Source organism: Xenopus laevis, chromosome 5L (assembly GCF_017654675.1).
Source record: "Xenopus laevis strain J_2021 chromosome 5L, Xenopus_laevis_v10.1, whole genome shotgun sequence".
Classification (NCBI taxonomy): domain Eukaryota; kingdom Metazoa; phylum Chordata; class Amphibia; order Anura; family Pipidae; genus Xenopus; species Xenopus laevis.
The window spans coordinates 140,032,298-140,176,476 of record NC_054379.1 but is presented as its reverse complement, the minus strand read 5'-3'; the positions used below and the strand labels follow the sequence as shown (position 1 = coordinate 140,176,476).

Genomic DNA, 144,179 nt, shown 5'->3' with positions numbered 1-144,179 from the left:
AGAGGACTGCCTAATACAGACACAATGTATTCATTATTGGCTAGCAGGGTCGGACTGGGCCAGTGGGACACAGGGAAATACCTGATGGGCCCCACCAACCCATGCCCTCTCCCTGACAAATACCGTGGGTGGCCCCCACTCCCAATCATGGCAAGGAATCGATAAAATGTGCAGCGGGGCAGGCTGGCATTGAGTTTAATTTCATCTGGAATTTGTGTCTGGGGTGGGGGGTACTCTCAACTAGGCTGAGGTGGAGCCCTGAGTTGGCAGCCATATTGTTATATTGGTGTGTAGGCAGCCATCTCAGGTCATTTTACTTGACCATGTGCTTTCAGAATGAGCCAGTGCTGCACTATGGAACTGCTTTCTGACAGGCTATTGTTTCTACTACTCAATGTAACTGAAGGAGTCGCAGTGGGACTTGGATTTTTACTATTGAGTGCTGTTCTTATATCTACCAGGCAGCTGTTATCTGGTTACCTTCCCATTGTTCTGTTGTTAGGCTGCTGCGGGGGAAGGGAGGGTGATGATATCACTCCAACTTGCAGTAAAGCAGTAAAGAGTGACTAAAGTTTATCAGAGCACAAATCAAATAAATGGGAGCACCAGGGAAACTGACAATGTGTCTAGCCCCATGTCAGATTTCAAAATTAAATATAAAAAAAATCAGTTTGCTCCTTTGAAAAATGGATTCAGTGCAGAAGTCTGCTGCAGCAACACTATTAACTGATGTGTTTTGAAAAAAATCATGTTTTCCCATGATGGTATCCCTTTAACTGAAGAAGTAGGCTAGAAATGTTGTACATTATGTTTTGGGCTTCTATACCAGCCCAAAGCAACCACATCCCTTCAGCAGTTCAGATCTGTGTCTCCAGTAGCTCCCCATCTTCTTTTCTGCTGATTCACTGCACATGCTCTGTGCTGCTGTAACTTAGTGTCACAATATAAGGCTGATTAGTAATTAATACAGATAATTACTACATGGCAGCACAGAGACCAGTGCAATTAGCATCAGAATTTAATTATCAGCCCTGAAGCTTCAGCTTATATTAAAGGCCAACCTAATTTTCTGCTTGATTATTTGTGACGACCCCTAAGCTTAGCTTCTCAACAGCTGCTCAGAGCCCACTGAGCATGTGAGTGTCACAGACACTTTCCAAGATGGTGACCCCCTGTGACAAGTTTGAAATCCTTGATCATTGCTGCTACTGAGAAGCTGAAACGTTAGTTTGGTACAATAAGGGCATTATATAAAAGATGGCATTTTTAGCCATATTTATTTTTAGGCTTTAGTTCTCCTTTAAGCCTCACTGTAATATTATGGGTTTGGGGACTTGAAGTCCCTCTGCTTTCCAGAGAATCTGTACTCCACCCGATATTATAAAGCAGAGGACCTTCAAGTCCCAGAATCCATCACTTCACAATGGAACCAGCAAGGGAGGGGTTGGGCCACTCTGTGAGCCTAAGGGGGCTGGAGAAAGGATTCCTGCTAGCACAAAGACAGCATATCATGGATTCCATGGATCTGTGTAATCAGGTATGTTTGTTTTCAAACATACCTTCATATTTATTTATGGAAGTACAGTACCTTTTTACATAAACCCAACTGAATGTGCTCATGTAAAAAAAAGGGATTTTATTTTCTCTTTAAGCAGACTGACAGCAAGAGGCAAATACATTTTGTGCAAGTGTCATTGAGAAATATTCTCCAGCTGTACAAGCAGAGTAGGGTTGATACCTTTTCAGGAAACAATACCAGCCTTCCCGGTACAATCAAGATTGCCGTCAGAAACCCATGTGTCCACTGGGACCAAATACAGATTAAAAATGTTGGTCTCCCTTGAACATTAATAAATATAGGTTCTCAGTGCCCTTGTAATGACCAATCCCCTGCAGTTGTACCCTACACTAATGGCTGCCCTGCTTACAGTTCTTATTCTGTATAGTATAATAATTTAACAGAAATATTAATTCCTTGAGCAGCTGCTAGAAGCACCCCTATGCAGGGCAGCCATCGGGGGGGGACAGGGGGGAGAGTTGTAGGGGCCCGAGGGTAAGGGGGGCCCCGGCCACGCCACACTTACTTGATTAGCCGGGCCCCCATCTTTCTGAGAACTGCTGACTTCGGGAAGACATGGACGTTTAAGGGGCCCTGGCCACCAATTTTCTTATAATGTGGGTGAGTGGGGCCCTGGCCACCAATTTTGGCCACCAATTTTGTTTTTCATGTGGGGTCCTAGCCACCAATATTTTTAATGGAGGGGCCCTGACCACAAATGTTTTTTTATCGGGGGCCCTGACCACAAATATCTTTTTATTTTTTATTAACATGTGGGAACCCTAACCACCAATGTTTTTTTTTGTTTTTTTACTGTGTGGTGGGGAGGGTGGACCTGTAGGTGGGGCTTGCGGTGGGCACAGCCCAGGGGGCCCAGGAAATTTTGTTGTACGGGTCCCTGCGATGTCTGATGGCGGTCCTGCCCCTATGCTCGTGCTTGGTATAATCTACATTCTGCTAGGAATGATAACAAGCCATTAGTTGCACATGAAGAGAAGCAGAATGATTGCCAGCCCAATTAAATAAGGCATTAGTACCGCACTTTTGCCACAATATGGAAGCTCACGTGCCACGTCAAGGATTTTATTTGCACAGATGTCCTGAGCTACTGCATAGATTCGCTGCTCTGTGACAGCAATAGGTGGCATGAACCAGAATTCCTGACAATGCTTCAATCGCAGGACTTTTGAAACGGATATGGACAAGGTATTTGTATTTGGAACATCCAGCCTTGCAGATTACCCCAGGGACATGGACTAAAATAGCTGGACACAAGATCATGTTATGCAACACCGTCACAAGAAATATTCCTATTTAATGAATGCAAGATTATGCTTAGAAATAAAATAATATAGATCTACTTAGAAAGCAAAACCTGCCCTAGTACTGTGACCTGCTACTTTACTGCAAATGTACCCCCCAGATTAGGAATTTAGGGCCTGTGTTTTTTTTTATGGCTATGGTCAACTAAATGGTTTGTGTTATTTGTATACTATTGTATCATAAGCTCAAACAAATAACACGTGGCACTAGGTGTTATTTTGCTGTGATATTCAGCCTTTTTTTTTATATTAGAAATGATAAGAAAAATGTAGAAGGTGAAGCTTGCCCAATCAGGGTTTGCTAGTGTATGTTTATTTATCTTACATAAGTGTGATGTGTTAAAAGGGTGATTCACCTTTAAGTGAACTTTTGGTATATTATAGAATGGCCAGTTCTAAGCAACCTTTCAATTGGTCTTCGTTATTTATTTTTTTTATTTTTAGTTCTTTAATTATTTGCCTTCTTCCTCTCTCTCTTTCCATCTTTCAGATGGGGGTCACTGACCCCACCTAAAACAAATGCTCTGTAAGGCTACAAATATATTGTTATTGCCACTTTTTTATTACTCCTCTTTCTATTCAGGCCCTCTCTTATTCATATTCGAGTCTCTTATTCAAATCAATGCATGGTTGCTGGGGTAATTTGGACCCTAGTAACCAGATTGCTGAAATTGCAAGAATAAAAAGCTAAATAGCAAAAAAACCACAAATAATAAAAAATGAAAACCAATTGTGAATTGTCTCAGAATATCACTCTCTAAGGTGAACAACCCCTTTAAAAGTCTTTTGTGTAATCTCACCATAATAATGTGTTAAATTTTCCAAGAATTCATTGATAGGCTCAGACATCATCCCCGGGAACTTGACACGGGTAGGGCGTCTTGCTTGTTGCATTAGAGGAGTTGGGCAGCCAAAGGGGGTAAAGAAAATGTTATAGAACCTTCAGAGATAAAATGTTCAGTAAATCTCCCTTCTATTTGTTCTGGGAAAGATTTCAGGTTTTTAACTACACACTAGGGGGCAGATTTATCAAAGTTCGAAGTGAAAATTCGAATTAAAAAATTTTGTGTACTTCGACTAGGGAATAGTCCAAATTTGATTTGAATTTGAAATAAATTTGAAAATTCAAATATTGAAATTTCATGTACTGTCTCTTTAAAAATTCGACTTCTAAAACCTGCCGAATTGCTGTTTTAGCCTATTGGGGACCTCCTAGAACCTATTTGGAGTCAATTGGTGGACTTTGAAAAATCAAAATTTTTTTTTTGGAAATTCATACGATTCTAATTCGATAGAAAACGGACCTATTCGACCAAACTTTGATTTTATTTTGGTTGGTCTATTTGAATTTTGAAGTTTTTCAAATTCGAAATTCGACCCTGATAAATCTGCCTCTTAAGGGGGCCATTGACACACCGATAATATCGTATGAAACAAATTTTCATACGATCTTTGTCACGTGTGTAGTGGGAAATGAGCCGACCGATATCGGTAGAAGACTTGGATATGGGTCGGCTCACTGATCGGGCCATGAAAATTTTAATTGGGTGCCTTTAAAGGCTTTTTTCAAATTCGAATCGAATTTGGACTATTCCCTAGTCAAGTACACAAATTTAGCTCGAAATTCTAATTTTTTTCATTCGAATTTTCACTTCGACCTTTGATAAATCTGCCCCCTAGTGTATAGTTAAAACCTGAAATCTTTCCCAGAACAAATAGAAGGGAGATTTATTGAAGATTTTTTGTCTCTGAAGGTTTAAAGGCACCCATCATCGGCCATTGTTAGTGCTGAATCATCAGATACAGGTATGATATCCTTATAATACACAAAAGCCATGAATATCTTGTAAATTATATCCTTAAAAACGGTGAGTTCTGATGTCATCGGTTATAAACGGTGAGTTCTGATGTCATTTCTGTCACATGACTCACTGAAAGTTGTGTATTATAATAAATAAAGTACCTCCAGTTGTAAAATATGAGGATATTAGAAGTTACCTCGAAGTTCCATGACCTGTATAAAACACGAGGCCTTCGGCCTCGTGTTTTTATATGGTCATGAAACTCCTCGGTAACTTATAATATCCTTATATTTTACAAGAGGGGGTACTTTATTCACTATATAATACACAAGAGCCATAAAGATCCTGTAAATTATATCCTTATAATACACAAAAGCCATGAATACCTTGTAAATTATATATAAACGGTGAGTTCTGATGTCATCAGTTATAAACAGTGAGTTCTGATGTCATTTGTGTCACATGACTCAATGAAACTTGTTTATTATAAATAAAGTACCCCTTGTTGGAAAATATGAGGATATTAGAAGTAACCTTGGAGTTCCATGACCTGTATAAAAGCACTAGACCTCGTGTTTTTATATGGTCATGAAACTCCTCGGTAACGTATAATATCCTTATAATTTACAAGAGGGGGTGCTTTATTCACTATATGTAATGGAAACTACTATTCTTACCCAAGATGGCGTCCAAGATGGCGACCTCCTGCCCCACCGCATGGCTCCTGCTGGGCGCTGCCCTGTGACATCAGCGTCTTCCCGGTCTGGGATTGGTCGCCGGCGACGGAACGGACGCCGGCGTCAGAATCGGGCGCCGGCGTCAGGACGTCAGCGTGGGGACGCTGGCGTCTGCTTCTGACGCCAGCGCGTCAACATTTGGCGCCAAGCCTTGGACTATTTAAACCCCATTGCCCTTTTCTTCCTTGCCCAATTATAGATTCCATTGACTTGTGTTCCTGGGCGTGATTTCTGATTTCTGATATTCTGTGTACCGATCCTTGCCTGCTTTCTTGACTCCGTTGATTGCCGCCTGAACTGACTTACTGCCTGTACCTTGACTACTCTTTTGGATAAACCTTTTGTACTTCGAACCCGGTGTTTGTCTCCTCTTTGGTCCACAACTTCTACTGCTGCGCCTTCGGGCCCTTACAGTATAATTGGGCCATGGACCCTTCGGAGGAGGCCCAAGCACCTCTCGATGTAGGAGGGGCCATTCGTGGATTGGCTTCGCGGATGAAAACCTATGAAGCCCAGCAATCCCATTTCGGCCAGGCTCTGGAGGCAATTCTGGAGAAGCTGACAGCTCTGTCACCCGCGGCTCCTGCAATCGTGCCTGCTCCGGCCATTCCTATCCTACTCCAGGTTTCTGAACCTCGTATCCCGGCTCCACCTCTTTTTAGCGGTGATCCAGAAGCGTGCAGGGGCTTCATCAACCAGTGCGAGATTCAGTTCGCCCTGCTTCCAGGTCAGTTCGTTTCTGAACGTGCCAAAGTGGGTTATATAATCACCCGTCTGCAGGGAAAGGCTTTGGAGTGGGCATCACCCTTTTGGGAAAAGGAGGATCCTCTGATTGATAACGCCAGAGCATTCGTTCAAGAACTCCGTACGGTGTTTGATGCTCCGGGCCGTGCCACTTCATCCTCCGCCAGGCTTTTCCAGCTTCAACAAGGCGTCCGCTCGGTCTCCGAGTATGCTATCGAATTTCGCACCCTGGTGACGGTTACCATGCAGCCTTCTACAATGGGTTAGCTATTCGGATTAAGAACGACCTGGTGTCCCGTGAGATTCCCTCCAGATGGGAGGACCTGGTCGCCTTGGCCGTGAAAGTAGATACCCGCCAGAGGGAGTTCCAGATCGAACTTGATCGCAAACGGTCTAAGAGGAATTCACGATTCCAGCCTATCCTGGCCCCCCGTTTTCAGAGACCCTTGCTCTACGATCCTGCTCACATCTCGCCCTCTCCACCTCCTGCAGCTTCTGCTTCTTCCTCTTCTCTACCAGCAGAGGAACCGATGCAGATCGGACGGGCTCGTCTTTCCGAACAGGAGAAGAATCGGAGAAGGGCGGCGGGGTTATGTCTCTACTGCGGGGGCAAAGCTCATTTTGCTCATGAATGCCCAGTGAAGCCGGGAAACGCCAAAACCTAGGTAAGTTTGGGGAGACTTACCTGGGTGGAATTTGTCATTCTCCCCGTTCTTCTGCTCAACGTTTCCTCCTCCCAGTGCAGATCCAGTTCGGTTCCAAAAAGATCTCTTCTCAGGCCTTCCTTGATTCGGGCGCAGCTGGAAATTTCATGGACCGAGTATTCGCTGTTAAACATTCCATTCCTCTCCAGTCTTTGGCAAGTCCGCTCCGAGTCCTGGCGATAGATGATCGTCCCTTGTCTTCTGCTGTCATCTCGCAAACTACCCAAGAACTCTCTTTCAAGGTGGGCACCATGCATTTGGAAAGACTGTCCTTTTTTCTTATCGATTGCCCCTCCACTCCAGTTGTTTTAGGTCTACCCTGGTTGTGCCTCCATAATCCTGTCATTGATTGGGCTTCTACACAAGTTTCCAGGTGGAGCCCATTTTGTTTACAGAACTGTTTACCCGCTGTTCCTGTCGTTAAAATTTCTTCTGTGTCTTCAAAACCTTCTCTCCCATCAGCCTATCTAGCATTTTCCGATGTCTTCAATAAAAGTTCTGCCGAGAATCTTCCACCTCATCGTCCATACGACTGCCCTATTGAACTTTTATCCGGTTCCATGCCTCCTCGTGGCCGCACCTATCCACTCTCCCCCTCGGAGACTTCTGCTATGAAGTCCTATATTCAGGAGAATCTTCAGAGAGGATTTAGAGAGCGGGGTTCTTCTTTGTCGAAAAAAAGGATGGTAGCTTGCGGCCCTGCATTGACTACAGAGGACTTAATAAAATCACCATTAAAAACAGGTACCCTCTTCCTCTCATTTCTGAACTGTTCGATCAACTCAGGGGTGCCAGCCTGTTTACTAAGTTGGATCTTCGTGGGGCCTACAACCTCATTCGGATTCGTGAGGGGGATGAGTGGAAGACCGCCTTCAATACTCGTGATGGTCATTATGAGTATCTGGTCATGCCTTTTGGTCTCTGTAATGCCCCTGCGGTCTTCCAGGAATTCGTTAATGACATTTTTCGTGATTTATTGGGGCAGTGTGTGGTTGTCTATTTGGATGATATTCTTATTTTTTCTAAGGACCTCCAAGAGCATCGCAACCAAGTACGTGAAGTTCTATCCAGACTGAGGAAAAATCATCTTTACGCTAAGTTGGAAAAGTGCATCTTTGAAGTCTCTTCTATTCCTTTTCTGGGTTATATTATTTCTTCTCTTGGCTTCAAGATGGATCCGGCCAAAGTCTCCGCAATCCTGGACTGGCCTCTTCCTACCAGCGTCAAAGCTGTTCAGAGGTTTGTTGGCTTCGCAAATTACTACAGACAGTTCATTAAAAACTTTTCTTCCAGACTTTCTCCAATTCTTGCCCTGATCCGTGGTGGAAACAAACCTCAACACTGTCCCCCTCAAGCTTTGGAAGCCTTCAAGTCTCTCAAGGAAGCGTTTTCCTCCGCTCCAATTCTTAGACACCCCGAGCCTCTTCAACCATTCTTCATCGAAGTCGACGCCTCGGACATCGGTGCTGGAGCCGTGTTATCTCAAAGGTCTTCTTCTGATGGTAAACTTCATCCATGTGCTTTTCTTTCCAAAAAATTTTCTTCCCCAGAACAAAACTATGACGTTGGCAACCGGGAGCTGCTTGCGGTTAAGTTGGCCTTAGAAGAATGGAGACACTTATTAGAGGGTTCTGCTGTTCCGGTAACAATCTTCACTGACCACAAGAACCTCGAATTTATTCAGTCCCTCAAACGCCTCAATCCCCGGCAAGCCAGGTGGGCACTTTTCTTTTCTCGTTTTAATTTTGTCATTACTTTTCGTCCTGGGTCCAGAAACAGGAAGGCCGATGCACTATCCAGAAGCTTTATTCCTGAGGATTCTGGCTCCGAAGACCCTGAACCTGTTGTTCCTTCTTCCAAGATCATCGCAGCCTTGTTTCCTGCCTGTGCTCCGCAACTACTTTCCGCTCAAGCTTCTGCTCCTGAAGAGACTCCCCTGGGTCTAGCTTTTGTTCCTCCTGAATTTCGTCCTGCCATTTTGTCTCAGTCCCACAATTCTAAACAGGCCGGTCATCCTGGGATTAAAAAAACCACTGAACTTTTGTCTCGTCTGCTTTGGTGGCCATCTTTAAGAAAGGATGTTAAAGACTTTGTTTCTTCTTGTTCCACCTGTGCCATTTCCAAGTCCGGACATTCTCCCCCAAAGGGTTTTTGTTACCTTTACCCATTCCTTCTAGACCTTGGACTCATCTTTCCATGGACTTTATTGTCGATCTTCCAAGTTCTTCCGGCCACACTGTCATCTGGGTGGTGATCGACCGATTTAGTAAGATGGCTCATTTCACTCCTCTCCGCAAACTACCATCTGCCCCGGAACTTTCTGAACTCTTCATTAAACATATTTTTCGTCTTCATGGCTTTCCTGCTGAAATCGTGTCTGATCGTGGACCTCAATTTGTGTCTAAGTTTTGGAGGTCTCTGTGCAAAGCCTTGAATATTTCTCTACAATTTTCTTCCGCCTACCATCCTCAGTCCAACGGAGCCGCTGAACGTGTCAATCAAGAGTTAGAACAATTTCTGCGCTGTCATGTGTCCTTGTGTCAGGACGATTGGTCGGACCTCCTTCCATGGGCAGAATTTGCCCACAACAATTCCCTTCATTCTTCTTCCCAGAAATCTCCATTCTTCTGTGTTTATGGTTTAAACCCTTCGGCTTTTCCTCAGGACCTCCTACTTACCAACGTGCCTGCCGCCAATGATCAAGCAGCCCATATGATGGCCATCTGGCATGCCACGGCCGCTAATTTGGGAAAGAGTTCTTCTTCCCAAAAGAAATTTGCCGACAAAAGGAGAATTGCTTCGCCAGATTACTCTCTGGGTGATAAGGTTTGGTTATCCACTCGAAATATTCGTCTTAAGATTCCCTCTCCTAAACTTGGTCCCAAGTTCATCGGTCCCTTTCCCATCATTGAGGTCATCAATCCAGTGGCTGTCCGTCTTCTTCTCCCACCCGAAATGAGGATCCCTAATGTGTTTCATGTGTCTCTTCTTAAACCTGCAGTCTCCTCTCCTTCTTCTTCTTCCACAGCTCCTGTTGTCGTCAATGATTCCTTGGAGTTCGTAGTTAACCGAATCTTAGACTCTCGCCTTTCCAGGGGTGCTCTCCAATATCTCATTGAATGGAAGGGTTTTGGTCCTGAGGAATGCTCCTGGGTGAAGAAGTCTGATGTTCATGCCCCCATCCTTGTCCGCAGGTTCCACAAACAGTTTCCTTCTCGTCCTGGTCCCGGTGGTCCTGAGGCCCCCCCTAGGGAAGGGGGTACTGTAATGGAAACTACTATTCTTACCCAAGATGGCGTCCAAGATGGCGACCTCCTGCCCCACCGCATGGCTCCTGCTGGGCGCTGCCCTGTGACATCAGCGTCTTCCCGGTCTGGGATTGGTCGCCGGCGACGGAACGGACGCCGGCGTCGGAATCGGGCGCCGGCGTCAGGACGTCAGCGTGGGGACGCTGGCGTCTGCGTCTGACGCCAGCGCGTCAACATTTGGCGCCAAGCCTTGGACTATTTAAACCCCATTGCCCTTTTCTTCCTTGCCCAATTATAGGTTCCATTGACTTGTGTTCCTGGGTGTGATTTCTGATTTCTGATATTCTGTGTACCGATCCTTGCCTGCTTTCTTGACTCCGTTGATTGCCGCCTGAACTGACTTACTGCCTGTACCTTGACTACTCTTTTGGATAAACCTTTTGTACTTCGAACCCGGTGTTTGTCTCCTCTTTGGTCCACAACTTCTACTGCTGCGCCTTCGGGCCCTTACACTATATATCTGACCATTCAGTTCTGCACGTGTGTAGTGAAATGAACGATCTTTCTTTTAAAGATCTTTTCCAGGAAACATCATAATTGTAATGTCTATGGCCACCTTTAGAGTAGGTAATGATCCAAACTACCCCCTTGTTTCGCTCTTCCCCAGTGTTTCAGCATATACAAAGGGGCACATCTAGCTGTGCAAATGAGTTGATAGACTGTGGGAAAGTCTGGCTTTAAATTTGGGTAGATTAAGTCATTTAAGCTGGGGCTGTATCATCCCATAAATAAGGATGAATGGCACTGTCTGCACTCTGATGCTGAATGTATGTCTGCTTTCACATAGGGTGATTCACAATATACTATCATCCCTGGCGCATTCAGCACTGAGGATAATAAAACATTGAGACCCAACATCCCCTCCCACCGAGTCGATTCTAAAAGATTCAACTTGTTTTTATTGCTTTGCCAAGATGTACCTTGATTCATACATTTTTGCAATTGTTAAGTAGTGTAGGTCTCAACCCATTGGAATGTATTCATAGCTCAACGGTATGAATAGCACTTTCCACACTATAATCCACAAGCGTTACTGTGCAAATATTTTCACACACAGTTTAATAGTTGTGCAATATTAATAAGCAATATAGTGCAAAAAGTCCAGGAGAGATAAGAGTTGGGATGCAGAGTAGCAGCTATGAGAATAGAAAACAACCCCCAATAAGATGTTTGCTTATATTATTCTGACTGCATTAAACACATAAAAGCTATTCAGTGGCGTAACTGCAGGAGTTGCAGGGGTGCAATCACTGTGAGCACACTGCTGAGCGATTCTTTATAGGGGGGCTCGGGCCCACCGATCACTAGTTACACCACTGCTTTTATTGGTTGTTCTGATGTATTGAAGTAGTGCTAACTTTTTTATTTTGCCTACTATAAAATGCAAGTATTTCGGATAACGTGCAAAAAGAAAGACCAACAGCGGTTTGTGTGCCATGCTCCACTTGGATTAGCTCCCCATTGGGCATCTTCACTCCATGGGCAGATTCACTAAAAGGCGTCGTGGCTAACGCTAGTGACTTTTTTGCCAGCGTTGCCATCTGCAGTGATATCCAATTCACTAACAGACGCAGATGCCAATTCACTAGAGAAAGAGAGCATCTCTAGCGTTAGTTCGCACTCTATCGCCAGGCGACTTTTCGCTCTGGCCAAAGGACGTTACTCAGCAAACTCAGCGGATTTTACTGAACGTTACCTCTTTCAACAGAGTTGACTTTGCCACCTCAGACTAAGTGAAATGCTAAAAAGCAGCTAGATCTTCCTCAATCTTCTGTCACTTACATCATATCCTGTGTGCCGAAAATGCCGGTTTTCTCCAGACATTTCATAACATATGGAACATTCATTTTACAGTGGGCTCATGTGTAGGGCATTATATTAACTCTCTTGTCTTTATTAAGGTTCCCTGGACATTTGTAAGAAAAAGTGGTAACTTTAAGCTTTTGCACCAACATTTATAATAAAGATGTGCATACAACTTTAAATTACCCGCCGTATGCAAATTGACACAAGCGCAAAATCACTAGCGAATTTTCGCTAGGAAAAAAACGCATAAAGTCATAAAGTCGCCAGTGTTCGGTGCCCAGGTCACAACTAAGCATATTAGTGAATAAGCTTAGTGCTAATGAATTTGCGCCTGGCGAAGTGGTGCGATCTATGCAAAGCGGTCGCTGGCGAAAATTCTCCCTTCAGTGAATCTGACCCCACATTTTGGCTCCGCTGGAAAACCACTCAGTGTCATTGCCATTAGCAGGTGAGGGTGTTTAGCAGTTCTATTTTGTTTGTATTTCCATGAATAACAAGGAAACACTTGGAAGACTGTAAAACCTTGTAGACAACAGATAATATTTAGGAATGGATGAGGAACAGATATTAATGAACAGACATTTGCAGAGATGATGGAGCAGACTCTGAAGTGAACCATTAGGAGTAGTGGAAAGAAAGCAGCACAAAGGTAAACATTCGATAGAGGGGAAGAGATTGATAACAGTACATGGATGTATGGTAGGCACACAATATAGAAGATACATTGGACATGAGTCATTGAAGTTGAGCAAAGAAAAGGCTCAAAAAGAAGAACATACCATTTAAAAATTATACATACCACCACCTTTATGAAATGAGCTGATTCAGTTGTGCATACATAGAAAAGGTACAGAAACACTGTCTGAACTTCCAGAAATAACTGTTTAAAAACCATGGTAGTCTGTCTCTGCTTCATGAGACCACTTTCTCACACCTCCTTAGGCTGATAGTGTAAGGCAAACTTGTCATCACTTTGTTCCACTTCAAGTCCCAGAATCCATCTCATCACAATTAAATAAGACAAGAGAGGGCTTGCATTACACTGTGAGCCTAAGGGGAGTAGGGAAATAGTTTGTCAGTACAACCTGGTTCCTTTCAGTCTGTGGAATGACATGTCTGTGTAAAAAATACATTTATATTTAATTCTGGCAATTCAGACAGCATTGTATGCATAAGCGCAACTAAATAAGCTGTCAAACCTGGGGGTATACTTTATGTGAAATGCTATTTCCTTATTTTGTGAGACTTTTCATTTCTCAGAAACTCTGTTTTTAAAGACCCAGTGTCTCCCATAGTTTCCAGGGGCCATCAGAATTGAGAAGGGAATGGGGATCAGTATGGATGTGTCAGGGGTTTACCTGGGATGGATCAAAGTGGGGAAAGGGCATTGGCCAAGTTAATGTAACCCAGGCTGTCCTAGATAGGATATTAAAGGGATATTGTCATGGGAAATTTTTTTTTCAAAATGAATCAGTGCTGCTCCAGCAGAATTCTGCACTGAAATCCATTTCTCAAAAGAGCAAACAGATTTTTTTATATTCAATTTTGAAATCTGACATGGGGCTAGACATTTTGTCAATTTCCCAGCTGCCCCTGGTCATGTGACTTGTGCCTGCACTTTAGGAGAGAAATGCTTTCTGGCAGGCTGCTGTTTTTCCTTCTCAATGTAACTGAATGTGTCTCAGTGGGACCTGGGTTTTTACTATTGAGTGCTGTTCTTAGATCTACCAGGCAGCTGTTATCTTATGTTAGGGAGCTGCTATCTGGTTACCTTCCCATTGTTCTTTTGTTTGGCTGCTGGAGGGGAAAAGGGAGGTGGTGATATCACTCCAACTTGCAGTACAGCAGTAAAGAGTGATTGAAGTTTATCAGAGCACAAGTCACATGACTTGGGGCAGTTGGGAAATTGACAATATGGCTAGCCCCATGTCAGATTTCAAAATTGAATATAAAAAAATCTGTTTGCTCTTTTGAGAAATGGATTTCAGTGCAGAATTCTGCTGGAGTAGCACTATTAACTGATTCATTTTGAAAAAAATTTTTTTTCCCATGACAGTATCCCTTTAAGTACATGAAGAAGGGAGTAAGTTTAATAAACCAAACCTCCATTACCTTCTAATAATCCTCAATATGGACAAGAGACCATTTCTTGGCACAAACCAGTGTCACGGACCAGAACGAGAATGAATTTGGACTTTGCAATCAGTGACAGCAATCTATCCACTGAGTTATTTCTCAACGTGTTCCATTTATCAGATTATCAGACACACATGTCAGAAGTTCTATGATAACAACATGACTTATAACATACTACTACGTTACAGTCTCAGGGCATTTCTATTTGTGGCAATAAAAATTGGGAGGGCAAAATCACATGCATTTTTCGTTCAGTATACTGCTACATTCCTATTCACTATGCCACAACTGCTTTTTCAATAGAAAAAGAACATCCCATGTTGCCAATTTCTGAAAAACACGTGATTTTTGACATTTCCTCTGGTCAACTGGTAATGGTATCTACTACTACACTTAGTAACTATGTTGCTGTAAAATACCACCTATAGTTTACGCTTAACATCTGTAATAGGAAGGCTTTATCAGGACAGTTCATCTCTATAATTACTGTATATTTAGGCAAAAGGAAGGTTTGAAAATAAAAAAAAAGATGAGATCCACCCTTGATAAATACAGGTTTATGCCTTTAGGGAACAGATATATGAATACAAATCATATGGTAAATCATACAGTACAATCATACAGGAAGATTTACGTGTTACTGCAGATTAAACACACAACAACTATACACAGTCTTGTTCAATGTCTCCAAAATATATATTGAGAGACCTTGGGGCAAGAAATGATATTATGAGCATGTGGCCTTTTTTTTAAAAGTCTTTGAAATATAGAAATCAAGAACAGTAAATAATGGCACTGACTACAATGGGAGAGTAGTAACTAAGGGCACGGATGCCAATAGAGGTTATGTTATATCATGTTTTTAGGATCTGAGCCATAGTGACATATCTAACATGAACAGGACCAGGGTCAAATGGTGGAAAAACTGTGGAAAACCCCATTGGGCCCCCAGCCCTTGTGGGCCCTGCCGACCCAGGCCCAACTGAAACCATGGGTGCTTCTCCCCAGTCTCCCCTCCAAAAATGGACAATAGGCAGGCGTGAGGGAGGGGGTGTTATGACCCCAGTGAAGGACCTCATGACTGTGACAGGGGTGGGAGGAGCCCCTGAAGTGGTATCCTGGTGGGCCCTGGACCCCCAGTCCATCACTGAAGAGGACCACAAGAGCACCCCTGTTTCTTCCAAAATGATAGTTCAATGCAGAGTATAGTGGGTCTCAATACTATATACATAATGGAATACTGGGATTTACTTACAGATGCAAGATGGGAATTGTTATTCAGTATATTCGGGGCCTGGGGCTTCCCGGATAAGATATCTTTCTGTAATTTGGATCTGTATACTTAAAATCATGTAAACATTAAATAAAGCCAAAATAATTACAAAGTAATTACATTGTGAACAAAGTAGTATTGTTGTGAAGTACATCCGCAAGGTCGAACGCAAAAACATGCAAATATGAACAAAAATATTTAATATGGAGTAATGTTACAGCACATCTATGCCACGTGCTTTCCCTTATACCCCCAGCAACCCAGTTCAGACAGCTTCAACCTTATGCCCCTGATGAAGCCTTTGACTGGTTTATTATAACAGGAAAGGAAATCACTTTTTAAAATTAGACATTTGTTTAAAATGAAAATTATGGGAGAAGTTCTTCCCATAATTCTGAGCATTCTGGATAACGGGTCAGAGAACGGATCCTATACTTGTGCATATTCTATCTACCATCTTTATTACTCTGGTACTGAGTCTTTTCTAAAGAAAGCACAGCAAAAAGAACTTTCTAAAAAAAATAAACTCTTTGCTCGGTGGATTTGTTCTGATACCTGGTCTCACACGTGCTCAGAAAGAAGAATTTCCCACGATGTGAGTAAAAGAGAAAGGCATGTTTCAGCAGGGCTTCGCTGTACCTTAGGGGTATGGAAACTACATCAACTTGTATGATTTCCTTATTATTCAGACCCTACCAGAATGTTTCCAAGTTGTTGCTATCATGTAAAGCATTCGTATGTGAGTAATTGAAGCCACAGTAAAGATTGGTTTTCCAATAAAAAAAAACACTTGACTCGAGGCCTTGTAATTTTATATGAACAACTCATTGACTTCTAAAAGCCTCATATTTCCCCCAAAAAATAGGAACAGGAATCTCAAATGTGTTTTCTACTGTCATACTTTAGCTAGGAGCTTATGCAAGGCATAAGTTCCACTCACGACACCCCATTATTTTGATTTGATGGTGTGTTTATATAATACTGTTACTTAAATATGTAAGTGTTATATGATGTCAGGATAATTTATGGCTTCACTTCATTCCAAATCTCTAACTAGTGGTATTGTAAAACATGATTGAACATAATTATCTAATTATCAGTGCATGATAGGACAATATAGTTTAAAGCCAGGAGCACCAGTCCCCTAGAGTTTTTTGATGATTTCCATTTAGCACCGGTATGGGACCTGTTATCCAGAATGCCGGGGACCTGGGAGTTTTCCTGGATAATGGATCTTTTTTTTTTTCAAAATGAATCAGTTAATAGTGCTGATCCAGCAGAATTCTGCACTGAAATCCATTTCTCAAAAGAGCAAACAGATTTTTTATATTCAATTTTGAAATCTGACATGGGGCAAGAAATATTGTCAATTTCCCAGCTGCCCCAAGTCATGTGACTTGTGCTCTGATAAACTTCAATCACTCTTTACTGCTTTATTGCAAATTGGAGTGATATCACCCCCTCCCTCCCCCCCCAGCAGCCAAACAAAAGAACAATGGGAAGGTAACCAGATAACAGCTCCCTAACACAAAATAACAGCTGCCTGGTAGATCTAAGAACAACACTCAATAGTAAAAACCCATGTCCCACTGAGACACATTCAGCTACATTGAGAAGGAAAAACAGCAGCCTGCCAGAAAGCATTTCTCTCCTAAAGTGCAGGCACAAGTCACATGACCAGGGGCAGCTGGGAAATTGACAAAATGTCTAGCCCCATGTCAGATTTCAAAATTGAATATAAAAAAATATGTTTGCTCTTTTGAGAAATGGATATCACTGCAGAATTCTGCTGGAGCAGCACTATTAACTGGTGCATTTTGAAACAAACATGTTTTCTGATGACAGGATCCCTTTAAGTCTACTAGAAAACTATTTAAACATTTAGGGGGTTATTTACTAAACTCAAATTTATGTGGTCTGGCTTTTTGGGGCAAAACTTTAATTTTTATTGGAAAAATGCTTTACGTATGTTACAATCTGACAGTCCCTCCTCATACAGTTGATGGAAAGAGAACACTCAGGGGGTTATTTATTAAAATTCGAATGTTAAAATCTTGAAACATTTAAGTTTTTTCACTAGAACATTTTTTGAGATTTATAATGCATCGGGATGCTGCAAAAAGCCAGAATCCGAAAATCTGCCATCTCAGACCTGTCAAGTTCATGTATAAGTCAATGGTAGTGATGGGCAAATCTGTGTCATTTCGGAGAAAACTTAGCGAAACGCATTGAAGTCAATGGGCATCCAAATAATTCTGACGTGCAACAATTTTTTTTTGTTGCTGTGGATTTTTTGACTGCAAATTTTTGCCGCAATTTTGTGGAAATTCGTCACACATTTGCGCCTGGTGAATTTATTCGCCCATCACTAGTCAATGGGAGATGTTCGTATCCTACTTTGAAGATATCGCAGTTTGCGCTGGGTTTAGCCTGATAATCCGATAAATTTGGGGTTTCAGGCTAAAACCCGAAAAATTCGGGAAAAAAGTTAAAAAAACTGTACAGTACAGGTCCATACGATTTTTACCCATATGATTTATTTGAGGTATTTTATTAATAAATAAGGCAGATTAGGGCATGGGAATTTGGTCGAGCTTTATTAATTTTAATTATGATATAAATTTGGATTTTAGTAAGTAACCACCTGAATAAACCCAATAGGCTGGTTTAGCTTCCAGTGATTATTAATTATATCTTAGGTTGGATCAAGTACAATATACTGTTTTATACTTATACAGAAAAAGGAAATCTTTTTTAAAAAATGGAGTCTATGGGAGACATCCTTCCTGTAATGCAAAGCTTTCTGGATAACATGTTCCAGATAATGGATCCCATACCTGTACTGTACATGCAAGGCAAGCAATAATATCTAATGCTTAATGCACACCATATGACTAGGAGACAACACTAGACTGCAAGCTCTTCAGGGCTGGAATGAATAACACTTGTGTATTTTCTGTTATAACATGCAATGCTCCACATACTTCCACACTGACTCACATAGTGGGGAAACTGGGATGTGGAAAGAGAAGCAGACACTGGAAAAGGGTGATTCAGATTTGCCAGGGAGTATCCTCTCTTGCACCTTGTAACCCCAAAATTACTTCTTTGACTTCATAATGACTGTAACGATCTAGCCTATGTTCTTTTAAATCTTTTTTTTTCTCTCTTGAGTCACTGGTTATGCAATGCGCCAGTTTACAGGTTAATAAGATTCACTGGAACAACTCTGCTATTTACTATACTCAACTATTATAATAACGAAGAAGATTAGCTTTAATGGCTGCTTTGGCAACAGAAAGGTTAAACCGGTCCCAGGAGATGCAGAGAATGGTTTTAAGTAATTAGTCATCTGTTAAAACTTTACACATGTTGTTGATACTCAAGTTCAGTTCTTGTGATACCCATTCAGAAATCTGCCTCCAGGTTTATTAGGGAGAAAGAAGTGGTTTGTAGATTACAATGGAATGTTGGTCATTATAAGGAGGGGTGCATAAATTGGCCACACATCAACTTATATTGCCAAACTATTTTGTAGGTCTCATGCACAATCATGAACACACTGTAATTCTATAACCTTTGTTGATGGGTCTTAGAGGACAATGATGAAATTAAATTCTCTACCAATGCCATGACATGTGGCCAAAATGCATGCAATGGCATTTTTAACGATTCACCTTTAAGTTAACTTTTACTATATTGAAGAATGGCTCATTCTTTGCAACTATTCAATTGGTCTTCATTATTTATATTTTATAGATGGAGGCCTTAAGGCTACAAATGCATTGTTATTGCTACTGTTTATTACTAATCTTTCTATCCAGGCCCTTTCCTATTCATATTCAAGTCTCTTATGCAAATCAGTGCATGGTTGCTAGTGTATTTTGGGTCCTAGCAACCAGATTGCTGAAAATGCAAACTGAAAAAGCTGCTGAATAGAAAGATAAATAACTCAAAAAACACAAATATTGAAAAATGAAAACCAATAGCAAATTATCTCAGAATATCACTCTCTACATCAAACTAAAAGTTAATTTAAGTGTCAGGGCACACACTCCAATTTGGAGAGATTAGTCGCCCGGCAACAAATCTCTTCTTCGGGGTGACTAATCTCCACTAAAGGTGACCAACCCTTTAAGGGCTAGTCCAAATGAGGAGATTCGGGGAGATTTTGACGCCTGGCGACTAATCGCCTTATCTTTTGAGCGACTAAATCTCCCTGAATCTTCTCGTGTCGCCTTACCCTTAATCTCTTAGTTGAAATGGGTGGATTATGCAGGAATCAGTCACTAAGTAACCATTTTTCTGTGTTTCTATGTTTTAGGTTTTCCCCTGGAAGAGGATAAATACAAAGACACGAATTAGACAGGAAAGTCTTAACTGTAGGAAACAATGAGTCTTTGCAGGGTGATTAGTAGGGTAAGCTTATATAGAATCTGTAAACTTTATCACTAAACTTGAGGACAAGGAGCAAAGATTTACTCATTCAAACATTTAAGATATAACACAAGCATGAAAAAGATCCTAGGGGTGCCCAATAAGGGCTGTGATTGGTAATTTGGTAGCTGCATGTGGACTGACAGCCTACAGGAGGATCTGTTTGGCAATACATCTGGTTTGTTATGCACCAAAACTTGCCTCCAAGCCTGGAATTCAAAAATAATCACCTGCTTTGAGGCCACTGGGAGCAACATCCAAGGGGTTGGGGAGCAACATGTTGCTGACGAGCCACTGGTTGCGGATCACTGATCTAAATGATACGAGAAGCATTTTTCATGCATAAAAAGGAATTTAATATGGAGCCCTCTACTGGTTTTATTTTTAGCCTCAATGGTTCTTCTTGTAAATGCCATTTTCTTCTGCATACCTAAGGCCCCCAGATTATCTGAAAAATTAGAGACATGTCTAATAAATGCACTCATGACAAGCTTGATTACATTTAAATTAACTGCAATTAGTGCAGCTCTTCTAGCTGGATTTTCCAGAAGTGTCCTGAAGATCATGTATGGGGGCTGGAAGGAGGACAAGGTGCAACACTTTGGTAGACGTCTTCAAAGTTGCTGCAGTGAATATAAAACTGTCCGTAGCAATTTGGGTTTTCCATTGAATTGGCCCTAAAACTGCATGCGCTTCCATGAATTTTTTTCTGTCTGTTGAAAATAATCTCAAGGCGTTGAAGACCAAGCTGAGTTTTTCTTATTTAAAAGGACACGTTGTGGGCAAAAAAGTCTGATTGGAATTGAGCTTTATTATGTCTAATGTAATATGAACCCATGGATATGCACAGTGAGCCAACCTGTAAGGTATGTTCTAAATAAATCCCCTTACGTAAAAAAAAAAATTAAATACCCCAAATTCCCAAGTCATGTGTTAGGAAACGCAAACATTCCACTGAATGCCTATAAATATATAGGTGCAATGCCAGGAATGTATCTTCTGAGTATCTCAGTAATGCCTCCGCTGACTGTTGACCTAATTCAATCTCCATTATTTCAGTCTCGGTGCTGTATTTAGAGGCAGCAGTTAGTCACCAGTGGAGCCAGGCTCAGTTATGTCAATTTATTTTTGAGAATGAGGAAAGGAATATATAGGCAGCAACTACTTTCCAACTGAGATGAGCCATTCTTAGAAAATGCAGATGGGGCAGATTTTTAGGTCATCCTCTTTAACGTAAAATGTGATCACATCTGCAGCCATGTGCTTGGTGCCGCATGGCTGCATGTAGCAAATGTTGCACAAAGATGTGATACCTCAATAGCCTGTTTATAAATAAGGTGGGGCTTTTATTATTTTTTAATTACATATAGTCTGTTCAAGCCGTTGACAAATCGTATTCTGGTATTCAAACTGCCCTGCCAACGCTACCCTAGGATAGGAGAGCTGAAAAAAAAGTTAATTCAGAGACCACAACAAAACAAATATTAAAATCAATAAAAAAAACATGAACATGAGATACAAATCTTCTTAAATGAATATTGTTTGTTTTATTAACCTTTAAGTTTTCCATATATTGCAGAAAGACAAAATTCCTCCAAAACAGGAGACCCTTAGAAAAGAAGAGGCCAAATTATAATAGGATTTGCAGCGTAAAAAGCAGTGTTTGACTGCGGTTAGTAAGGAAGATTTTAAAAGTGCACCTCAATTGGTCAGAGCTTGCGGAGCACCACAAAGGAGTATTGTTTTTAGATCCTGCAGCCATCAGCTCCAAGGTTCTGTCTGCAGCTCATGTGGCCTCTGGACTGACTTTTTTTCTTAAGCAGAAGGAGGAAAGCAAGAAGCCACTTTGTAAATGCTACGCAGATTGGTGTTTGGACCGTGGGATCAGGACAATGTCCCAAACATCTGCAGATTTGGCCCACAAAACTAAGGAAATACCATCTGTTGAGGGCTAATAGTAGTGTATATTTACAACAATACAATTATTTGAAATTAATGAACTCCAGTGGGGTATGAAAATGCAGAAGGGCAATGGGAAGAGAGGGCAGATATGTTCTTATGAGCAGTGCCTTCTTTACCTGCTGTATTAGTCAGTGTTTGTTACTGTATACACCCTTCAACTGTACAGCACTGGGGAATGTCTTGGCACAAATACTTAGTGCTTACAATCTTAGTTGGGTGGCAGAGTTATTTATGCGGTGTGCCACACTCTCTGCCACATGTTTGGAAAAATGTCAAGGCTCCAAAGTGCCTATTAAGTGATATCTTGATGTGCCAGTCCCTGGTTGCAAACGCAATTGCCAGTCAGCAAACACACAGGTTTGTTTAAAAAGATGGCTTACCTTAGTTAACTTTTTAGTATGTTATGGAATGGCCAATTCAAAGAAAATTTTTAACTGACCTTCATTTTTTCTTTTTTTATAGTTTTTAATTATTTGCCTTCTTCTGTTTTGAGCTTTCTAATGGGCGTCACTGAACCCATCAAACGCCCTGTAAAGCTACAAATTTATTGTTATTGCTACTTATTATTATTTATATCTTTCTATTCAGCCCTCACCTATTCATATTCATATTGCAGTCTCTTATTAAAATCAATGCAGGGTTGTTAGGGTAATTTGCACCCTAGCAACCAGATTGCTGACATTGCAAACTGGAGACATGTAGATTGAAAGGTAAATAGCTCAAAAACGACATATAATAAAAAATGAAAGGGAATTGCACTCTCTACATCAGTGATCCCCAACCAATGGCTCATTAGCAACATATTGCTCATCAACCCTTTGGATATTGCTCCCAGCAGCCTCAAAGCAGGTGCTCATTTTTGAATTCCAGGCTTGGTGGCAAGTTTTGGTTGCATCAATCCATGTGTACTGCCAAAATGGCCTTCCTGTAGGCTGATGACCAATAACAACAATAACAGAACTTAATTTTGCTCCGAGGTGTCTTCTAATATCCTCATATTAAGCACCTTTTATGAGGATATACTTTACAGGATATTCATGACTCTTGTGTATTATATATAGTGCATAAAGTACCCTCTATTGTAAAATATAAGGATATTATAAGTCACCGAGGAGTTTCATGACCATATAAAAGCACAAGGCCAAAGACCGAGTGCTTTTATACAGGTCATGGAACTCCAAGGTTACTTCTAATATCCTCATATTTTCCAACAAGGGGTACTTTATTTATAATAAACAAGTTTCATTAAGTCATGTGACAAAAATTACATCACTGCTCACCGTTTATAACCGATGACATCACTAGTCACCATTTATACGGCTATAATTAACAATATATTCATGGCTTTTGTGTATATTTTATATATATATATATATATATATATATATATATATATATATATATATATATATATATAATACACAAAAGCCTTTGGCCTCGTGTTTTTATATGGTCATGAAACTCTTCGGTAACTTATAATATCCTTATATTTTACAAGAGGGGGTACTTTATTTACTATATAGCCTCCTGGTACAATGACCAACCCTGAGCTCAATAGACATAATCAAAACCTAATATGTCTGCTTTTATTATTGGTCTCTGTCCTCATTGGTACCGACCCATAAGAAAGCAATAAACTAATTAACCAGTTCAATGCTGTATGGCAGACTGTATTAGGACATACCTTAGGGGAGGCACAATAGAAACCCCAGTGGGCAAAAGTACAAGAAAGCAGCTGGCTATTATGGAAATTAATTTGTAACTGTTCCTTGCATTTTGTTCCAATGAAATAACACAACTAGGGGCCTATTTCTCATACTGTGTATAAAGAAGTGTAAAATAAATGGCAAACTAATCAAGGTGTGTGTCTTATTTTACACCACCCAAACACCACATTTGACGCCCTTATTTTAGACCACTCGAGACCTCGTGCCATCTGTTAATGTCAATGGAAAAAATTCAAGCATCAAGTAAGTTCTGCCGGTATTCGCTCTAGAAAAATATAGATAAATAGGCAATGCATGGTGATGTGTGGTGTATTTAGTGGCTGTTTTTTTTACACAGTGTGATAAGCAGGCCCTTAAATGTAAATCACACTGCAGAATACTGATCATAATGTGATGTTCTGATTCTTATGTCAACAAACCGATCAGAATAACACAAAATATAGGACAGAAAGTGATTGCTCTGATGCAGAGGAGCAAATGCACATTAGGTTCAGTCTGACACAGGACCAGCGTCGAACAGGGGATCCGAGGTCCATGGGGCTGCCACCCCTCCTCAGTCATGGGGCAATTGCACAACCACCCTCCCCACCTGCACGTATCTTGGAGCCACAATCGGGGCCAATAGTGTGAGAGTCTGGGTCGGTGGAGCCCACAAGGGTCCAGTCTGACCCTTCACAGGAAAGAATACGAGAAAGAAGCATAATACTTGTACTAGATCTAATATTTCTTCACAAAGAAAGCCTAGTACCCATTTAGCACAGACAGCCGGCTTTCTCTCATTAGCAATAAATGTGCTCCATATAACCACTGCCAACAGAATCTCTGCCATTATCTATTTGTAGTAAATGGCTAAACATGAGACACTGTCTTCTTCAGACCTGTGCTAGACTGCTCCTAAATTATTATTGCGACTGCAAAAACATTCCTGGGATTTTTCTCTCTGCACTCCCAAACCATTAATAACGCAATAATCACTCTTCTTGCTGTGAGTTGTCAATCCAGTACCAAAAACACTGACCTGGTTTTGGTTATTATTAAGCCTGGAGGAATGAACAATGCTCTAAAGACACGAGGGGCTGAATCCTTAAGAATTCCTATTTGGGTTGGGCTCAGCTTTAATAGGCTGCCCTGAAAATTGTTAAAATGCCCTAAATGTCACATTGATTTCAACATCTTGAGGCATACTTGGACTAAATGAATGCAGAATGTCAACACTGTGCTGTATATACATCAAATGAGTGAAAAATTATATATTAACAATCTTTCCCCCCTTCCTGCTAAATGTAAGTAATAGAGCAAATTGTTTAATAAACATTTAAAGGGATTTGCTAAATCCAAGAGTTGGCTGAATTGGCTACAATTATTTGCATGTATTTTTTAGCATTTGCACCTTGTTCTCATTGTTATTCCTTGTACTTAAAGGTTTTCCAATTACACAATTGATGACTTCAGGAATAATTTGACTAATTTGTGCCAATTTTACAAATAAGGGTCAGGATTAGGTTTAGTCAAGGTCTTATAATTGATCTAGTCCAAACACAATAAATGGATTTTCTGCAGAAATGAGTTTAAATGCATTGGATCATAATAGGAGACAATACAGGTCATTTGACCCTGGATGCCCAGAGAGCAACCAATAAGATGTTTGATTTTAAACATTTGACCAAAAAAAGCTACCTGCTGATTGGTTACTATGGGTTACTGCTCTTGGGACTTAGTGCCTTTTATAACATAGCCCATCAGGGTGCAAAAGTGTACCCCTTAGTGTTAATTTAAAACGTATTTGAGTCTGAAGTCTGGCCGTGAGCTGCACCTAGTACTGGGTTGTTAATCTGGCACTAGGTGCAGAGCCCAAAACAGACAGGAGCAAGCCTGTCCTGTACCTTATGGCAGATAGTAAGTACACGGCTCCATTGCAGCCTAAAACTTATGGAGCTTCCTTAAAGGGGTTGTTTACCTTTTAATTTTTAGTTTGATGTAGAGAGCTGTATTCGAAGACAATTTGCAACTGATTTGTGTTTTTTGAGTTTTAGCTTTTTATTCAGCAGCTCTCCAGTTTGCAATTTTAGCAAACTGGTTGTTAGGATCCCAATTACCCTAGCAACCATGCATTGATCTGAATAAGAAACTAGAATATGAATAGGAGAGGCCTGAATAGAAAGATGATAAAAAAACTAGCAATAACAATAAATGTGTAGCCTTACAGAGCATTTGTTTTTTAGATGTGATTAGTGACCCCCAGGTGAAAGCTGGAAAGAGTCCGAAGAAGAACAATTAAAAAACTATTTAAAAAAAAGAAAACATGAAGGCCAACTGAAAAGTTGTTCAGAATGAGTCATTTATAACATACTAAAAGTTTAACTTGAAGGTGAACCCCCGCCTTGTGTGTCTGAATGGCATGCAGGAAGGGGAGTCAGGAAGGGGATGACTTTATGTGGCTCCCTGCGGTTCATGAATACAACAGTACCCAATGCAGGCAGCCCTGTATTCATGCGGGGTGCAGCGATCTGCAGAAATTAAAAGAAGAGAAGGGTGCAAAGTGCAAAAAACATGGTAAATGATCCCCTATGTGTTCTGAAGGAATAAACTATACAACAGATACCCTACTGCTTGCAGATCTATGAACAGTGGCATCACTACCAGGGGTCTTTGATTGCACCGGGGCCCACACAATCTTGGGGCTGTATATCGAAGGACCGAGAACTATTTGTGCAAACCCGTGCAGAGTGCGAGGGGTGCAATCCAGGGGAGCAGGATTCATGCCCGATATAGAATAAAGTCATAAACAAGTTGGAAGGGAATGAAGTGTATTTTATCAAGGCATCCAAAGGGCTGTTTGCTACAGGTACAGCATTCCGTAGGTGTGGGAAAATCTTTAACATCAAACATAACAAGTTAGGGCGCATACTTCCAAGCAACCTGGAATCTAAATTGGCAGGAGTCATCTCTTTATGTAAGAAGGCATCTTTCAGGAACTTTCTTATGTCATCCACCGTCCTCCTTATTTCATTTTCAGTGTTACACGCCGTGAACATGCCTGGCAGCCTCTCCTTGCTCTTCCAGTCACAGGTAGAAATTACTACTTGGGATGTTTCTCCCGATACAGTAAAAGTGTTAATTACAGTTTCAATGTAGAAATAGTTTGCACAAGCCTCACTTATCTACAAGTATTTGGCCTTCTGATTGCAGGACAAATTGCTGCCTCCCCTTAGTTATCTATAGATGATGTAAGACTGGAGCCTCCCAGGGACTTGCAGAGGATTTATATCTCATTCCAACGCATTCCTCACGTGGCTGGAGATGAAATAAAATGTGTTTGTGGACACACTAGGGAAACTGGAGCACCGCAGCAATATCAAGAAAAGATCAAATGTACACCATTGCCTAGGGTAATTTACAAATAAGTCCCTTTATGGACAAGGAACCCCTGTTGTCAGCAAATAGAACACTGGAAGTACCTCCAAAGTAGACAGTATGGGTGATAATAAACTGCTTAGCCACCATTTGAACAGGTCTGTGATTCTTCACTAAAACACACTATATTGAGGTGTGTATGCAATCTCCATCCATAACTGAGTGCATCTATATTCAAAGATAGGGGTAACCCCATATTCAAATGTAATAAGGGTTGAGGAGCAACAGAAACGTGAAAATGTCCCTGGGGGTGAAAAATAAAGGCTGTGATTGGCCATTTGGTAGCCCCTATGTGGACTGGTGGGCTACAAGAGGCTCTATTTGACAGTACATTTGGTTTTATGCAACCAAAACTTGCCTCCATGACTTGAAATCAAAAATAAGCTCCTGCTTTGAGGCCACTGACAGCAACACCCAATGGGTTGGTGAGCAACATGTTGATCTTGAGTCACTGGTTGGGGATCACTGCTCTAGAATATACAAGTTTTTAAAGATGCAACAAATCTACTATTTTTAGTTTCAGGAGAATATATAATCCTTAGTCCAATATCGAACCAAAAAATATGCAAAATTACGACAAAATGCTTCATCTGCAAAAGATGTGTTACCTTGGGCATGTGATTTAACATAGTAAGTTAGGTTAAAAAAAGACACACGTCCATTGAGTTCAACCTTTTAACTCTATATATAACCTGCCTAAATGCAAGTTGATCCAGAGGAAGGCAAAAAAAAACAATTTGAAGCCTCTGCCTCAGAGGGAAAATTCCTTCCTGACCCCAAGATGGCAATCAGACTAGTCCCTGGATCAAGTTGTACTTTGAGTTATCTTCCATAAACCTGTGTTCCCTCACTTGCTAAAAAGCCATTCAACCCCTTCTTAAAGGAGAAGGAAACCCTTTTGCAAAACAACCTCTCCGTCCCCCCCACCCCAGGTAAACCCCCCTCCCTTCTCCCCCCAAGCTAACTACCCCCCCAGGGAAATGCCCCATACTCCATACTTACCACTCGGCACAGATTCCTCCACGGAGTTCCACGCATCCATCTTCCGGCTCCTCTGTAAGCTGACTGGGAGATCGGTATTTCTGCGCATGCGCCGGTTTGCGACAACTACGCATGTGCGGAATTACACAGAAATCGACGATCTCCCAGTTAGCTTACCAAGGACTCGGAAGATGGATGCGTGGAACTCTGCTGGAAGAATCTGCGCCGAGGGGTAAGTATGGGGCATTTCCCCAGCCAACCCCTTCTTAAAGCTATCTAATGTATCAGCCAACCCCTTCTTAAAGCTATCTAATGTATCAGCCAACCTCTTCTTAAAGCTATCTAATGTATCAACCAACCCCTTCTTAAAGCTATCTAATGTATCAGCCAACCCCTTCTTAAAGCTATCTAATGTATCAGCCAACCCCTTCTTAAAGCTATCTAATGTATCAGCCAACCCCTTCTTAAAGCTATCTAATGTATCAGCCAACCCCTTCTTAAAGCTATCTAATGTATCAGCCAACCCCTTCTTAAAGCTATCTAATGTATCAGCCAACCCCTTCTTAAAGCTATCTAATATATCAGCCTGTACAAGGGAGAGAATTCCACATCTTCACAGCTCTCACTGTAAAAAAAAAACCTGGGAAGACCTACTGGTAAGACCTACTGGTAAATAAAGCATTATTAGAGAAAGATTATTATATGATCCCCTTATATATTTGATTCAATTGAACACTAAGAATCCACATCCCATGAGATTTGTTGGAATTCTCCTAATTCTGAACTGAATTCTGTAATTGGTGGATGGCTAATTGTTTTACTACTGTGGCATTCACACACATTAGGGGTCATTTATTTGACTGGATGCAAGTGCTAGAACAAGAAGGGTCTCAAAAGCATTCCCCTTAATTCTCATCTCCAAAGTACATATGTGCAAAGTACATATGTGCATGGTCTGTTCCTGCCATAGTGTGGGTGTGAAAGGGTTGTTCACTTTTCAAACACTTTTTTGAACTAGGTTTCCTTCCCCTTTAAGAAAAAATTTGAATGTCTAGTATTCGAAAGAAAACTCAAATGTCAGGAAGGCTATTAATATCTCCAAATGGCTCAACGGACCTCTGCCACTGACTTGTATATGAACACAGCAGGTTTTAGGTAGTGAGCAGTAGCATCTATGGAATATTAGTAACTATTGTATCAATTCGAATAGCTGCACTTAACAAAAAACAGGGTTTCTGCTCAGCAGGGCCAGAGATAAAAGATGTAACTCATATATCAATTTAGAACAATTTACAAAGTTGGTGCCCCCACCCTCCCCCGACCAGCTTCGTAAAGACATTACAAGGTGAAAGATGAAACTTCAATATTTAAAAAAAAAAAAAGTCACAAATAGGAAATAGAAAAGAACAGATAAAAATTCTTAATTTGTGTTGAACAATCTGAAACCAACTAAACTGAAAAAAGTGTATGATGTCAAACAACCCCTTTAAGTAAGAGGATTCATTGCAGCCTGGACTAGCCAGCAGCCCCGGAATGTGGGTTCTGGCAAATGCCGGATGGGCTGCTGTAAGATGCCATAAAAAGGGAGTATTAAGTGGGCTGATGGGGGATATTTGGGCCTCTTTTTACTTGGAATGACAGGGCCTTTTTTGAATCCCAGTACAGATCTGCTAGCCAGCCCTCCCTAACTGGTGCTTCCATCCGCTCTTCATGAATACAGCACTGCTGAACACAGGCAGCCATGTATTCATGTTGGCACATGCACCAAAACGGAGCACAGACTCCAACAGCAATTCAGGAAAGGGCACGGCAGTGTGCAAAGTTTGAAACATGTGCCTGTTTTTTGCACCATGACCTGCAGTTAGTAAATGACCCCTATTATGCATTGCATTGTGGTGTCTATACTGCTATAAAACATAACCAATATAGCAGCTACTATAGGAAAAGGATATGGAAATATTTTCCACAGAACTCCCCATGCCCTGTGGAAGGAATAATTCCCTGCATTAATGAGAGAATTGGGCAGCTGCTGAACAACAGCCTTGGAAGGAGCAAGAGAAAGGGAACTGTGATGAGTAGGCAATTGCTGCCACATGCTCTCAGGAGGTAATGGGGTAACATTGTCCTAGTACCCCCATATAAGGCCTATTTGCACATACAATGTTCTTTCTTAACTCACTCACCCCTGGAAGAGAAGACATATAAAGACTGAATAAACATGGCATTTTTGAGGAGTGCAAGTGGTGCTTGGCGTGAGCAATGGAGTGCAATGCAGGGAGAGAAAGCTGGAATGTATTTTCCAGTCATCTGGCTGCCGAATTTCTTCTCTTCCTGTCTTATTTCATTTTCTTAGAATTTCCCCTCTCCCATTACCCCCCCCCCCCGCCTCAGTCATATTTGGGATTACACAGAAAATAACATTTTGGACGTTTCTATGGCAATGATTTGAAAACTTTCAGGGCTTATATAATGGCATGGCAAGGGTTTCGGCTGCCTAATGTGAACAGAGAGCTGTGTTTAAGGAAAACTCTCATTTGTTTTTAATAATCCTCTATAAAAACAGCCATAAACCTCACACTGCCCTTTTCTGTTCATTCCCTGAGTGTCGGTGATGAGCGGGACTCGTCTTGTTTGAATTTCAACTACTCAGCTACTAATAGTTTTTAGTTATTGCTCTATATAATGCATTAAATATATAATATTTGGCATCTATTATCAAAAAATGAAGCTCCAAAATATGGGCATCGAGTCTTATTTAAGCAAAAAACAATTTCCTTTTTCTCTGTAATAATAAAACAGTAGCTTGTACTTGAGGAGAACTTAGCTGCACGAATGTATATAGGTGGCAAAGCAATCATATTGCTTTTATAACCTTAAGTTACAGTGATCCATATTACAAAAGGACCCCTTAACCAAAAAAACCCCAGGTTCAGCATTTCTTCCCCAGAAAGTGGCACATATTGCACTGGCCACTAGGTTTAAACATGGGCTTAACACTTGCACATTTGTAAATTATTTGTAAATCTCTTGCAAGTTGAATCTAGAACATTATGGGCATCATGTGGGTAGAGAATGGGTATTCACGTATTTCTCCTATGCTTTTGTGGGCTTTTGTCCAAAGGCACAACCACCTCATGCAGTTGCCGCAACCCTCTAGCCCCCACAGCTGGTCTCAGGATTGCCAACTGGCTGTTAATTTACTGGCCTAGAGGATAAAACACAAAAAAATCACAAATTTAACAGTAATTTAGTTGAAGGTAAATTTGTAATGTTTCATGTTCCATCCCTGGCCTGCCCATTTGAACCCTGATCCACCCCAATACTTCCAGATTTCATTGCTCCACCTACTTAAATAATTTCTGTACCCATTTACATCATCTCCCCTTGATGTTTGCAGCCTGCCCCTATCACCAGAAGAGCCCCGGGTCGGTAATAGTCATTTTAAATAGTGGAAATCCTACTGCATGCTACGCCCACAATATTCAACAATTTTCTCCTCCCCGATTGTACCCATCCAGGGCCGCTACTGCTGTGAGGCGAGTTGAAGGCAGCACCAGCCGGCAAATTACCAGGGGCAACAAAAACTCTAACTTTGGGGGCAATTGTGCTCTCTGCACTAGCAATGCGGCTCCTGGACCCTCTCTGGCACAGGAAAGGTAAGTGCACAGTTGTGCCCAAAGCCCCTATGGCCTACCCCTAGTTTTGGCCCTGTGGCTAAGCACTCTGTACTTCATACCTCTCAACATTTTGGAAATAGAAAGAGGGGCAAAAAATTTGCCGCACGGAGCGCGGTGAAAACGCCCATTTTTGTGGCCACCCCCTAATTACCATGTTCATTTTACAAAACTTGGCAAGTTATAAAAGTTTGAACACATTTCTGTGGTTTTCATGTGTTATTACAGTTTTGCTAATGAAGGTGATTTGCCCTTTTAGCTGCAAGTCACAGTTTCCCCAAGAGACCTGCTTATCTTAAATTGTTACAATTGCTTATTTTAAATTGTAACAAATGTATCTAAGTGCACCTGCCACATAGTCTGGGCTCTCTGCCAAAAGCCAATTAAGTTGTAGAAACTTTGTATCTTTTTCTGGCTGTTCCGTGCAGGAGATCAAAGAGAAAGTCGGCACATTTCAGTAACAATCCGGGACTGCGGGTCGAGCTGGCAAAATCGAGACTGTCCCGCCAAAAACAGGACAGTTGGGAGGTATGGACTTTGTGACTTATTTTCTGATGTGAAGTGTACTAAAAAATATGCAAGAACACTTTAATTATGGCACTCGGAGCGATTCGTTTTCTGAAGTCACCCGAAGTTGCCTCACGAGGAAACTTCGGGGGCGACTTCAGAAAACGAACTGATAGGAGTGCCATTCCGCCGGCAATTTACATTTTAGCTGGCAGGAAGGCAGGGGAGGCAGTTCAGGGAGATTAGTTGCCCCGAAGAAGAGGAGATTTGTTGCCGGGTGACTAATCACCCTGAATCTGCCTGTGTGCCCTGACCCTAAAGAGTAATAATACATGAACAATTATATCTAATTTTCTTTTTTTCAATGTTAGCAAGTTGTTGTGATTTGGTAACAATTAGGGGCAGATTTATCAAAGGTCGAGGTGAATTTTCGAATGAAAAAAAAAAACCGAATTTCGAGCTATTTATTGTGTACTTCGACTAGGGAATAGTCCAAACTCGATCTGAATTTGAAAAAAATTTGGTCGAATATCGAAATTTATCATGTACTGTCTCTTTAAAAATTCGACTTCAACCATTCGCCATCTAAAACCTGCCGAATTGCTGTTTTAGCCTATGGGGGACCTCCTAGAACCTATTTGGAGTCAATTAGTGGACTTTGATCAATCAATTGTATTAATAAAGGAATTACAAGCAATTATATGAATAATTATTATAGGTACTCAAAGGCAGAAATTCTAACCACCGAGCTACCATGCCACCTATTGCTTCTTTATCAGGATATTTTGCTTTGGTGCAAAGTCAGATCTCAGGGTTTATAGTCCTTAAATCAGGGGGGGACAACCTCTGGATATATTGGGGGCCCTACAATTAATTTGCTGTGGGGCCCAGTAACATGTAGTTATTCCACTGCCTTTAATCACTGTGCAGTTCTTATATGTTAGTAGCTACAATTAGTACCTGCTTTGGGCAGTCTCCTCTATTTGTTCCCCTAAATACAGACCTGTACATGCTTCTGAAAGAGAGAGAGACCAAACTGGCGAGGGATCAATAGGGAACCATATGAATATCTATTTATATATTCTGTACTCTGCTACTAAATGGAACATGCAAAGAGAACTAAGGAAAGACTCTCTTACCATCCTTATAATGATGATATGGCTATTAAAAATAGCCATATCATCATTATTATCACCCCTATATTAAGGAACTATAATAAGTGGATTACCGTATATACTCGAGTATAAGCCGAGTTTTTCAGCCCCCAAAATATGCTGAAAAACTCTACCTTGGCTTATACTCGGGTCAAGCGCAAAAACGGTCGCCGGCGTCTAAGAATAGTCGCCGGTGTCCACGAATAGTCTCCAAGAATATTCGCCGGCGTCCAAGAATGGTCGCTGGTATCCAAAAACGAGACGCCGGCACCTCCAATGAGAGCAGAAACCCTCAATTTTTTGATTGAAACTTACCAGAAGCTGCTGCATTTCTCACCCTCGGCTTATACTCGAGTCAATAAGCTTTCCCAGTTTTTGGAGGTAAAATTAGGTACCTCGGCTTATACTCGGGACGGCTTATACTCGAGTATATACGGTAGACTGCCTCCATAAGCAGCTGGCCATACATGGTTCAATAATGGCTGCCATTATTGTTCACCTTTAAATGAACTTTCAGGGGGTTATTAAACTACGTTGTTTTACTATCCGAATTTTTAGTGGAAAAAAACTAAGAAAGTCACAATCCAAAAATCCGCCATCTCAGACCTGCCAAGGTTATACAGTATATAAGTCAATGGGAGAGGTCCCTATATTATTTGTAAGTTTCTGTGGTCTGCACAGGAATTGCATTTCTATTTCTGGCTTTACATGTGAAAATCTGTAAAATTTGAACGTGTAGAGATAAAGCCTGAAAAAATAGAGCGATGCAGGAAAAAATCTGAAAAAAATCATACGATTCGAATTTTTGCTTGATATTATTGAGTTTTTCCCTGATCCGATTAAATTGTGCCTTTTTAAAACTAAAGAAGATCAAATCACAGATTCTATTTTGGTCTGACTTTTTTTAAGAAAATAATCAAAAAATTCGGACTTTGATAAATAACTAATACAATTTGCAATTGATTTTCACATTTCTATGATTTGTAATTTTTGAGTTATTTTGATTTTTTTGTTCAGAAGCTCTCCAGTTTGCAATTTCAACATTATGGAAGCTAGGGTCCAAATTACCCTGGTAACCATGCACTGATTTGAATATGAGACTAGAATATGAATAGGAGAGGTCCTGAATAGAAACAGGAGTAATAAAAAATAGCAATAACAATAAATGTGTAGCCTTACAGAGCATTTGTTTTTAGATGGGGTCAGTGACCCCCATTTGAAACCTGGAAATAGTCAGAAGAAGAAGGCAAGTAGTTCAACAATTATAAAAAAGAAAACATGAAGGCCAATTGAAACATTGCTTAGAATTAGCCATTCTATAACATAGTAAAACTTAAAGGTGAACCATCCCTCTTGAACCATCCCTCTTGACCAAGTTGGCAGCTTATTGACTTGTTTATGGGTCAAGATTGACAGCCTCCATCTGTCTGATTGGGGTTCAGGCAGTTATTGTTCCTACAGACTGACAAATCCCATTGGCTGTGAGTTGCATTGGGTGATGGATTCAGTGTTCTCTCTGTGGCTCTCTCTCTAAGTGGGAAATTCACTAAGAATCGTTGTTGCACCACGCCAGGTGTATTTTTGCCAGCGCTACGCAAATTCACTAAAATCCGAAGTTGCGCTCAGGAGAAGCATAAGGTTGCGCCAAGCAAAGCAGAGTTATGCTAGCGATGATTAATTTGCATACGGCGCCAAATTCAAGTTACAATGGAGGTATATGTAGCAGAACTACACAAGCCTGGGAAACCTTCAAAACAGCAAATACAATTTTTATTTTGCCCTACACATGTGCCCACTGGATAGTTAAGGTGCCATGAGTTAGGAAATGTAGGGGGGGGAAGGAGGGTAGCCCCAAAAAATATCTCGATCTTTTTCAGCCTATCACCCATAAAAAAGAAAAAACGCCAGCGTTTTTTGGGACTTAGAAAAATTTATAACTTGTTTTGAAGCAATCCCTATCTACTCTATTGCGCTGCGCCTGGTCTGAGGTGGCAAAGGAAGTCTGGCGTAAAAGGTAGCGTTTAGAATAATTTGCGCGTCAGTGAATTTGCGTCGTTACGTCCGTTGCGCAAATTCGGCAGGTGTAAGGGTGCGAAGTAACACTAGCGAATTACGCCAGTGTCCGTTAGTGAATTGGCGAATTAACGAAAATGCGCTACGCTGGCGCATTCACTCTGGCGTTAGTCGCTTCGTCGCTTAGTGAATTTGCCCCTATGTCTCTCATGACCCCATCATGTGATCTACTTTTTAGACTGTGGGACAAAATATTGGACAAACCATTGTGGCACACCGCTTGGGTAGAGCTGCATTGGGCAAACAAGGGCTATCAACCTAGCCAAATGAGCAGACATGAATGAGTCTATAGTATTAGAATGCATATATGAGACCTAGGAGCTGTGTTTACAGACAGCAAGTCTACTGCCAAGGCAAGCCAACACAAAGCAGGAAAATACTGCTCTTTAATCAGAACAAAGAGTGTTCTTTGTATATATATGCAGTTGCATTTTTATCGTATAAATAATGGTACAGCATGTAAATAAAAAGCAGCAGTGCCCCCTCCTAATTTTTGGGCAAAGAAAAATATTTAGTGCATGGCATTTGCTCCACACTGAATACAATAGGTTAATACTTGGAAAATTTGTTGAGGGAGTAAATTTAGAAAGTTTCCAAGAAAGCGCCTGCCTACCTCCATTGGTTTGGAAAATATTGGACACTGGACAAACCTCTTAAGGACCTACATCCCAGCAGCTAAAATAATAAGAGATCAGTTCCAAGATTAGTGCGATTGTGCAAACATACCAATCCCCATGTTATGCTCAGAGGATCTGCGCTGCGGTTTATATACAGAATAAACAAATCATACATTGCCTGTTAGAGGTCGTTGTTCTTTGATGAAAGAGAGCTGCTCATTTAGTTCTATGGGCCCGACATCATACACAGAGATTGTGCTGCACTGCCCTCTGCTGGTGGTATAAAAGCATAAGAAAAAGACATTACATAGTTAAGATAGAGGTGAATTTATTTTTTAGCCTACTTTATACTACATTACACTGAATCTTCAAGGAGAAATGGTTTTATGTTATTTATGAATTTATTATGCTTACGTGATTACTTAAACATCCACAGTTCTAAATTACTCCTGTGTTTCACAATAAACTGCAGTCCCTGATAACAGAGATAAATAAACAGGCTTTGTACTTTACTCTAAGCTATGTCTGGCACTGAAAGGAAGCAAAACAAGGCATATTTCTTTAACTACATACTTCTGTACAGATTATCTTTTAATAAAAATAATAAAAATAAAAAAATATAGTATCTTTTTATGGTATGCAGCTATAATTCTGCATTCTCACTTAGTTTATCTATACAGTGTCTTCTAAATGCGTGTTGTAGGAGTAACAAAGAAAAAAGCCTCCTTAGCATTAAGACAGGCAGATAGAGAGAGCTGATAACGTCAGTGTTGACCACTCTCCTTTCAAAACCACATCCACTCTAAACCACACCCATGTATTTTACCACAATAACTTTTAAGACCATGTCCACATTAATGGAGGTAGCACACCAAAAAACCAAATGGTTCATGCTCACTGCAGGGATATCACTCAGGCAGGCACAGTATGACACACACAGGGAGCACATAGCAGGCAGAGTATGGCACAGACATGGAGCATAGGACAAAGTATGGCACAGACATGGAGCATAGGACAGGCAGAGTATGACACACACAGGGAGCATAGGACAAAGTATGGCACAGACAGGGAGCATAGGGCAGACAGAGTATGGCACACACAGGAAGCATAAGGCAGCCAGTGTATGGCACACACAGGGAGCATAGGACAGAGTATGTCACACACAGGGAGCATAGGGCAGACAGAGTATGGCACACACAGGAAGCATAAGGCAGCCAGTGTATGGCACACACAGGGAGCATAGGGCAGACAGAGTATGGCACACACAGGGAGCATAAGGCAGCCAGTGTATGGCTCACACAGGGAGCATAGGGCAGACAGAGTATAGCACACACAGGGAGCATAAGGCAGGCAGTGTATGGCACACACAGGGAGCATAGGGCAGGCAGAGTATGGTACACACACAGGGAGCATAGGGCAGGCAAAGTATGGCACACACAGGGAGAATAGGACAGGTAGAGTATGGCGCACACAGGGAGCATAGGGCAGAGAGAGTATGGCACACACAGGGAGCATAGGGTAGGCAGAGTATGACACACACACAGGAAGGACAGGTAGCGTATGGCACACTCAGGAAGCATAGGGCAGGCAGAATATGGCACACACAGGGAGCATAGGGCAGACAGAGTATGGCACACACAGGGAGCATTGGGCAGGCAGAGTATGGCACAAACAGGGAGCATAGGGCAGGCAGAGTATGGCACACACAGGGAGCATAGGGCAGGCAAAGTATGGCACACACAGGGAGCATAGGGCAGACAGAGTATGGCACACACAGGGAGCATAGGGTAGGCAGAGTATGACACACACACACAGGAAGCATAGGGCAGGCAGAGTATGGCACCCACAGGGAGCATAGGGCAGGCAGAGTATGGCACACACAGGGAGCATTGGGCAGGCAGAGTATGGCACAAACAGGGAGCATAGGGCAGGCAGAGTATGGCACACACAGGGAGCATAGGGCAGGCAGAGTATGGCACACACAGGGAGCATAGGGCAGGCAGAGTATGACACACACAGGGAGCATAGGACAGGCAGAGTATGGCACACAGGGAGCATAGGACAGGCAGAGTATGGCACACACAGGGAGCATAGGGCAGGCAGAGTATGGCACACACATAGGGCAGAGTATGACACACACAGGGAGCATAGGGCAGGCAGAGTATGACACACACAGGGAGCATAGGACAGGCAGAGTATGGCACACAGGGAGCATAGGACAGGCAGAGTATGGCACACACAGGGAGCATAGGGCAGGCAGAGTATGACACACACAGGGAGCATAGGACAGGCAGAGTATGGCACACAGGGAGCATAGGACAGGCAGAGTATGGCACACAGGGAGCATAGGGCAGGTAGAGTATGGCACACACAGGGAGCACACACACTGGTTTGTATGAGTGTGAACAGGTGAATAATGTGGGCAGTTTCAGTCTGGGTCTCAGGTGTGAACAGCACAAGGTTTTAGGGTGTGAACAATAGAGGTATTACGAGTGTGAACAATGCAGGGGAGATTAAAGGTGTGAATAATACATGGGATTACTATGTGAATTTGAGGTGTATAACATGAAGGGGCCAGTTAATCTAAGTAATGATACCTTTTAAAGATTACAGAAGGTAAGAAATCACAGCAGGTAGACTTTGAAGAGGAGGGTCACAAAGGGGGGTCTCAGGTCAGATGCGGCAGTTGGACAGCACTGAGCTAGGCCTGGACTGGGATTCAAAATAGGCACACAGAGGCCCAAGCAGCCCCCCACCAGCCCACTAAATAGTCACTGTCTAAGGCATCTTACAGCAGCCCCTTTAGGCATTTGCCAGAACCCACAGATTGCCAGTCCGGACATACATGCAGAGGCAACACAAGGGTTGTAGTAACACCTGCCGAAAGTTTAAGGAAGCCTATTAATTAATTAACCCGCCCATTGTCTTTCTTGGTAATGGGGCTACACATCCCACACAGCCTCACTGCTACAGTCAAACCTCAAAGAGCTGAAACTACTTTAAACATTTCTGCTGACTTCTCAGCACCCCAATTTGTTTGGAAATGTACCTGAGCATTGCACCCACCCTTGCTTGTTCTTCATAACAAGGGGGGGTATCCACTCATTCTGTGTAGTTCTCACTGCACTGCAATTGGAACTACAGGTATGGGATCTGTAATCCCGAAACCCGTTATACCATAAGCTCTGAAAAACAGAAAAGCTGTCTCCCATAGACCCATTTTATCCCAATAATCCAAATATTTAAAAATTATTCATTTTTCTCTGTACTAATAAAATAGTACCTTGTATTTGGTCCGAACTAATATATAATTCATAATAATTGCTTATTGGAAGCAAAACCAGCCTATTGACTTTAAATGATTTTCTGTTAAATTATAAATCTCCAAATTATGGAAAGAGCCATTATATGGAAATCCCCAGATCCTGAGCATTCTGGATAACGGGTCCCATACCTGTATTGCATATCTGAACTCCTTAGTGTGCGCTGCCAATCACATTTTGGTAATAATAACAGAGAACAATGGAGTGCAAACTAAGGCGCAGATCTTTTTGCCTTTTATACTCAGGGAGAAAACTGTGACACTGCAATGCAGGTGAGGTAAGGGGGGGTTAAAAGTAGTGTCACTCTGTTTGGATTTAGCAGCACGGCACTTGTGAGAGGGGTTAGGTGTGAAGGTGTAGTTAAAGGGGTAGTTCACTTATAATTTAACATTTAGTATGATGTAGAGAGTGATATTCTGAGATAATTTGCAATTAGTTTTAATTTTTTTGTTTAATCGTGGGTTTTACGTTATCTAGCTTTTTATTCAGTAGCTCTCCAGTTTGCAATTCCAGCAATCTAATTGCTAGGGTCCAAATTACCCTAACAACCATGCATTGGTCTGAATAAGAGACTGGAATATGAATAGGAGGGGGCCTGAATAGAAAGATGAGTAATAAAAAGTAACACTAACAAAAACTTTGTAGTTTAACAGAGCATTTGTATTTTTACATGGGGTCAGTGACCCCCATTTAAATGTTGGAAAGAGTCAGAAGAAAAAAACAAATAATTAAAAAAACTGTAAAAATAAATAAATAATGAAGACGTGATGAGAAGTTTGAGAAGTTGTTTAGAACCGGCCATTCTACAACATACTAAGGAGTAATAGAATTTATGGTATCTAAGCATTGTTGCTTTTAATTGGTCACCAGATGGCACTGTTGGATACGGGGAGATAAAGAGAGCTCAAGAGATAACTTCCTTTTTGGCTGATATGAAGATCAAGAGAATGATACTGGAGAACCTGAGACCTGCCACCTCAGAGGGGTAACTCCCAATACTTTTTAAAATGAAATGTTTGCAACACTTACCCATTCCTATGAGTACGTGTGGGATCACACGAAACGTGTTAGGAAGAGGATTGTCTGGTAAATAAAATTGCTTTGAACTTCACCGCTGCGGACTGATCCATAAAGTGCACGCCGCAAGGGTTCTGTATTGGCTAATAAGGAGAGCAGTAGATAAGTTATTTAGTGATAGGGTACCGTTGGTGAAACTCATTGTAGTCAGCTAGAGTCAGGTGTAGGTTCTATAGTCGAGCAGCTGAGCTCCAACGAGGAGAGAGAAAAGGATCTGGTGGTATCTCTCCCAGATTAGGGACTAAGAGGAGAGGGAACTATGGTAGACAGGGCCTAGTACATCACATAACATGGACCCTGGTGCTGAAAGTCTGTTACAGTGTACAGTGTCCCTGACTCAAGGAGGAGGCAAAAAAGTGTAGGCAGCTGGTGGGACCTGGGACTCTGAGTTATGGTTAGAATATACTGGGGAGGATTGTATGTGGCAGGTATCACTGTGGAAGCTGTGCTGTGACTAATAAAGAGATGTTCCTGAATTCAACTAAGACTCATGCGGAACCTTCTATCTATTGCTTCTAGGGGGTCTATTTATTATGCTGTGTAAAAAGTGGAGCAAAACATTACCAGTGATGCTGCTTATAGCAACCAATCAGATATTTGCTTTTGTTTTCTAACTGTTGAAATCTAATAGCTGACTGGTTGCTCTGGACAACATCGTTGGAATGGATATGCTTCACTTCACTTTTTACACAGCATGATAAATAGGCCCCTTAGCGTTTACTACAATCCCTCAAAGTTGTGACAGTGGTGCAAGTGAGAGTCGGCCAAGTTACATAGGGAACCAGGGGGACCAGCCTAATTAAGCACAACACTTGGGAGGTAAAGTGAGATAAAGATGGGATTGGCGTTCAATTGGATCTCCCTGTGTATCACTAATATAAGATTTGAATGAGAGCAGGGTAGCCAGAAGAATAATGACAGTAAGTAGGGCTTCCAGTGTCACAGGCCCTACAGAATGAACTAAAAGAATGTGAGAGAGGAGAAAAGCTATGCTATTGCACAGCAAATACTATCATTGCATAGTTCCAATATATCCCACAATGCTTCACTGAAGTTACACATCAGTCCCTGCTCCAGTGGAGCTTACAATCTACAGACAATTTTATCAGCAGTCAATTAACGTGCCTGAATTTAGATGAGATACAATATTTAATAAGATCCAAATGTCCAACACATTGTTTTTCAAACCTTTTTAGGTTTAGGGTCAGGAGGGGGTCAGCGGCAGCTGCGTGTCCAACTTGGCCGCGCCGGCGTTAGTTGCAGGCTAGGCTCTGCGGCCCAGTGCAAGACTGTCCACGGCCTGGTGGTTGGGGACCCCTGTTGTACAGAGCATAGTAGCAAAGGGTATGCAGGAGCCTGAAGCTGTCCACAAGGTGGCAGTATATGTTTAGCCAAGGAAATCTTCATGCTGCAGGGCCCTAAAAAAAGAGGATATGCCTATCCTGAATCCTGGATAGGAATACCCTGGCTCCAGGATATATATTAGTTATTTACACAATAATAATGTATATGTAGCCTATATATCCTATCTGTTTTGTATTTTATTATATAGTGAATAAAGTACCCCCTCTTGTAAAATATAAAGATATTATAAGTTACTGAGGAGTTCCGTGACCATATAAAAACACGAGGCCATGGAACTCTGAGGTGACTTCTAATATCCTCATATTTTGCAACAGGGGGTACTTTATTTATTATATACACAAGTTTCACTGAGTCACATGTCAGAAATAACATCACTAAGCTTCGATTATAACCGATGATATACTCCAGCAATAATTATTTCTAGGAAGCTAATTTGCACTTGCACAGAGATGCCCTAACAGACTATGACTCCTGTGAATGGGCCAAGCAATAGTATATAGTTCACACATTACACAGGGCACAGTCATGGTTGTGGAATCATTTCCCCTGCAGCCTGTAGCTTACTTTTTCTATTATAAATGCCTTAAAACCTAGCCCTTACATCGAAACAACAAAAATGGGCCCCTTGTTGGGTAGGGTGCATGAACAGAATTCATCACAGTGTAATGTTTTCCAATGATACAGTACACAATAAAACATATTTTGTTTTGGGGTCAATGATAAGAACATACATATCCTTAATTGGATGTAAATCTCAGCATCTCATCAATACACACAATACAATGAAGAATGTACTATTCTGCACACGCAGAACCCCCCTAAGAAGCTAGCATATAAGGCCATTCCCTCTTCCTACTGGTGCAGGCTAGGTCACATGGTTTGAGGGGCCCCATGTCAGTTAAACAGCCTGCTAGCACAATTGCACTGCTTCTCCTGACTACCTAACAAATTTTCCAGAAAGTTGACAATATCCAAGCGGCTCCAATTCTACAGGAATTTGGCATAGCAGAACGCAAGCCCAAGGTCCAAGGATTAAAGTAGAAGGACATATACTCCATCACCCCTTTGCCTGGCACTTAGACATGGCAACAGCTGCAGACATGGTGGCTACTTCTACCCTAACACTACAACTCATGCTGGACCATTTACATGACCGTATTGTTGTTAATATGCAGCAGACTGTAGAGGCAGTGAGAGCTGAGGTGAGTGAATTGTGGGGCATAACTGAAGCAACTGAACAGCGCCTAGATCTAACTGAATCAGCCATTAATGTCAGTGAGGGGGAAATCCTATATGCCAGTGAAAACTTGGCTGCAACTCAGGAATACATGGAGGACATTGATAATACCCAGAGGAGACACAACATCCGCCTCCGTGGTGTCCCAAATTCAGTGTCAAATATATCCACTTTTGCAGCTGACTTATTCAAAAGCCTGTTACCCAATGAGATTGTTCAGGTAGATTATGTATTCAGGCTACAGTACAAAACTAAAAACCCCCATGTGCCCCGGGACATTTTAGTCAGGTTACCCCTGATATCACAAAGGGAAGCTCTGCTGAAGGCTTCAAGGAAAATAAACATGAGTCAATTCAAAGGTACCAAAGTGCAACTGTATGCTGATTTATCCCCTTCCACCCTAGAAAAGAGAAAGGCTATGCGCCCATTAGTGATCTGGCTTCAACAGAATTCTGTCAAATATCGTTGGCTGTTTCCCTTTGCAATTGCATTTGAATTTAAGGGTTGGCTCTATCAGTTTCCAACACTGGAAGAAGCCTGCAGGGTCCTACTACAGGACCATGGGATCAGCATATCCAGGGATATGACTGCTATACCACCAAAGAAACAACAGGTTATCCCTTCCCCACGGACCAGTCCTACACACACTACTCCTTCTACAGATGCCAGTCTGGAGCAGTATCTCCCTTCTGCTGCATCTCAGAATTATAATGGAGCCCCAAGGAGTAACTCTAATTCCACTGCGGCTGATGTTATGCCTCCACCTGCAGAGAATGGACTGGAGAAGGCAAACCTTCCTGAGGCAATCTCTATATCCAGCCATGGTGACTTTATGCTTCCTGCTGGAGCAAATGACCCAGAGAAATCAGGCCTACCAGAGATACATTCTACACCCACCACTCCTGTATATATTCCTCCTTGTGGAGAGCATGACCTGGAGAATTCAAGCCTTCCAGAGATAAACTGTACTCCTCCTACTGCTGAATACATGCCTCCTTGTGGAGAGAATGACCTGGAGATGTCAAGCCTTCCAGAGATAAACTGTACTCCCACCACTCCTGAATATATGCCTTCTTGTGGAGAGAATGACCTGGAGAAGTCAAGCCTTCCAGACATAAACTGTACACCCACCACTGCTGAATATATGCCTTCTTGTGGAGAGAATTACCTGGAGAAGTCAAGCCTTCCAGAGATAAACTGTAATCCCACCACTCCTAAATATATGCCTTCTTGTGGAGAGAATGACCTGGAGAAGTCAAGCCTTCCAGAGATAAACTGTAATCCCACCACTCCTGAATATATCCCTTCTTATGGAGAGAATGACCTGGAGAAGTCTAGCCTTCCAGACATAAACTGTACACCCACCACTGCTGAATATTTGCCTCCTTGTGGAGAGAATGACCTGGAGAAGTCAAGCCTTCCAGAGATAAACTGTACACCCACCACTGCTGAATATATGCCTTCTTGTGGAGAGAATGACCTGGAGAAGTCAAGCCTTCCAGAGATAAACTGTAATCCTACCACTCCTAAATATATGCCTTCTTGTGGAGAGAATGACCTGGAGAAGTCAAGCCTTCCAGAGATAAACTGTAATCCCACCACTCCTGAATATATGCCTCCTTGTGAAGAGAATGAACTTGAGAAGCCAATCCTTCCAGAGATAAACTGTACTCCCACCACTCCTGAATATATGCCTTCTTGTGGAGAGAATGACCTGGAGAAGTCAAGCCTTCCAGACATAAACTGTACACCCACCACTGCTGAATATTTGCCTTCTTGTGGAGAGAATGACCTGGAGAAGTCAAGCCTTCCAGAGATAAACTGTATTCCCATCACTCCTGAATATATGCCTCCTTGTGGAGAGAATGAACTTGAGAAGCCAATCCTTCCAGAGATAAACTGTACTCCCACCACTGCTGAATATATACCTCCTTGTGGAGAGAATGACCTGGAGAAGTCAAGCCTTCCAGAGATAAACTGTACTCCCACCACTCCTGAATATATGCCTCCTTGTGGAGAGCATGACCTGGAGAATTCAAGCCTTCCAGAGATAAACTGTACTCCTACTACTGCTGAATACATGCCTCCTTGTGGAGAGAATGACCTGGAGAAGTCAAGCTTTCCAGAGATGAACTGTACTCCCACCACACCTGAATATATGCCTCCTTGTGGAAAGAATGACCTGGAGATGTCAAGCCTTCCAGAGATAAACTGTACTCCCACCACTCCTGAATATTTGCCTCCTTGTGGAGAAAATGACCTGGAGAAATTAGGCATTCAAGAGATAAACTGTACTCTTCCTTCAGGAGAAAACAACCTGAAGAAGTCAGGCCTTCCAGGGATACACCTCACTCCCACTTCTGTTGAATATATGCCTCCTACTGAAGGAAATAACTTAGATAAGTCACACCATCCAGACATTAACCCTACTCTCAGCTCTGCTAATTATATGCCTCCTTCTGGAGAGAATGACCTGAAGCAGTTGAGTTCTCTTGTTACAAAACCCCTTTCTAGTCTTGCTGATATTACGCCTCCTTTTGGAGAGAATGACCTGGAGAAGTCAAGCCCTCCTGAGACACGCTCTACTTCCAGCCCTACTGACATTATGGCTCCTTATGGAGATAAAGACCCACAGATGTCAGGCCCTCCTGAGACAAACACAGGCAGTTCGTGTTGTTGTGAGGGCAACATTGCTGAAGCACAGTAGAAGAATGTGAAAGAATGCTCCAGATAGTGCTGGCTCTGAACCTCTTTACAGAATATAGAAATTGTAACAATTCATAGGACATATATAAACCTTGTAAGAAGTGCAATGGAATACCCTACAATATCCCATATTGCCAGGCAAGAAACAATTCCAGGAGTTTACAGTGTGGTCCTCGACTTGTGATCATCTTAACTGCCATGACTCTGAGAAAATTAGAGATTTTGTCCTTCCTGGATTATAAATCAATTCACCAGTTTCTCCTGTTTCCCAGCATTTTTAGAGAGCCACTCATTTAAAAGGAAAACAAGCATATTCATCCCTTACCTGACTCTGTACTCTGGGCACCTCTTTAAACATTATGGCTAATAACCCAGTTGTTAACATCTTTCTTTTCTGTACTATTTAAATTTAACTATTTAGTCTTAATTCTAAAGTTGATTAATTTCTGCTTTTCTACTGACCATATCAAATTCATTCCTTTTCCCGATTTGTTGGTGCATGATTAATCTGTTCTACATATCCAGTTGGTTTTATTTGACAAAAACCTAATTTTAATCTGATGGTTCTTAATATCTGCTAAAGGTTGTTTTTTTTCTACTCTAAATTTGGAAAGATTCTTTTTATTAAAAGTTAATATAACAATGAAGCAAAGTCTCTATGTTGCATTAATGTCCAAGGATTTGGTGGGAGCAGATAATCGCAGTGTAGTTCCTTCCAGTTATTCTGCTAATGAGAATGTCATATACCTGGGATTTGGGATCCTCTTCCTGTCACGGTTTTCTAAAAGTGTATCAATGTTAGATATTAGGGTACACTTAAAGGATTTTAAGGGTTAGGGGTCTCACAAAAGATTGTAATTGCTATTTATTTGGAGGCATTTAGTGTCAATAGTGGAAACATGAGAGACAATATGGGGAGAGACTAGGGTTGCACCTTTTTTGGAAAAAATACTGGCCTTACTATATTTTAAATGCTATCAACAAGCCAAAAACATGACAGTATACCAGTTAAGGATATTCTCCCCCCCTGTAGTAAGGAAAGAATTATGCAAGAATTATGCAAACCAAATAATTAGTCAGGATACAATAACACAAAGGGACTGATATATTGTCCAAGTATATGATCATGAAGCTTTTTTCTTTACCCTTATGTAAAACCTGAGTAAGTATATTGTGACCAAAATAACAACTATTGAATAGAAAGGATTGTCGGCCATAGCAGAGTATCACCCAATGAAGTGTCAGCTTCATACTTATTCATTGACAGTTCTGAATAGGACTCCTAAAATATTCTGCCAAGGCAAGAAAGCTGGAGAACATGTAGCCTTGCCAATCACCCCGTTGTGCCAGCTGTGTATAAATGTGTACACATAATCAGTCATTACAGTTCTATAGGCCTTTATGAGGAATTGTAGGCTATCCAACCTGTTGACAGCAAATGCTGACAATCTGATGAATTCTGTTACACACTGAACAATATTTAAAGTTAATGGCAACCCAAAAAATAACATTTTGCCTAATTCTAAGCAAATTTGCAATATACATTGATTACAAATGTTTTCTGGTTTTTAAGTTATTTGTATATGTATTGCTATTGAAAGCAGTGTCTGACCTTTCTATTCTCTGCCCTGGTAAGTATTGAAACAATGTAACACAAGGCAGTTGATTAACAGACCTGTCTTTGGTGGGGAACTAAAGCGTTTGCAACATTGTTTACAAAGTAACAACCAGGAGTTAGGCACATGTTGCTTTCAGTAGCACTTGTTTTAACAAATAACTTTAAAAGCACTGAAAATGTGCCTTTTAAACATTTGCTGTGATGCACCAGGAGTAAATTAGGTCCCTTTTACAGGGAGGTAAGAAGTGCTATTATAATGAGCACATATTAGTTATCAAAATGTACAGTTGCCCCGGGCATTATTGGGCATTCGGCTTCTCTTCATTTTGCCCTTGTTCAAAACCTGAAAATGCTCCCTAAAGTAAAAATGTCACATAAGGTCCATTTGCTAAAGCACCTTTGACATATTACCTGTGTTCTTACACTCCCTCCCCTTATTATTACAGGTATGGGGATCCATTACTGAGAAGAAAATTCTAATTAAATGGTTTCCCTTTTCTCTGTAATAATAAATCTGTACCTTGTACTTGATTATTAATATTATTAATGATTTTTAACAGACTTAAGGTGATCCAAATTATGTAAACAATGTAATTCTCCTACCGCACACCTGTAGTTCACCAATCCTGCAAGCTGGTGGTGCGTTCCTTCCGTTGACCCGGCCAGGTCCCTTAGCAACCAATGTGTAAAAGAAATGGATCCGCACACACACCGATTAATGCAGTCGGGGAATATCCCCTTTTATTCAGCCACCAAACATCAACGTTTTGGGGGGGAACAGGGGGGAACACCCACCCTTCACCAAATTATGGAAAGACCCCTTATCCAGAATACCCCAGGTCCAAAGCATTCCAACAGAACCTATAACTTTTTTTTTAGACTTCTCTGGATCTGCACTGTTTCTCTGTTTCCAAAGTTCAAAGTGTCAGTAGCAGCATAAAATTGCAATGGTCCCAGAGGCCTGCTTTGCGGGTCTAAAGGGGTGGTTCACCTTTATGGTAATTTTTAGTATGTTATAGAATGGCCTACGGTAAACAACTTTTCAATTAGTCAGCATTATTTATTTTGTATAGTTTTTTTTAATTATTTGCCTTCTTCTTCTGATTCTTTCAGGCTTTCACAAGGGGGTCACTGACCCCCATCTAAAAACAAATGCTCTTTAAGGCTACACGTTTCTTGTTATTGCTACTCTTGATTACTCATCTGTCTATTCAGGCCTCTCCTATTCATATTCCAGTCTTTTATTCAAATCAGTGCATGGTCGCTAGGGTAATTTGGACCATAGCAACCAGACTGCTGGATTTGTAAACTGGAGATCTGCTGAATTAAACGGTAAATAACTCAAAAACCACAAATAATAAAAAATTAAAACCGGCCTGGCCGGTAAAAATTATGGTTGATCCCAATGTTATTATTAGGAAAAAAAGATAAATATATAGGAAGGCCGGTAATTTTTTTCCAGAAAAGGTGGCAAACCTATCTGTAATCCTACCAATGTTTATTAAATTGGCCAGAAATATACAAGTCACACAGGTAAAAATGATGCTTGACGTCAACCTGCAATATCAGTCTGGCTGCTTATAATCTCCGCTCTGCTGGTTCTGACTCCTGAATCAACTGTTGCAAGAGTCCGACCCAAAGTACAAGAAGGGATTCTATATTTAATTTCAATTACATTTACAAATCGCTTTAAAGGGGTGGTTCACCCTTAAGTTACGTAGTTAAATTGGGTTGAAAAAAGACAAAGTCCATCAAATTCAACCCCTCCAAATGAAAACCCAGCATCTATAAACACACCCCGCCATATCTTCACATAAATTATATATACCCATATCTATACTAACTATAGAGTTTAGTATCACAATAGCCTTTGATATTATGTCTGTCCAAAAAAATCATCCAAGCCATTCTTAAAGTCATTAACTGAATCAGCATCACAACATCACCCGGCAGTGCATTCCACAACCTCACTGTCCTGACTGTGAAGAACCCCCTACGTTGCTTCAAATGAAAGTTCTTTTCTTCTAGTCTAAAGGGGTGGGTAACTTTTATTATGTTATAGAACAGCCAATTCTAAGCAACTTTTCAATTGGTTTTCATTATTTTTTATAGTTTTATTACAGTGCTACGCAATATGTTGGCGCTATATAAATACATGTTAATAATAATAGTTATTTGCCTTTTTCTTCGGACTCTTTGCAGCTTTCAAATGGGTGTCGCTGACCCCTTCTAAAAAACAAATACGCTGTAAGGCTAAAAATCTATTGTTATTGTTACTTTTTATTAGGGATGCAATGAATCTAGGATTTGGTTCGGGATTTGGCCTTTTTCAGGAGGATTCAGTCGAATCCTTCTGCCTGGCCGAACCGAGCCCTAATTTGCATATGTAAATTAGGGACGGGGAGGGAAATCATTTGACTTTTTGTCGCAAAACAAGGAAGTAAAAAATGTTTTCCCCTTCCCACCCCTTATTTGCATATGCAAATTAGGATTTGGTTCAGTATTCGGCCAAATCTTTCACAGAGGATTTCGGGGGTTCAGTCGAATCCAAAATAGTGGATTCAGTGCATCCCTACTTTTTACTACTGATCCTTCTATTCAGGCCTTTCCTATTCATAATTAGGGTTGCCACCTGGCTGGTAAAATCGATGCTTAATCCTAAAGTTATTAATAGGGAAAAAAGATAAATATATAGGAAGGCCGGTATTTTTTCCCAGAAAAGGTGGCAACCCTATTCATATTAGTCTCTTATTCAAATCAATGCCTTGGTTGCTATGGTAGTTTGGACCCTAGTTACCAGATTGCTTAAGATGCAAAGTGAAGAGCTGCTGAATAAAAAGCTAAAAAAAAAATAATAAAAAAATGAAATCAAAGTCTCTTTACATCATACTAAAAGTTATCTCAAAAACATTCAACTACTCAGTGAATCTATAGTAGTTGCTTAGAACGACAACATTCGTTTCGAGTAGAATTAATTCAAATTATTCATGTATATTTTCCTCATAAACACGCGCAATCCCGACCCTTGTAACTTGAGAAAACAAATAATACCTCACAATGTAAACGCTGCAAAAACAAACAGCAATCCGAGCCAGTCCCCGGAGCAGCACGTCACGTGTTCGTTGCAGCAGGAACAATAAAGATTCATGAAAAAAAAAATAGTCCAACGCTAAAAGGCACGCAGAGTGGTTTATGCTAACGGTGGCCGGCTGGTTCCAGAAGTAGAGGAAAAGCGTAGCGCTTGTGTCTGTATAGCGCGTGCGTAGGGCGCACACAGGCAGTGTGTGAGCGCGCGTCAGGAGACGGAGCTGGCGGAGATCGGGCGGTTCTTGTGATTTCGCCGATTTAACCCTTCAGCGGGAAAGTAAGGGGTGAATATCGCAGGGATGGTCCGGGGCGCTCCTGTTCATCACGGCCTGTGAGAGACATGCTGCCCGGGGCCCCGGACCCCCAGGAGAGTAGGAGGCGGAAGGGAAAGCTGCCGGGCCCCGGGCTGTGGTGCTGGTGGCCATTGCTTCTGTCCGTCCTCCTTCAGCAGCCGCAGAAAGCTCAGTCCGGACCTGGCCCTTCTGCTGACCCAGGACTGAACTTGTACTTGAGCGAGGAGGAGGTGCGGCGGCTAATCGGTGAGTTACGGTAATTGCTAGAGTTCTATTAGATTCCTGTGGAAGTTGATTGCCTGCCCCCTCCATCTTTTGTTTCCAAGCCCCACGCCTACAGGGGATGTTGGGAATTGTAGTTCAGAAAACAACGGGAGGGTAGCAGACTGACCATGAACACAATGCAAAATTGTCATACAGACCCTTGTGCTCCAAGAAACGCCTAACAGTGTGTGTATAGTGTGTGTATAGTGTGTGTATAGTGTGCGTATAGTGTGCGTATAGTGTGCGTATAGTTTGCTCTGTGTGGAATGGTGGCTGTTGCAGGGGATATACATGCTGAATAAACTCTATTATAAACAAGACATTTGGATATTTTATAGTTCCAAGTCTATGTATAATGTCCTATGAACTCTGCATTGTAAACTTGTCAGCCAGACTCCTCTTGCTTATTTTAGTTCTGATTCCTGTCTGTGTGATTTTATATTCATGACCAACTGGTGACTCCTATTAATAATTCCCTGCCTCCACCCCTGTATAACAGTAGGGCATATCAATAGATTCCCTGGGGTGGCAGACTAGCACCTGTGAGCAGAGAGAGGGTCGGGGATTGTAGAACTGATCTATCCATCATTCCGCAGGCCTCTATACTGAGCCATGTGATAGAGCAAACTTATTGGGGGGTCTTCATGTGCGCTTAGGAGCTGCTGATGTAGTGACTTTGTTTGGGCCTTGAGTTGAAAACCCACCGTATGTGCAAACGACAACATTGCAGTGGAACAGCTGCTGAAGTGCGATAGATGGGTCTGGTTTAGTAATCAAAACAGTTCTTAGCTTCTGTTGTTTGTGGAATATCCCTTCTATGGATCCAAGTCTCCTTTCAGGGTTGAATGCTTGGGAATTCTCTTATTTGCATCTGAATAAAGCATATTTATTCAAATTAGGGTTGCCGCCGGGCCGGTATTTTACCGGCCTAGCCTGTAAAACACCTGCCATGGCTAAGGGCCATTATTACAAATTTACCGGCAATGTAGTTGCCGGTAATTTGTAATACCCTTAACAAAAACACTTGGCCCTCTGGTGGAACTTAACTTTTCTTCGTCTTCTGGCCATTGTCCCCCCCCCCTTTTGTGGCATGACCAACATCTCTGCCCCTTTTTGCGCCATGGCCCGCTCCTTTAGTTCCCGCCCCCACCACTGGCCCGGAATTTTGTTGGTGGACCTAGTTACAACAAGTTTTAATGATGACGTTGTGTCTGCGGTGATAGAAAGAATCCAGTCTGCTGACAGGCCTGGATTTGTGGAGAGGCCACCAAGGCCCGCCTTAGGGTGGCAGGATTATAGGGGGTGACATGCTGCCCAACCACATCCACATTGGTTCAGAAACACTGGGGAGGAGCAGAAGATACGATTTTTAAAATTTCCTCTATGCCAATGCCCATTGCTCTAGTCCCGATGATGAAAATTTGATTGAATTAAAAGGAGGTGATGGGGTGACGAACAACAGTGGGCCTAGGGGCTATGCTATGTAAATCCAGCCTTGTCTGCTGAGGCTGCCCAGCCATGTATGTATGTATGTATGTGGCATAGGCATGCGAGGAATGGAAAGGGGCTGCACTTCTCTCTGTTTGGTCCACTGGCCAAAAAAAGTTGGACTTGCCTGTGGGTCTTTCAGCTGTAGATACTAAACGTCATCCACGTCTATGGCTTGGCTGCCACCTTAAAGGGATGGTTCAACTTTAAAGGGGGAACTCCACACAAACATAATTTGAGATTTTTGAAAAGTAAACATAATTTCAAGCAACTTTGCAATATATATATCAATTAGAAAGTATGCAGAGTTTTCATGACTTTTAATGGTTTGGAACAGTTCCTTAAGCCTAGCCCCCTGCTCTCCTGCTGATCTGTCTGACTACTTTGCTGAGCTGTCTGACTACTGTTACTTTGTATCAACAGCCATCTGTCCTCAGCCTGCATCCTCCAAACCCCACAATTCCCTGCACACGTGATTTCAATAAGGAAAGGAACATCACAGTGCAATGCATTGTGGGTTATGTAGTTCCTGCATGCTGTCTGTAAGCTGTGGGGAAGTTGTTACAATTAGTAACATCAGTGTTTAGTCCCTCCTTCCCTGCCAGGATTTCAAATGATGCAGAAAGAGAAGAAATGTTAAACAGCTGGATTTCAGTATAGAAAATGGCATTTATTCATACTTTTTGAAGAAACGGGTAACCGTGATGGGTATATTAGGGGTTTCTGTGTTATGTGGGCCATTTTATTAAATTTTGGTTTGGAATTTTGGAAGCTGCTAGGCCGCAGGTAACTTGAACCTTGAAATTGCAAACTGGAGAGCTGCTGACTAAAAAGCTAAATTACACAAATACACTAATTATAAAAAATTAAAACCAGTTGCAGATTGCCTCAGAATATTCTCTACACCATACTAAAAGTTCATTTAAAGGGGACCAACCCCTTTAACAGAGATTAGAATGCTACTAATAGATACTTAATATTGGATTAAGCATGTATTATACATATTTTTCACCAACCCTTCTGCCTGTCACATGAACTCTCTAAATTTCTCTCATTTCAGTGTGCTGCTGCTGTACTGTTTTGTTATATTTTATTGCAAATTTATTTTATTCTAGTTTCAAGCAAGTCTAGCATGTATTTCTGATCCTGTTCTGCATCCATGCTGTGGCACTTCTGCTGTTTGTGGTTCTTTATTAGTGCTGCACAGCATAGTGTTACACTGCCTTTTAATATTTGTGGATGTTTGACCAGTGGTTGGGGCTAATGTTTTGCTTGTTCTAAACGTAATTTTGTCCTGACATTCCACTACAGTTACCAGCAACTGTCATTAAAAGTATTATGGGATCCTGCATTTTCAGTGTTTGGGCTGTTAAAGTATATGTTTTGGTTCCTTCTGTGTGAGTGTGTGTTGCCCCCTCATTTCAGCCTCGGATGGGGGTTGTTTAAATTGTTTAAGGGGAGAGAGTGTGGGATGCTGCAACTGTGTGCCTATTGTAAGCAAATAAAAGGGCTCTACTATAGGATAGGATGCTGGCTGCCCATCAAGCCACTCAATAGATGTAGAGAAAACAAAAAGATCAGGTCTATTGTCAGAAATTTAATATTTTGCCTTTGAGAAGTCCAGACCGCTCTTACTTGATGGATCCAATGATTGACTGACAAACGGCGTGTGCCCCCCCCCCTTATCTGGCAATTGCATGCCAGGATACTGAAACCAATGAAAGTTAAGTAAGGGAAAACGTCCCTATGCAGGCCTATGACACACATAGCTGGGAGACTTAATTTACTACTGAGCTCTGTATAAACAACTCCCTTCACCCATTTGTCCAAACTGTTTGCTTAGAGATAGGAATATATCCATTATGCAGGGGTTTGTCTCTGGTGATGTTGCCCATGGCAACTGTTCACAACTTTGATTTTGTTCTCTAACTTGTAGGTGACTTTTGAAATATTGCTGATTGGTTGCTATGGACAGCATCACCGGCAATGTTTTTCTCCATGTTTTACACAGCATGATAAATAGGCCCCTTATTGCTTTCTGCAAGTATTGCCTAGTGTGATCCATCTGTAGTGTATTTTTAGTGCTATTTATGATCTTAAGTCAGGGAGACACAAAATAAGAACTTGTGTTTACAGATTCTCTCATTTTTAAATTTCAGTTATTTGATTAAAATGGAATCTATGGTAGATGGCCTTCCCATTTCCGAATAATGGATCCCATACCTGTACCACATCTTGCTAATCTTAAGCAGGTGGGTAGGTTGCATTTTCATTGCCCTAGGTGTGTGCATGGGGGAGTATTCTGTTTAAGGGAGTGAAGTTAGATTGTAAGCTTCACTGGGCCAGGGAAAGAATGAATGACTCATATACTTGAGTAATAATTTGGTTTCTATAAATAAGGGAAAGTAAACCAATAGAGTGTGCATATTGGGCTCATAAGGTTTTATTCATGGCATGTTCCGTTATTCCTTTGCAGCCCCATTGCCTTGAGTAGATTTAGCATGGAGCCTGCTAGATGTTTTCATGGTGGGTTTCTGGTTTGTGGCCACCGAAACATCCATGCAAAGGTTATTTTCAGTCCGTGCAGATTAAAATAACATTCAGGCCCTAAAACGTAGTATGAAGGATGTACCAATTGAGGTGAGCGCAGTAAATGAGCCTAGAAAGTGTCCCTTTTTTAGATGGAAGCCAGTCTCTGCAGAGCCTACAGATAGTTATATAACCACTGATTTCCTTGCTCACTTGTCTAATTAAATGTTGCTTCTAAATTTCAACTGCTCATACTGATCCTATGGCTGCTTCTTAAAGGGACAGAAACATAATGAAATGTCTTCATATGCATTTTAATATTATGTACCATTACCCTGTATTTTTAAGTGGGTGTTGTGTTGGAAGTAGTGATGTTCGGGTCGAGAAAAACTTGACCTGACTCCCACCTGGCTTCCTCCTACATTTAGCCCACAAATGACATCACAAAAGGGGTGGGGCAGACACAAGCCTATAAAACGGGAAGCTGAAAGCCAGCAGTCTAAGGTCACAGGCGGGGAGCCTTAGGTTTAATAGGGCTGTAGAGCCTACTTTGCACTGAAGGTAACCGTTGGGTTATTCAGAATACAGTGGTTTTTAGTACAGGTATGGGACCTGTTATCTAGAATGTTCGGGAACTGGATTTTTCCTGGTATGGATATTTCTGTAATTTGGAATTTTCATGCCTTAAGTCTACTATAAAATCATGAAAATATGAAATAACCCCAATAGGCTGGTTTTGCTTCCAAAGAGGATTAATTATATCTTAGTTGGGATCAAGTAAAAGGCACTCTTTTATTATCACAGAGAAAAAGGAAATCGTTTAATTAGAATTTTCTTCTGGGTAAGGGATTTGAATTATTTGGATACAATGGAGCCTAAGGTAGACGGTTTTTCCGTTATTCAGAGCTTTTTGGATAATGGGTTTCCAGTTAACAAAACCCAGCCCTGTACTGGTAAACATGGAGACCATATATTAGCAGTGGCTCGGTATGCATGTATGAGGGTAATCTATATGGGGTGTTTTGTCTGCTACATGAAATCACAGGCTGATGTATGAAATGTAACTTTTGATTTAAGAATATCCCATAAGCTGCAGACCCATTGTTTATCTTCCTTGGAGGGCTTTTTGTTTATTTTTTGCAGTAGCACACTATTTTTTTTTTCCAGTTAAATTTACTTTGTTTAATAGAAACTATATGAAAAGAAAAGCTACTCAGATATACAATATATATTATCTTTTCACACTCGCATGTGTCCGTATCTCAGTGTCTCACTTTGATTAAACAATTACAAGGTGACTTTTTGAAACTTACATTAAAGTACTTCGATATGTTCCCAGCAAAGCTAGAGGTAATAACCTGGCTGGTAGAGTATTGCTCTTTATTTAGCACCGACATATCCCCACATCCCTTTAAAGAGATTATACCTCATTCACATCAGGCCCTATCCCAGTGGAGCTTACATTCTCCAAGTCTCTATCACATTTGCACACAGCATGATCAATTCTATCAGGAGCCAACTGACCTGCCTGAATGTTTTGGGTGTGCGGGAGGAAACTGGTGTACCCAAAGGGAACCCACACATGCACAGAAAGAACATACAAATAAAATATTGTCTTCATCCAAAGCCAAGTGGAATAAGGTACCAGAAAGGAATAAGGCTTGAGAAAGGGTCCTGCGAGGCCCAAAACGTTGCCACATGTCTGCTCATATCTGAGCCACTTCTGAATTTTACACAAATTGCAGTGTGCTGCAGTATATTGGATTTCTACAATTGATTTTCTGACCCGTGGCAGGTTGGATCGAATACAGCTAGAAGCACCTGATCCGAAAGGATACATTGCCTGAGGTGAGCACTCCATCTTTGTGTGGAATAAGGTACCAAGACATTTGTGCAAAGTATGTCTCTTTAGACTGTGTATTGGTATGTAATGTGCTCAGCAAGACAGAATTATGCCCTTCAGCATGTCTTGGAATGAGAACATGAGGAGTTCTTATTGATTGCATCCCCTTGAAGTTTGTTTTAGAGAGAGTTGTTTCAGTGTGGCATGAACAGCATGAATTCCATTGGCTATAATGGTGTTTGGTTAGCTGTGATGCATTCTGATCGCTAATGCTTTTCTTGACAGCATAGAATGTTGTAACTATGCTGGCCTGGTTTAAGTTGCCCAAAGTAGCCAGCAACATACTTTTCAGTCTCTTTGTGGGGTGTTATCACCCCACAAAGAGGTAAAATGTAAGCAGCCCCAGGTGAGTATAATATGATAATAAGAAACGGTAGGAAGTGAATAAATTGCTGGAAAGTGGGAAGTATTCTTTTGTTTCTAGCAGATTGTGATAAGAGTTAATGGGCTGTGCTACTGAATAAGTTTGTTTGTACAGCAGGTCCCAAGTTGCTTAGGGCTATACTCACTTGCTCATCTGCTCTGACATAATTGACTTGTAAGATTTATGGAGCTTGCCTTGTAAACAAAGGAGGAGAAGGATGGCCTTTGAATGGCTTCAAGCAGTAGCCCAAGTAAGGCTCCTCTCTTGGTTCATGGGAATTGTTGCCACAAGTGAGATTCTGGCTCCTGAAACGTGTGCTATTTCAACTTGTACAGCTTTGTTGTACTTCCCAATACAGAAATTGACAATTGTGGAAGTACCTATATAAAAATCTAGTTTGGCAAACTGCCATTTTAATAAAGTAGGTGCTTGCATATGGGTGGCTCCATTTTGCAGGTATACAATTTGTACCCCATCCTCATGCCCATGTAGGTGCACCCATTCTGTATAGATGAGCACAGTTGTGGCTTGTGGGGAATGTTATTAGAATGTATCTGTATCTGTGAATATCCCCCGGAGCATTGTCATGTCCCATCATCACTAAGTGGAAATCGATTGGCATCACATACACACAAATATTAGTGGAGCTGCCAGCACTTATATAAAGTGTGAATGTATCTGCTCTGCCTAATACACTTTCTGAGCCTCGGGCTTGTTTTGCTCAAAATAAATACTAAGTAAGTGCTTGTTGTTACTTTCAGTTTTTGTCTGTTTGGAAACACAGCTCATCACCTTGCTCATACCATCAGCGTTCTAGTCTTTGGCTCATGATAAATGTGTCTAAGTGGCCTTCTCAAAGCCGTGCTGAATCTCACAACAGTCTTTTTAAAGATTTCATTCAGCCATTGATCCTCATACACCTTTAAACAATGGACTATACGATTGCTGCTTAGTCAGCATAAGTGACATTTCTAACCTGGTACAGATCTGTTATCCAGAGTGCTCAGGGCCTGCATTTGTGAATGAGTATACAACAGAAATTGTAGAGTACTTTATGTGTAATTGTATGTTTTTATCAGGAAAAACTAGTACTTTTACTTTTTCTCCTGTTATGTCTGAATAATCATTAATAAAAAAACCTTGATAAAGCTTTGGAAGCATTCTCCAGCTCTGCTGAAAAGCAATATGGCAGCTCATTCACTGATTCACTATGTGACTTAAAGTAAGTGGACACTTGCCTGTCCAACTATTCATTCTTAAGCCATGTGGATTTATATGAAGTTGGTCCTCCCCTTGCTGCTATAGCAGCCTCTGCTCTTCTGGGAAGGATTCCAGTAGATGTTAGGAACATTGTTGGTGGGATTTGCTTCCATTCAGCCACAGAAGCATTTTTCAGGGCGGGCGCAGTGTTGGGGATTTGGCCTGACTTTCAGTTCAAGCCTTAGGTGTTAGTTGGGTTGAGGTCAGGGTCTCTTGAGTGCCAATAAATATATTTTCACTCCTCAAACCCCATTCTGTATGGACCTTACTTTATCCATTGGGGACCTTATTGTGCTGACATTGTTTTTGGATACAGTTCGGAACTCCTCAGATAGTGTTCCAACCAAGAACATGTTATTTTAGACACTATCTGGATACTTTTGGCTAAAAATGTATCTGTTCACCTTTGGCCATATATTGTATGAATAAACCGCAATATGCAGCAACACTTCCTCCAAGCTGCCTTTTAATGACTGTTTTTCTTTACACAACCAATACCTTCCAGCTTTTCCTTTTCTGTCCCAACCAGACTTAAATTCCAGTAAAACTTTTTGTAGTAGGAAAAAGCCCAAGCAGATATGACTGCAAAAGTGCATTTATTTCCACAACATGTTTTGTAAATAAACGCACTTTTGCAGTCATATTTGCTTTGGCTGTTTGCTACTATAAAAAGTTTAACTTCCTCCAAGCTTTTGGTTTCATAACCCCATAAGCCAAATATTTTATTTTGACCAAATAGAATGAAACTGCTGAGTGCCTATGAGAAGCCAGCGGCAGGGTCTATACACTGAATTTTTTAGGCCTGCTTTCTATAGTTATAGGTTATAGGTTCTATAGTTATACGGTATATTTGCAGTTTATACGTACAGCCCTGCACTCCGCTCTAATAAATACATTTTTGTAATTTTCTTAGTCTCACATGCCATGACTCTTTGCGCTATGAAATTAGCCATAAATATGCTATATAGCAGTGATTGAGCAAGTGAGTCAAGTAAGTCTGCTACAGTAATGTAATGTTTTTGCCAGACAATTCCAAGCCATGAGTACGAGCCAGGCTTTCAGTCTAATTCCTCAACATTCTGGCTGCCTGACAGGATCTGGACAATAAAATTGGCCTCTTCCAGCACAGAATGGAAACAAGTATGAAATATGCACCCATCCTCATACTCAGACTATCAGAGGTCATTGCTTAAGGGCTGTCAATAATTCTGTACGAGAAGTCTGGCTGTACCAGTGAGCGAAATGTCAGCCCTATTCTTTCGCTCTGTGCCAGTTGTTTGACCAAGGACTTCTAGGCTTTGGCCATAGTAGCATATTACCTTGGCACATGGCAATTTTTAAGAGGACCTCTGACAATCACAAAAACAATTTCTCCCTGTAACAGCACATTCAAAAAGCAATTTAGTGCTTTCAGTACATATTATTATTATTATTATTATTAAGCAGTGATCCCCAATCTGTGGCTCGTGAGCAACATGTTGCTCACCAACCCCTTGGATGTTGCCCCCAGTAGCATCAAATCAGGTGCTTATTTTAGAACTCCCAAGTTTTGGTTGCATAAAAACCAGGTGTAAAGCCAAACACAGCCTAACAACATAGGGGCTAACAAATGGCCAATCACAGCCCTTATTTTGCATAACCCAGGTTTTTGCATGCTTGTCTTGCTCCAAAACCAATATTTTTTACATTTGTAGCTCATGGGTAAAAAAAATTTGGAAACCCCCTGTTATAGAGGCTAATGGAAGATATTTTAGGCTCTGCGTGTGTGATCTTTTTATATGATACATAGTGGCAAAATGCCTGAAATCTCCTCTGTTCCATTGGACTAAAACTGGCCGTACATTTTTTTTTTACTTTTTAACAAATACTTTTTGATCTGATCTGCATGTTGGTTCCAGAGTGCCTTAAACCTTCTATTGTTCTATACGTGATTTCTTGTTGTTGCTTAAACAAATGGAGTTTGAGCTGATTTTAATTTGGACGCATTGTCTTTACTACATCGCTGTATGGGCAAGTAGCTGCTTTGTAGCATCATTTAAATCCATTTAATACTATGAATTGTGCCTATTGACCTGCATTTAGCCCAAATGGGTTTGGCTGTGGCGTCAATAACCTAATGAGCATTGCATGGTAAACATACATAAATATATTATAATTATTTTTATCATTACAAACATCAGACCCTGCCCCAGAAGAGCCTACAATCTAATGTCACATTTACAAACACTAGTTTTTCTAATACTGAAAACGGCTGAATTGAAAAGTGTTGGAAGGCGAACAACCCTTTTAAAGGCAGCTGTTAGAATTGATACAGTAGTTGCTAATATGACACAGATGCTGTTGAAAAATGTATCCATTAATGTAGCAAATTGTAACAGTTCAGAATCTGCACCTGGATCACTGAGCTGCCAGACTCAAACACCAGAGACAGGAACATAAAACCTTTAAAACTCCAGTTTTGAAAAAATTATTAAAAAATGGAAAGCGATTGAAAAAAGTTTTTGCTTCTGGTAAACAATCTGAAAACAACTATACTTAAAAAAAAACAAAAAAAAAAAAAAAACAAAAAAAAAAAAACAAACTGTTTGGAAGGTGAACAACACCTTTGTTGGGGCGATGACACAAGGAGATCAGTCACTCAAAGATCAGACTGCAGAGGCTGAGGTGTTACCTTGATCCCTATACATGGCTGTAGGAGTGAACAGCGATTAATTGTGAAGTTACAGTTTTAATGAGGAAGGAAAGAAAAAAACTGAGCAAAAAGCTACTCCAGTTGCTCCATTTGTATAAGGCCTATTGGCCAAACTATAATTTTTATAGTGCTATAAGTATGGCTGGGTATAGAGGATAAGCATGCAAAATATTGGTGGATAACGCTTGCGAACTCCTAGCATGACGAGTTAGGGCGATGTAGTGATTCTTGACACCCTTGTGAAATATAACACAACACTTGGAGGCACATTTATCAAGGTTTGAATTCATGTGAGTTTTTTAAACTCCCATAAATTTGAAATTCAACTAGTCAAAATATATTCATAAAATCAAATTTTTTAAACCCAAACTAATTTAATCGACCCGAAAACTCGAATCAAATTCAATTCAAATGATAAAAACTGTTTAAATTTAAACTATTCAGAGAAACCAACTTGAATGTCAGGAAGGCTACAAACATCCCCGAATTGATCCGTGGACCGCTCCCATTGACTTATACAGTAATTCGGCAGGTTTTAGGGGGCGAATAGTCGAATTTGAGTTCTTAAAGGGCCGGAGTATGATAAATCTCAAATTTGAGTTAGAATTAAAACGCGAATCAAGTTTGGATAATTCACAATTCGAATTTGAGAGTTTTGACCCAAAAAAAAAAAACAAAATTTGAAAATTAGAATTTTCACATCGACCCTTAAATCTGCCCCTTGGAGTAAAAAACATCAATGGCCTGATGTGATTTTCAAACCTCTGAGAACAACAAAGAGCCTGCAATTGCAATGGGTGCTGTTGCCCTTGGTGAGAATAGGATATTCCAGACACATGGCTTGAGTGACAGTTCCTTGTGACCTTATGACATCACCTCTATTTGTTCTTGTGTCACTGACCACATGACAAGTACACACAAAGCATTTCTGTTCCTGGCAGCAGTTCCCGAATCCTGGCAGAGGAAAGTAAATTAAACTCCTAACACGTTTAACTTGATCTTTTTTCCCCTGATGTCCTTAATTTCCTTTTCCAGGCATGATTAAATGTACCACTTTGGTACAGGCGGTTTCTCTTTTTTTTTTTTTTTCTTTTTTTTTTTTCTTCCTCTGTAATTATGGGAACCATTAATCTGGGACTGATTTCTGACTAAGGAGTTCCGTTTGGTTTTATGAAGAGGGTTTCAGGGAATCATTTCAAATAAACTTGTGTGTGGGGCGCATAATAGTGAAATGCGAGAGGCCAGCTCCTTTCACTCCTCTCTCTTGCACAGCACATGCCTCAAAGGGGGGAGGGTGATGGGAACATTCTTCCCACTTTCTGTGTCATACGAGACATTTTGGTTAAAAATAGGCGCACAGGGAACAACTGAGAATTCTGCTTCCTTTAAAAAAAAAAATCCCATTATTTTATAAATGGCCAATTTGGGCTCCTCTACAGTTAGCATTTTTCGGAGTATCTTACCCATACTGCAGCGTTTCCCCAACTGAGCCAATGGGATTTGCTAAATCGTATCCAACTTTAATATAAGGTACTGTATAATTATAATGCATTCTAACATGTACTTATAGCCCTGAACAATCATACAAATTACGTACAAATATAGTCCTGCTTTCTGTTGTACAAAAGCAGATTTGATCCAGCTTTCCCAAACACTGTTTGGTCCGACTATAAGTTCCACCAGTGAGGCCTTAAAGGGGCAGTAAACCCAAATATACATTCTTTTGCATATTGTAACACATTAATTCATAGGAACTTTCCAATTTAAAGTATTAAACATTTAGTTATTTTTAAAAGAGCTATTGAAAAGAGTTTTTGTCCTATTCTATTCTCCATATACTATTAAAATAACCTAGCAGTAGTTATCCCCTTTCTAGGCAAAACACCAGTTCTCACAATGCCTTGCATTTTGTGGGAACAAAATAAATCCTAAAATGTTGTGGGCATTCCTGGCCAGGCCTGTCTGCTGTTGCATTGTTTCTGTGGTACTCAGAAAGGAAAAGCATCACAGTTTTCTTCTCTTTTAAATCACAAGTGTTTAAAGGGTAACTATCACGAAAATGAAAATGTAATCTTCGCTTCAGCATACTGAAATAATAAACATTTAAATACAATAAAAAATTTGGTACAGTTTCTGAAGTAATCAAGTTTATCTTCACGATTCAGCATCTGTTTCTCCTCATTCTGTCTTCATTCAGGAGTTTTCAGATGAATGATCCAATTAGGGATGCACCAAATCCACTATTTGGGATTCGGCCGAAACCGAACCCTAATGTGCATATGCAAATTAGAGGCGGGGAAGGAAAAAGTGGAAAAAGAATGTTTTACTTCCTTGTTTTGAGACGTAATGTGATTAACCTTCCCACACCTAATTTACATAGGCAAATTAGGATTCGGGTACGGCCACACACAAGGATTCGGGCGAATCTGAATCCTGCTGCAAAAGGCCGAATCCCGAACCGAATCCTGGATTCGGTGCATCCCTAGATCCATTATATCTTATAGGTGGGCTCCTTTTGCCTACAAGATGTATTAAAGCTAATAAAATCACGTAACATTGGCACAAGATAACAAAACTCTGGTTTGTCCTAAACGAACCTTGCGTCACTCGCACTCTGAAAATTAACTGCCGTCTAAAGGTAAGGCCAGATGAGGAGATTCGGGAGGTTTTGTCGCCTGGCGACTTATCGCCACGTCTTTTGCGCGACTATCTCCCCAAACTGCCTCAGCGTTTTCCCCCCCATAGGCTACAGCGCAAAATCGCCTGCGCTAATGCACACGCGGCGATGCGTTTTCAATATTCGCCCAACTATTAAACGCATCGCCGCGATTTTGCGCTGTAGCCTATGGGGAAAAAACGCTGAGGCAGTTCGGGGAGATAGTCACGCAAAAGACGTGGCGATAAGTCGCCAGGCGACAACCTCCCCGAATCTCCTCGTCTGGCCTTACCCTAAAGGAGCCGTTTTTTTTTTTTTTTATTTGAAGAACACCTTACTTTAAAGACAATAAAGTACGTTACTCGAAAGTAAGGCTTTGAGGAGAGCGCTCAGTATTTGTTGGTGCTGGTGTCACATTCGGGACAATGATTAGGTGCATAAAGCTAATTATACAGGGTTCAAAAGTACAGAAGAACAGGAATGCTAGATTACCAGTGCAGCCTGGGCTTGGGGGAGTTAACTAGTAAAATACCAATATACCTTTTAAATCTTATATGAGCTGCATTCACAGAGACTAACCACTTTTAGCCTGGGAGAAAGCACATTCTTTATATCTGGGTCTTCTCAGGAATTCCATTCTTATCATTCAAAGAAGTGCCCTTTTCCCATAAAGCTTCCTGCATATTCTTCTGTTTGTTTTACTCTGCATTAGCACAAAAGCTGAAAAGAGATTTATTCGGGCTGTGCTCTCATTCTCAGCATAGTTCCCTTTGCCTGTAAGCTTGTAGCAGTGCTGCTGTGTGGTTTCCCATGTAAAGCAGCAATTTGTACAGCACCTCCGTGTCTCACTCCCCCCCCATCATGTTATAAAGCTTTCTGTGCCTATTCTGTATTGTCTAATAGGACAGTTCTCTTGAGTGAACCATATTTTTTGACTGCAGCATAAACCTGGATTTTCACTGTATATATGCCTATAATGTTGTTATTTAAGTTCACTTCTTGGATAAAGTTTATTTATAAGAGGAGTCATGGCTGCCCCTGCTGAAGTACAAATATGCATACAAAAAACATTCCAGTGTACAAGGACTTGTGACAATGGATGACAAATTTAATCTATTTAGGTGATCAATTGCAGTGGTTGAGTTACCAACACCAGCCATTGAGATCTGAAGACTGAAACAAATCCATTACTTTGGGTATGTGTCTAAATGAGCAATGCATTAGTAACAATTTATAAACATTCAGGACCCAGCCCAGTTACTTATCCATGTCATATTCTGACCCCTGTTATGGGCTTATCCGTGCTGCATTTAGGCCCCTGTTAGGGCTCATCCATGCCGCATTTTGGCCCCTGTTATGGGCGTATCCATGCCACATTTTGGCCCCTGCAACGGGCTTATCCATATCGCATTTTAGCCCCTGTTACGGGGCTTGTCCATGCTGCATTTTGGCCCCTATTATTGGGCTTATTCATGCCACATTTTGGCCCCTGTTATGGGGCTTATCCATGCCAGATTTTGGCCGCTGTTTGCTGTCCTAACTTCAGATGTTGGCTTGTTGCTGGAGCCAGGGAAGGGGCATGGGTAAATTGGGGCAGGCATTTAGAAAGGACAGTGCCGCAAATGTTATTTAAATACCTGTAATCCACATTGCTATCAAGTGGAAAGTGTCAGGCTTTAGGGATGTTGATTGTCTGAAATTGGTCCCATGTTTTTTGTTTACAGCTGCCACTTCTAGCCTTGGGCAGTGCACTTCCCAGCTATGCCAAATTGGCACGTGCTCTGATTGCTGATTGTGGCCTCAATGAGAGCAACAGTCTGCCTTCATTAAAGAGCTGGCTTTGGAATAGAGAAATTGTAGTGAATTTATATAAACCACATGGCCACTTTATCACATAACCTGTACAGCGTTTGATAAAAGGCTGGACCTGCAGGGTTACAGCATTGCGGTCGCAGTGGCTTCATACAAACCAAATGCGCTGCTGATCCCCATAGACGTATGTGCAGCTCCGCTTGCCGTGCCAAATATTCTCCTTCGGCAGATTTCCCTGATATGTCCTAGTCTAGACATATGAAACAAATGAAGCCTGTACTAATGCATAGTCTCATGGCTTACGCAAATCTAATTTCGAAGACTGGAAATGAAATTGGTTCTGGTTATCTTAATGTGAACTCTCAACCTTCCCCGTCTGGGGCTTATAGTCTTCTTCTGTGGCAGGCGCAGGTCCTGTGCTCACATATTCCTATTGTAAAACTGTTATTAGGACTTTTCCATATTATGCCTCCTATATTTTTAGGATTTTTGCCAAATTATTTACTTGCAGTTTATCAGGTTGGATTATGTCTCACCCAGTCACTCTCAGGGTCTCTGTTGCTATATATCAGGGATGCACCGAATCCAGGATTCGGCCTTTTCAGCAGGATTTGGCCGAATCCTTCTGCCTGGCCGAACCGAATCCGAACCCTAATTTGCAAATGTAAATTAGGGGCGGGGACTGAAATTGCTTGACTTTTTGTCACAAAACAAGGAACTAATTTTTTTCCCATTTCCCACCCCTAATTTACATATGCAAATTAGGATTCGGTTCGGTATTCACCCAAATCTTTCGCGAAGGGTTCGGCCGAATCCAAAAAAGTGGATTCGGTTCATCCCTACTATATATCTCACATTCTTGGGATGGTTCACCTTTGTTAACTTTTAGTATGATGTAGAATAGGCAATTCTAAGCAACTTCTCAATTGGTCTTCATTTTATACTATTTGAATTATTTGCCTTTATTTTCCAGTTTTCAAATGGGGGTCGCTGAAAATGAAAAATGCTCTGTAAGGCTAGAAACGTATTGTGATAGTGATACTTTTTATTGCTCTCTCCTATTCATATTCCAGTCTCTCATGCAAATCAATGCCTGGTTGCTAGGGTAATTTGGGCCCTAGCAACTAGGTTTTTGAAATTGCAAACTGGAGAGCTGCTAAATAACTTAACAACCACAAATCTTAAAAAAAAAAAATAATGAAAACCCATTGTCTCAGAATATTGCTCTCTACGTCATATTAAAAGTTCATTTAAAGGTAAACAGCCCTTTAAATAATTGAGGAACACTGATTGCCCAATTGATGCTGATATAGACAGATCAGAGAGGCTTTTTTTTTTAGAAAGAACTATCTTATGTAGGAGAGAGTTTTGTTGGAGGGTAAGCATAAATTAAGCCAGATGCTGTCCCTACCAGAGATTTGTGAATTAATTCTTCTTTTAGGAGCTTATCCAGCAACAAGTGTGCCTGCCAGCATCGAGGCATTTCCTGTGTTCCTTGCTTTAATTGCCAGATGTCCAACCGACTTGTCATTTCCATTAAATTCTGTGATCTTGGATTTCATTATTTACATTTTATGCCCTATGTGTCTACTTCATTCACCAACTTCACCATAGTACGGTAACGCTACTACCTAATGTTGCCACCGTGGCCCTATCAGGAACAACTTTATTAAATGGGTTGTTCATCTTTAAACTTTTAGGGTGATATAGAGAGAAAGCGATCTTCTGAGACAATTTGTAATTAGTTCTCATTTTTGTGTTTGGGATTTTTGAGGTACAGGTATGGGATCCATTATATGGAAAACCGTTATCCAGAAAGCTCAAATAAATTACGGAAAGGTCATCTCCCATAGACTCCATTTTATCTAAATAATAAAATGTTTTACTTTTTCTCTGTAATAATAAAACAGTACCTTGTACTTGATCCAAACTAAGACATAATTAATCCTTACTGAACACAAAACCAGTCTATTGAGTTTATTTAATGTTTAAATGACTTTCTAGTAGATTTAAGGTATGAAGATCCAAATTACGGAAAGATCTATTATCTGGAAAACCCCAGGTCCCGAGCATTCTGGATAACTGGTCCCATACCTGTATTTAGTTTTGTATTCAGCAGCTGTCCATTTTGCAATTTCAGCAGTCTGCTTACTAGGGTGCACGTTACCTTCAAAACCATACTTTGATTTGAATAAGAAACTGTCATATGAATATGTGAGGGGCTGAACAGAAAGATGAATAATAGTGCTGAATGCCCGAATCCTTTGTGAAAGATTCGGCCGAGTACCGAACCGAATCAGAATCCTAATTTGCATATGCATATTGCTGCTGGAAAGGGAAAAAGTGGGAAAAGATGATTTCACTTCCTTGTTTTGTGATGAAAAGTCGCATGATTTCCCTCTCCCTCCCTAATTTGCATTAGGGAGAGGGAGGAAAAGGAAAGGATTCAGCCAAACCCTGCTGAAAAAGCCAGAATCCCGAACTGAATCCTGTATTTGGTGGATCCCAAATAACTAGAGTAGTGTTTCTGAAGCAAACACATCAATTTTACCAGGTCAGGGCAACAATACATTATATATATATTAATTACTTTTAAACACTTTCATTTTTTGATTTTAGGGTTCTTCAAGATGGGGTCAGCGACCCCTGATTTAAAAGCTGGAAAGAGTCAGAAGGAGGAGACAAATAATAAAAAAAAAACTATTAAAAAAAAAATAATAATAATGAAGACCAACTGAAAGGTTGCTTAGAATTGGCCATTCTATAACATGCTAAAAGTTAACTTAAAGGTGAACCACCCCTTTAAAATGCTAAGAGTGCTCTTTAGCATTCGCACTAGGGATGCGCCAAGTTCTGGATTCGGCCAGGATTCTGCCTTTTTCAGCAGGATTTAGATTTGGTTGAATCCTGTTGTCCGGCTGAACCGAATACCAATTTGCCGAATTCTAAGCGCATGACTTTTTGTCACAAAACAAGGAATTAATATTTTTCCCCTTCCCACCCCTAATTTACATGTGCAAATTAGGATTCGGTTCAGTATTTGGTCGAATCTTTCGACAAAGATTTGAGGGTTCGGCCTAATCCAAAATGGTGGATTTGATGCATCGCTAATTCACACTAGTTTATTGCGCCAGGTGAATAGAACTGAGCAGTGAAGTGTCAGGAGATGCTTCTTGAATCAGTAACATTGGTGGGCCAGAATAATAGTTGGTGCTCCTGATATTGGCTTATATCTTAAAAACAAAAAATGTGTGTACGGCAACAGTGCTCAGAAGAGCACGAGTAGAAATGTGGCCTTGTGATAGCTGTTGACCTATCCATGGCTTTGCTTTAGCCTATTCCAGTTTGGCTGAGGCTGACTAGTTCATACGGAGGCCCACATTCTGTTGGTGGCTGTTCTGGTGCTTTTTGAGGCACAGCGTAATTTTGCCTGGGATGAAGCAGCTCTCGGCCTCGGGGATATTCAGGTGGCAGTTTGGTGAATGAGGAGTAAATTGCTTATCCTGTTAAAAGTGCAGCATCTCTATTCCTTGCTGGGGCTGCCATTTCATTACCGTACTTCTGCTGGGTGGCAGCCATCTGGGTGTAAGATTTCTGCTCGGCGTATGTTTATTGCCCTTTACCCAGTAAACAGACATACAATGTGCTAAAGAAGTTTAATAGCCGTTACTGAGAATTGCATTAAGCGTCTGCAGTCGGACACAGCAGTTGCACAATTCAGTTTAGTCTGTCAAGTATTCTGTTTATCTTTGGAACTGCCGTATGTTTGTAATGTGCCTTAAAGCAACACGTTCCACACCAGGAAACTATTCCAGCAATCCTGCTACGGAGTATTTCCAAATGGTCACGACTTTTACAGGCTCCCCATTTGTGGTGCAAAATTTGGTTGGGTTCTCCTTAGCTTATAATAAGGTTAGAAGTATAAAGAAAATTAAAAATTTGACGGTTGTCATGCAATTCCTCTAAGGAGTATCCAGTCTTTATTGAATATGGGGGTCCTTGTGCTTGGGTATTCCACCCGTTAGTTGGCTTCTGCCCCATCTTTACTATGCACTGGCATGCGGATGTGGTATGTACTAAACACGGGCAGATCTGCATTTTGTCTGCTGATGGAGAAAATCCCATGTGCTACAGGGCAATGAAGATTAAAGGGGATAGTAACCCTGCCTCAGCTGATTAATAGATCTACAAATCCATTTGAAACATCACAGTTATGGAATTGGTTATCCAGAATGTTTTTAAGAAATTGGCAACATGGGAGCCTTTTTTTTTCAGTTTTAGCCTAGTGGATAGGAGTCCTCTAACAATGTAGGCCATGTGTGTAGCAAGATACTGAGCCAAAAATGCATGTGATTTTTGCCTTCCAAACTTTTATTGGTAGCCCCAAAGCAGAAACAATGTGCCACTGAAAAAATAGCCTTAGTCTCTAACATAGTTGGCTACAAAAATGTTGTGACAAAATATTTACAAACAAAAAGTTTCCCAAATTCTTTGTGATTTTGCTGATCTTTTTAGCACTTTACATAATATTTATGGCAAGGCAAAACAGGACAGATTGTGGCCTAGTGGATATGAGTCCTCTTACAATGTAGGCATGTGTGTAGCACTATACTGAGCCAAAAATGCATGTGATTTTGCCTTCTTAACGTTTATTGGTAGCCCAAAGCACAAACACGGTGCCACTAAAAAAAACGGCCTTAGTCTCTAACATAGTTTTCTACAAAAATGACGTAGAACAGAAAAAAATTGTCAGGCAACAACATATTTGCAACATAAAGTTTTCCAAGTTACCCAGAATGCTTGGCACTTAGGCTTTTCGGATAATGGATAGTGCCATAATTTGGATCATCATACCTTAAGTCCACTAGAAAATCATAAGTTATATTAAACAAACCCAATAGGCTGGTTTTGCTTCCAATAAGGATTAATTATCTTAGTTGGGATCAAGTACAAGGTACTGTTTATTAAAACCGAGAAAAAGGATATCATTTTTATAAATTTGGATAAAATGGAGTCTATGGGAGACGGCCTAATTCTGAGCTTTCTGGATAACGGGTTTCCAGGCAACGGATCAAATACCTGTATAAAGTTGGATTAGTTATAGCTTGTGCCAGGTTTGTGGGTAACGTGCTGATGGGATTCGCTTCTCAACAATGGGGGTTTTGTGATAACATCTGAATGGATGATCTCTCAGACTTGTCTCTCAATCAGTTGAAGAACACCTTATGCAAAAAATGGGATTCCTTTAAGGGCAGAGACACGCTGCGATTCGGGGGGATTAGTCGCTGGGGACAAATCTCCCTGAACTGCCTCCCCTTACTTCCCGCCAGCTAGAATGTAAATCGACAGCAGGATGGCAGTCGGAGTGCTTTGTTTTCCGAAGTCGTCCGAAGTTTCCTTGTGAGGCGACTTTGGAAACGAATCGCTCAGAGTGCCATCCCGCGAATGGCTACTGTTCAGCTATGTTTTCTCCTGAAAGGACCAGTTCTCCAGACTTTACAAGGAATGGCTCAGCAATTCCTGGCACTTTGGTGCCTGCTGTACTTATAGTAGATCCCATCATTTTCTGCCTTGGTAAATAATCTACACTTTGTTGTTTTATAGCAGCCCCATTGCCTTTGCTTTCTCAATGTGAAATGTGTGGGCTTTCTAACCCAAGTGACGTGTTATCTAATTAAATCAATAGACCATAGACTGAATGTTTAGGCGTTTGTTTATGTACAGGATAAGGGATCTCCAGACATCAGAGATGATCGGAAGCCTCAATTGTATGCATATTTGCATTCAGTAGTGTGAGACTCAGCTGCCTTATCGCTTGTCTCTCGTGAGCTATATCTGACAGAACTTTGCATATCTCTAACAGCATCTGCATTTTCAACTTGACGTCCGCAAAGGCAAGGTGTAAATGCAGAGACGGGATGTTTTTTTATGCATCTCAAAGGAACAGTGACATTAAAAAAAAAAAAGTGTTTTAAAGTAATAAAAATAAAATGCAGTGTTGCCCTGCACTGGTAAACTGCTGTGTTTGCTTCAGAAACACTACTATTGTTTATATAAATAAGCTGCTGTGTAGCAATGGGGGCAGCCATTCAAAGGAGAAAAGGCTCAGGTTACACATGGGATAAGCTCTGTAGAACATAATGGTGGTATACGTTATCCACTATTTAACCTGGGCCATATAGTCGTTTTTTCAATTTCCACCATTGCTACACAGAAACTTGTTAATATGAACTATAGTAGTGTTTCCGAAGCAAACACATCAGTTTTACCAATGCAGAATAACCGTACATTATATTTTCATTACTTTAAAACACTTTCATTTTTTGGTGTTTTTGTTCCTTTAATCTGTGCTCTCTTTCATCCTTTTTAGGCTTTTTGCAGCACTTTACAAAGAATGTGCCACCACTCACATCAGTCCCTGCCAAAGCCTACACTCTAATTTATGTGTAATTTATCAATACACTTTTCATGAAAATTTATTTTGCGAGGAAAAACCCTGGAAAAATCGTGAAAAAAAATTAATCCTACAATTATTTACCGATTTCCACACGAAAAATTTAGATTTTGTATGATTTTTGCCCGAAAACAAGAACATTTTCAGATTATTGCTTGAAACCCAGTGCAGATCAAGATATCTTTGGGACTTCTCCCATTGACTTACCATATATACCTGAGTATAAGCCGAGTTTTTCAGCATCCAAAATGTGCTGAAAAAGTCTACCTCGGCTTATACTCGGGTCAGCGGTACCCGACCCGCCTAGCTGAGATTGCAGTCACTTTTAATCATTCCTATACCAACAGTACACTTGGGGAGAGACTGCAATATCCCACAATGCCCTCTGTTGGTTATATGAAAGAATAACAGTGACTGCAATATCACACAGCGCCATCTGTTGGTTGTATGAAAGAATAACAGTGCGCCCTCTGTTGGTTATATGAAAGATTAACAGTGATGGCAATATCACACAGCACCCTCTGCACATGGTAGTGGGACAGTGGGACAATGCACACAGTAATCTGTTTGGCAATTCTCTGTCGTCATCAACTTTGCAAATAAGTCCGGTTGATCGCTGGGGGGGGCGCTTTGGCAGAATGTGCGCTGCTGGGAGACAGGGCTGTAGTTGTGTCTAGGCTTATACTAGAGTCAATAAGTTTTCCCAGTTTTCGTAGGTAAAATTAGGTACCTCGGCTTATACTCGGGTCGGCTTATACTCTAGTATATACGGTATATGCAACTTCGGCAGGTATGAGATGCCGGATTTTCAGATTCTGTCTTTTTCCATCTGAAAAATGTTTTTGTTTTTTGTTTGTTTGTTTTTTTTACAACTAAAAATTCTGATTTTATAGTAAAAAAGATGAATGTTTTGTCATTCGGAGTTTAATAGATAGCCCCCTTTGGCTCTGGCAATCCGACCGTGTGCAAGTAGTGCTGAAATGCCCCCTCCCTTCCTTTTCCCAATTTCCATAGTGAATTTTACCTTGTCTATGTTGGGAGCTAATCCCACCACCGTCCACCTATGCTGGCCTACATGCTTCATGTATCTACGGCTTCATAAAGCTGGCCATAGACGCAAAGATCCGATCGTACGAATTAACGTACAATCGGAATTTCCCATCTCCCGGCGCTCCACTAACCATTCAGATCAAAGTCTTACCATTCAGATCAAATAAAGTAGTAAAAGAACAGAGTAGTAAAAGAACAGATCAGCCGATGTTCTGCCCCTGACAGCAATCGTACGATAGTTATGTCTGACAAAGCTGGTGACAGTCTCCCTCTGAAAATCGTACGATCGGCAATACATGCAGAGATATTATCGGCAGCCGACAGAAACTTTCTAACCTGCCGATCGACTGAACCACCAATCTCTGCCGGACGAAAAATGTTGGGGCTCTCCACACATGGTCCGAAAATCTCGGATCGTTGCGTCTATGGCCAGCTTAAGTGACTTATGCCTCTGATGAAGCTGTAGATAAATGTTATTGGATAGAGTTATTATAAACAACATTAGGACTGGTGACAGGTGGGCAGGGGTGTTTAGACTGCTATTAGTCTATGGTTATCACTAGCCTAATGACGTCCCTTGAAGTGCAGATGAAGCCAGCTTTACGCAACATGTTTTCTGTTTGAAGTCTGTTCCCTTAGTTGTGCCTGATTGTTCAGTACAGAGGAATCCAAGCGGGAAGCTGAGTAATCTTGTTAGGACTGGTACATAATATTCATTTATTAGGTGTTAAAGTCATATTCCCAAGCGTCCCCGGGCAATTGTATTCGTTAAAAGAAAAAGAAAATCCTTTTTTTGTTGTAACAAATGTGATATAGGTTTGTTGCAATCTAAAGCAATAATAAACAGCACATTTTATAGCCGCCGGGCTCATTGCCAGCCGTGCCTGTGACTGGGAACTCTTGTACTGAGAGTCAAGTTTAAAGGCACCTTTCATCTCTGCGGATTTGTTAAGACTTGTCCCCCTGGGTTTAGACTTTGTTATGGACTCTGTTCTCTCCAAGTGGCTTATTTCTCTCCAAGGAGAAGCTACGTGGAAGTATAAAGGTGGCCATAGACACACAGATCCTATCGTACGACGGAGATTGGTCGATCGGTCAGGTTTGATTTTGACCCGACCGATCCCGTCGGAGCCCATTGCGCATCGTAATCGGATCGTTCGGCCATACGGCAGCACAATCAGATTGCCCCCGATATAGCCATGCTCGTTAATGGCATATCGGGGAAAGATCCGCTCGTTTGGCGATGTTGCCAAACGATCGGATCTTTGCGTCTATGGCCACCTTAAGGGTCAGGGCACACAGACAGATTCAGGGATTCGCCTGGTGACAAATTTCCTCTTCTTTGGGGCGACTAATCTCCTTGAACTGCTTCCCCTGACTTTCTGCCAGCTAAAATGTAAATCGCCAGCGGGATGGCACTCTGAAGGATTCATTTTCCAAAGTCGCCCGAAGTTTCCTCACACCTCTGGAAGATTAGTCGCCCTGAAGAAGAGGAGATTTGTGGCTGGGTGACTAATCTCCCCGAATCTGCCTGTGTGCCATGACCCTAAAGCAGTCTATGGGGCTAATTTATCAAAAATGTGAAATTAGAGTACACTAAATACACTACTTATTTATTCAAATATTAGAATATAAAAAGCACAAACGGATAAAAACCTGGAGCAACTCCAAATACATATAAGAAAACGTTGAAACTCTCGTTTATTCTGAATTTTTCGTGCATTTACAAACAAAACCAAAAAAAAGTTAATACATTCTAAAACCTCAAAGTAAATAAATATTTTTAAATTTTACTAAGGTCCACTTCCATTGACTTCTGCATGACCTCGCCAGCTTTTAGGTGGCGTAGTTTTGCATTTGAGTATTTTATTGGTTTTTACAAAATTTTGGGTTTTAAAACCATTCTTCAAATGCAAGATTTTTAGAATCATGGGAAAAAAAGAATGAATCTTATTAAATTGTCCCCTTCGTGTCTTAAACAGGCCTTGGTTATCATTGACTACCAAGATCATTAAGAACAACCAACAAATACTGTCTCAAAAATATGTATATTTAGTACAGGTATAGGATCAGTTATGCAGAAATTATCCAGAAAGCTCTGAAGTATGGAAAGTCCATCTCCCATAGACTTCATTTTAATCAAATAATTACAATTTTTAAAAATGATTTACATTTTCTCTGCAATAATAAAACCGTACCTTGTACTTGATCCCAACTAAGATACAAATAATCCTTACTAGAAGCAAAACCAGCCTATTGGATTTAGTTAATATTAAAATTATTATATGCAGGTATGGGATCTGTTACATGATTTTCTAGTAGACTTAAGGTACAAAGACCCACATTAATGAAAAATCCTTTATCCAGAAAACGCCAGGTTCCAAGCTTTCTGAATAACAGGTCACATACCTGTACTAAACTTCAGATCTGGAGATCCAATTATGGAAAGACCTCTTATCCAGAAAACCTAAGGTCCCCAGCATTCAGGATAACAGGTCTCGTACCTGTATTGGCCACCTAGTAATCATTAGCAGTCAACAGAATAAGAACCTTACTTATGTAAATACTTCTGAGATAAGTTGACTTATTTTATTCAAATTATAATCAATATAATTTTTATTTATTATTATTGCAAGGATAAACTGTGACACACGCCTTGTCTTTTCTTAAGCCTCTATAGATACAGCCAGATATTCCAACGGGCTGGGTGAGCCCAATCCATAACGTCAGTAGAGCATTTAGCTCTGTTCCGACAGGAAGTCTTTTATTGCCTAAATGACCCTGTGACTTGTTTGGAATAGGGGTCTTATAAATATTATGATAAGGTTTATGCTGCTTGGAGCATGTGGGTGCCTCCTGCTTTAGGAAAGTGTATTCCTTGTGTGTCAGATTGGGTGTATTCATGTGTCCAATCAGCCCACGGACAGAGCTGTGATCTAATAATAACAATCTATATAGAGATCTGTTTGATAACTGACCGTTTGTCCTCCTGTACCAAAACCCATATTTGACATTTACCCTAAAGAAACCGTTCAGTGTAAAAATAGAAACTGGGTAAATAGGCTGTGCAAAATAAAAAATGTTTCTAATATAGTTAGTTATCCAAAAATGTAATGTTTAAAGGCTGGAGTGGCTGGATGTCTAATATAATAGCCAGAACACTACTTCCTGCTTTTCAGCTCTCTAACGCTGAGTTAGTCAGCGACTTGAAGAGGGGCCACATGAGGCATAACTGTTCAGTGAGTTTGAAGAGTTCAGAAAGTAGTGTTCTGGCTAATATGTTAGACATCAAGTCACTCCAGCTTTTATACATTCCATTAAAAAACTATATTGAAAAGATTTTTATTTTGCATAGCCCATCTAGTCACCCAGTTTTTATTTTTATACTGTACTGTTCCTTTAAGCGTTCCAGGCTCTGCTACCCATCTAATGGGAGTGTTTAGGGATGGTTGCACATGTAAGCCCTGCCTTGCCAATGTTCCTTTATTGATGTGAGGTGTTGGAGTGTGACGCCTACTTACTGAAGTAGATCATTGCATTCTCTAAGCATTGAACTGGTGTCTTCATGTACAGTTTACATAGTAACAGTAAGTTACGCTGAAAAAAGACACACATTTATCAAGTTCTATATAAGTGATGTGTAGACAGGGCCATTACCCGTGGGTTAGGGATGTGTGGGCCGACCCGATACCCGCGGGATCACCTGCAGGTCGGGCGGGTTCGTGTCGACCTCGCACTGCTCCTCGAGGGCGGGTTGAGCTCTTCTCCTGCTCTCCCTGCCCGCCACCATCAAATGCTGGCTTCCGTGTTCCGGTTTTATAGTCTCGCTTCTGCTCGCCCTGCCCCTTTTGTGACGTCATTGTGACATTATTGGCGGGGCGGGTCTATAAAAGGACCCCGGAAGCGCAGGAGCGTGTTGGAGCAGGGCAGATTAGGGTCTGGTGCGGGTTTGGAAAACCCTGACCTGCACATCACTACCGTGGGTACCCCATACCACCGTACGCTGCTGACTTCTGGCTTCCACTTTTATAGCCATGCTCCTGCTCGCCCTGCCCCTTTTGTGACGTTATTGGCGGGCCAGCGCGGGTCTATAAAAGGAACCCTGAAGTCGCGGGTGGAGGGAGGGCACATCACTATAGAAAGATAGATATAGACATTCATAGACGTCAGACATTCCTATTACCTTAGATTCGGCTCATCCAACATGACACCTGCGATTAATCTCAGCGCGTCGGAACGGACGGTATCACACTTAAAATCACCCATGGCATTCTACCCTTAGGCCGAACCTCCTTTCTTCTAATCGGAATGGGTAACCTTGCAGACCTACTGGTAAATAAAGCATTAGAGAGATTATTATATGATCCCCTTATATATTTTTACATAGTTATCATATCACCTCTTAAGCGCCTCTTCTCCATCGAGAACAACCCCAATTTGGTCAGTCTTTCCTCATAGCTAAGATTTTCCATACCTTTTACCAGCTTAGTTGCCCTTCTCTGGACCTTCTGTAATGCAATAATGTCCTGTTTGAGTGATGGAGACCAAAACTATACGGCATATTCTAGATGGGCCGACAGAAATTTTCTAACATGTCCTATCGACCAAGTGACCAATCTCCACCGGACGAAAAATGTCGAGACTCTCCACACATGGTTCGAAAATTGTAGGAATCCACGATTCGTACGATCGGATCGTTGTGTCTATGGCCATCTTGAGGCTCCAGGTGGCCCAGCCAAAAATGGGCAATTTCAATACTCCCTCTGTGCAAGGATCCCATTTGTGTGTTGATAAGGTCTGTATACAACATACAAACAACATTAATCTTTAACTTTACCCTTAAAATGCTCTATTTAGATTAGTATAGAAGGCGTAAAATCTCTAGACCTGTTGCAATGGCCTGACACCTTTAGCTGAGGATAAAACCAAACACATATGGAATCCACAGCCTGCATGGCTAATTAGCAATTCATTTAGATACATGCTGCAGACTGAACTGATTTATGTGTAGCCATGCATCTAAATGAATTGCTAATTAGCCATGCAGGCTGTGGATTTCATATGTGTTTGGTTTTAAAGAGGTGAGGTGGCAACCCTAGCTGAGGGTCCTACCTATGGGTGTCTTGTCAGTCCAGTTAGGTCCAGAGATAAGGCTGCAGCGCATGTGTATGAAACCTGGGACGGGCTGGTGAGCTCTCGGGCCCCAAGCGACCAGTGTGCCTAATGAGCGGTGTAATTCTAGCATTAGATTGCTGCCAGTGTGGAAATGAAAAGCTTTCTTTAATTGTCCCAATTAGTCCCACATTAGGTGTGAGCACGTCTTTGCCCCACCAGTTTATTAGGCCCCTTTGACTAGCAATTAGTTCTCTACATGAAACAGATGAGGAAGCTCGAATGCTGGCGGGTCATTAGCAGAAATAAACTACAAAGGCACCATGGCCCTGAGCTCGTTAACTTAATTAAAACTTCCCGTAATATAACTATTGTTTAATTCAGAATACAAAATTCCCTCATTGGGGTGTGTCTATTAAAGGGATACTGACAGCAACACGTAGTAAATGGTTCTATTAAAAACCATATAAGGGCTCTTACAGACAAGCTTTTTTACCTGCACTCCCCTACGTTCTTGTTTCATGCGTTCACCCACAAGGTAGCGCAGGAGTAGACGCACTGAATTATTTTCAATGTGACTGTACTCGCACAGACGCATGGAAGCTCCAAACGCAGGTAAAATGCAACATTCTGTGTCCCAACCTGCGTTCGGCGCTTACATGCATCTGTGTGAGTACAGCCACATTGAAAATAATTCAGTGCCTCTACTCCTGCGATCCCCTGTTGCTGAACGCATGAAACTGGAACGCAGGGGAGCACAGGTAAAAACGCTCGTCTGTAAGATCCTTAAAGTAGCATACATACAAGTTCATTTCATGCAGACAACAGAATTATTGCTCTTACACACGAGCGCTTTTTCCTGTGCACGCCTGCGTTGCGATTTCTTCCGTTCAGCCACAGGGGAGTGCAGGAGTAGACGCACTCAATTATTGTGAAGGGGGCTGTACTCACACAGACGCATGTATGCGCCGATCGCAGGTGAAATGCAACATGCTGCGTCCCATCTGCGTTTGTCGCTTACATCCGTCTGAGTACAGCCCCCTTGACAATAATTGAGTGCAGCTACTCCTGCGCGCCCTGCGGCTGAACGGAAGAAAGCGCAACACAAGGGATTCGGGAAAAAAAGCCTGTGTGTAAGAGCCCTTAAGGTAACATTTTATAGACCTCCTTTTTATTTATTGAGTCACAACATATATAAAAATATCTGTTCAGCACTATAATAATAATAATTATCCAAAAAAGGGAATCATTTCACATAACACAGCAGTTAAATTCAATCATTTAGTCCTCCGATTTGTGTTGCAGTGCAGGAGCGACCCCTTGTGTCAGTGTGTGTTATAACGGTTAATACTGTTAAACATTAAAGGGGTTGTTCTCTTTAACTTAACTTTTATTATAAGTATGGGACCTGTTATCCAGAATGTTAACCTGGAGTTTGTTTGGACCTCTGTGCCCTAAGGTTAGATTTGGGGAGATTAGTCTCCCCAGCGACAAATCGACTCTTCTTCGGGGCGACAATCTCACCAAACTGCCTTCCCGCCGGCTATAATGAAAAATTGCCAGTGGGATGGCACTCGCGGCACTTCGTTTTCCTAAGTTGCCTCACAAGGAAAATTCGGATGACTTCGGAAAACGAAGCGGCGCGTGTGCCATCCCTCTGGCGATTTTTCAATTTAACCGGCAGTACGGGGAGATTGTTGCCCCAAAGAAGAGGCGACTAATCTCCCCGAATCTGCCCGTGTGTCCTTACCCGGAGCCTACTAAAAATAATTTAAACATGCATTAAACCCAGCAGGATTGTTTTGCCTTAAATAAGGATTAATTATATGTTATTTTGAGATCAAGTACAAAGTACTTTTATTATTACAAAACATTTTTTGTATTATTTGATTAAAATGGAGTCTATTGGAGATAGCCTTTCTGTAATTTGGAGCTTTCTGGATAATGGGTTTCTGGATAACGGATCCCATTCCTGTATGTTATAGAATGTCCCATTTTTCACAACTTTTCATTTCATCTTCACTTTTTATAGTTTTTGAATTGTTCTGCCTCTTTTCAGCTTTCAGATGGGCGTCACAGACCCTGGCAGCTAAAAAACGATTGCTTTGTGGGGTTACAATGTTATTGTTACTGTTACTTTTTATTACTTCTCTTTCTATTTAGCTCCTCTAAATTGCTCGGATAAAATAGACCCTAGCAACCTCATAGCCGCTGAAATTCCAAGCTGGAGAGTTATTGAATTCAATTCTTTTTTCATTTTTATGATTTTTTTTTTTTATGTTAAATAGTTTTAGAATATGAAGATCCACATCATACTAAAGGTTAGTTCAAAGGTGAACCACCCTTTTAAGCATGATTTGATGTACACTCATTGTTTAAAGGGGATCTCCACACAAAAACATGTATATTGAACATTTCTAGTGTTTGAAGTTATTTGTAAATGTGATTGCCAATAAAAAGCACTATCTGCCTGGCTGTTTACATAAGAACATTCTGAATATTTTATTATCTTCCCTTTGGCTTTCCCCTCTAGGACTTGATGCAGAACTCTATTACATAAGGAATGACATCATTAATCACTATGCTTTGTCCTTCAACCTGCTGGTGCCAAGCGAGACCAACAGCCTCCACTTTACCTGGCATGCCAAGTCTAAGGTATGTGACGTGCCCCTCTTTCTTTAACCTTTTATTCATTACAATGCTTTCAGTAACTTCTATTGATGCACCAAATCCAGGATTTGTTTCAGCAGCATTTGGATTCAGCTGAATCCTCATGTCTGGCCGAACTGAATCCTTAACACTGTGTGACTTTTTGACACAAAAACAGTAAAGTAAAAACATTTTTACACGTTCAGTTCACTTTCACCCTCCGGACTCTAATTTGCATTTAGGATTTCATTCAGTATTTGCCTGGATCTTTTGTAAAGGATTTGAGGTTCAACCGAATCCAAAAATAGTGGATTTGTTGCATCCCTATTCACTGCAATGCATTTGTGTTCCTTTGAAGGATCTTTGGTATTTAGTTAGTACATGGACATGTTAATCAAGTGAAGCACATCTAATTGTTCTAGAAATATGAGTACAGGTATGGGATCCGTTATCCAGAAAGCTCAAAATTAAAGGGTTACTGTCATGGGGAAAAATTTTTTTTTCAAAATGAATCCGTTAAAAGTGCTGCTCCAGCAGAATTCTGCACTGAAATCCGTTTCTCAAAAGAGCAAACAGATTTTTTTATATTCAATTTTGAAATCTGACATGGGGCTAGACATATTGTCAATTTCCCAGCTGCCCCATGTCATGTGACTTGTGCTCTGATAAACTTCAATCACTCTTTACTGCTGTACTGAGTGATATCACCCCCCTCCCTTTCCCCCCAGCAGCCAAACAAAAGAACAATGGGAAGGTAACCAGATAACAGCTCCCTAACACAAGATAACAGCTGCCTGGTAGATCTAAGAACAACTTACAACAATAGTAAAAACCCATGTCTCACTGAGACACATTCAGTTACATTGAGAAGGAAAAACAGCAGCCTGCCAGAAGGCACAAGTCACATGACCAGGGGCAACTGGGAAATTGACAAAATGTCTAGTCCCATGTCAGATTTCAAAATTGAATATAAAAAAATCTGTTTGCTCTTTTGAGAAATGGATTTCAGTGCAGAATTCTGCAGGAGTAGCACTATTAACTGATGCGTTTTGGAAAAACATGTTTTCCGATGACAGGATCCCTTTAAGGAAATGCTGTCTCCCATGGACTCCGTTTCATCCAAATAATCCACATTTTTAAAAATGATTTCCTTCTACTCTGTAATAATAAAACTTGTACCTTGTACTTCATCCCAACTAAGATATAATTAATCCTTATTGGAAGCAAAACTAGCCTATTGGGTTTATTTAATGATTACATGATGTTCTAGTAGACTTAAGGTATGAAGATCTAAATGATGGAAAGAGCCGTTATCCAGCAAACCCCAGGTCCCGAGCACTATGCATAATAGGTTCCATACCTGTACAACAACTGCTAGATGCTGAGCGTATCAAAATAGAAAGTGAAACATGAAAAGAAATTAAGGACTTAAACCCACACTTTTTTCCTTTAATGCCACTAAACACAATTATGTTGGGTAGAACCCTCTTACTAGAGTACAAAGTAATATTTAAAATTCTTTATATGCATTGGTCAATCAATGAATTCCCGGCATTCTTGAAACACACCTGTAGGCATTTACACCGGCCCAAATAGTGGCCCAGATGAAGGGTCCTGTCATTGAATTTATATATTGTTTTTGTTTTTAATGGCAGGTGGAGTATAAATTGGGATTTCAAGTGGACAACCCAATGGCCATGACCATGCCACAGGCCAACATTTCCATGCAGGGGGAGGTTCCCTCCTCTTTAACTGGTAAGCAGATAACTAATGAAGGTTCTTGTCTTTGTGCTTCATAAACCGAACAGCAATAACTTCCTTAGATATTTGTTTTTCTTAGTGAAAGAAACGTAAGAGAACTGTGTAATTGGAGGAATGCCACAGTTACCCATATCCAGATAATTAGCAGCATAGCTCATTAGATGCACAGTCACGGTAAAGTCTAGCAGAACTGTATAGATTTCCTTGCTGTGTTTTTATTTATATTTTATATTATATAATATATTTATATGCTGCGTCTGATTTAAGACTTTATGTCATTTAAAAGAAACGTTCAATACCCGGGTAACCCCAGTGACCCATATAAACGCTGCTTGTTGGAATGGCTTATGGTATTCCAGGACATATGCAGCTGCCTACCCACATACTTCAGAAATGCTCCTGGTGCAGCAAGCTACATTAGATAAGGTCACATTGGGCCTCTGAAATAACCAATGTGAATCTAGAAATGTTTAATTTTATTTAGCATCTAAACAGACTTGGTTATTATTAAAGCTTTACTGACCCTATAAAAATCATCGGAACGTGTCAGTATCAAGTAGTTGTTGGACCCGAAAGCCCCCCTCAAAGCTGCCCGGAAAACCTTTGTGCAGCCGACCAGCTTACACTACTAACTGATCTTATGTCTTGCTTCCTATCTTATGCATTGCCTTGCTGGGCTGGGGGCAGTGCAAGCCTTCCATAGGCTGAAGTCCTGTTTTCATTCGTAATCGGCCTATGGAAGGATCGCGCCGGCCCCAGCCCAACGTCACTGAAACTGCACAGAAGGTCTTTTAGCAGTGTCGGGCGGTCGGGTCAAAGCAGGTTTGCGGGGCTGCTAGACTTTACTGTGCATCTAGGACATACCCCAAGTACATGCCCCAACATGGCCGCTTGTACAAGGAGCTCCTTCTGGCGGGGGACAATTAAAAAAAAAATTACCGTTACCCCCAACTGCAATGCAGTTGGTTGGGGATAATATTTTTGCTCAACAGGTGCCCTTTAAGCACTTTTGACATTGTTATTGTAGCAGGTCAACACAGATTTGTTTTATTAGCATCATTGCACAGGATTGCTGTGATGTTTTACAGAGGCAACATCCTTTTCATCCAAATGTTCCTTTGGTGCAACACTTTTCCTCTGCCAGAACATTGCAGGTGTGCAGTGAGATGGAGCTTTATTTTCACATCCTTTAGACATTAATAGGCAACTGACTTTGCGTAGTTGAACCAGGATCTCTTTACCTGTGAGGTCAGAGGCGCTATTTTATATATATTGATAAATGTCTCCCATTGAAGCTTAGAACATTTCACACTGTTGGTAAAATGCTTGCTCTGTAGGGATTTATCACAGACAAAAACATTGTTTTGTAAAGATGTTGACAACAAATGTGTGTGTTCTCGATGGAACAGTCTGATGTGGCAACACTGTAGTAACCATGTTATTATTTTATCCACAGTGTTTAGGGTTGATCTCTACTGCTCTGGAAAAATGGACTCCGAAGTCTTGTTTCTCATGCAGTTGAACATCACCATCAGCTCTAAAAACATCACAGTTCTTAACTTCAAACGAAGGAAAATGTGCTACAGGAGTAAGTATTTCAGCCTAGTAACCTTGGGGCGATTGCTAGCTGCACGTGGCATGAATGGATGTTCAGAACAAGTAAAACCAGGTTTTACAGCCATTTATGCCACGTGTTAGGTTGTTCCTATTGTTTACCAACCTCTTGGCCTCCAGGTAAACTGAAGACTGGATCATTTTACACCAAACATATCCGTTACTCTGGGGTGGCTAGGAACTATTTGGAGGGAATATGATTCCTCTAGTACATATTATTGGAACTAGTTTGTTAATTTGTGAACAATTTCTTTATGCCAAGTGTATTTCAAGCAAGATCCTAATAACAAGCTCCGAATATCAAATCTTTTCACAGAGCTGGAGGACATCAAGGTGCCCATGCTACAGGACAAAAACAACACCAGGATTCATTGTAAGTCTTCTGAAGATGGTCACGTCGTTTCAACCCACTGCAAACATGATTTCAACTACGATTGTTTTAACTGTTGTCATAGGACTTCTCTGTTTAATCAGATATACAGTATTTTTACAATAAGGTCTCCCCTCGGCAAACATCTTGCTACACGCAGCAGTCCTGTGACATAGCAAACCTGGACCCCTTTAAGGAAAGCTGCTGAGAACAATGTAAACAATAGAAATGTTTGTTCTGATTTGACACCTAGCAATCCAACCAAAAAACATCAAGTGGCACACATTCTGACTTAAATACAGACACAAGTCAAAATACACTGTAATGCCTCACTTGAATTAATTGCTTAGGCCTCACTTTCACAAATATACCCCTCTTGTCAGCCAGGTGCATTCTGTATTTGAAGGAATTAACCCTGACATGATAGCTGCTTTCATTCAGCTATGCAAAAAGTATCCCCGACCAAAAACTGATATAAGTGGAGGTTTGCATGCCATGTGATAAATCTTTAGCCTCCTGTTCAATGTGGTACAGTGCTGTACAAAGCTTTCCTTGCTAGCAAACTAATAAGCATGTTGATCCCTGAAAAATCTCGTGTTCTTCCCAAAGCATTTCCTATGTACAGTTATTTTATAGGCTATAAAATACCCTGCCATAGACAATACTGAGATTTGCCTCTGCTAAAACACATTTAGTGTCTTAGCAAAACCAAGGAAAATGAGTGGATTCCTTCTTCATGATCTTTTTCTATTTCAGTCGATCCGGTCAATGTTGCCCCAACAACTTCTACTCGTGTGTTCTACATCAGTGTGGGTGTCTGCTGTGCCGTGATTTTCCTGGTAGCCATCATTTTGGCGGTTCTACATCTCCACAGCATGAAACGAGTGGAACTTGATGACAGGTGCATACTAGCTTTGCTAAGATTGTTTTTTCAGAATCTGCTACCTAGACTTATATCCCACAAAGCTTGGACCTACAAATTTGTTAGGGCAATTTCTCCCTGTTTGGAATCATAATCAGAAAAACACTTTAATCCACCATCTTTAGCTACATTGTCCAACTTTCATTTATAGTGTAGATCCCAGACTATTTTACACATTGGGTCATATTTGGTGTGTTCAAACTGATAATAAGGGCCACTACTTGCTGGCATCGACGCAAATTAAATGCTGAAAGGGAAAATACAGTCACTGGTACAATATATAAAAGAAGTAAATGTTTACTGGGTATTTCCAACATATTAAAACATCCGTTCCCTGACGCGTTTCGTATCCACCAATGCGTAGTCATAGGTATATGCATATACCTATGACTACGTATCGGTGGATACGAAACGCGTCAGGGAACGGATGCTTTTAATATGTTGGAAATATACATTTACTTTTTTTTAATTCAACGGGGGAATGTAGTGCTTGTCCAATGTTTTCTACTGACTGTGACTAACCTACAGCTAAGGGCTTGGAGCAATGCAACCGGGCCACCCGTATGATCTGGTGAGTTCCTTCTTGCAAATTACCCTTGATACTATTTCAGGCATAAGTGAACCCAGGAGCGGGACCCGGGGTTTATACACCTGGGTCACCACTTCCGGTATTCGGCAGACTCCAAAATAATTTAATAAAGTGTATTAAAGGTAGCGTACAGTAATGTATTGTGCTTACATATAGCTCATGGATCCTCAGGAGAAACAACATTAGAACAAAATGTGTTTCATCAGACCAACTAGTCCCACTTCATCAGGAGCAGAGAGGGGGTAATATCAATAAAAAGATTTATTACTGATAAATTCCAAAATGAGGAGAGCACTCAAAAGTAGCAAAAATATGCTTGTGGTTACATTTATTCAAGGCCACTACACGACATGTTTCGGGTCCTTAAACCCTTTATCAAGTGGACCCGAAACATGCCGTGTAGTGGCCTTGAATAAATGTAACCACTGCATATTTTTGCTACTTTTGAGTGCTGTCCTCATTTTGGAATTTAACAGTATATGTCGGGATAGCGGTATACCCGGAGGAGGATTTGATGCATTCAACAACACATTTAAGGCAGTGCCGAGAACGTTTTTGATTACTCAAAAAGATTTATTACATCAACTAAAAATATCACTTAGAATACCTGTAAAAAGACTAATGTGGGTATTGGGCAGGTAGCATATGGGTGCAGATGGGGTTGTGGGTCTCAAGTATGCTTTTTTTTTTGTCTAACTTGCCACCTTACCTTGAATGACTTCCATGTTTATGGCTTACCTCACTTTGTCTGTGATTATACCATGTCCAGTCTTATGGTGGGCTGTGGGTAGCAGATCAGGTTGCAGGTAAAGCAATTAATGTCTTTTGAGGAATTTAGTACCTTTTATACAACTAATATCACAAAGATATAATTGTTTTCCTTTGGATGTCTCATGCAGTGTATATCTGGCTACATACAAGCACAAAACCTTCATATCCCTGTGCCCAAGGGTTCAGCTTTATTGTTGACGAGCTTTTAAAATCAAGTCATCCATATTTATCCATTTCTCTGAAGATAACCTCACTTTTGTGTTTGTTTTCTGTTTACAGCATGAGTGACAGCAGCAGTTCCCAGGGTCTCTCTCAGCCCTCCACCCAGACAACACAGTACCTGAGAGCTGACACCCCCAACAATGCAACACCAGTCACCAGTAAGAGTTCTCTGTGTAATGTATACAGCTATGTCCAGTGAGCTTGGATTTGTATTTGCTTCTTTGTCAACAATGATAGTAAATATAGGAAGATACCTGCATACATTTTATTCAGGACAACATTATAACTTGGCACATCCTAATTGTTAATGATTTTTGCCCCTTTGTTCTCGTGTTGCTACTAATCTGTGTACAATTTCTGTTGCAGAGTCCTACACAGGTTAGAAGCAAAGTAAGGGCGAGGACTGTAAGCAAGCTTTACAAGAAATATTCAGTTATTTTCTCTTATTACTGGCAGTAACACAGGGGACAATATCCAATTGCCCAAATCATCCCCTTGACCTGGTTAAAATACCAGATGACAGTCACTTGTTGAGTTCTTGCATAAGAAATTGAGGCTATTGCTATAATGGCAATGGGTTGTTATTTTGGGAAATTTGGTGTTTTCTTTTAACAATGCAGTTCTTTACAAGTATATTTCTTCCTGGTGCAAAAATGGGCAGAACTGCCTCCATGAGTATAGTGAAAACTGCCTGTTACCAGTGACCTTATCCTTAGGCAAATGTAAAAATAAAAATGGTCCGTAATGCGGTATCTCAGGGGTCAATCACCAATTTATCTCATTTTTATGTCATTGTGTTAATTAACAATACAGGGCAGTGCATGTTTCTTGTCAGATCCCAGCCTAACGGAGCAGCTGAGTAGAAATGGGGGTGATTTTTGGGCGTGGATGTTGAAACGGGAACTATAGCCAAAAAGAAAATGTAATATAAGCTTCCTCATACTGAAGTAAGAAACTTTCTAAGTACAATTAATTAGAAATTCTGTACCGTTTCTGAAATAATCAAGTTTATCTTCACTATCCCTATCTCAGCATCTTTTTCTCTTCATTCTCTCTTCATGCAGGAGTTGAGTGTCAGATGAATAATCACAATAGATTTTATGGGCTTCCTTTCCTAGCAGATGTATTAGAGCTCACTCAAATAACTGATTCCAGTACAAACAAAATATGCCTATTGCACAAATTCTGCATGTAGAGAGACATGATGTCTGGTGAATTTAATAGAGTGAGCTCTAATACATCTGCTAGGAAAGGGAGCCCCCCCCCTATAAGATCTATTGGGTCATTCATCCCAACTCCTGAATGAAGACAGAACAAGGAGGAACAGATGCTGAGAGAGGGATAGTGAAGATGAACTTGATTATTTCAGAAACTGTACAGAATTTTTAATTTATTGTATTTATAAAGTTTCTTATTTCAGTATGCTGTAGCATATATTAAATTTTCATTTTTGCAAAGTACCTCTTGAAGGTTTGTACTTACATATATCTTTCTTAGGAAATTCCACAGATTATCTGGGAAAACTGTTCTTGCCAACCCATAGTTTACTACAGAACATATTGGCCTATTCCAGCTAGTTTCTGGCATATTATTTGGTTCAAAATGTTATGGAGCAAAAAAATAGTTGCTTCACCACAAACAGGTTTTCTGGATAAGGGGTCTTTCTGTAATTTGGATCTCCACACTTTCCGCCATATGTAAAAAAAAAAAGGCACTGTTTGCCCAGGAGCAGTAACCCATAGCAACCAATAAGATGATTGCTTTTAAACAGGGGACCAGTGAATGCTACCTGCTGATTGGTTGGCTATGGGTTAACCCCCTTTGTCTACTAAAAACATTTAAACAAATAGTATTGTTTTGCCTCAAATAAGTATTCATTATCTCGGTCTGGATCAAGTACAAAGTACTGTTTTATTCATAAAGAGAAATAATTTAGTACTAAAAATAATTTTTAAAAATTACAATAATTTGATTAAATAGACTCTGTGGTAGATGACCTTCCTGTAATTTGGAGCTTTCCAGATACGTTTTCTAAATAACTGATCCCATACCTGTATATTTATATGGTACGGGTATGGGACCTGTTATCCAGAATGCTCTGGACTAGGCGTTTCTCTCTCCATAATTTGGATCTCCATAGCATAAGTCTACTAGAAAATCATGTGCACAAATAAACCCAATAGGCTGCTTTTGCTTCCAATAATGATTAATTATATCTTAGTTTAGCTCAAGTACAAGATACTGTTTTATTATTACAGAGATAAAGGAAATCATTTTTAAAAATCTGCATTATAGGGATAAAATGGAGTCAATGGGAGACAGCCTTTTCCGTAACTCGTCACTTTCCGGATAACGGGATTCCGGGTTCACTGATCCCATACCTGTACAAATGATTTAAGAACATTATTATGTTTATTAAGCAGCAGGTGGAGCCATAGACCTTGCAAGCAAAGTTATAGGAATATGTGATGGATCTTTTTTAAGGTAGACCTACATTTACCTACATATATCTAGCCTCATTCTAGACACCATTATATAAACACTACTATCTTTAACCATTTTAAAAATGTGTGGCTTGGTTTTACATAAAGGGGCATATTTCTATATGTATGTAAAAATAAAATACACCTGTCAGCGCCACTTTAATGCCATGGTAAGCCATACGAAATCACTTCTCTCTAAAGCTGTCAAATGTCTAGCCAAGTCTACAACTCTGGCATAAAAATGGCTTCACTTGGGGAAAAAACTGTGTGAAAATCATGGTTTGCCGTCATTTAACTTCTATTTATTACTTGCAAGAATTTGTCCCAATTTTCTTCAGTGCGTTATGGCAAGTCTGAGTGGTGCAAAATAATTACTTGGATGAAGACAGGTTTGCCTTTGGCCAAATCTTCTTCTAGTTTACAAGTAAAAGGCAATCTAAATGTTTCCCATGTGTATGGGATTTCTCGTAATTCCTATGATGCCGGAGCCGTGTTGCTGTTTAGGTCCAGGCAGTTTGCAACCCTTCAGATATCTGGCTCCTGACATCCTACCAACAATTTTAGACTGCTTTGGATGTGAAGGGGCGCTGGAACTAGACAGCATTTAGAGTCCAGTGGTTTCCCAACGATCTCTCTTTTCACCTGTTTCTCAGCCTGTGTGTATGTACACACATATACATATTATACACACACGTACGTATTACATATGTACACACATATACATATATTGACCCAAGGACCGTTGGAGTCTCATCTTGAGATGAGAGACTCTTCTCCTGCTCTGGCATCTCATTTCTCTTTGACGTAATCCATTACCCAACATGAACCCTCAGAGCAGAGCAGTAGGCAGGCATCCCAGTATACTAAATTGATGGCAGCTTGAACTTGGCATTAAACCTCTTCTAATATGTTCCATATTAAAGGAGGTCCTGCCAGGCTTGGTCTGATTAGTGTGCAGGCACAGCAAAGAATTCTTCCATTTGTAAGGATGGATTAGTGCAGAGAAATCTGAGCCTGGGTGGACATGGGTCACATGCTATAGTCTTTATGGCTAGTTTTTAGGTTCTTCCTCTTGTCTCTTAAAACTTAAAGGGATACTGTCATGGGGAAAATTTTTTTTTTCAAAATGCATCAGTTAATAGTGCTGCTCCAGCAGAATTCTGCACTGAAGAGAAATTGACAAAATGTCTAGCCCCATGTCAGATTTCAGAATTGAATATAAAAAAAATCTGTTTGCTCTTTTGAGAAATGGATTTCAGTGCAAAATTCTGCTGGAGCAGCACTATTAACTGATTCAAAAAAATGTAATTTAATTGTGATTAATTGAATTTTATTGTCCAAACTGCTGATAACCGAGAGCTGTCATGTCCTGTACTGTTAAGTGCCATGTAAAGGCCCTTGAGCCCTCCATGTTTCCATCCAGCACTATATCAGCATACAAAGTAAATGAGAGCTTTCAAATTATGTTCAGCAAGTGCAACCTGGGTATTCATATTAGTCTTGTTTGGCTTCGTTGGCTCCTCAGGTTATCCAACACTACGAATCGAGAAGAATGACCTGAAAAGTGTAACTCTTCAGGAAGCCAAGGCAAAGGTAAAGGACATCGCCATCTCTCGGGAGAGGGTCACCCTGAAGGACGTCCTGCAGGAAGGTATTACAGGGGTACTTGCATGGGGGTTAACAGATGGCTTTGTGGAGCTTGAAATGATTCAAGCAGCTATAGCATATCATTTTGATTGTTTGATTCACGAAAGTAATATTAAAAGTATCCACATGACTGCTCCTTGCTTCTATGAAACCTACACTGACATGAGAATTTATTTTTTGACACCGCTCATGTTACATGCGGGACCATATTTACTATATAGGCACTCAAAGGCCCCTTCCAAGGGCAGCAACTTTAAGGGGTTGGCCCTCCAGTGTCTCTAGTTTATGGTAAAAACAAAACAAAACTGCGGAACATTCTCCTTGTGCTGCGGCTGGATACTTTTGGCCAAACCTGGCAAAGGAGCTAACAGTGGGGGCATCAAACTGAAGTACAGCCCTGGATGCAGGGGAGCAAGAACTGCAAAACTTAAGTCATTTGCATTGCTGCTTCCTGTGTTTTATAGGCTGTTTAATTCCTATTGAGTATGCAAAATAGCTAAATAAGCAGTAATAAGTGTTTGTGTATAGCTATTTTTGTACAAGAGAAGAATAGTTAACGGGACTGGGCAGTGTTTCTTATTTTAGCACATAATGCAGTAAGCTTTTTGCAGGTGTTAATCTTGAAGCACAGTAACCTCTTCCCCATATGTAAAGTCTGTTTATAGGTGTATAGAAATATATATAGGTACATTTACATGCTTTGTTAATTTAAGATCAAAAATAGTTACGGCTTTTCATGAATAACACACCTAAGTTAACATTTAAACCTTTAGTTGGTTGTCTTTTTTCCCTTCAGAAGCTTTGATGCTGTGTGGTAAATGGCTTACATAAGGGGAAAAACAGAAAACCAAATACTATTGTATATCTGAGCTGTTCGTGTGCAGAGAAGCGTAGCCTCGGGTTACCTTGTTCCAGGTGTTAAAACATTTTGGCTCAGATGCAATCCCATGATTCATGACTTAAAACTCAATTCCTCCCACAACGGCTTGGTAATTTGTGTTAGCTGGATTTTAGAGCAGTGTTAGTGCGTGTGTTATTTCCTCAAAGCTATAGAATTCAGTTGATCCCTATAGGTTAAAGCAGGGTTGACCAACTGGAGGCCCGTGGGCTCGATGTGGTCCTTCAAAGGATTTTTATGCCCCCCAGTTGTATTAAAGGCTATACAGACTTCACTGTATGACATACTTATTTTAATTTTATCCAACCCTCAAACATACTATATGAGAAATAATGCTGCAAATATTTAATCAGGATTAAACACAGCACATTTCTGTCCTTTCCTTCTGTTCCTTCCTTAATGTGGCCCAACAATGGCAGCCATGCTTTTAGGTGCAAAACACTGTGCTGGTGACCATGGAATCCATCATCTAACCCATGGATAGGTTACAACTATTCCTTCCTGGAAAGATTGTCTTGCCTACCAGTCTTCAAAACCATCTGCCAAGAAGACTTTTAGGTCACAGCAGGGGATGGCTTCAATTAGATCTTTAGGGTCGTGGCACACGGGGAGATAAGTTACCCAGTGACAAATCTTCTTTATTGCAGGTGACCAATCTCCTAATGCCTTCCCTCTGGCAACAGTATGAATCGCCCTTGGGATGGCATATGTATCGTTTCGGTTTTCCGAAGTCGTCCAAAGTTCACTCACAAGGAAACCGAAGCGATACGTATGCCATCCTGCCAGTGGGAAGGCATTTGGGGAGATTACTTGTCCGCAGTGTAAACAGTGTAATTTAGAAATGAAAACTTCACCATAAAAACCATGACAGAATCCCTTTTAATATGTTATAGAATGGCTAATTCTACACAAGATCACTCTCTACACAATACTAAAAGTTAACACAAAGGTGAACAACCCCTTTTAAGTAATAAAATGTATGAGTCACTCTTATGGTTCAATGAGAAGATACGATACCGTGTCTGGGGAATATTGCCTCCCCATTTATGATGTAGATTCTACTAATTCCTGACCATGTATTTATTATCTGCTGAGTCTCAGCTTGTTCTCACCAAAGCTTTTTACGCAAATTGACGACACCGCAACGGTACATGAACCTGAACATGTTTATTTGTAGCAGGAAGCAAATCTCACATAATAAATAATATTTTCTACTAAATACCCTCCCTCTTCACCCCCCAACAAGCTATTCAAAATGGGTAGACTGACATAACCCACCTGCCCTAAATGCAAAATGTGAGATGGCACCTTCTGGCACATGGAATGGGCCTGCCCAATGATGATAAAATATTGGAGGGTTATCTGTACATATATATTAGGGATGTTGGAGATTGCAGAAGACATCTTCCCTGCATACCAGACTGACGGTGAGAACCCTGGTGTTCTACACAAAGAAAATGTTAATAATGCATTGGATGTCCCCAGTACACCCTAATAAGACTGAATGGTTGAACTACATTAAGAATATGCTGTCACTAATTAAACTTGCGTATAAAGCAAGAGGTTGCCCAGCTAAATTTCAGTAAGTGTGGGAGACTTGTTGTGATATACACTTAGGCAGTGTACCATGAGAGGGCAAGTTGTTTAAAGGGGACCTGTCACCCAGACATAAAAAACGCTGTATAATAAAATTCCTTTTCAAATTAAACATGAAATCCAATTTCTATTTTTTTGTAAAAGCATTCATAGCTGTTGTAAACTCATTTAAACATTTCAGCTGTCCATCAAATATTGTCAACCCCTCCTCTATGCCCTGGGCATAGAGGCAGGGCAGACAATTACTTTCACTTTCCATTCAGCACTTTCTAGAAATCGCTGCTCTCCCCACATTTCCCTGTTCTCTTCACCATTTTATTGTGTATCCAGGGCATGGGGATGGGCATCAGGTCCCCCATTCTGGTGCACAAACAAGATTCTGAGATGATGCAAGACTTGTCTTAATAACAGTGTTAATAACAGCTCCTGCCTGCTTTCTGTAATTATAAATTCCCAGATTCAAATAATTTATATAGTGTAATTAAAGTTAATTTTGCTTGACTGATGTGATAAAATAGGATTATGATTTTTTTTTGGGTGACTGTTCTCCTTTAAGTCAATCAATAAAAAGAAAACCTGTTAAAAAAAAAACATACCATCCCTATGCTCTGAAAATACTTTGTTATTGGGGTGAAAGGGAATCACATGGGTAAAATATTAATCATGTAATAACCTAATTTAAATGTTACTTGTGGGGATTCCCATTTACTGGCACTAAAAGGATTTTTTTTGTTGCCCATGGATAAGGTGATTTCTCTCAGGTGCCCCACACGACATGACTCCATACAGTACAATGACATTGTTCCATCCTGCTTTTAACAGTGTTGTATGACTGTAAGTGCAGAGCTTTTTTTTAAATGAACTGCAGAACTATTCAGTAATGGTGTTTGTTTTTCCCAGGCACGTTTGGCCGAATATTCCATGGGATCCTAGTTGATGAGAAAGACCCGAGCAAAGAGAGAGCATTTTTTGTTAAGACTGTAAAAGGTATGCTATCATCAAACGCTATATTGTCTCTGGATGACTTTCTGTATAGAAAATATTTTTAAAAAACGCTAATGAATTCGGCTAGAAATGCCTTATTTTATATATTGATCTTATTGAAGCAGCCTAAAGGTTCAGCAGCACTATAGTAGTAATGTAGTTAGGAGTGTCTGCGACATGCACATGCTCAGTGTGCTTTACAAGCTGTTTACAGCTACAGGGCTGATTATTAAATTCTGATATTAATTGTACCACTTTCTGAGTAGCCATGAATCAACAGAAAAGAAGATGGGGAGCTGCTGGGGCATCTTTGGAGGCCCACATATTTACTGCTAAAGGGCTGTGGATGCCTTCAGCTGCTATAGAAGGCCAAAACATAACAGAGTGTTATTCAATAAAAGGCAGTAAATTTGCCCAGGAGCAGTAACCCATAGCACGCAATCAGCAGGTATAATTTACTGGTCGGTCACCTGTTAAAATCAAATATCTTATTGGTTACTGCTATCAGGCAAGCTTACTGCCGTTTATTACATATGGGGGTAATGTATGTTTTTGTGCCCTACTTCTATAGTTAAACTTTAGTTCTCTTTATGTCACCATTTATTTTAGATTTATTTGAATTCTGCTGTTTTTTAACCAGACGTGTACTGTGCTTGGCAAACATTTACAGAATAGTTAAAATATTTAGCCTACTGCTTATTTGTGACGGAGGGCTTTTATTTAAGGAGAACTGAAGACTAACTAAAGAAGTAGGCTAGAAATATTGTACATTATGTTTTGTGCTTCTGTACCAGCCCAAGGCAACCGCAGCCCTTTAGCAGTAAAGATCTGTGTCTCCAAAGATGCCCCAGTAGCTCCACATCTTCTTTTCTGCTGAATCACTGCTCATGCTCTGTGCTGCTGTCACTTACTGAGCATAGGGACCCACTCTCAATATACAGTACACATAGAATATAAATATCACAATATAAGGCTGATGAGTAATTAATACAGATAATTACTACATGGCAGCACAGAAATTAGTGCAATTAGCATCATAATTTAATAATCAGTCCTGTAGCATCATCTTATATTGCAAACCAACCTAATTTTCTGCTTGATAAGTTATGACGATCCCTAAGCTTAGCTTCTTAACAGCTGCTCAGAGCTCACTGAGCATGTGAGTGTCACAGACACTTTCCAAGATGGTGACCCCCTGTGACTAGTTTGAAGTCCTGGATCATTGCTGCTATTGAAAAGCTAAAATCTTTAGGCTGGTGCAATAAGTGCAGTATATATACACATACACATTTTTAGTGTTTAGCTCACCTTTAAACTGTTGCTCCACACTGCTGCCCTTTTGTATAGTGCAATTTCTTTCAGGACTGAATTATTGTGTATGTGGCTCTTAAAACCACATTAACCAGGGTTAGTGTGTTTGGACCAAAGCTCGGTAGACTGGTGACCATATTCAGTACATGTATGGGGCCAGAAGTTCAATAACCCCAAAATACATGGTATGCACTGTTTTTAACATTCCCTGATCATTGCAGAGAGATCAGTTTTAGTTCGTTTTCTCACTCTGTGTCTTTATCCCCTTGCGTGAGGCCTGTCCTGACCAGTTCCTTGCAATAAAATGTTTACAAAACCCAACGTTCAAAGCTGTGTTTATATCAGATATATCTATATATCAAAGGGAATGTAAATCTAGAATATAATTTAGTACCTTCTGCCATGTTTCTAATTTCAGCCGTAATGGAAAAAAAAAGATAACTGAGATTAAATGCTAGTGATCGTGCATGCAAATCTAATCTTCATTTTGTTATAATTCACTTAAAAGCTTCTATCCAAAGCATCTGACGTGTTTACCTCTTCAATCGTTTTGATCTGTTTTTCCTTACAGGGAGGTTCATGTTCAAAAACAACGCTTAGTAAGGATATGGCCACATGGGCATATTCGGGAATTTGGTCGCCAGACGACAATTCTTCTCTTCTTCACGGCGACTTATCTCCCCGATCTGCCTTCCGCCAGGGGAAGGCAGATCGGGGAGATAAGTCGCGGCGAAGAAAAAGATAATTGTCGACTAATCTCCCCGAATTTGCCCGTATGGCCAGACCCTAATGCTACACATTTATTGTTATTGCTACTTTTTATTACTCATCCATCCCATACCTGTATATATATATTTATAAAAAACGAAGCATTTGATGAAAAGTCCACTGATAGGGTAAAGAAGCGTTGATGCATTCATAATGGGATCTCTTGCAGAACTATCTCTAGTAGTGTAGTTCTGAATGTATGTAGGTGGCAGGCTGTGAAACGCCTGATTTTTATTACACAAGAACAGAACAGGCCAACGTTAAACAATTGTTAGATTTTGTAGTCTGATTAGTATTCTTTTTCTTTTTGCCCCTCAGAGAATTGTCTTTCCGCCCTTTTGTTGCGGAATATTATGATTAACGGAGCCTCTCATAGGCAGATCTGCCGATAGGCACTCGATAAGAGTTTGGGCGGGACGGGTCATTTTGTTCTTTGTCCTTGTGCCATGCAGGGATAATGTTGTTCTCGTTTCTTTAGATTTTTTTTGGCTTTTCAGCTTAAAAATATATTTATTCTGCGAACGTCTTAGGAATTCGAATTGATGGTGCATTGTGCGTAGCCCAAGAAGCGGGTGAACTAACGCAGAGAAAAAGAAGGAAACAATATTGATAAGCCAACACAATATGGAAGCTGGGACTGTGTGTGCTGATAAGATTTGTATTTCCTCAACTAATCTAGAAAAATGTCAATCTCCTGCCCAAATTTCCAACAAAAATAAATCTTGCCGCTCCATTCCTGCGTATAGGAAACAATGGAAATGTGAAGTGTTAGATTGTTTCTCTGTAGTGGTGAGAATACAGCAGTACTCCTTCTTCTTTACACGGTACTGAAAATTTGCTTATAAACCACTGAAAGACTTTTATAGGTATATAGGTAAACTTATGGGACCCGTTATCCAGAATACTCTGGACCTCGAGTTTTCCAGATAAGGAATCTTTCAATAATTTAAGTCTACTAAACAATAATTTAAACCTTCATTAAAGTGCAAGTCAACCAGCAAAGACAGGTCTGTTAATCAGCCGGCTTGGCTTACATTGTAACAGTCTGAGACACCAGTGCAAAGAATAGAAAGAGAATGACACTGATTTCAACAGCAATGCATATACAAATAACGTAAACACCATAGATAATTTGTAATGAATGTATATTGCAAATGGGGTTGCCACCTGTCCGGATTTCACCTGGACAGCCCAGTTTTTGGAAGGGCTGCCCGGGTGAAAATTAGGAAATCCGGACAGGACATTTAAGTGAATGACATAGTGATCAGCCAATAGCTGATCACCACATCATCAGTCCCACATTTCCACATTTAGGGTTAGTTCACACGAGGAGATTCGGGGAGATGTTGTCGCCTGGCGACTAATCGCCTTTTCTTCTGGGCGACCATTTCCCCGAGCTGCCTCCGCGTGTCTTCCCATCCACTATAATGAAAAGTCGCCTGCGCTAAAGCACACACAGCGTTTCGTTTTCTGATGTTGCCCGAAGTTTCCTTCCTAGAGTAATACCATATTGGAAGTAGATAACTCAATATAGTAACGAACACCTGTCTTTCCCTGTAGTCACTATTCCCTAAATCTCTTTGTTTAATTAGTGCCCTTACAAAGAACTAGAACACTATTAGGCTGTATAATGTTCTATGCAAAAAAAGTTGGTAATTATGAGATGGATGAGCCCCAACACTCCCACACTCCAACAGTGGATTGACTTAATAAATGCAACTCTGCCCCTAATCAAGTTGACCTATAAGGTCTCTGAGGAAGTGTATCATCACGAAACGCGTCAGACCTCAGACGCTCTTGTTTGTTTGATTGATCGTATGTCCTAATAAAGAATTTAGCTTTTAAAAATTTGGAGACGAGCGATTCGTGTTGGTGTTCAGGAGTGCGCGGCCTACAAATCTTCTGCTTGACCTATAATATATAATTTGCGAGGAACTCTTGATAAATTTGAGAGAATATGGAATCCATGGCTGGATGCCAACCCCAGGTATTGTTACCAGATGACTAAACCTTTAGCATAATTTGTGATACACGGAGATGTTTTGGGGCCTGGTGCCCCTTGACATGATATGACAGCTACCGCTGATATGTAAAAATGCTAAATAAAAACCTACAGCAGATACTACCCTGTAATTGCCACTACTTTAGTACAGCGCCGACCATTTCCCAACATGTAATCTCTGATTGCAATTTTATTTAGAATTAGTCAAGGACCAATGCACTTATTTGAGTATTTTCCTGTATTCTGTTCATAATATGGGTGATACAATGACAAGGAATCAGTCGGAGCGAAAGTAGATTGGGTGTGGCTGCTTCTTAAGAAGGTGCAGCATGATATATATAGTTAGATTATTTCCTTGTACTGGCATGAATAACCCATTAGCTGGCACTTCTAGCGTAATTTCTAGGAAATGAAAGCAAGGCTGGGCTTTTATATTCTGTTAATGATGTAGCATTGCCTTTTATATACCCCCATACACTCACCCAGAGCGAGCAGATGTGCACTGTGTACTCAGGATTAACAATGAAGTGCGCTCAGACACATTCTGTCACGTGGGCACATGCCTGCCATGCGTTTGCTACGCTCTCTTGAAAGTCACGTTACCCCATTTATTCCCTTTTTCTTCTTACTAGCTCGTCCTTGCACTACTGGCCTCACGTGAGAGCATCTACGGTATTTTGTCTTGTATTTTGCTTGTTAGGTTTTTTTATATAAGCAATTCGGGGGAACAACTACTGGAGTTGTTCTAAGGGCCTGAAATGTTTTGGCATGGATAGTAAATGGAACAAGACAGTGAAGTGAAGTGCTTTGAATGGGCTTTACTCTGTAATGTGTCGCTGTTTTACAGACGTAAGCATTTCTTCTTAACCTTGTCAAAGAGCAAAAAAAAAAATACCTCTTCAGTTGAAAGCATCTGGTAATGCCCAACAGTTTTCCATTTGTCCAGAGATCAGGCATTTAACGGGGGCCATTGCGGGACATTCACTTGTTTTCCTTCAGAAGTATTCCGTGGTTTCTTTGACCTTGTGTTTAGCTTCATTGGTCCAGGTAGAGATGACCTTTTGCACAAGTTTTACCTAAAACAGGTTCTCTTGCAGGATTTTCTTGCTCCATATTCTCTTCCTTCTATTTTAACACAATGCCCAGTCTCTGCTGATGAACACCCAATACCACAGCATGGGGCTACCACTACCAGACTTCGTACTTTACCGTATATACTCGAGTATAAGCCGAGTTTTTCAGCCCCCAAGATATGCTGAAAAACTCTACCTCGGCTTATACTCGGGTCAAGCGCAAAAAACGGTCGCCTTAGAATAGTAGCTGGCGCCTAAGAATATTCGCCAGTGCCTTAGAATATTCGCCGGCGCCTAAGAATATTCGCCGGTGCTTAGAATAGTAGCGGGCGCCTAAGAATAGTCATCCAAAAACGAGATTGAAACTTACCAGAAGCTGCTGCATTTCTCACCCTCGGCTTATACTCGAGTCAATAAGCTTTCCCAGTTTTTGGAGGTAAAATTAGGTACCTCGGCTTATACTCGGGACGGCTTATACTCGAGTATATACGGTATATTGAGATGACCAACCTGGAGCAAGTAGTCCAAAATCCTTCCTAAACAGTGTGCAAAGCTGATACATATGAACCCCAAAACCAGGACACATTACTTTTGGAAGGCACTGTACGTATACAGTATGTCCTGTATATTAACACAACTTTGGTATCCAGTTAATTATGCGTATATGGGATGTTATAATTGTCCCACCCTTACGAATTCTGGATGAGAACTTGCTCTAAACCTCTACTGTCTATACCTGCAATAAACCCTCATGAAGTTGGCCTGGTTTGGGTTGTTAAAGCAAAACTATACCCCTCAAACTATGTAGTTCTCTATAAAAAGAAATTGCATAAAACAGCTCATATGTAAAACCCCGCTTCACGTAAATTGGGTTTTCATAAATAGAAAACTGCCATTTTAAAGGGCTGCCCCCTGGGATCCTACGATTCACGGTGCACACAAACATGCCAAACAAACTATACTTGTTAGGTCACATGAGCCAATTAAAAGACAGAGTTGTGTCTTTTACTTCCACACTTCTTCCTGTTAGAGTTGTAGTATTTCTGGTCAGGTGATCTCTGAGGGAGCACACAGACCATCACGAAATAGGGGTTCAAGGCAAGAGATGTAAAACGGTAATATTTACTTAAAATATATATTCCCGTTTGATAAGATTCTATAATATGCCACTTAATTTAATATAAAATATATGTTGCTCAAGTATTCATTTTGGAGGTATAGTTTTCCTTTAAGTATTTCCATCCATTAGGTCTGTAGGCCCTGCCATGTCTTAAAAGGCAAGCGAAGATGACTCTGTCCTGATTCTGGGTCAGGGTTTTGTGTGTATCAGAGCAGCTTCCTTGTTGCAATCTATTGAAAGTCATCCCTTGAGCCAAAGAGCACTGATGAAAGGGGTTCACCTCTCCCTGGAGAGCACTGCTCGTTCACATGGTGCTAAATCTCTCTTGGTTATATCGGTTCTCTAAGCTACTGTTATAGTGGCCATACACGGGCAGATAAAGCTGCTGATATTGGTCGTTTGGACCAATTTGACAGCTTATCTGCCCGTGTATGGGGGCTTCCGAAAGGTCTCCCCGATCGATATCTGGCCACGATATCGATTGGGAAGGTTTGATTTTTAACCGACCCGTCGGAGCCCCTTGGCGTATCGTAATTCGATCGGTCGAACGTTCGAATTACCCCCGATATAGCCATGCCGTTAGTGGCATATCGGGGAAAGATCCGCTCATTTGGCGATGTCGCCAAACGAGCGAATCTTTGAGTCTATGGCCAGCTTTAGTGAGGACCATACAAGGTTACATTTTGTTTAGGGTCTAAGGGTACTTTAAGGAAATATTTTTTGGTTAGGCTGGTGCCGTCTAAAAACCGGCTGCACATAGGATTGTCATCGGAACACTTGCACATATCACTTATCATTTGAAATGTTGCTGGAAATTTGTGCCATGGATCTTCAGTTCTCCCAAGCTATGGAAAGTTTTTCCATACATGTCTGTGACTCTGACTGGGCTTTTCAAATAAAAGCCTTTTATGTTGAAATATGATGTCCTTTTAAGTAACGATTAATCCTAGTGTTGAGGTACAGCAGAAGGAACATTTCAATAAACATTGAAGTTCCATAGAATGAGCGCTCTCCATGTATTCAAGGAATTCGATTTCACCACCTGTAAGTTTATCCCTCAGCCAGTAAGCCGACCGTTCCAAAGAAAAATAAACTGTAGCCTTTAGATAAACTGCTCACTTGTATTGTTTCTCTGGGAATGAGAGAACCTAGTGGTGTATGGGATTTGTGAGGTTTAGGGTCTTGCTGAATCCAGAATTAATTTATGAATGTGGCCGTGAGCCAGTACTTTTTGCAGTTGTTGACCTGGCCCAGTGTATCTTCATTTTATTGGGTCACTGTGTTTTTATCTGTTACTATAATACGTGCACTCATTTACTGGAATCACCCAGGCCTCAACATGATTTGTTTCCGCTCCATTTTTCATTTGAAGTAGCACCTTTTATTGTAATGTTTATTCACTGCATCACTTGTAAGTGCTAACCCTTTTAAAGGAATTGTTCAGTGTAAAAATAAAAACTAGGTAAATAGATAGGCTGTGCAAAATAAAAAAAATGATTCTAATATAGTTAGTCAAAAATGTAATGTATAAAGGCTGGAATGACTGGATGTGTAACATAATGGATCAGAGACTTGAGGGGGGGCACATGGGCCATAACTGTTGCTTTTAAATCTGAGCTGAATGCGGAGGATCAATTGCAAACTCAGTTATGACCCATGTGGTAGAGTTCTGCGCAGAACCAATTTCTAAGACCCGAACCCTGAACCGAAACCCGCATATTTACCCGCTTTGATCCGTTACCCGACCCGGACCCGCAACTGCCTTATCCGCAACCCATCAAACAGGAAGTGATGTTGCTGCAAACTGGAAGTGACATCATCAAAAGTGAGCGGGAACAGACAAGTTTTGTAAAACTTTAAAAGTAGTAAAATATAGACAATATTACATAAGATAAGAAATTTTCAGATGCGACCCGCATCTGAAAATCCTCCCCATTCCACAGGGTGCCCGTTTTTTTTTTTTGCGGGTAACCCGCGTGTACCCGACCCGCTGCAGGACTCTACCATGTGGCCCCCCTTAAAGTCGCTGACTAACTCAGTTATAGAGCTGAATAGCAGGAAGTAGCGTTCTGTTCTTTTATTGTTTTTATTTTCACCGAACTATTCCTTTAAGATCATTTCTTGTGCTAATGGTAGGTGACATTATATTTATGGTTAGGTAGGTTGTACCGACATTTCCCCTCCAACCATAACCATGGTACTTCTGGTGGAGATCATTATGTCCCAGGACTTGCTTTTCCTCAACCCTAATGGGTTACTGTAATGGGATCTAATGACTAATGATCTAATGCAGTAATCCCCAACCAGAAGCTCGTGAGCAACATGTTGCTCTCCAACCCCTTGGATGTTGCTCCCAGTGGCCTCAAAGCACGTACTTATTTTTGAATTCCTGGCTTGGAGGCAAGTTTTGGTGAAGCCAAATAAAGCCTCTTGTAGTCTGCCAGTCCACAAAGGGGCCACTAAATGGCCAATCCCATCCCTTATTTGGTACCCCAGGAACATTTAGTATGCCTGTGTTGCTCCCCAACTCTCTTTATTTTTGAATATGGCTCACAGGTAAAAAAGGTTGGGGATCCCTGATCTAATGGGAGAATAGTCACTAACAACTGTTACCAGAGTAGTTGAAATTGTGTGTGTTTCAACCACCTTCTATAACCTTTTAAGTTGCCAGGGTTTACATAGTTATACAAGAAATAATTTTGCTGCAGCACCTATTTGTTGCAAAAAGTGAAAAAAATAATTTATTATATCAGTCAACCAGGCAACCAGCCTGGTTGTCTGACCTAATAAATTAAACTTTTCACATTTTGCAACAAAGAGGTGCTGCAGCAAAATTATTTCTTGTATAATGAACAACTGTTGTCTGCACCTTATTTGGGGGTGCAGCATTGAGATCACCCAACCATATGATTGTGTGTGTGTGTGTGTGTGTGTGTGTCTGTCCCAGCACTGTGAGTTAAATATATACAGAGAGTGTTCTATTTGTACATGTAAGATGTGCACTTATCCAAGTCACAATTCAAATTTGCACAGTCCCGTGAATTTATTTCTGGCTAAAAGGCTAATTTGTCAATTTGACAGGAAAATGACTTGTTAATAGCCTTAGAAATGAGTGTGTATCTCTAGTGCTCTTTCATAGTATTCCTGTGTTTGCCTGTATTGTTCAATCTGTCAGCAGACTCATTCATGTACAATACATTTGTACCTTCCAGCACTGCTGCCTTTATAAACATTTGCACTAACACGGCATGGCTGGAATCTGTCAGATCTTAACTCTTCCTGTGCATAATTTGTTTTGCCATTTTCTTGCTATAAATCCTATGACGATCTAATCATGTGTTAAGGTGGGGTTCATTCTTGCTGCTGTTGACACCATTATCTTCTGTTATAGATCAGGCCTCAGAAGTTCAGATCACCATGATGTTGACTGAAAGCTGCAAACTCAGAGGACTACACCATAGGTAAGTGCTACCCCCATTGCCGTCTGTGCAACAGATTCTGGAATTCTTAGAAAATATTCCCTGTGGCGTAATCTCTAGAAAAGCCGCTTATTTACATGTGATTATTATGTATGATATATCTGTCAGTGTTCTCTTTATTGTTGTTTGTATCCCTGTGTGGTCCAATGAAATAACCAAACAAGCCTGATTATGGTGTGTTTCCAGTTACAAAGATGTGCAGGTGATGAGCCACATAATCTCTGTTTTGGGCCATTCTGATTTATTTCATATTTTTATTATTGAAAAAAAAAAGTGAAATCATGAATTTTTGTGTGGAAAGTGTTCTTGCACTGTTTGTGTTTGACTACAGACTAGGGATGCACCGAATCCAGGATTTGGTTTGGGATTTGGCTAGGATTCGGCCTTTTTTAGCAGGATTCAGATTCAGACAAATCCTTCTGCCCGGCGAACTGAATCCTAATTTGCGCCGGGGAGGGAAATTGTGACTTTTTGTCACAAAACAAGGAAGTAAAAAAGTGTTTTCCCCTTCCCACCCCTAATTTGCATATACAAATTAGGATTCGGTTCGGTATTCGGCAAAATCTTTAACGTAGGATTCGGGGGGTTCGGCTGAATCGGCTGCGTTTCCTTTATTTGAGCAGTAGAGATTTTGATGTTCCGATATCCGTACAATTAATCTTCCTTGTTCGGCTTTACAGGACTACCGCTCCTTATTTTGGTAAGCCCATTCGTTCACCAGCCTCACATTTGATGTGAAAAGCCATCTGTCTGCTCTCAGTCACTAGAAAAGAAAATGTACCTTATTAGTAGGTTTAATTTTCCTTGACTATAGACCTACATGTTGGCTGACAAACTGCAGTAGTCAGGCGCTATGTTCTGTACACATAGGGCTAGTTTACCTTTAAATCTTAAACAATTGGGTTTTTGTTCAGCAGCTCTCTCTAGTTTGGCATTTCAGCAGCTATCTGGTTGCTAAGGTCCAATTTATCGTAGTAACCAGGTAGTGGTTTGAATGAGTAATACAAAGTAAAAACAATGAAACTGTAGCCTCAGAGCAATAGAGCAATTTTTGAAAGTGGACATAAAATTCAAAAACTTTAAAAATGAAGACCAGTTGAAAAGCTGCTAAGAATTGGACCTTCTGTAAATTAAAGCTGTTACATTATACTGGTAGAACATTTTTTCCATGAACAGTATAGGCAGTAGACACAATAGTGATAGTTTCTCCACACTCGTGTCTACCTAGAGTAAGGATACGTACTGACACGAGCCTGGATGGAACAAGTAACCACACTGTATAGGCTCCTCCGTTTTTGTAATATTCTTGAACCATATCATCCTCTTTTGCCTTTTAATTCTGTTTGTGTTGTTTCATTAGGGCACATGTGGTGTTTTTATACTACATTTTTATTCAAAAATCCACACACATGTATACTGATGTCCGTTTTTCAGCCTGTAGTTTTCTTTGGCCAACATGCACAATTCCACTCTGAAGAATTTTAGTAAACTTTTGTGAAAAAAAGGCAAGCGATAAAGCTGTTTACATGCAAAATGCAGCCATATTGATCATCAATACACACCGTAAATTCCAGCACCGGCAAACAACGTGCAAATACGTATGCACAATCCATCTCACGAGCGGTTTGCCACCATATTGAAATACGCTGCATATTTTAGCAAAGTGTATTTCCAAACCAGCAGATCCCATAGAGTTCAATAATATGTTGGGGTTTTTGGCGTTTCTGCTGAAAAACACAAATACTGGCGTCACGTGGCGGACGTTGGATGTCAAGGCCCCCTTAGGAATTGCAATAGTGCGTATTCCGTTAATATCAATAGGGCTTCATTTTGTGCATATTTAACTCGGCTGCACGCTTTTGAAAATGCAACATGTGACCTCGCCCTTAGTCACAAGAATTTATCACGTTTCTGTGCCGATTGGCACATCCCTTGTGTTCTTAAGAAATCTTAAATATTGCTGTGATTGTTTCCTCATTTGTGCCCCAAGGGTAGTGGTTTCATGTCAGAGCTAATGCTAACGAGTACATTGTGCACCTTAATCTGGCACTCCTGCACTCATCTCTCATATTATGGGCTGAGGAATGGAGTCTTTCTAAATGTAGATTGTATTTACAATTTGTAGAAAACACGTTTGATTATATTTACAAATTGCACTACATTTATGTGCCTCTGTTTTTTGTTTTGTTTTTTTTTGCTTATTGTCAAATGTTCCTTGGTAAGAGAGAGACCTCCATTAGACGATCCCAAGATCCCGCTTACAAATCTTATTGATGCAGAAGCCATAATGGCTCGCATAAGTCTTGTGCCTGTCACTGCTTGTTTCTTTGAGGCTTTACTTTAGCAGTTCTTGGGTTTTACTGGATTACTTGAGTGTTATGGGACAGAACACGTAATTCAGATACAAATTAGAGACCCAGGTTAATCATTTATATAATACAATATAATCTCTGTAAAATCTCTCTTTGCACTAGTACAAAGCACAATAACTAAAAAAAAAAGCTGTTGTTTGTGCTCCCAAGTATAATACACTGGGAGTTCATTTTTACAGGATGCTGCTGCTGCATTATGGCACCAAATTGGGAAGGTTCAAGCCACCTGAACTATGAATTTTTGTATGGAATTTTAACACACACACCATTCCTTGAGCAGCAAAGCTCCAGCTATATTTGTAGCGGTTGCCTTGCCTGTATATGTGAGTGTTGTGCTGGCAAAGTTTGGGACTGAGTTCTGACCTGCTTAGCATACTGACAAACAAATTCTGCTTGCTTTTTTAGGAACCTGCTGCCCATCGGCCACGTGTGTATAGAAGATGGAGAGAAGCCCATGGTGCTGCTGCCGTATATGAACTGGGGCAACCTGAAACTGTTTCTTAGACAGTGCAAGTTGGTAGAAGCAAATAACCCACAGGTAAAGAATCATTCATAAACCCAGAGACAACTGTTAGCTCTAATGAAAAGTCTAAAGAAGTTGTGTGTTTAATTTCTGCTCATTGCAAAAATGTTGAGGTTGGATCGCTACAACGTTGCCCCTGAAAACTTTTGTTTTGCAAACGATTGTACCTTCGCTATAGCGTCAGGCATTTAACTTGCTGAACAGATTCCGTTCGCCTGAGCTAAATTTGCTTCTGCTCCCAGAAATCCCATCAGCCCCGCACTTTTCAATATCAGGAAATCACTGCATCTCTCAGTCATGTATTACTAACTGTATTAGCATGTCCGGGCAGGAATCCCATGTTTAACACATACTCCTGGAACCTGAGCTTCTGTGCAGCCTGTGGGCCTGTGCGAACTCTAGTAAGATATGTGTTTATGTAAGTGTTCCAGACTTGAGAAACTCTGCGCGTCATTGCACCTTTCCCTAAGCTTAACCCTTACAGGAGATATTTAGAACCTTTGGATAGAAGATCATTTTAATAAAAAGATTTATAGTGGTCAAAATTCTAAACAGATCCTGCAAAATGCTTGCACTTCACATTCCTTCATTCCTCCCCCACCTTTGTATGTGTAAATGTCTAAATAATAATTGCTTGATCTATCACCCACACGGCAACATTTTATGAGGGCTCTCCTTTCTGTTTTGATTTTTGCCACTGATCTTGGAAGCTCCGCTGTAGGTAGTTGCAGCCCTGTTGATACCATCATGAGGGCAGACAATATTGGCAGTTGCATGGAAATATGTGGACACCTACATGGCCTTTAGCAGAACAGAAGCCAATATGTCTCCACTCTGACTGAATGAAGCCACCTTCCCCTCGTCTTTGCGTTACACTGAGTAAAGGCAGGGGCACACGGGCATATTTAGTAGCCTGGCGACTAATAGCCTCTTCTTCGGGGCGACAATCTCCCCAAACCGCCTTCAGACTGCTATAATGAGAAAACACCACGCAATGGCACTCGCGGCGATTCAATTTCCGAAGTTGCCTCATGAGGAAGCTTTGGTCGACTTCGGAAATCGAAGCGCCGCGAGTGCATTGGTGCAGGCGATTTTTCATTTTAGCAGGGGGGGGGCAGTTCGGGTGATTGTTGCCCCGAAGAAGAGGCGACTAAATCTGCCCGTGTGCCCCTGACCTAAGTGACTGAAAGAAGTGTGCCAGCCAAGGAATGTAAAAATGGCTGCTCGCATGCCAGAAATTTTGTACAGCAGTTGCAAGACAAAGGCAAAGATCATAGCATCAAAAACAAATATTAGAGTTTAGCTTTTTTTTGACCTACCATCAAGTTCTGGCAGCGGACGCCCTTCTTTATACTAATGTAAAGCAGAGGTACAACACACCTGCGTTGATTTTTGCATTCTTTGGCAGGCTTTCAGTTAGCAGTTGTGCATAGCAGGCAGCTGGAGAGATAAGCATTATGGCTCTATAAGGAGGTCTGACAAGATAAACATTTCACAAGAGAAATCTCTGATGTGCTGAGCTTTCATTTTGGGATCGTAGGAATAAGCCAGCCACCAGAAAACCCCTTCCCATGACTGCATCCCTCTCTTTATCACCCCATCTACTCTCATTAAGAAGAAATAACACTCGCACATGAAACACTTTCCCAGACGCACTAAAACAACACTTGCCTGCGCTCCCCTTTATTCATGCGGGCAAAGCAGATTCCTCTAGTGAGGAACTCGCAGGCAAATGGAGTCGACAATAAAAGCGATGTTAAAAGTGCGCAGGTTGCCAATTATCCATGTCTGCTTGGGAAGATCTAGCAGCAATTATAGTTTGGTGTAAAATGATATTTACAACATAATATGATTTCAAATAAACCATGCAAACCTGCAGCAGGAATTCTGTATCTGATGTAGTTTAATGGCACTCAAAGCAGGGGATTAGCAAAATAACCCGAAATGAAGGTGTAAAGGGCACAATCAAGAAGCAAACAGTATTGTAGATGTGAAAGCACAGATAGGAGATAAAAATACTAGCTCACTACTGAGTCCCCAGCTCATCCTTTTGTTAAAGGTACAAGTGGTTTGTAGGCAGTGACTCACAGGGACAGAAGGCAATCTCGCTCGTGTTTGTTGGAAGAGATGCATAGATACAGGTATGGGACCTGTTATCCAGAATGCTCGGGACCTGGGGTTTTCTGGATAACTGATCTTTCCATAATTTGGATCTTCATGCCTTAAATCTACTAGAAAATCATGTAAAGATTAAATAAACCCAATAGGCTGGTTTTGCTTCCAATAAGGATTGATTATATCTTAGTTTGGATCAAGTACAAGTTACTGTTTTATTACAGAGAAAAAGGATATAATTTTTTTATTTAATTTTGGATTTTTTCCCTAATCCTACTAATATTTCTAAAAATCCTGGGCTTTCCGGATAATGGATTGTTACATAATTTCTTTGATACTTTGTCTACTAGAAAATCATGTAAACATTAAATAAACCCAATAGGCTGGTTTTGCTTCCAATAAGGATTAATTATATCTTAGTTTGGATAGTTATTTGGATAAAATGGAGTCTATGGGCGACAGCCTTTCCATAATTGGGAGGTTTCTGGATAACGGGTTTCTGGATAAATGATCCCATACCTGTACTGAGTTGAGCTTTTACCTAAAGGCTTTTAAGTAGGGATAGGCTGCATCTCATGCTAATTTTATTTTAGGAGCGGGTAGTAGCATGGATGGGTTGCACATTAATGATTGAATAGTCGCGTTTACTTCAATGCTATACCAAAATCCAATAAAATTTTAAACTACTGTGTGGTTGCTAGGCTTTCTGACCATAGCAAAGGCCCATACTCAATATAAAGAGTATATGGCAGCTGACAGTTTAGCCCCCCAAGCATTTGCCAGAGTATAACAGATTGACAGTGTGGGATCTGTCTTTATTTCCCCCTTGAAGCTATAAGATACAATAGGCAAAAGTTAAATGAATATATTATTGCATTTTCTTAATGGTCACAAAAAAAATGTGACTGTGAGAAATATTTTGAGACAAGCTCTGGGCTAACATCATTTATGAAATGTGCTGTGTGGATCAGTTTCATATATATTCAACACTCACTGAAGCAACTGGAAATGTTCACAGGGTTAATGTTTTTAGCAATAAATGAAGAGAACCATTTGTGCTTATCTGCCCAGCACAGCTATGTATTCTGTATTTGTACCAGCAATTTGCAGCACACGCTGCTGTCCAAACGAGGGAGCCTCCCAGCTTGACCCTTGCCGGGTAGGAAGGCTGACCTGCATTAGGAGCTGCCAGCTTTCATAGGAAAATAGCTGCAAACGGAGGGTGTGAGCTGGACTCTGGAGACACTGAAGGAAGGCTTCGATATTTCCATGAGGGACCCAAAAATGTATCCCTACCCATAAGTTGTAACCCTGATATAAAACACTCCATTACACCTCTATGTATCTGTGGCCATGTAACGCACTAGATGGGGCATCTTATTCAATAGTTCTTCAATAGCTCCCTTCTATATCTCGACTTGCTGTCGCATTTTTATATCTACATTCTCCCGGTTTTATCTTTAGACAATGATGTTTTCATTTATAGTGCCCCTCCCTTGCTTGTTCAGCTCCGTGTCTTGAGCAGGACGGAAGAGCTTGCAAACGGAGTGATAAGCAGTATACGCACAGTATAGTTACTGTATAAACTACTTTCTACAGCAGTCAGCAGGTTCACATTTTCAGGCTAAAAATATTGGGTTTGTTTTACAACGTGTCAGAAAGAACCATATGGGACTGTTTCCATTTTGTCTGTCCAAGACATTGGAAAACCTTACTTTATCAGATCCTTATCCCACCTGGCAGTTAATAAAACGGTCTAGATTTTAAAAGTAGCTACTTGTTATTGTTACTGTGCTATAAATTCTGAATTTTATGGACTGAACTATACATGAGCCATATAGCAGCTGCACATATTTTAAATCACTTGACAGTAGGGATGCATCAAATCCACTATTTGGGATGCAGCTGAATCCCTGAATCCTATGTGAAAGATTTGGCCAAATACCAAACCGAATCCTAATTTGCATATGCAAATTATGAGCGGGAAAGGAAAAAGTGGATGGGAAATTGTATAAAAAGTCTCTGTGCGTGGGCTCTCAGACCTATTGCCCGAAATGTACCCAACTAGATGTAAACTTATTTCACTACTTATGGGACTGTCCAAAAGTGTATAAGGTACGGTTATCCTTGGAAAAAATTTTGACTCTAAAACTAAAGCATAAATTAAACTAAGCCCAAAATCTGCACTCTTCCATCTGGACCAGGTCTGAAGAGGCAGCCCGATTCTCAGAAGGATTTATTGTCAAACTTAATTTTGCTGTTTACAGCTGCTACAAAAAAAACGATTGTTATTAAATTGTCTGTCCAAGCCACTCCTTCAATGACTGACATCCTATCTCTTCTAAACCAACTTTGTTGGCAAGAAGCAATGAGAGCACCTTAAAAGATCATTTACTGAAATGTGGTCAATATTCTGGGATCAAATTGACTCTAGCTCCAAATCACATACTTTGGACTTGCTACAATAATAAGCTAATCTGTAACGGTTCAATGAAAATGTCTACTTATTCTTTATTTTTATTCATTGTATTACTTGTGTACTTTTTTAGGATATTCGCTGAGGGTTACTTTAAGGTTTGGTCGTTTAGTAGTTTGGCTGTATGATCGGTGTATTAATCTCTTGAACAATCAAGATTGCTCCACCTATTATAACTGAATGAGCTTCACTGTTTAGCCTTCATCTTTTGTCAAAATTTCTGCTTGGTTAAAAAACAAAAATCATTTAAACACAGAAAAAGTGGAAACCTTTTTTTACCGCCTTGTTTTGTGATGAAAAGTCACGTGCTTTTCCTTCCGCCCCTAATTTACATACGCAAAATAGAATTCGGTTCAGCCAGGCACAAGGATTCGGCCAAATCCTGCTGAAAAAGGCAGAATCCTGAACTGAATCCTGGATTCAGTGCATCCCTACTTGATGGATTTTTTTCAATCCAAATCAAATGTGTAACTTTCCTTTCTTTCCATTTTGTGCAGTTGCTCAAACCCTCCTCAAGTGCTTTGTGTCCGTTAATACTCTTGCATGATCATCCCCTACATCAGGGGTCCCCAAACTTTTTTTTTTTTACCTGTGAGCCACATTCAGATGTAAAAAGAGTTGATAAGCAACACAAGCATGAATAAAGTTCCTAGGGGGGTGCCATGTAAGTAAGATTTGGCTATTTGGTAGACCCTGTGTGGGCTGGTAGACCTGGAGACTCTGGCTGTCAACCTGTTTTTTATGCAAACAAAATTTGCCCCAAAACCAGTAATCCAAAAATAAGCACCTGCTTTGAGGCCACTGAGAGTAACATCCAAGAAGTTGGTGATTACATGTTGATTACGAGCCACTGGTTGGGGATCACTGCTCTACATGTTACGGCACTAAAGGTAAAGGGGAACAGTCACCCAAAAAAATTATTCATAATCCTATTTTATCACATCAAGTCAAGCAAAATGAACTTTAATTACACTATATAAATTATTTGAATCTGGTTTTCTTCCATCTGGGAATTCATAATTATAGCTAGCAGGCAGCAGCCATTTTGTGCACACAGTTATTAAGCCAAGCCTTGTGTCATCTCAGTATCTTGTTTGTGCACCAGAATGGGGGACCTGATATCCATCCCTATGCCCTGGCTACACAATTAAATGGTGAAGAGAACGATGGAAAGTGGGGAGAACAGCGACATCTAGGAAGTGCTGAATGGAAAGTGAAAGTAATTGTCTGCCCCGCCTCTATGTCCAGGGCATAGAGGAGGGGTAGACAATATTTGATTGACAGCTGAAATGTTTAAATGAGCTTACAACAGCTATAAATGCTTTAATAAAAAAAATAGAAATTGGATTTCATGTTTAATTTGAAAAGGACTTTTATTATACAGCTTTTTGTGTCTGGGTGACAGGTCCACTTTAACTCACTAATCATATGTCCCAACTTTGGCACAAAACTAACTTTGGTAGTACCAATGAAATCAAAACAATAGACTGCGGGATTGCTGTAATGTTATGAGAGGTGAGCCCGTGCCCTCAGCAGTAGGCATATAGGGAAAAAGACAGTGGGTATAGATTTGTTTTTCTCATAGTTCCCTGTTATGTGCCGTGAGTGATGTGCTCATTTTTCAACCTTCTCCCTATTTCCAAATTAATGTTCCCAAACATCCATTTTCATGACTCTGATATATTCCTGCTAGTAAGGGCAAGTCTGACTGGAGCTTTTTGGCTCTGGAAATGGCTCACGGTTGGAATTCGGTTGGAGAGACTTGGCCTCTGCCAATAATACACACATGATATGATCGCTGCCTGCACACTGTGTGGTACAGCTTTATGCCGAGGGATATTGTCACTACCAGATTTCACCCAAATGAATCTGCTTTCCTGACTGTGTATTAAAGGGTAGTTGACCTTTATTATTTATTTTGTATAGTTTTTGAATTATTCACCTTTTGCTTCTGACTTTCCATCTTGTATATAGGGGTCGATGGCCCCATTAAAAAACAAATGTTCTGTAAGACTACACCATTCATTGTTATTGCAAATTTTTATTACTCCTCTTTCTATTCAGTCCCGCTCCTATTCATATTCCAGGCTCATATTCAAATCCACGCATGGTTGCTAGGGTAATTTTGGGCCTAGCAACCAAATTGCTGAAATTGTAAACTGGAGAGCTGCTGAATAAAAAGCTAAATAACTCAAAAACCACAAATAATAAAAACCAATTGCAAATTGTCTCAGAATGTCATTCTGTCCATCAGGGATCCCTAACCTATTGAACTCGTGAGTAACATTTAGAAGTAAAAGGAGTTGGGGAGCAACGCTAGCATGAAAAATGTTCTTGTTGGTGCCAAATAAGTGCTGTGCTTTGGTAACCCCTATGTGGATTGTCAACCTACACTGAGGCTCTGTTTGTCAGTGCACCTGGTTTTTATACAACCAAAACTTGACTCCAAAAATGGAATTCAAAAATAATCACCTGCTTTGTGGCCACTGGGAGCAACATACAAGGGGTTGGAGAGCAACATGTTGCTCAAGAGCTACTGGTTGGGGACCACTGCTCTACATCATACTAAACTTTAACTTAAACCCCTTTAAGAAATTAAGATCCAAATTACAGAAAGATCTGGAAAATCCCAGGTCCCGGGCATTCTGGATAACAGAATTCTGCTGCTTACTTAATACAGGTATGGGATGTAAAGGTGGCCATACACAGAGAGATCCGCTTATTTGGCAATGTTGCCACACGAGCAGATCTATCCCCGATATGCCCACCTTGAGGTGAGAGATATTGGACTGATCCAAAGTGGACCCTAGAGCCCATCAATCAGATCATAATGCAGGACGGTCGGCTCCGTTTCTGACGAAGGAGCCGTCTGAGGCGGCTCCTGCAATGCCGCCCACCCTCGCCGACTTACCTGTTGGGAGGGGTGGCAGGAACACTGTTGAGGAGAGCGTAATTGTGCTCTCTCGCAATAGTACAGCCGAATTTCCAGTTTAAAAAACGGAAATTCGGCTGTTAAAGGTGCAGGAGCGGCTTTTTGCCGCCCCTGGAATCCTCTCTGGCGCTGCTGCCTCAGGCGAGCGGCTCAGCTCGCCTCATTGGCGGAGCGCCCCTGAGGATGGTGGGCGGTTGGATCGCAGAACCACATCAACAAACAGATCCAACGGGATTTTTAACCCTGCACGATCGGCGTCTGACTGACTTTCGGCCAGATATCAATCAGGGAAGCCCGTCGGAGGGCCCCATACACGGGCCAATAAGATGGCGGCTTATTAAGTCATTCTATGTTTTGAATCAAGTGCCTACGTTGATATCCCTTTAAAGGCATGTGGCATTCACATATCTGTTCTGGAACATTAAGTACCGTATATATTTTATCCTATGGATTCTTTCATGTGGGAATGGGGTGAGGTTGCAGTAGATTTATGAAGATTGTAATGTGCCCTATAAACATTGGTGGTAGAGTGCCCATACTGGTGACGGCTTTGTCACACACACACGAGTTTCCGGGACTTGTTAGGATTAACGCTACGTTCTGTATATGTAGCCTGACATGTTGATGTATATGTGTATATATACAGTATATATCCATTTCTCTCCTTCAGGCAATTTCCCAGCAAGATCTGGTGCACATGGCCATTCAGATTGCTTGTGGGATGAGTTACTTGGCACGACGGGAAGTTATTCACAAGGATCTTGCTGCTAGAAATTGTGTGTAAGTATATGTATTCTGAAATGTAGGAACTCCTCACAATGAGCCGTATAACCCGTGGGTCAGCCTTGTCACAGTCACATGCTGTGGACTGAAATACAATGTTTTATGTCATAATGATTAAAGGGTGTCTAAATCCTGAATATGGCTTGAAATGATAGATTTTGTATGCTTACTGTACAAGCCCAGAGGTTCAGCAGCACTATAATAGTTGAGCTCTCCATCTTGGATATTGTTAGGAGTGTCGGCGACACTGCACATGCCCAGTGTGCTTTTGGCAGCTGTTGCTTGAGCTGCCATGCAATGCAAGTCAGAATTAACTAGTAATAAGCCTTGGGGTGGGAAATATCGGGCTGATCCAGTTGTTTGGATGATTGGATCGATATTGATGCAGTTGTGAACCTGGATCCGATGGGAAACTCAAACCGCTTGATGGGGTAGATATTGGTCAAGGGGCCCCATTTAAATCTGCCCATGTATGGCTGCCTTTATAGCAGTTTGTGGCATGGTGAAGCACATTAATCAATTGGATCAGGAGAAGTCTACCACAGGGATTTTTTTGTTGCTGTTATAAACAGAAAAAGAAAATGTGTTGGTCTGGCTGTGGCCATCAGCATGCAAATCATTGTTTGTCTCGAGCAAAAGCTGCTTTGTGACGCTTAGCGTGTCTCTCTCCACAGGATTGATGAGTCTCTTCAGGTAAAGATTACAGACAACGCTCTCTCTCGAGATCTTTTCCCCATGGATTATCATTGCCTCGGAGACAACGAGAACCGACCTGTGCGCTGGATGTCTCTTGAGAGTCTAGTGAACAAAGAGTTCTCCAGTGCAGGGGATGTGGTGAGTGCCAATATTTCTGAAAGACACACTGCTTTTGTCTTACTTACCCTTCTGCCATGGGCTGATTCTCAGAATGAGAGAAATGAAAGTAAACTCTAAATCTGCAGCATCCACAAACCAAGCATATCTCTTCCCAGCATTGCCAAATGATCGGTCATAACAGGGTCTATTCAGACCCATTAGCAGAGACGGTATCTTTTAGGTCCTTTTCATGTTTCTGTAAAAAGAAGCCATTAAAGGGGTGGGTTCACCTTTAAATAATCTTTTAGTATGTTCCAGAATGGCCAACTTTTCTATTGGTCTTCATTATTTTTTTTAGAGTTTTTAAATTATTTGTCTTCTTCTTCTGACTCTTTCCAGCTTTCAAACGGAAATCTAAAAACACATGTTTCGTAAAGGCTACACACATCGTTATTGCTACTTTTTTATTACTCCTCTTTCTATTCAGACCCTCTCCTATTCATATTCCAGTCTTTTATTTAAATCAATGTATGGTCGCTAGGGTAATTGGGACCCTACCAGCCCGATTGCTGAAAGTGCAAACTGGAGAGCTGCTGAATAAAAAAGCTAGATCAAAAACCATAAATAATAAAAAATGAAAACCAATTGCAAATTGCTACATCATCACTAAATGTTTAATTTAAAGGTGAACAACCTGTTTAAGCTATGCCATCTTTTCCAGAGCTTACAGGTCTGATTTCACCCACATGGTTTCTGTAGGACCTGGTTCTTCCCAACCTGAATCAACCCATAAGCTTCTCTCCCCACCATGGTTTCTGCTCATGTATTTTCCTCCTGGTTTTGTTATGTGTGCAAATCTGAGTACTTTATATCTAAAGTCACATTCCTCTCTATCTGGAAAGCTCTCCACTTATCAGCTGCCATCCTCAGGCTGACCTCCCTCTTGAGACAACAGGTCCCCAGAACACCGAATTCTTGTTTTCTTAAGAACTTTGAAATAACAAACTTCCTGCCATTCAAGGAGCAGTTCACAAGTTGGTTCCCAGCATAGGGACAGATCGGCCTTAACTAAAGGGTGTGATAAATGTACTAACTTGGATCCTGGTGCATTGGGCTGAGCATGTTTGTGCAATTGTTCTATACGTCATTTGATCTATTGTGATATTTCTTCAGCTTTGGCGGCAGCTTGAGGCAATTTGTTATATCATGATAAAATTATTTAAAAGAATTGTATTTCAGTTATGTTCCTAAAGATATGTACGATTCTGCAATGAACTATGTTCAAATTGGTGTTCTAAGAAATAATGTAGTCCCTGCTTCAAAGTAAAAGGATATTAAAGTGATACTGACACTTAAAATGTTCTTTCCAAAATATTATTCTACATTAAAATTACCTATAGGTCATGTTGATCATTTTTCACTGATAGTTCTGCTTTTATAAGTAATTGTTGCTTGAAGTTTCTAATGCTAATGGGCTACTGCTGCACATATATGGCAGCCTCTTCATAGAGGGACATTGGGGTAAGAAAGGTAATATAAAAGCATCAGGCAAATACTTCTATGGCAACATTATAAATAGCATTCAAAGATAATGTTATGATAGATATAAAAAAAAAAAGTATCTCTTTAAGTCACACTTCTGTGACCCATTTAATGGTCCTCTGCTTGAAGCCTTTACATAGTTGTGCACTTGTATCTCATCTTTATAATAAAAAAAAATGTATGGATACTTTAAATTGATTTCCAGTTTTCTGTGTTTAATCCAGCTTTAGAATGTCACATCTCCTATTATTCATTACCATATTTACTTTTACAGTGGGCGTTTGGAGTGACCTTGTGGGAGCTTATGACGCTGGGACAAACGCCATACGTTGATATTGACCCCTTTGAAATGGCTGCATACTTAAAAGATGGCTACAGAATAGCCCAGCCAATCAACTGCCCCGACGAGCTGTAAGTACTTGTATAACCAAGAAATTGCTTTTTTTTTTTCTCAATACAGAGAATAGTGAATAATAAAGTATTTATGATATCAGAACAGGTTAACTTTGTGTTTACATATTTAGTTTCAACTAGGGGATGCAATATTCTGTTCATATTTTATTGCCAAAGGCAGCATTTTCTATCTAAATCCAGCCCCATTATCATATCAACCAGTATTTGTACTTACTAGCATCAGTACTGTTTTCAGTTCTTCCCCTCTGACTCTGACAGACCAAAACGTTTAGCAGTGAGGGACTATACCAAGAAACACTATTGTCTACTGCCAGTTAGGGTTCATGCGTTTAGCATTATATCTAATGGAACTGGTGCTCAGCACCAGTCAGTGTAAATGGCATAATTCACGTTACACATGTAGTTAATGCCAAATGACATGTTCTTGATGAAATGTCACATTTGGGTTGGAAAACCTAGAAACAAAACTTGTCCAGGGGTTGAGCTTTAGTTGGGTCCATGGGTTGAGCTTTAATTGGGTCCATGAGTTGAGCTTTAATTGGGTCCATGGGTTGCGCTTTGGTTGGGTCCATGGGTTGCGCTTTAATTGGGTCCATGGGTTGCGCTTTAATTGGGTCCATGGGTTGAGCTTTAATTGGGTCCATGGGTTGAGCTTTAATTGGGTCCATGGGTTGAGCTTTAATTGGGTCCATGGGTTGAGCTTTAGTTGGGTCCATGGTTGAGCTTTAATTGGGTCCATGGTTGAGCATTAGTTGGGTCCATGGTTGAGCTTTAGTTGGGTCCATGTGTTGAACTTTAGTTGGGTCCAGGGTTGACCTTTCGCCTTAGTTGGGTCCAGGGTTGACCTTTCGCCTTAGTTGGGTCCAGGGTTGACCTTTAGCTTTAGTTGAGTCTGAGGTTGCGCTTTAGTTGGGTCCAGGGGTTGAGCTTAATTTTTTTTTTCACCCTGGTCTTTCACAGTTAGAGTTAATCCTTATTAAGTCTGAAACCATAGGAATCTCTCAGTACCTTTCTAACTGCTCTGCTGTTTGCTATCTAGGTTTGCTGTCATGGCCTGTTGTTGGGCCCTGGACCCAGAAGAAAGACCGAAGTTCCAGCAGTTAGTCCAGTGCCTGACAGAATTTCACTCTGCCCTTGGAGCCTACGTATGAAAGCCAAGCCTGATGATCTCTTGCATCACACACACGCGAATGCACAAACCTTCCCCCTTCTGTAAAGAGCTCTCTCAACACACAGTGCCTTAGGAAGCTATGTTAGTCACATTTTTTTTTCTTTTGTAAAATAGTTTTTATATCAAGTATTTTATAGTAATTAGATCACATTTTGTGGAACCGGACAGACAAACGCTACACGCAAGATCACTGATCGCAATCTTATATCAGCAACAAAACACTATAGAGGAATATGAGACTGTTTCTTCAAAGGACTTTTCTTAAAGTAACGGACACTTGTACTTTTATAAAAAAAAATAGTGGAGGATTTTTTATTTTTTTTTAATCTCCAAACAGCAGAACAAACCCATATGGTACTTGTAGCAATGATACATGACTGGACATCTTTAAGATGCATTGTTCCTTTGTGAAAGGGCAAAACCCGTAACTTATAACAGGTGACGAAGCCTCATTAGTAACCCGTTAGTCTTCTGATTTGTACATAGAGCAATAGCTGGGCTACAGGCAAGTCACACGGAGACTATTGTGACGTCTCTTGCTGCCAGAAGGACTGAGAATGGAAAAACATCTGGAAGCGATGGGATTATAGGGTACGCTCACTCCTCAGTCACTTTATTATTGTACTTACCATTTTGCTTACAGGTATGCAGGCTGTACAATTTTGTATGATATATATCTGGTCTCATTGTTTTACATGTATTGCCACTAAGTATTGTCTTAAGAACATAGTCCCATTATCCCCTCAAAACAAAAAAGATGATTTCAAATATTACAGTCCTGCACGGAACCAATTTATTAAACCCAACCTGCACCCCACATACTTACCCGCTTGGACCTCCGACCTGCAAGTACCTTATCCGCATTGTAAACCAGAAGTGACATCTTTTAGAATTTGGTGTGATCAGAAAAATAGGAGTAAAACTCGCTATTGAGAGGACCCACGACCCGACCCGCAAACCTGGGGAACAGCCGACCCGCGTCTATACCCGCTCCCGGAACATCTACCTGCAACCCGCAGGGTACCACAACTTTTTGCGGGTACCCGACCGGCTGCAGGACTCATATATATTACTGAACAGCTGGAGCCAGTGCTGGGGGGGGGAGAATATATTACATAAATCGTTTGCAGCCCTCCAGCTGTTGGCAAACTACAGTTCCCAGAATCTCCCTTGACATCCTTCAGTTATTTTACAGCAGCTAACGGATTCCGGCCTGGACAGCTTTCATGGAAATACTGAAAATATCTGCTGGTCTTCTTTTTTTAATATATATTCTGACCCCCACACGCTGGAGCCCCAAGGCAGATGCTTTCTGTGCCCAACCCTAGCCCTGGGATTGACTTCACCTGGACCAGAACATGGGATATATTAGTGTTGCCTTTATATCTGGTTCATGAGTGGATCCCTCTATTGGGCTATTCAGATAACCAGTCCTGATTGGTGACTGGTTATGTCAGTGGCCAACAATAATTGTTCGTTAGGGTCCATGTTTATAAAAACAAAATTAACCAGTTTTAAAGGGAGGGGGCGGGAACATCCCATAGCAATCTAATAGAAACAAATCTTTGTTTTCCTAAATATGGCCCTAGATTTTTGGTAGGGAGGGGGCGGGGGTTTTTATTCTGTTTAGGGGGGGTTGGTGCTTAAAGCATCTGCTTATTCTATGGTAGTTCCTAAGTAATTTGGTTTGAACCCCCTGTCTCTGCTACAAGACTAATTCCAGCCGAGTCAGAAAAGACGCTAAATGTATTATTCTACATATTGCAGTGACCTTTTTATTTCACGTTTATTTATTTTTCTTTTGTTACTGTATAAAAGTCTCCTGTACCCTTTTTTTAATCCAGTGTCTGTTTGAAAAGAGAATCCTAGTGTCGAAATTATTCTATTCTCTGTCTTTCCTGGTTACCCACTGATATAGTAGAAATAATATGTATCATGCTCTGCACCCCACTGATCATTCGCTAAACTTTGATCCACGATGTGTAGGAAAGGGATGATTTCAAATGGGCCTGTAAGGAGATTAAAGGGATACTGTCATGGGAAAAAAAAATTCAAAACGCATCAGTTAATAGTGCTGCTCCAGCAGAATTCTGAACTGAAATACATTTCTCAAAATTGCTGATTTTTTTTATATTTAATTTTAAAATCTAACATGGGGCTAAACATATTGTCAGTTTCCCAGCTGCCCTCAGTCATGGGACTTGTGCTCTGATAAACTTCAGTCACACTTTACTGCTGTACTGCAAGTTGGAGTGATATCACCTCCTCCCTTTTCCCCCAGGAGCCTAACAACAGAACAATGGGATAGCCGCTGCCTATCTGGGATAACATCTGAGATAACAGCTGCCTGGTAGATCTAAGAGAAACACTTAATAGTAAAATCCAGGTCCCACTGCGACACATTCAGTTACATTGAGTAGGAGAAACAACAGCCTGCCAGAAAGCAGCTCCATCCTAAAGTGCTGGCTCTTTCTGAAAGCACATGACCAGGCATAATGACCTGACCAATATTACAACTAAAAAAAAATACACTTGCTGGTTTAGGAATGAAATTTTAAATTGTACAAGACACAGCTGGAGATAAAGAGCAAAGTGCTTCATCAGGGCAGGGACTCATTAAATGAATGTTCAAGCGACAGCACTCCAGACTCCCAGCAGCCTTGAGTTGTTGGTGGGTCGGTGGGAGATGCAGTGTAACAACAGCTGGAAGGCTTCAGGCTGATGTAGAAAAATATCTCACTTTTTTTTTACACTATATTATGCTCTCTTGTCTATTTATGTTTCCTCCCATAGGAACCCTCTTCATGGTAGTGTCCCTGTGCAAGACCCTTTCTAAAAAGCTAATTGGCTAATGTTGATAAATGAGCCGTCTTGTATGTAGCAGATGTGTAGGATATGTACATTTATAACTGGGAGCTTGTTTCTGTAAGACTTTTAAAGGGTTGTTCACCTTTTGAGATGACTTTTAGTATGATGTAGAGAGTGATATTCTGAGACAATTTGCAATTGGTTTTAATTTTTTTTATTATTGGTGGTTTTTAAGTTATTTAGCTTTTTATTCACCAGCTCTCCAGTTTGCAGATTACCCTAGCAACCGTGCATCGATTTGAATAAGAGACTGGAATATGAATAGGAGAGGGCCCGAATAGAAAGAGGAGTAATAAAAAAGTAACTAACAATAATTTGTAGAGCATTTGGTTTTTTAGATGGGGTCAGTGACCCCCATTTGAACGCTAAAAAAGCAAATAATTAAAAAACAATAAAAAATGAAGACCAACTGGAAAATTGTTTAGAACTGGTCATTATATAATATACTAAAAGTTAACTTAAAGGAACAACAACATCAAAAAATGAAAGTGATTCAGGGTAATGAAAATATCATGTACTGTTGCCCTGCACTGGTACAAGTGGTGTGTTTGTTTCAGAAACTCTACGATAGTTTATATAAACAAGCTGCTGTGTAGCCATGGGGGCAGCCATTCAAAGCTGAAAAAGGAGAAAAGGCTCAGGATACACAGCAGATAACAGATAAGCTCTGTAGTCTACAATGGGATTCTTCAGAACGTATCTTATCTACTGTGTATCCTGTGCTAGAATGGCTGCCTCCATGGCTACACAGCAGCGTGTTTATACAAACTATAGTAGTGTTTCTGAAGCAAACAAACCAGTTTTACCAGTGCAGGGCAATAGTACATTATATTTTCATTACAGTAATTTAAACCACTTTCTTTTTTTTGCCACTGTTCCTTTGAAGGTGAACCACCCCTTAAATGAATAAGTTGTTTATCCTTCTGTAAATGACGTGTCTCCTTCATGTGATGAGAGTGTAACTTATCTGTCTGGGCTGCAGAGTTGTAAAACAATAATTAGTGAGTCGAGTAAGTATGATCTAATTATTAGCTATACCGGAGCCTGGAGTTTGGAAGGAAGTAGAATGACCGTTTTCGCTTTTGCATCCAGTGTTTGAACCGATACTAATAAATCCATTTTCATTATTAGCCACAGGTTAACGTTACACGTTGTTTTCAGGCATCAGTACTTGCATTGGTATTTGCATGATGGGAAGGCTCTGGAGCAGTTGGCTGTTTCTCCACTGCTAGAAGGCTGCAACTGGCAGGTGTTACAATGTGCAGATTGGGTGCAATTACCTAGGGATTCTCCCTGCTCCCAGCCCACTTACCAGCTCTGCAGAGAGTGTAGCTTGCTCATCACTGAAACAAGGCAACAACTGGCAGTTTAGCAGCCCTATGTTTTTGAAAATTCTCTGCCCAGGACTGGTGCCCAGTAAGCAGAATGTTGATTGTGGGATTTGCTTGGTCCTCTTCAGTAACATCACATGCACCAGATATCTACATGGGTCTTGGGCAGTGGCGTAACTAACGGGGGAGCAGGGGGTGCTATTGGCCAGGGCCTGCACCCGCTCAGGGCCCCCTGGCAGCTGGTGCACCACTGGATTCCGAGCAAAAATAGCGTGCGGTGGGGGGCTCGGCTGCACGTCACGCTCCAGGGCCTGCTCCCTCTAGTTACGTTACTGGTCTTGGGAGTTCTGAGCTTACCCTGGTGCACAGGCTGACAGCAGGAATGAACTTAACACAACCGGAACAAAAAGTTATGAATATAATGTACTGTCATGCTGCCCTGGTAAAAGCTGTGTATTTGCTTCAGAAACTCTACTGTAGTTTATATAAATAAGTGTAGCCATGGGGGCAGCCATTGAAGCTGGAAAAGGAGAAAAGGCACAGGATACACAGCAAATAACAGATAAGCTCTGTAGTATACAATGGGATTCTTCAGATTTATCTGTTACTGAGTATCCTGTACTTGAATGGCTGCCCCCATGGCTACACAGCAGCTTGTTTATATGAACTATAGTAGTGTTTCTGAAGCAAACACACCAGTTTTACCAGTGCAGGGCAGCATTACATGATATTTTCATAACTTTAAATCACTTTCATTTTTTGGTGTTGCTGTTCCTTTAAGGAAGAATAGAAACACCACTGCCCGTGTTGAGGAGTTGAGTTTAGAGTCCATCTCTTTGGCCTGATACAGTTGCTCTATGTCAGATCTACTGCCATTTATTGTTCTGTGCTTTAAGTTGTCCTTTAAGTATAGCTGCAGGCCATAAGCGCTGTCCTATAAAAAGAAAGTGAACAGAAGCAAAACAATGTCATTTCATATAAATTTTATATATAGACTCGATCATTAATCATTTGATGCCCACTCATTCTTTGGGAAATTAGCTGTACCTTTTATTTGGTTTTATAGGGGTCAGTGAAGCTCCCGTATGGTATAAGTCACTGGGCTCTGGATATAATAGACTTTCCGTACCCTAAATCATTCACTCTACATAAAGACAAGCCAAACGGATGTGGCAAAAAAAAAAACACAAACAAAAACCCTTTTTTATTTTTAATTTTCCACATAAAATATGTAAATCTCAAGTTGAATCTGCATATTGCTATTTCCCTTTTTGATGTTGTTTCCTACGTGGCATTCTGTATTGGCAGGAGCACTGACTGCCACCTAAACCCACAGCTCTCCAGGTTGGTAAAGACTAGGGATGCACCAAATCCAGTATTTGGGCTTTTTCAGCAGGATTTGGGTTTCGGCCTAATCCAAGTGCCTGGCCAGACCAAATGCAAAGAATCACATGACTTCATCACACAAACACGGAAGTCAAAAATATTTTAGCCGCACACACAGCGTGCAGTTCTCTTTTCTCCTAGTTTGTCTGATTTACATATGCAAATTAGAATTCGGACAAATCTTGCGTGAAAGAATGTGGATTTGGCTGAATCCTAAAATAGTGGATTCTGTGCATCCTTGGTAAATATAATCCTTCTGGAATCCCTTTATGGCAGCTGTGTATTTTACCTCCACGGCTCCTATACTGAAGGGACTGTGCCACTTACTGAATGGGCTAGAGAAATTCTTTTACACCTTCAAAAGTGTATATTTTTTAAAGCTAATTTATTTGCTATCTGTCCCTTTTAATAAACCTTTTATATGCAAACGGCTGTATTCTGTGTGTGTGTTTGCTGATGGGCACAACTATTGCTATAGGTTTTTCCAGTACTGGGTACAGAATAGAGCAAATAGTCCTTCTACGGATAATTTCAGAATTCCAGCCGTGTATTTCCCAGTTGGAGGCGGAGCTGGTAATGAGGAACCAGTGATTCTGTCATTTGTACAGGCTTATAGGCATATACACTGAAACCAACAGAAAAATGTAAATTCTGCTTCCGATTTACTCTCTGATAGGGGTTGTCTCCTTTATCATTGGCATTGCCACGGGCTGGGGGTTCTGTGGAGTTGCAAAGGGATCACTGAGAGAAGGACACGACTGATTTCACTAGTGGGACATTATGTTGGACACCCCTCAATGAATTCAGTAACTTTTCCCTGAGCTGATGAGGGCACAATGCTGCGTTAAGAAGTTACCAAGCCTGGTGCGTCTCTTCCTAAAAGGATCATGAGCCAGAGGATTAAACCTAGTTATTGAATTCACTGGGGGTGTCTAAAGTATCAGCCGGACTGGTTTGGAAATGCCATCGGGTGTGGGCTGCTAACCTATGTAGTACAGCTCTCAAGCTACCCGGGTGCTTATTTCTAACTGGGTAACTATGTCTGAAGAAAAAAAAACCAAAAACACCTGGGTAGTAGTGATGTGCAGGTCGGGTCGACCTCGCACTGCTCCTTGTGGGTGGCCACTTTCAAATGCCGGTTCCGGTGTTATAGTCTTGCGTCTGTGCGCCCCACTTTTTTTGTGAAGTCATTTTTTAATCAGTCATTGGAGGGATCATCTAATGTGCCTGGGACAGCATATAGGAGAGCACATAATCCTAGGTGTAGTGGCTCTATAACTCTATCTAAGTGTAAAGCTGCATCTCTCCTATAGCAGTACCTAATGTTATAGTTACAATAATCCTCAGATCAGACAGCATATCTTATTGCATCCAGCAGAGTTCTGGTTCAGTATTTAAAAAACAGTGACACCACAATGGTGGTGCATTTTCCCAGGAGGAGTCGTCTCCCTGCATTTAAAGATCATAGAGGGTTGTCCATAGGGTGATGACTGTAAATCAGCTCAGCGCAACCAATATCCTAAATCATCAAGCAACATGAGAATAGTAGAATAGCACCAGTAATGATGTATCTTAGGGCTTGGAGAAACGAAGGGTGTACTGAGTCCAGTAACTCGGTAAATTACCTACAAAGTTGAATCCACCAAGATCAGGCCAAAGCTGCACCACCCAACCCTTGAATTGATGATACCTAAACCCCCATGAGACTAGCATCAGGCTATGTACAGTAAATAACTGACAGGCAGAGCTAAACTATAGTAGCCAAGCAATTTGGAAAAGGAAAGTCACAATGGCCCTTCCTATATCCAGGTTTATGCCACCAGACCAAGTGAAAGTCTTGAGTTTATACAAAAGTAGGTGAGTTTATTGGGACATGGCTCCCATGCAGAACATACAAGAATGGCTACAACAGGGAATAGGCTGGTGAATCAGGGTTATTGCCTAAAATGTTCCAGCTGATGTTGGTTTTATATGCTGGGAGTTACATAGGCTGGATAGCAGTCGGCTTGAAGAAGTTGTAAAAATAAGATATAAAAGCAGAGGGGACTTTTTGTGTGTCAGAACCATGTCATTTGACAAAGCTAATTATGTTCTTATTTCTATATTGAACACCTTGTTTCAGGCATACTTGTTGCTGCTCTATTACCTTGAAGTGCAGAATTTTTGAAAATGTTGCTATTTTAGTATTGCAGGGTTTAGTGATTTTTCATGTCCCCACCCACGTCAGTCCAACCTTTGCAGCTGATTGGGAATAGGATTGAGTCTGGCGACACAGATGGAAAAATAATCTGATGTTCCCTGGGATATTTTTTAGGGAAGTATTTTATGGAAGGTTTCCATGAGAAGAGATTTTTTTTATATTTCATTTTGAAATCTGACATGGGGCTAGGCATACTGTCAGTTTCACAGCTGCACCCAGTCATGTGACTTGTACTCTGATAAACTGCAGTCACTTTTTATTGCTACTGCAAGTTGGAGTGATATCACCCCCAGCAGCCTAACAGAACAATGAGAAGGTAACCAGATAACAGTTCTTTAACACAAGATAACAGCTCCCTGGTAGATCTAAGAACAGCACTCAATTGTAAAATCCAGGTCCCACTGCGACACATTCAGTTACATGACCTGAGTTGCACCTACACACCAATATTATAAATTTTAAAAAAAAAATACACTTGTTGTGGAAGGAATGAAATGTTATATGGTAGAGTGAATTATTTGCAGTGCAAACCGTGTCATTTCAAAATAAAATCCATGACAGATTCCCTTTAGTTCTCACAATTGGAAAGCAGCACATATTCCAAAGTAAAGTAATCGGCTCCACTTTAAAACAGGCAATAGGCTCAAAATCGGACACGTTTCGGGCTCTTGCACCTTAATCATAAGTTTGTTTAGCCTTTGTTGTTCTCACAAGTGAAAACTGTGGTTCTATAATAATCTTTGTCTCCCCACCAGGCCAGGGATCAGATCACAATGTTCACATAGAAACGTGTAAATTCAGCACATTCTGGAACAGGGGTGGATCTGTCCATTTATTAATCCACGTGCGCTCATGACTGCAATGTTGGGGAAAGGTGTCGAAATAGCAGTTTATCCCATTGGCACAACTGTACTCCAAGCTCCAGTGAAGCAGAAGTGGCCAGATTAGAGCAAAGAGACTGTGACGCATTGTTTTTCTTATCACAGATCCACTGCAGTTTGGCCTTTCCACAGCAATCTGCCACCCCCATGTTGTCTTCAATTCCAGCAGTGCAAGCAGGGAGGGAACAGAACATGCAGGATAAACAGGGGGGTGACGTCAGGCTGCACCTGAGTGATAACCCGGCAGGAAAAGACCTGCGTGCCTCTAAATGAGTTGCAGGGGTAATTAGCTCTTAACTGGGTGGAAAGGTAAAACACTTGGCAAGCGTATGTTTCTTACACATTACTCCTGTGTCACATGATCATAATAATACATAATAATCCATGCAGCTACTGACATTAACTCTTTGCAGCCAAAGTGGCTACGACTTGACTTTTCCATGAGCTTAAAGCGGGTGTTCACCTTCCAAATACTTTTTCCAGTTCAGTTGTTTTCAGATATAAAGACTTCTTTCAATTACTTTCCATTTTTAATTTTTTCAGGTTTTTTTTTTCTCCAAAATTGAAGTTCACAGCTGAATGTCCCTGTCTCTGGTGTTTGAGTCTGGCAGGTCAGTAATTCAGGTGCAGACTCTAAACTGTTACAATTTTGCTACATTAGTTGATACATTTCTCTGCAGCATCTCTGGAATATTAGCAACTATTGTATCAATTCTAACAGCTGCCTTTAATTTAGCTTTTTCTTCAGAAACTCTCCAGTTTGACATTTCCTCTGGTTGCTAGGGTCCAACTTACCCTAGCAACCATGAATAGGTATAGGAGAGGCCTGAATAGAAAGACGGTTAATGAAAAGTAGCAGTAACAAAAACTTTGTAGCCTTGCAGAGCATTTGTTTTTTGATGGGGTCAGTGACCCCCCATTTGAAAGTTGGAAAGAGTTAGAAAAAGACGGCAAATAATTTAAAAAGTATAAAAAAAATATATAATGAAGGTCAATTGAAAAGTTGCTTAGAATTCGTCATTCTATAACATAATGTAAAGGAAAACTATACCCTCCGAACAATGAAGGTCTCTATAAAAATATACTGTATAAAACAGCTCATATGTAAAACCCTGCTTCATGTAAATAAACCATTTTCATAATAATATAGTTTTTTAGTAGTATGTGCCACTGGGTAATCATAAATAGAAAACTGCCATTTTAAGTACCAGGGATCCCATGATTCATGGTACACACAAACAAACCATACATGTTAGGTTACATGAGCCAATTAAAGGTGAACTCCGACTTCCAAACCAAAATCTGATAAAGAGGCCCACATAACACAGAAACCCCTAATATACCCATCACAGTTACCGGTTTCTTCAAAAAGTATGAAGAAATGCAATTTTCTATGCTGAAATCCAGCTGTTTAACAGTTCTTCTCTTTCTGCATCATTTGAAATCCTGGCAGGGAAGGAGGGACTAAACACTGATGTTACAAATTGTAACAACTTCTCCACAGCTTACAGACAGCATGCAGGAACTACATAACCCACAATGCATTGCACTGGGATGTTCCTTTCCTTATTGAAATCATGTGTGCAGGGAATTGTGGGGTTTGGAGGACAGATGGCTGCTGATACAAAGTAACAGTAGTCAGCCAGCTCAACAAAGTAGTCAGACAGATCAGCAGGAGAGCAGGGGCTAGGCTTAGGGAACTGTCAGAAACCATTAAAAATCATGAAACGTCTGCATATTTTTTAATTAATGTATATTGCAAAGTTGCTTGAAATTATGTTTACTTTTCAAAAAGCTCAAGTTATGTTTTTGTGCGTTCCTCTTTAATGAAACCCAGCAATTCTGCTCAGCAGGGACAAAGATAAGAAATGTATCAATTAATGTATCAATTTAGAACAGTTTACAGAGTTGAAATCCCCTTCCCAGAGCTGCTTCAGAAAGAAATATTAAAGGTGAAAAATTAAAGTTTAAAGGGGTTATTCGCTTTTAAATTAGCTTTTAGTATTATGTGGAGAGTGATATTCTGAGACAGTTTGCAATTAGATTTATTATTTTGTGTTTTTTGAGCATTTCAGCAATCTGGTTGCTAGGATACAACTTACCCTAGCAACTATGCATTGATTTGAATAAGCAACTGGAATATGAATAGAAGAGGTCTGAATAGAAAGATAAGTAATAAAAAGTAGCATTACAATACATTTGTAGCCTTACAGAGCATTTGTTTTTGGATGGGGTCAGTGACCCCCATTTGAAAGCAGGAAAGAGTCAGTAAAACAAGGAAAATAATTTAAAAATTATAAAAAAAAAATATGAAGGTCAATTGAAAAGTTGCTTAGAATTAGCCATTCTACAAAAAGTTAACATAAAGGAAAACTATACCCCGCAGCAATGTAGGACTCTATAAAAAGATATGGCTTTAAACAGCTCATGTAAAACCCTGCTTCATGTAAACAAACCATTTTCATAATCATCTACTTTTTAATAGTATGTGCCACTGGGTAATCATAAATAGAAAATTGCCATTTTAAGTACCATGGATCCCATGATTCACAGTGCACACAAACAAACCCAACAAACCATACATGTAAGGTCACATGAGCCAATTAACAGACAGAGTTCTGTCTTTTGCTCTCACACTTCTTCCTGTTACAGTTAGAGCTGCAGTATTTCTGGTCAGGTGATCTCGGAGGCAGCACAGAGACCAGCACAAAATGGTGGTTCAATGCAAGAGATGTAAAAGGGCAAGATTTACTTAAATATATATTCCAGTTTGGTAAGATTTTTTAAAATGCCACTTAATATGATATAAATGATCTGTTGTCTAAATATTCATTTTGTGGGTAAAGTTCTCCTTTAATTTAAACGACCCCTTTAATGCCCTGCCTTTATAGCGCTGGGAATGAGATGGTCACCTGTTACTCGTGCGCCAGTATCACTTTAAGAACGATGGAATGTAAAAAGATGATATTTTGGTTGCTATTCTGCAAAAGTGTTTCCTTCTCGTTGCCCGGGAGAGATTTCCCAACGCTCGGTATCTAAACAAGATGTTCTTATCTTGATTACACGTCACATGAAATCTCCTGAGACAGGGAGCACACGGCACAGATCACTCCCACCGCTTCTCTGCTTTCCAGCTGCCAGGTGCAACACGTCAGGGGTCAGTTTATTTTAGTACAGGTATGGGACCTGTTAACCAGAATACTTGTGATCTGGGGTTTTCAGGATAACAGCTCTTTCCGTAATGTGGATCTTCATACCTAGAAAATCATGTAAACATGAAATAAACCCAAAAGGCTGGTTTTTCTTCCAATAAGGATTAATTATATCTTAGTTGGGATCAAGTACAAGCTACTGTTTTATTATTACAGAGAAGAAAATCATAATTTTAAATTTGGATAAAATGGAGTCTATGGGAGATGGCCTTTCCATAATTCTGAACTTTCTGGATAACTGGTTTCCAGATAACAGATCCCATACCTGTAGTACTGTATCTTTTTTTTATAGGTTCCATTCACTACAGTGCAACAAAGAGCATCAACATCTTGCACAATTAACGAAGGCCCAAGGGGTAGGGCACAGGTCCACTTTGGGGCCCCCTCTATGTTCTGGTCCACTATGGTTGCAGGGTCCACTGCCCCCTAGTTATTCAGCTGTATTTATTAGCACTGTCATTTATATCAGAAAATGGCATTCATGATGGATGACTTTAGTTAACGGATCTCTTGGTTTGGGAGTCAGCATTGTCACTCTTTATTACCAAGGTGAAATAAACGGAAAACAAGTGCATAGTTTCCCTTTAAACAAATTATATTACAAAAGCACACAATAGTTTATCATATTGGCCACTGCCTGAGTAACAGGGATGTAGCGAACTGCCGATTTGGTGTTCGCGAACGCCGTTCGCGAACACCGGCAAAAAATGCGAACGTTCGCGGACAGTTCGCGAACTTCGAACACCCGCTAAAATCGTTCGATTCGAACGATCGAAGGATTTTAATCATTCGATCGAAGGATTTTCATTCGAATCGAACGATCGAAGCCATTCGATCGAATGCTTTTCATTCGATCGAATGCTTACAATCGTTCGAACGAATGGAAATCGTTCGATTTTTAGCGGTCGAAGGAATTCGAATGGTCGAACGATCGAACGCGAACTCAAAATGCGAACGTTCGCGAACATTCGGCGGACGTGAACGGTCGAAGTTCGGGCAAACTAGTTCGCAGCAGAACAGTTCGCTACATCCCTACTGAGTAAGACATGATTCTATGGGGTAAATTTACTAAGCGGCGAAAATTCGCCAGTAACGGCTTCAGAGCCATCGCAAAACTTCGCCAGGCAAAGGAAAGGAGCAAGAGCAATGCAGGAAAGTTGGCACCATGTGTTCAAGGGACCCAATATAAGGCAGATCTGATTGTTTCAGTTCAGGTACAGTCAAACACAGATTGGTTTGGCAACAGGGTCTATCCAATCACTGTGCAGCTGTACCAGGACTTAAACTAAAGGGAAAACAGCAGTATCTACAGGCTGCAGGCTTGACATTAGGTAATATCACTCCATTTCATTATGTACTAAAGCAATATTACCAGGGCCAGATTCACATAGCAGGCGTCCCTAGGCCCATTGCTGTTCATTGTCCCCGTCCCCAGCGGCGACCCTGAGGCGGAAGCCCAGATCCTACCCCCCCCTCTCCTGCTCCACACTTAAAAATCAGCATTAGAGCGGGTCAAAGGGGGGCAGCATTGCTAGTGCATTGAACGCAATATTACTCTCTGCACTAGTGGAGCCGAATCTCTGGGTTAAAAGCCGGAAATTCGGCTCTTAAAGTTACAAGAGATGGATTTTCGCCGCCCCTTATAACTGGATGCTTGCTGCTGCCTCATGGCAGGAGCGGCTCTGGCCATCCCTATGTAATTCAGAAGCAGCCCAAGCAGGAGAATGTATTAAGAAGCAGCCCAAGAAAGTGCATGTTATACAGAAGCAGTCCAAGCAGGAGCATGTTACATAGTTACATAGTTACATAGTTAAATTGGGTTGAAAAAAGACAAAGTCCATCAAGTTCAACCCCTCCAAATGAAAACCCAGCAAACATACACACACCCAGGGGCGTAACTACAGAGGAAGCAGACCCTGCGGCTGCAGGGGGGCCCAGGGGGTATAGGGGGCCCCATGAGGCCTTAATTGATGAGCAATTTCAAGATTTATTGATAAAAAAGGACAATCTCTGGATATGTTGGGGGCCCTAAAATTAATTTGCTGTGGGGCCCAGTAACATCTAGTTATGCCACTGCACACACCCCTCTCTACTTTTAATTAAATTCTATATACCCATACCTATACTAACTATAGAGTTTAGTATCACAATAGCCTTTGATATTATGTCTGTCCAAAAAATCATCCAAGTCATTCTTATAGTCATTAACAGAATCAGCATCACAACATCACCCGGCAGTGCATTCCACAACCTCACTGTCCTGACTGTGAAGAACCCCCTACGTTGCTTCAAATGAAAGTTCTTTTCTTCTAGTCTAAAGGGGTGGCCTCTGGTACGGTGATCCACTTTATGGGTAAAAAGGTCCCCTGCTATTTGTCTATAATGTCCTCTAATGTACTTGTAAAGTGTAATCATGTCCCCTCGCAAGCGCCTTTTTTCCAGAGAAAACAACCCCAACCTTGACAGTCTCCCCTCATAATTTAAGTCTTCTGTCCCTCTAACCAATTTAGTTGCACTTAGTCTCTGCACTCTCTCCAGCTCATTTATATCCCTCTTAAGGACTGGAGTCCAAAACTGCACTGCATACTCCAGATGAGGCCTTACCAGGGACCTATAAAGAGGCATAATTATGTTTTCATCCCTTGAGTTAATGCCCTTTTTTATGCAAGACAGAACTTTATTTGCTTTAGTAGCCACAGAATGACACTGACCAGAATTAGACAACTTGTTATCTACAAAAACCCCCAGATCCTTCTCACCCCTAGATCCTTCTCCTTCTCAACACACTGCCATTTAGTGTATAACTTGCATTTATATTATTTTTGCCAAAGTGCATAACCTTGCATTTATCAACATTAAACCTCATTTTCCAGTTTGCTGCCCAGTTTTCCAACTTAGACAAATCACTTTGCAAAGTGGCAGCATCCTGCATGGAACCTATAGTTCTGCACAATTTAGTATCTTCTGCAGAAATAGAATCAGTACTTTCAATGCCCACCTCCAGGTCATCAATAATAGAGAAGCAGCCCAAGCAAACGCATTTAATACAGAAGCAGCTCAAGCAGACGCATGTAATACAGAAGGCACTATACAGATAGTAAGTGAGTTCTCCCACTAAGCAGCTGTAGACCCACAGTAGCTGAACAGAATTGCTAAGAAACATATAAATCATCCCAATGCTTCCTCTACAATAATCATGGGAAATGCTTCGCTGCAAGATTGTGAAATAATTGTTCACTAATGAGCCTATTCACTCATAAAACTCCCAGGGTTTCCTGCCTGAGTAATTCTACTTGCGCTTTGTTCTTTTATCAGACAAACCTGAGAAAACCTGCAACTCCCTGTCAGACCCTCTCAGAGCTGCCCAGCAAGCACCTTTGCCCTCACATGGGGTGCCACTGTGTCCTGAAATGCCAATATTGCTACTAATTATGTTTATAGGGCATCCCAGTGGCACAGTGATTAGCACTGCTTCCCTGCACTTTATCAGTGGTTTTCCTTGACTTTACTCACAACACATACAGACAGAGCAATTGGTTGCTGATGAAGTTGACCATAGTGTGTGCACTAAATAAATAAAGGTTGACAGAATTAATGCTAATCCTAAGAACATGTTTACCAATTGCCCCTGCAGCCCCAGCATTATATAATCAGGGAAGGCAAAAATTGTTATAAGTTAAAATAATAAATGCTTAGCCGCATAGCGATCAGAAGAGATCAAACCATTGGCACATAATGAGGGGTGGCAGAAATGTTATTAAATGCAGTTGCAGCGCCAGGAAGAGGAAGGGGTCATATCCACAATCATCTGGCAAACATTAACAGATTTTATATTTTATAATAAATGCATTTCTTTATCTCCACAATAATGATGTTTATGAAGTTATATAGTAACCATGTACATGTGAGTTTCATTATACACTGATTATTGGTTCTAAACTGATAACTGGGACAAGTCTCAGCTTTCCAAATGTATTTTTTAGGGACCTACTATGGGTTTATGGGAGGCTGAGCTGCAGGTATGTAGATACAGAAGGGTGAAAGTAAAGGTGCTGCCCAGATAAACTGGGCTGAGAAAGAGAATTGGAATGAAAACTTAGAATGATTGTGAGTGGGGAGCAGAGTGGCCCAACAGATCAGTCAGTCAGACAAGCTGCATAGAGGTATTAGTGTTTGTGCAACAAAAAATTGATTAATTCATTTAAACTCATCTAAAGTGGAAACAATAGTACCCCACCCAACAGCAGCCATTAAGATATACCCCTTCTGGTATTAACATTCAGGCACGGACTGGCAATCTGTGGGTTCTGGCAAATGCCAGAGGGGCTGCTATAAGGTGCCAGGCCTGTTAACATTTATATGTATTGATTGTAAACAATGTGGCCCAAACTCTCCTTTCAAGGTTGAATTTCTAGTCTCTAACACACCCACAATACCCATACACTCTTGATGTGTGCAGAGACTGAACTTTATTTTACTCAAAGAGGATTCAAAGGAAAAATAAAAGAAACTTGCACCTAGGGTTGGTTATATCCTGAGGTGGAGGAACACCAGAAGAACTAGAAGTCCCTCGTGAGTCCAGGGAAAATCAAGTATTCTACCTGCAATGTTTTCTTAGAGCAGTTGTTCCCTGGGTGATAGGCTTGGAACAGTTGCATGCGGGCTCAACCTGAAGCCCAATTAGGGAGACATTTGGGAAGAATGTTTCCTCTGTTAGATACACCTGAAAGCCCAGCTTGAAGGTAAGTTAGGGTGAGATTTGAGGTGAATAATATATTTGCTGATCTAGATATTCTTGGAACTATGGCTTAATAACTGATAAACTAACATCTTCCTATATATTTGGGGGAGGAGAACAGCAGCAGGATGATAAGGCAGTTAGCTGGGCGACAGTAAGAAAATCTAGTATGGGCAAAAGGAAAAGGATGGCTGCTCCAGGGCAGTGGCGTAACTACCAGGGGTGCAGGCGGTGTGATGGCATCTGGGCCTGAACCCTCTTGGAGCCCACCGGAGCCACAGTAATGGATATCGTGGGTGGTTGGGCAGGGAGAGATTTTACAGTGCACTCGATTCATAGGGGGGAGGGCCCAACAGGGGGGCCCAGGTGCTCATCATATACCAGGGCCTGCCGGTGAGTAGTTACGCCACTGCTCCAGGGTTTATACATCCCAACAGATTCTCCAGATTGTGTGAAGAATATGGGAGCGTGAACTCTGTATTGGCAGCTCTAGATGGGATGAATCTCTTTAACAGATTTGAGACCAGTTTCTCTAGTAGTTGTGGGGAGCAGAGCGAGGCCTAAGCAGATTGTGGTTGTAAGGGATTCAATAGGGAGCTAAATGCATGGCTCAAATCTTACGTGTAGGAAGGAAGAGTTTGGGTTCCTAGGGATTAAAAAAGGGTAGAAGAGTGTGTTTGTATGTAAAGCCTGAATTAAAGCCATGCGCTAAAGAAAATATCCATTGCTGGCACTGGTGAGGGTGTCGAATCCCTCTGGGTAGAGATTTCGATTGGGCAAAAAGTTACAAAGAAAATGATCATTGGTATATGCAAGGTCGGACTGGATGGGCCCGAGGCCCACCGGGGCTGCCGCCTCAGGGCCCCCTCAGGCCTGGATTTGTGTAAAGGCCACCAAGGCTGGGGCCTAGGGCGGCAGGATTTTAGGGGGCGGCATGCTGCCCAACCACACCCACATTGGTTCAGAATCACTGGAGATGCGGAGGAGATACACTGAATAAAGGGGGGCGGTGCGACGAATGGCAGCAGGCCTAGGGGCACCTGCTATGTAAATCCGGCCCTGGGCCCCCTCCGCCCCCCCCTGCACCGTCTGTGTGCATGTATGTCTGCGCGCATACCTGCACACATTGAGTTTGTCTGTGCCGTCTTCGTCCGGTGGCCACAGTGCAGGAGCATATGGGGCGGATCTGGGCCGACGGCCCAGTCCGACCCTGGGTGTATGCTATAAACCACCTCATATAAGTGACGAGAATGAAGCCCAGCTACTTTTACCAATAGAAGCAGCTTTGCAACTAGGTCTAAGTTATTATTATGGATTACTTCAATCATCCAGACATTGACTGGGGTAATGGGGTTGCTAAGACAGAAAAAGCTAGTAGGTTTGTAAATATGCTGAATGACAACTTTTTATTCCAGCTCATTCAAGAACCTACTAGGAATAACTCTCTTTTGGACCTTGTAATAACTAATAATATTGAACTCATCTCTAACATTTGTGTGGGAGAAACTAAAACATTACATTTTTGACCTGCAAACTTTGACAGTATAAGGGCATCTCTGTAACATATTAAGTGGGAAATGTTTTTCACAGGGTTAAACACAGAGCAAAATGGGAAGTCTTCAAATGCTACTTAATAAATATACATGTAGGTATATTCCCCTAGTAAGCAAGGAACATTGTTGCAAAAAAACCTTTGTGGTTTGATAGAAGTGTTGGTGTTGAGGTGGGTAAGAAAAGATGTGCTTTTAAGGCTTTTAAGTTAGATGGGAAAGCCGAAACGTTTATCAGGTACAATGAGGCAACTAAATCATGCAAAAAAGCTATCCGACAAGCTAAAATTGAGATGGAAAAGGGTATTGCAGCAAGCAGAAAAAGAATCCAAAATTATTTTTTAAATATGTAAATAGTAAAAACAATGAAGCAAGAAGGGACCCTTAATATCAGAGGGGGTGAATTGACTGATGAAAACAGAGAAAAAGCAGAGATTCTGATTTTTTGTCCGTCTACACAAATGAGGAACCAATAAAGGTTTTCCTATTAATAGTCCCAATTCTAGTAATACAACTAATGATGCATTGGTCACACAAGAGGAAATTCAAAAGAGATTAGAACATGTAGACATAGACAAAGGTCCAGGACCAGAGGTTTTCATCCCAGGGTTCTAAATAAGCTTAGCTCTGTGATTGTCAAACCTCTTTACTTAATTTTTCAGGATTCACTGAGGTCTGGCATGGTGCTGAGAAACTTGCAAATTGCTAATTTGATGCAGCTATTTAAAAAGGGATCCCAATCTCAGCCTCAAAACTATAGGCCAATTAGTTTGATGTCAGTGGTAGGAAAGCTTTTTGAAGGGGTATTAAGAAATAATATACTTGTCTTCATTGCAAATAATAATACTATGATTTTGTCCCAGCATGCGTAATAGATTTTGCTTGACTAATTTAATCTCTTTTTTATGAGGTGAGCAGAGACCTTGACTCTGGAATGGCAGTGGATGTGATCTACTAGCCAGAGGTCGAACTTTCAAGTGGATTTCAACTGAAAACGTTTGACAATCAATGTCTCAGCGACTATGCCACCATGTTAATACAGAATTTTGCATGCTGTACATGTATTAACCCTACTACAAGCTGGCCCTGCATTGTCCAGGGGTATACATAACTGCTAAGTGGCCTGCAGTAAATCCCAGATGAGGTAATTAGGGAACAGTAGTTCTGCTGTAAGAGGCAATAAAACAAAACTGCTGGGGGCTGTGCTGTTGTGTGAGATATGAACTGTGCTACTTTCAGTTAAATATTACCTAACTGCTATGCATTATTATTACCTGTATGAGTTTAGATAAGTTATCTTGTTACTTATATTAGTCTGTAGAGGAATTATACTTCCCGCATGAACAACTGCATGTGGTCACCTCAAATTTACTGCGCAACAATGAGAATTTAGTTTGGCCAAAGTGCCAGCAGATAAATGCCACCTGTAGAATGTCAGAGCCTGGTGTTACAAAAGGAAACCTATACTGTAAATTCCATGAGATTCACTCTATACAGCTGGGAGAATGGGCACAAATTTGCACCTGTCCAAATGCCATACAAGGAACACTTGCACCACACCTAGTGCCTATTCCTTAACACCCTTTAACTGTGGCTGAGGTGCAGTGCACAGACTTATAGATGTGAACCCTGTATGTTACATCTGCAAATGATAGTGGATTTTTACTTATAAAATTGAAACCAATAATGTTTTTTAATTGATGTATATGGGAAAGTTGCTTTTACATTCTGCAGCACATTATTTTTTTTGTGCTGAATGAATAAAGGGCATGTAGAACACCAACAAAACACCTTATGATGTCAATGGTACACAACATTTAATTCTTCAAATAAGATTTTAGTGGAGTTGTTTCAAAAACCATAGCTAATTTTCACACCTCTTGCACTTTGCTCTTTGCTCTTTGCCGGCAGTTATTCAAAGAGGCCCAAAGTGTCATTTTAGTTTTGTGTGTTACTGCCCTGGTTACCACTTTGCATTGGGCTCAGGTATGTTTAACATCTAAATATCTGCAATAAGAGTCTTCTTGAGATCAGCAGCCGTCTTATTCAGCTCTCCGCCTGTATGGAATGCTTGTGTTTCTCAGCGTGTATCAAGCACCTCTTACCTCCCTCTAGAAATGTTTCCTCCTTAGCCAAACATTGCCGAAATGCCCAACAGTAGTGGCACTTAATAGAAACCAGATTACACCGTGCCCGAGTGATTGCCTCATACAGTTCTTCAGTCTCTGCAATCCCTTTAAATCCCTTAAAATGAATTATCCCCTTTTCTCCATGGAACGCTTACATTTACTGGCGCTTCAGGCAGTGCAGCCCAGGAATTATAGGTTTCAAAAAGGGCCCAGTGGGGCCCGAGACATTGCCTGCTCAATGTTTTTGGAGGGGTGAATAAATGTTTCATTTGTTCTGCAATTGATAGGGTGATAGAGACCCTTAAGCGAGCACCTACCATCACAACAGATGGCTGTTATACCTGCATGGGTAAGAGCACTCAACGTTTTGTTGATGTAGGCAGTAGATTCCAGGATGCAAAGCTTATAGTAGAGAAATGAGAATCCAATAAATTACAGCTATGGGTAAGTGCACTATGTACTGCGAAATTGCTAAGGTACATAATATGATATATCCAGCACTTATGTAGCAAATAAATATGCACAATGCTGTTACTACAAGATACTGGACCCCGCTGCAAAATATTTTATGGCCTCCCCCCAATCTGGGAAAGTGACTGTTTTACCAAACTGTGGGCCCTGTCCACGAGTGACCTCCTCTAGGAGTTGTTGGTGCTACATTCCCCTATGCCTCTTAGTATACAGATAAAAGCACTTTCCCTCACCAACTGAGCAACAAGAAAGTCCACTAATGTACAAATATATTAAAATTATACATGAATATTACTAGTTCTAGATAGTGTTTATATAGTGAATAAAGTACCCCCTCTTGTAAAATATAAGGATATTATAAGTTACCGAGGAGTTTCATGACCATATAAAAACACGAGGCCGAAGGCAGAGGTGACTTCTAATATCCTCATATTTTGCAACTGGGGGTACTTTATTTATTAGAATACACAAGTTTCAGTGAGTCATGTGACAGAAATGACATCAGAACTCACCGTTTATAACTGATGACATCAGAACTCACCGTTTATAAGGATATAATTTACAGGATATTCATGGCTTTTGTGTATTATATTCTATATAAAATATGTTTGTCAGGTATAAAAAATAGATCTCTTTGAAATGCCATCAGTCTGTGGTCAATGCCCCCATACCCAAAACCTTTTGGAAAATGATCTGTTCTGCACAAGTGTGTGGGTTACTTCTGCGTTCCCATCTCCTCAGCAGCTACTGTGCCTGTCTCTATATTATTATGTCACTGTTTTTCAGACCTTTTGAATTAAAGCTCTTTTATTGGTAGTCCAACAGCTCATAAAAGGTTTACGGATATATGAATGATATTATCATGACTACACCATGCAATAGTGTTCTAAAGTAATACAGCAAATGAATATTCATGGCTAATTTGATGCTTTTGGCCATACTTAGCAACGAGAAGCCCCACTGTTTGATTTGCTGCTGGGCACTGCTGTGGAAAGTGAATGACTGTTGCTCTACTTATGTTGAAGTCTGACAGTCCCTCCTGATACAGTTGATGGAAAGAGAACATTGAGGGGGTTATTTATTAAAATTCAAATGTTAAAAAATTTTTAGAGGGAAAAACTCAAATTTTTCGACATTTATTAAATGCTGCAATACAGTATATGCTGCGTTAAGCCTGAATCCAAAAATGCGCCGTCTCAGACCTGTCGAAGTCCTGTATAAGTCAATGGGAGAAGCACCTGTCTCAAGTTGAAGTTTTCATGATCTGCACTGGATTAAGCCAGAAAATACAACTTTTTGGGGGTTTTCAAGAAAAACCTAGAAAAATTCAAGCAATTACTAAATTAGTAAAAACAGGCCGAACATTTTAGCAAATTGGGAATAAGCCCGAAAGATATGAGCATTTCGGGTTTTCACTTGATTTTATCGAGTTTTTCCACAATTCAATTAAACAGAGTTTTCTTTATTAATGCATAAGCTAAAATCGTGCATGGGAGTTTGGTTGTGTTTTTTTTTTAATAAAATATGAGCTAAATTCGTATTTTATTAAATAACCCCCTGACAGTATTTAGTTGTTGTTATTACAATACAGCATGTGCCAGAGCCATAGGAAATTCAATGAAACGTGGTGGGCAGTAGCAGTGATACATATATACATATACATATATACATATAAATGCAACTTTGGAGTGAAGGCCCTACACACCCACTGCTGACTCATCTGATCTCCAAGTCAGGCTCATTAGAAGGTGTGGTTGGGAGATGCTAAAATTGTCTAAAATCTCACTGTTAGGCCCTATCCCTTTGGTATCTCTCTCCAGGAGCAGATTCCTGTCATTATAAAACCCATACTTAAAATTCCCCCTTAAGGCTTCCCCATAACCAACTTCCTGTCTTCCACAGTTCCTGTTTCCAGTTTGGGAGTCCCACAGCTGGGATGATACAGGTCATCTGGGCCATGTACTAGGAAATGACATCACAAATGAACTCCTACAAATCACACTGTACATTGGTTAACCCACAGTATTATGTTAGAATGTTAACCTGAACTCTGATCCATTTGCAAAAGTAGATTTTTGTGTTCAACACTGATTCAAGTATTCTTTCATAGCATCCCAGGGCAAATTCTGTATATAGTATAAGTGTTGTCCCAGATTCATGCATAATAACTCAGAACACATGAACTACGCAGAATATATAGCAGAATAAACACCACCTAATTATGGCACACAAAGCACATCTCAGTCTGATGCATTTAGGCTGGCTGAAAAGCAAAATACAAGGCTAATTAGTAATTAATTCAGATTGCCATCATGTGATTATTAAATTCAAATCTGTATCAGAATTGAATAATCAGCCGTATAGCATCAGCTTCTATGACACGAGAACCTTGTTTTCTGATCATTTGTAACATTTATCAATAAGGGATCAATTAATTAATCCACGCCTTTTTCTGCACCAAAAATCCGAAGAAGTTGAGGGGAAAAAAGGGCAACTTTTGATATGGATATGAAATATGAAAATACTCCAGCTAAAACCTGTCGAAAATTTGTAGAAGTCAATAGCAGATGTTTCTTTTAAAACTGGAAGATTTTTTTGGTTTTAGAGGTTTTCGGGTGTTTTTTACACTAACCTTTGTGCCACGATACGAAAAAGTCATAGTTATTGTTTTTTTGTGACTTTTCTCATTCTGATTTTTTAATATTTCATGACATTCAATGTTTTTGAGAAAATGGGGTTATCAGTGCTTTCAAAAACCTATAAAACCACAAAAATGAGACTTTTGATATATAGGCCTCTAAGCTTAGCTTCTCTTCTCAGTAGCTGCTCAAAGCACACTGAGCATGTGCAGTGTCACTGACTTTCCTATCAAAATCCAAGATGGGGAGCTCCTGTGCCAAGTTTGAAGGCCTAAATCATTACTTCTATAGAGATGCTGAACCTTTAGGCTGGAGCAGTAAGTTCAGTATATAAAACTTGGCATTTGTTTTTAGTGTTTAGTTCATTAAATCCATAAGAATCATAAAAGTACAATTTGTATCTCTAGGGAGACCTTGATTGAGAATTAGATTATTCATTTTTTGAACAGTTCATTCTCCAATGTAGGCTACATAATGCAGTACAGATGTGGTCTACAGTAGTAACCATGAAACTTCTAGATAGAAAAATACCCAGATAAAGAAGGGAGGAAAAAATAATGGAAGAGCCAATGGTACAGTTTGATACACTGCTTTGCAGCTCAAGCCCTCACTGAACATGGTCCCTGGATGGGAAACATAAGAATGAGGTAAATTAAATAAATTCTGTTTAAAATTAAAAAATGTCCAGTTGTAAAGAATAAAAAATATAAAGCAACTAAAAAGCATCATTATGTGTGGGGTTCTATCTAAAAGCGATCAAATGACATCAAATCTTCAGGATACTGTTATTGATCGATTTAAAGGGGAAAAAAACAGTACAATGTCCATAGCCTACAATGAAATTCAGTTTTTCAGAGTAGTTGTTTTTTTGGGGAATGAAGATATCAAAACCCTATAAAGGCAAGGACAATGGTTCAATATTGCAAATCATTTTTGCTGCTGTTTCACAAGAACATGACATGGCAGTATTTGCACTGCAGATCTTTCTCAAATTGCATTTCACAAGATTATCACAAACTGGAGTCTCTTTGTTGTGTTCATTCTATTTACTACAATTTGCGTTTGGCAACTTCCCTGCTCTCCCTCATTTATCTCCAGCCTTGTGACGGATGTTCTTTTGCACACTTTCCCTTTCTGTTGTAAAAACAATACTGAATAAACAAGGA

The 144,179-nt window shown here is 40.7% G+C and overlaps 2 protein-coding genes across 3 annotated transcripts; both read left to right on the top strand.

Annotated features, from left to right (window-relative positions):
- The first annotated feature begins 42,982 nt into the window (after positions 1–42,982).
- megs.L (meiotic meta-phase expressing gene in spermatogenesis L homeolog) lies at positions 42,983–46,287 on the top strand. The gene is given in 1 exon segment (NM_001085671.1): positions 42,983–46,287. A coding segment is annotated over 1 exon segment (2,616 nt). The 5' UTR covers positions 42,983–43,029; the 3' UTR covers positions 45,646–46,287.
- A 4,145-nt stretch (positions 46,288–50,432) lies between these two features.
- On the top strand, positions 50,433–121,447 carry ryk.L (receptor like tyrosine kinase L homeolog). 2 transcript variants are annotated; one of them, XM_018261918.2, is made up of 15 exons: positions 50,433–50,888; positions 80,760–80,881; positions 82,531–82,630; positions 84,093–84,224; positions 84,567–84,623; positions 85,377–85,521; positions 87,182–87,282; positions 91,133–91,258; positions 94,649–94,735; positions 104,398–104,467; positions 107,263–107,395; positions 115,574–115,683; positions 116,361–116,520; positions 118,298–118,434; positions 119,477–121,447. In XM_018261918.2, exons 1-15 carry the CDS (start codon positions 50,690–50,692, stop codon positions 119,586–119,588), a joined length of 1,791 nt encoding a protein of 596 aa, XP_018117407.1. In that variant the 5' UTR covers positions 50,433–50,689; the 3' UTR covers positions 119,589–121,447.
- Positions 121,448–144,179: the final 22,732 nt, after the last annotated feature.

Excerpts from the sequence above, each read along its gene's own strand:
- ryk.L (XM_018261918.2), top strand. The coding sequence starts at position 50,690 with ATGCTGCCCGGGGCCCCGGACCCCCAGGAGAGTAGGAGGCGGAAGGGA. Across the intron at positions 84,624-85,376 it reads AAACAACACCAGGATTCATT|TCGATCCGGTCAATGTTGCC; the intron begins GTAAGTCTTCTG and ends TTTCTATTTCAG. Across the intron at positions 118,435-119,476 it reads ATCAACTGCCCCGACGAGCT|GTTTGCTGTCATGGCCTGTT; the intron begins GTAAGTACTTGT and ends TTTGCTATCTAG.